General features: G+C 44.5%; 2 protein-coding genes and 1 long non-coding RNA gene across 9 annotated transcripts; 2 read left to right on the forward strand and 1 right to left on the reverse strand.

Moving 5' to 3' along the window:
• Positions 1–51805: 51805 nt before the first annotated feature.
• On the reverse strand, positions 51806–56221 carry LOC107322290 (urotensin-2 receptor). Of its 3 annotated transcripts, none has more exons than XM_015880193.2 (2): positions 55938–56221; positions 51806–53530 (listed from the first exon to the last, which is right to left on the reverse strand). In XM_015880193.2, the coding sequence occupies exon 2, from the start codon at positions 53384–53386 to the stop codon at positions 52238–52240; it is 1149 nt and encodes a 382-aa protein (XP_015735679.1). In that variant the 5' UTR covers positions 53387–53530; positions 55938–56221; the 3' UTR covers positions 51806–52237. The 3 variants fall into 3 exon arrangements, with proteins under 3 accessions (XP_015735679.1, XP_015735678.1, XP_015735677.1); XM_015880192.2 differs by having other exon boundaries at positions 55825–56195; XM_015880191.2 differs by having other exon boundaries at positions 55820–56195.
• A 13028-nt stretch (positions 56222–69249) lies between these two features.
• Positions 69250–101740, forward strand: CD7 (CD7 molecule). 5 transcript variants are annotated; one of them, XM_032448296.1, is made up of 12 exons: positions 85677–86053; positions 88768–88901; positions 89709–90008; positions 90137–90289; positions 90951–91085; positions 91380–91412; positions 91907–92026; positions 92291–94912; positions 96254–96601; positions 97403–97747; positions 99025–99134; positions 99926–101740. In XM_032448296.1, exons 8-12 carry the CDS (start codon positions 94840–94842, stop codon positions 100034–100036), a joined length of 987 nt encoding a protein of 328 aa, XP_032304187.1. In that variant the 5' UTR covers positions 85677–86053; positions 88768–88901; positions 89709–90008; positions 90137–90289; positions 90951–91085; positions 91380–91412; positions 91907–92026; positions 92291–94839; the 3' UTR covers positions 100037–101740. The 5 variants fall into 5 exon arrangements, with proteins under 5 accessions (XP_015735558.1, XP_032304186.1, XP_032304187.1 ...); XM_015880072.2 differs by lacking the exon at positions 85677–86053 and adding an exon at positions 69250–69388 and having other exon boundaries at positions 91907–94912; XM_032448295.1 differs by having other exon boundaries at positions 85676–86053; positions 88724–88901; positions 91907–94912.
• An 879-nt stretch (positions 101741–102619) lies between these two features.
• Positions 102620–114567, forward strand: LOC107321968. Its single transcript, XR_001558736.2, has 2 exons — positions 102620–102845; positions 113811–114567. It is a non-coding gene; the product is annotated as an uncharacterized LOC107321968 (long non-coding RNA).
• Positions 114568–121896: the final 7329 nt, after the last annotated feature.

The following is a 121896-nucleotide window of genomic DNA, read 5'->3' on the forward strand; positions in this document are numbered from 1 at the left end:
TAGGAAGAAAATCAACTGAGAGAGGAAAAGCAAACAAGGATTTCTTGTAGTTCATTGCCTTATTGGCTTTGTGTTGACAAATATTTTTATTTCCTTTATTCTTCTAAGGGCTGAAATCTGGCTTTAATGAAGCTGTGGGTAGTGTGCTTTGTTAAATCAGGCTGAAGCTGGTGTTCCCAAAAGGAGCATCTAATCCATTAAGCCATCAGCTAAACACTTCACTTTAGTTTTCTGACCTCCTCCTTGGCTCTGTCAGGTGTTTTTGTTTGTTCTCCTGTCAAGTTAGGTCTTTTGGTCTCTTTTCCCTTTGTTTTCTGAATCTCATCTAATTTGTTTTTGCACTTTTTTCCCCCCTCCTCTTCAAACATGACTTTAATCTGCAGGCCCTGGAGAGAACAAAGAAATGAGAATCTGAAGTGTTGTATTGTTTGTTGCTGGGGTTGAATCACCTGCTAATTAAAGAGCAGTGTCAGTGTGTGGCTGCTGAGGATTTTGTTCTTATTTTACAGCTATTTCAATGGCCAAATGACTCTTCCACTTGTATCCTGCCATGTGCAGATTTCTGCTCTGAGTCAGAGTTAGAAGACCTCTGTTGGGCAAAGTATTTCTGTAATAAGTCAGGAGGATTTAAATATGACTATATTGTGATTATTTGATTCCTTATGCCAAAGTTTAGTCCATTTCCTCTGCCTGTTTTGTGTGTTTTCTCCACTGGTGTTTTGTGTGCCATCAGAATGACTGCTCAGTGTTCCGTGATAAAGTGTGAGTGGGAGAAGTGATGGTGAAGAACTGCTCTGAGTTCAGGTGTGCGTTCAAATACATTGACCCCAGCTCCAGAGGCACAGGACTGGCCTTGTTTGAAGTGATGTCTGTTGAACAGGACCATTAAGATGCATTACTGAAAGATGTTGGTAGCAATGGATTTGCCTTGCTAAGAAATGCCCTTGCCCTGTTAAGGGGCCAGCAGCAGCCAGCTGTAACTTCTCTGAACTTTCACCAAGGAGAAAGGAAAGCAAGGAGAAAGACTGATCTGAAAAGAGAGTTCTTTAGCTTTATTAACAGGGAAACAAGGCCCATTTGGCAGCAAGGGGTTGTGAAGAGTTGAAAATGTGCTATGTATTTTTAACCTGATCGGTGTCTCCTGCAGAAGTAGGAAAGCTCTTCATGGTCAGTATTCCCTACAGGCTGAGGAGGCAGAGTGCAAATAGAAGTGTTTTTAGTGAAGAGCTATTAGGGAGAAAATGTCTGTAGCTTTGAATTTCAGGGAAGTCTATGGCAGGATCTTGTCCAAACTTTAGGTCTGTCCTTCAGGAGCCCTTGTGTTACCCAATGGGGAATGGGAGAATGTCACTGTAAGAGTCAGTTCTTCCTGCATGCCTGCTCTGAGCAGGTTTTGGGATTCTAAGGATGAGCTTTTTTCAAGGTAGTGCCTCTGTTCCTGCGTCTCTTGCAGGATCTTCCACATGTAACTGATACAGTCATTAATACACTTCATGCATTGTTTTACTTAACATAAACAATACCATTTAAATGTGTTGATCTGTTGCTCAGCCCACAAAATTCCAGAGGAAAGCATATGTATACATATGTATGTGTGGGCACACATCTATACAGTTCTGGCTGTCATGTTGCTGGAACAACCTAAATGTATAAAAGTAGCTTCAACAACTCTTACATAGAGTTACCAGCAGTGCTGTTGGTGGTAGTTTTCCAGATTGAGGGCTCCTCTGTGATTATGAATGCTTCTCTTGCACCTGCTTTCCCCTGATAAGGAATAGGAGTAATAAATTCTTCTGAAGATTGCTTTTTCCTTGGCCAGGTAGTTGTGTGGATGAAAGACTGCAGGCTCCAATCTGTAATGCCACCTGTTGGGACATTTATACTGAGTGGTGCAAGGGAAGAGGAAAAGAAAATAGAAAGGATCACATAAAAAGACAAAACAACTCGAACTTTCCACAGAAACACTCATGAATTAGAGAAATATACTCCAGAAAGAAGAATAAGCTTCAGAGCTATGTAAAACTCTTTAAGAGAGATTCCAGACTCATACGTGATTTTCCCCTTGCCAATGTGAAGGCCAGGTGATGTGTGACCATCAGTAAATGCTGCTCTGAAGTTACTTGGAAGCTGATTCTTATTTATTTATTCCTTTATTTTCTTTTGCTCTGGGGATGGTTGTGCCCACCCGTCTATGCAGCATTTTCCTTATAATTTGTGTGGTCTCTCTTCTTCTCCTTTTCTTGTTCCATGGAAATGACCAAAAAAGAAGAAAATGGTTTGTCAGTGCTGTGTGTTCTCCTACTGCAGTCCTTCCTGACATCCAACTCATGCTGAAAGCATAACAATGAGTGGAAAGTTATTGAAGAATGCAGTAGACTAATTCATCTGGCCAAACTTTAAAGGATTTTTTTACTTGGGATTAAGCTACTGCCACAGATCCATTTTCTTTGTATTTTGTCCATTTGTCAGCTTGTTTTTTATCTTTTGTCTACAATGTGCTGTTGGTGAAGGATCAGGCTTGCAAAGATGAAAAACTTTTCGTTCTTCAAGATTCAAAGTGTGAAGTGCTATGGCAAAACTCTTTGAAGTGAGTTTCTACTGAATGGAGGGACCTGTTTGGGGAGGAAGAAATAAGCCTAAGGCAGAAAAAGATACTGGCAATTGACAGCTGAGCTGATAAAAGAGCAGGTCTGCTTGTGGTATCATATCAAGCCACATCTTTGCAGAGCACAGTAGTTGTACTGCATTAAACTTTAATAAGGAAAAATGGCCTTATTAGGTGATCAAACTGTAGCGTTTAGGAGAGGCAAAAGGGTTTTTAGTCATTCAGCTGAAATATTTGCTTAAGAGGCTCTGATCTTTGACTTAGATGATGTACATCTTAATTTCCTGCTGCTGGCAAGCACTGCTGTGCTGATGCAGAATAGCAGCTACGATCCTTGATTCAAAGTGCTGCTGTCATAAGGAGGAGCAGGTGTGAAGCAAAGAGTCAGCAGCTCTGGGTAGAGTCGTTCTTTGTGGTAAGACTGAAACATGCCCTTCCCTTTCTTCTGATCCAAGCAGGGCAGTCATGGAGCAGCATCAGTAGATCTAGGCACAGGAATGTTATGAGTGGACTAATTGGGTATAAATGATTGGGTGATTTACATGTTTTGGGCCTGACTTTAATGTAGATAGAAGGCAATGGAGATTTTTAGAGGGGAAGAAAATGATCACAGAAATGATGTACTCATTTATAGCTTCCTCATTATAGCTTCTTCTGCCTCTTGTGTGTGCTGTGTACTCACGTGGCCACCAGCTCTTGAGCTCCACAGCTTGTGTGGGTCGAGGAGCTTGTCCTGCCATGCAGCTTCTCACCACTGCTTGTCAAACTGTCCTGAGGCTGACACGTAACAGCTAGACTGATTAAATCATGAGATGCAGAGAAGATCTAATTATTCATTTTCCAGCTGTTCATTTGCAGCCTTCTGTTTCTGTGCTTTATTGGTGGTTGGAAAAGGTTTTATTTTTCTTTTCCTTCTTCTTTACCCTTATTCTGGCAGTAAGCATTGACTCCTTTCAAAAACCACAATGAGAAACCGCAGCTTTTCAGCCCAGTGCAGGCATCTTTACAAATAATAAAATAAATCAGCTGGATTCAAATCCAGCTTCCTAACGAAAGGCAGCTTTGCTCAGCAATGCAAGCAGCTTTATTTTCATTGTGATAAACGAAAGTTGCTTATATTAAGCTGAAGTTTTGCTGTCCAGCCCTGAGCAAAAATTATTGGATGTGATGAAAGTTTTGACTAAATAAAGGCAGCAACATTTGGACTGTGTAAGGCCTCTTGTTCTGAATCCAAGCTTTCAGCACGTAACTCAGTCATTGGCTGGCAATTGCCACTTTTTTTTTCAGATACAGAATTCCTCCCCCTCACATGAAATTATGACAAGACAAATGCCTCTTCCCAGCACTAACTTGGTTGTGTTCAGTACGTAGCCATGCTTAGACAGCACAAGAGTTTGTCTTGTTTTGCTGCTAATCACCTTGGCTCCAGTGTCCAACTTGGAATTTTTTTCCTTGTCCTAGTGGCCAATGTGTGTGTCCCTTAACAGAAGGTGGTATTGCTCTCTAGTCTAAAGTCCATGTAACTATCTTGTGTGAGACCGTTTTGTTTTCTTGATATGTTGTAGAGCTTGGGGAAAACACGGATTCAGTTGAGTTTGCAAAACCTCCTGTATGGTTCTTGTCTGATTACTAATTAGTTCTGATGGAGGGGCAGAATCTTCCTTGAGGCTAGTTGTTTCGGTGGGAAGGGAAGCAATACGCACAATTAATGACTGATATCTGAGAACTAGGGCTTGATTTCTGTCTTTGCACTATGAAAAATAATGAGGAATATCTTTGAATGCAAGTTGTCTAGGGCATGGAAGGCTTTGTTCCTGGGTGGGCAATGGGAGCATTTGCTTATGTGCAATTGCTGCTGGAAAATCCACAGGACAAATGCAATAATTTCACACATAATTTCCCAATTTTTATGCTTTTCTCATTTTTTTCTGACTGATTAAAATTTTCTACTGAATGTGAAAATTGCAGTTGATTTTTATTCCAATTGCAGCTGGTAAATCATGTGTTTGAAGCTGGAGTGTACTCAGGAAGCATTTGCTTATTGTTTAATGAGTTGCTGTGATCCTTATGCATCATTCATTATGATTCAGAGCCTTGTCCACTTTGTTGGAGCATTCTAGACCTTCCCTGCTCATTTCTGTTACAGTTTTTCAGGATTGATCCTGAAAGTAGTTGTGCAAGAGATCAGTCCTGAAGTCTTGAGGGATTTGGTCTCTTTTTGCTTTATGGCAACAGCTCTTACAGGCCTTGTATCAAGGAACTTGGAACAGAAACGAAGGAAAAAGAGTTAAACAATGCCTACGTATCAGCTCAATATGTAGACAGGTTCTTTAGGTATCTGAAATCTCATTCTGAAGTTTTAGGGGAATTAAGACTGTATTGGAGCAGGCAGGGTGAAAGTATAGTAGTTTGGATAGCTGTACTTCTTCATTTAGACGTGATTTTATCCTAGGATCCTTGTCATCAGGAACATGGGCTATTGCAGTCTTCGCCCTTCATCCTGTTGTAAAACTCCAAGAACTGCTTCATCCTCAGAATTAGTACTGTTAGGGAAGAGGCATGTCTTGCTTTGTGCACTGGGAGGTTGCGCACCTCTATTTTTATGTCAGTTTTCCAACTACTGCAGGGCTCTATCAAAGACAGATGTGGGACCTCCCAAGAGCATCCTTGCTTATGGTAATTGCTAATTGGTTAGGAGTGACTGTTCTTCACATCCTGCAATCTAGAAAGGGCTCATTAGAAACATCTCCTCCTTGGTGGGACTTTCAATGTCCTGAACACTTTGGAGGGCCACAACAGTGCAGTTGCTTCCTGGAGTTTTCCTCAGATGATCTGAAATCTGGAAATGATGTGACTGCTGCCATGGTGTCAGTTGACCTCAGCTGGTCCATCTTAGATATCTATTTTATCATAGCTCATAGCAAAGCACTTGTTTCACAGCCTCTTTTGGACAGCACTGATTTCAGATGAATGTATTTCAGGTCATGTCTCCATTTCTATGCGATAAGGAGACCTGTTTTGTTTTTCCTTTTGATTTATGAGATTATGTAGTCTGTGTTCGTTGGAGGCTAATTTCACTAATTCTCATTGGGTGCCCTGACAGCACAGTTATCATCTCACTTGACAGCTGCTGAGTTTTAAACATTCAAAACACATCCAAGTGCACTTGAGAAATGTGGTGTTATTACAGACTGTTGTGAAGAAGTAGTTAGAGATTTTTGGAGAGGAGAAAATGTATTTCTGCAGTCCTAGAGAAGGCATAACAAGAAACATAGATATTGGCTGACTGATGAGAAGGGAGCTGGGAAATATCAGACTTAAGAACTAAAACCCAACTAGAAAATACTGAGAATTGTCAAACAGGTATGAAAGATGTTGGTCGTATATGGCAAATTGCATTGGTTTTGGTGGTTGCTTTCTCTTTTGTTTATTGTTCTTTGTTTTTCTCACTGTGGGCCAGGATGCTCATAGGATGCTTCACCAGTTCTTTGGGGTAGGAAAGCTTGGGACCTCTTCTTCACTGCTTAAAGCATTCCCCAGTCTATAGTGAACCAAAGGGTCTTTTTATGGTGACTGTAGAGTTTTCTGTTACCAACAAATGGTAAGCTGAGAATGAACTTTAATGAGATAATTTCATTTAGAAGAATGCTGGGATTTGCCTGCTCTGTAAGCTGAGGAAGTTAGAATCCAGTTGCCTTGGAGACGATGCAGCTATTATCCAGCAGGGGAAGTGAAGGGGCCATAGAGGATTTGTGCGAAAAGCACCCTTGAGTTTGTTCTGCACCTTTCAGGAAGTTCACCTGGCTTCTGCTATAATTGTGTTCTAGGAACAAAGCATGGTTCTGTGCCGTTACTGCGTCAGAAATGGTGATATTTCTGGATATAAATGGATTTATTGACATAAATAGATATATCTATATATTTTCTGTTTATATTTAACTAGAAGCTGATGACAGAAGGCTGGTTTTGTGGTACTTCCTTTGTAGAAGGAATGATCTAAGATGTAGAAACACTAACTTTTTAATGGCACTTGTTATGAACTGGTGCTTAGGAAAGAATTTGCCTTGATTCAGAGCATCGATGCTTAAAACCATGCAGTGACCCAGAGCAGGCTGGGTGGCATCCTGCTGTCTTTTCCTGAAGGTGTTCAGCAGCTGCAGCAATTAACATTTGTGTAGTGAAAATCCTGGTTATCCTCAGCATCCCCAATGAAGGGGATTTTCACGCTATTGCGAACGTTACCTTTCTATGTGTTCTGTTGAGTGCTTCTGCAGAAAGCACTGCCACGCAGCTTAATTGTTCGAGGACTTAACAAGATTAATTCACGTGAGCTTTCTAAACTGGTATTCACCAAATCCAGTGACTGTTTCTCCTCATTACCTACAATTAATGTAATTTGTTCCTCACCTCTCTAGCCAAGGAATGAGCCTGTGTCCTGATCAGCTTGACTGTCAGTTGTGTACTGGATTTCCCCCTCCTCCTGTTTGGGTCAATCATTTTCCTTCTTGGATTTAATGACATCACTTTTGCTTTTGAACCTTTACCATATCTTCCCATTGCGCTTCCCAGCACATCTGCAGGGTTTTCCCAGGTCTCCTCTGGTGGATGTTTTTGTCCTCATCTCTTTGTCCTGTTTTGTATCTGCTTCATCTTCCTTCCAGCAGCATCTGTCACTCCCTGTAAGTGTGGTGCTGCCTCCACAGTTTGAGATAGGAATAGTTCACTAATGAGTGCACGCTGATATCTTTCTCTTTAGAAGATGACCTTTTTAGCAATATAAATTGTGGTGATTGTTCAGGCCTGTTTATCTTTGTACATGTTGTATTTACTGTGCTTCCAGTCTGTGCAGTCAGCAGGATGTGGAAAGGATTCTTGGTCTCCTTCACTCAGTGATTAGTGTTTGTACAGCGCTTTGGAAGCTTATAATGCTATAAGAGGGATAAATAGTATTGTTAACCGCAACATGCTCTGCTGTACAGAATGGAGCCTCTGAGTGTTGTGGTGATAATCCCAGATCACCTCTTTTCCCAGTGCTGTTGGCTGTATGATGTGCCTCTAGCTTATCCTCCTCCCACCTCTCAGAGCACTTTCAAACAGCTTTTCTTCCTCCTCTGACTGAAGGCACATGGGAGAGAAGATTTCTCTTAACACAGAATTCAGCCCTCAGGTTTCAGTGACAGTGTCCAGATGTGGTGGTCACTGGGGCTTAGTGCAATTATTGAATTTGAAGTTCCTAGAGAAGCTTGCCTGCTTGGGATTGTCTGGACTGATTTGGTCAGACCCTTCTGGCCAGGGTGCTTTATGTTTTGGCCTCCTATTCTTGTCCCAGCAAAGCTCTTCTGATGCCTTCTCATGCCTCAGCCCCAAGTCCCAGAGCTCCAGCAATGAGGGCAGCTTTCTGCCAAGCATCTTGACCTTCCTTTCTACTGGCTTCTTTTAAGAACAGCTTTTAACAGTTCCACACATGCTTTGGGGATCTAATTTTGTGGGCTGTTTGTCACAGAAACCTTCAGGATGAGGCAAGAGGTTATTTTAAGCACAAGCCAAGACCCTTGTTTGGCGCTGCTCTTAATCTCATTGAGAGGTGATGAAGCTATCTCTACTGCACTCTCCACCAAAATTGGTTTAGAACTGCTTTTGAAATGACAGGTTTGGGTAACAGTGGGGAGGTTGTTACCTACCAGGAATTCTACTTCAAGACTGAGCAATGTGCACTGCAGTGTGTATTTTCCATGTGCACTCATATGCCTGAACTGTGAGGCTGTTACAGCAGGGTGTGCAGAGGAGATGAGTTCTGATGGAGGCAGGGATCGTGCACGTGTGCTAAATGACTGTTCTCTTTTGGCAGGACCACTTCTAGTGCAAAAATAGATACATGCTCAGTAGCATGTTGGCATTGTAAATCTTCAAAGATTGTGCTTTAAAACATAGTAAAGCCATTGGCTTTGCTCACTGTCAGCTGACTGACCTTGGACATTTTTGCAGGACCAGCTCAGGTTTCCAGTGCTTGTAGCAGAATTTGACATACCGGTAATCTTTGTGCTACTTTATTAGGAGATGAGAAAGATATCAGTATATCTTTTGGAAAGGAAGGTCCAAAGCTAATAAAGTAGGTAGTGTGGCATTCTTGTGGAGCTTCTAAGGATGCATTGAAGGGTTAATTCAGAGGCAGATACATTTCTGAAGAGTTGCTGAAGGAAAGATTTCTTGCTGAGCTTTTAAACGTTTTCTCTGGGGATAATGACAGGAAAGGAGGTAAAGATAGAAAACAGTGAACTGAGACTGAAGCCCCAGAGAAAATGAATGTGAAGTGCTATCAAGTGATGCTTTGGAAATTGTTCCTCCCACCTCACCGTGTGTGACTAGAGCAGGCTCAGAAGTTGAGTCAACACTTGAAAGTGTTCTTTAGTTTTGCAGGCTCTTAAAAATGATAGCTGGGCCAATTAAACTGTGGCAGTGTCTTTATGAGATTGACATCAACGGATGGGAGGACCAAGGCAGTGCAGTGACCAGATTCAACACAAAGCAGAAATGAAATGACTGCTGTGTCTCCTCCAAAGTGGGTCATCCTGTGAACCAAAAAAGCAATTTTCATAGAGCAGGGTCCTCAGTCCATACCCTGATAAGCTGAAGGGAGGTGAGAAGTCTGATTTATTTTAATTATTATTATTCTTTTTTGGAGTGTATCAGAAACAATTGCCATCAGTTAAGGGGTGAAGATTATGGGTGTCTGCTTCTAGGAAAATCTCACATATCTAAATATCCATGATAAATATATCACTTTGATGTGGAGCACTGACAGTTTAGAAAACTTCTGCTTGGTTACAGAATAAGAAGGGGGGGAAAAAGGGCTGGTACCACAACTAAGAGCATCTACCAGCAAGGAAGGCGCAGTAGAGCTGTGCTGTGTGTGTTTATCTGCCTTCTTGCAGCTTTGTAGTTCTTGAGGTGGGTTAATGGTATTGTGCAAGTGAAATCCTCAATGCTGCTCTTTCCTCCTGTTCTGAGGTACTGGGGTGGGATCCAGTATCTCCTATGAGCAGTATGAAATGCAGAGAGGTTTTTCTCCTCTACAAATACAAGAGACTTTTGGCATGTTGTCCCCATTTTGGCCTTATTTTCTAAGAATTTCCAAATACTGGTGTAGCAAAGGGCACAGAAATGTGTAATTAACTTAGTGGAGTGTAGTGAAAAATAGAATTGGGATTTCTGAGGAAGCATGTTGTCTATATTTAGAAATGTGATAACCAAAAATCAAACTATCAAACCCTTAGCAATAAAAAATCAACAACGTTAAGCTGAGGCTTCTCCTTCAATTACCTGCAGCGTGTTCAAAGCCTTGAGTGTAAACAGCAATTCAAAGCTGCCTACTGCATAGAAGCCTTAATTAACTCTAATGATAATTGCGGAGCATGCGTTACCATTTTGGGCAACAATTACACAGCTTATGTGGGAAATGTTGTGTGGGTGGAAAGCAGTGGTGGGGAAAAAACAGGGACCTGAATATTTTTTCTCATTATTAACTCTTAACACTTCTTAGATAGAGGAATACAGTTTCAGTAAAGAACTGAGGAGAGCCCAACCCTACCCACGTGTGTTATTCCAGCCATGATCTTACAAACCATATCAGATGGGTAAAGTTTCTTCAAGAGTTTTAAAGCAGTAATAGTGAAATTATTATGCTTTGGTCTAAACTGTTATGTAGGATAGCTATATTAATTGTGTGTAGGCCCTGAGCTGTGGTTTACTGCTTGAATAGTCTGAAAAAGAAATGGGGAAGATAATCTTTCAAGAATGCGTTAGAGGCTCCATATTCTGTTTGTTAGAACAATTTCCTTCACTGTGTAGTGATTTAATACAGCTTTACGTATTGATGCTCATCAGCTCTGGTTTTAGGTGAGATAAGCTTGATGCAAGCTGAGGAGAGGATTACTTGTGTAATCCATACTTCTCTTATTGGTTTAGACTTATCCTCTTGATTCTAGGTCTCTTGCAGAGGTGGTTTTGGTTCAGTGGGCAGTACCCACCACTTGCTCTGATATCCTTTTAGGATTTCCCAGTGGGCCATTGCTAATAATTTTGATGTGAGATAGAGGATACTCTGAACCAATTGCTATGCTACTGTGGTGTTAGCAGTGTTTGATGTTCTGAGTTCAAAAGGAGATAAGGTTCCTTTTGGACATAGATTATGTTTGCTAGGTGTCATTGCAAGTATATTTCTTGGTGACTACTTCATGCAGAGACTCCCTGGAGCATCTGAGCTGATAAAAGGTCATTGAGTTCTGTTTTGCGTCCACTCTAATCATGCACTGATTCTTCAGTAAAAAGCATGGAACTGATTCTGAAATCATTATACTACTATACACTCAATGACAGCGTGTGTTTGCTTCTGGCCATTGCTGGCTTGAGGCAGGGAGGGCATCAACAACAGCAAGACATTTCAAGATGTTCTTTGTATTTACTCAACTATGAATTCTCCATCAGTCTCTGTTTTTGTTGAGTTTTGGTCACAGCTCTTGGTGCTCAGTGTGACATAGAACATCTAGTCACGATGAAGGTAAACCAGCTTTTAAGTTCTGCTAGTAAGGCTGATAGAGAACAAAGTTTTAAATAGTGTGCTTTAAAGTAACACAGCAATATGAGCATTTCCCAGGGTTGTAATACATGTGGGAACTCTGTAGTTATTCCTAACTGCTGTATGGTAATCTTGACTATACCACTGCTGTGCTATGGCTATTTTATTTCTCATTGGCTCTGCTAGGAAAAGACCAGTAATCAAAGCTTTAGCACTTCAGCAACCTTGCCTCTCTGGTCTCAAACACTGGGTTTTCTTCTTCTTTCCTTCTTTATCTCCTGGGCTTTATTTTTAAGACTTTTGCAATGAAATAATTCAGACTCCAGTAACAGTGTGAAGCTCATAAGTCTCCATGCAATGGCTTGTCCAGGAAAAATCCCAGCCCATGTTCTCCATTGATTTTTAGGGGTAAAACGTGTGTGCTACAGTGCTTTTGCAGTACGAAGACACAGAATCATGACTGATTGAGGGGGGGTAGTCTTACCTATATCAGTGAAGCTATTCCAATAAATGATTTGTCATGCTAAACCTGGGAAATGATGCATCTGAAATGATATTCTGGATCATGTTGCAGTGGGAAGAATATGACATCTTGGGGTTTTGCATAGGAAAACAAAGGACCTATGTTTTTCCTGGCTTGCAGGGTTGAGGAAATGATGTTAAGAAAGAATGTGTCAAAACATTGTTTTATGTTTAGCAGCAAATCAGATATAATGAAACTCTCGTGTTTCTGGTCTTAAAGCGGCTGGCCCTTCTGCTTTTCTATGCAATAATTTCACTATCTGTATTGTTCATCAGAATGCTGTTTCATAACACAGTATGTACAGAGAATGCAGCTTCCATTGGAACTGCTGTAGGTGCTACTTTATCTGTTCAGCATTTTCATCTGCTTTTGCAAACAAATAGATTCTGTGCTGATTGCTATTAAGACTGTGTAACCCCAGGGCAGCACAGGATGGTATTTGGTCCTGTGTTGGCTGCTGGTGTTGTGAACAGCTCTAAGGTGACTCTCAGCTCCTGGTAGTCTGTCTTCAGGTACATATTAGCACTGCTCTTGCCTGGTCCTAGCACAAGGCTGAACTCCATGGCATTTGGAAACCCCACTTAACATTGAAGGAAGCTGTGATCTAGTAGGGAATTGAGCCCATTTCTCTAACTATTCAGATCTGTAAGTGTTCAATAACATTTTCTTCTAATAGATCTAATTGGTTTTGTCCTCAATTGTTGTTTTAAAACTTCCCATGCTCTCACTCTGCTCCCTGAAGGGGTTTCCACTGACAGCTGTGGTTCTGTTCTGAAGGTTGATTTAGGCAGGATGAAGGTTTCATATCCTGTTGCTCAGCATTTTTTATCCATGCAGTAATTCCTGTTTGAGTTTGAGATCCTGCCTTGCAGACTGTGACATGGCATGTTTGGTTTGCCTCTTTGCCCTCATACTAAGAATTCTGGATGGATGGCAGCATAACAGAAGCCTGGAGGAGGATCCTCTGTTTGTCGTGGAAAAATATATAAATTGTGAAAGAAAGGAAAGATAATAGACTGGGTGGGAGTTGATCTGAGCGTGTTATTGGTAGCTGTTGATGGGTGCTGAGGAGGATGTTGTCAGATCTCTACATAAACTCATATGCTAGACTGCCATGATATAACATGTTCTGTCAGTTCTTGTGCTGATCATGACGTACAGGGACAGCATGAGCTAGGGAATGCTCCGCTACTTTAGATAATTTTATTAAGGTATGTGGAAAGAGGAAAGTAAAGTCTGCAGGGAGCAGTGCAAATGCTGGAATATGGGCTGTTCTGCATTTACTAAACTGTCCTTGTTGACAGCTCTGCTGTATGGCATTTCCCAGCCTGTCCTTGCTCACAGGTCTTTGAGGATGTTAAATTGATTCTTCTATAAGAATTTAGCAACCAGCTTAACCGAAGCTGTAATATTACTCAGACTGGCTGTTGCCTGAGCTTGTCTAAAGTGCTGTTTATGGTGCACGATGGATTTCGAAGTTATTGACTGCATTCACAATTACTGCCTTCTGAGAAGTCTCGCATCACTGCTCTGCAAGGAGGTTGTGTGATGCTAACTGCTCTGACTCAAGGGCAAAGCAAACTTTAATTTATAAATCCATAATTGTATCGTAGCTAGAGTGTTTATTGGCTTCTCACAGGCAATTGTTCTGCTGGAAACTCCTCTGATCAGAAATAAAATCGTTCATAAGATTTAGTAGCACCCAATTGTAAAGAAAATGGAAGAAAGGCTCTGCAGATATAGGTAAGAGGAATAAGTAAACTCTAAAAGCACTAACCTATTGGCTCAATACCCTGTAACAGTAGTAACAGATGCAGCTATGGGATCCACAAACAAAGTCAGATCTGCACCTGGAAATGGGGAAGAACATTGTCTTTGGCACTTGGAAGGAGAAGGCAGAAGATTCCTGGCTCTGTTGTGATTGAGAGCCATCCCCATCTGGAGAACATAACAGTGGATGTACTGGGTACACAAAGTTTATCCTTTTTTGCTAGTTCTCAGAGTAATGCAGTGTATAGAGAGCTCAATAACTTAACGAGCGTATGGCAGCAAATCAGAAGCCTACATTACCAATGCAAAGAGTTGCAGTCACTCATTGCTGCCACTGACCTCCAGCAGAGATCTCTGGAATTTTAAATAGCATGTAATTGAGCTACTTGGAGTGAGCTGCCATAGAAATACCAGGAATACAGGGCTTCTGGTTCAGAGGGGGATCTACGGAATTTTTCTTTTTTTTTTTTTTAATGACCTCAGCTGCCCTAATTTGTGAGAATTGAGCAATACTTAAGCACTTGTTCTACAGCTGTGCACAGCTCTGCAGCTCCTTGACAGCTGCCTCGAGAAACCAGAAGGATGCCCTTCCCTGTTTAGTGCTGTCTGATGTAACTTCTGAAAGATTCCCCCCTTCCTGATGGAAAGCACTTTCATTATATTTTGACTAGTGTTAATTTTATGGTTACGTATGCGAAAGCCACATCCACAGTCCCCAATTAGGGTTTAGATTTCCATTAGTCAAGCTGATGATGGTGAGACAATGGAATGGAAGTATTTCTTATCAAATAGCCCATTTTTTGTTTTCCCAGTGGACAATGAGCGCTAATGAACAAATTCTCCCCAGGCCTCATTTGAGTGAGAAAACCATGGGTGTTATTTGCCCATTTCTTAATGCAGGCAAGAGAGCCTGCATTAGTTGTCCATAATGTACAACATCTGAAAACTCTGCTGTGGAAAAGCTTTGTATGAAAATCTTCACCATTAGGAGGAAAAGTAAGTGGGAAGCCCATCATGGATAACAGCTTGTGTTGTGGAGATGGCCTTGCTGGAGAGGGGCTTTTGGACAAGGTGTTATGGGAGCTGTGGTGGGAGGAAGGTGAAATGTTGAGCTGCAGATTTGAGGCTGCTGGGTGAGAGGAGGAGAGCATGGGCCAGGACATTTCCTTCTGTCAAGTGTAATGTGCAGGATGCAATTAGCAGTGAGCTCAGTGAGTGCCAGATGAGGGTGGCTCTGGGTGAGGGCTACAGATACGCTGCCAGTTCTTGTCTTCATTATTCTCCCAGGAAGGAGGGAGAGCTGAGCCTGTGCTATGATGTTCACACTGACCGTGCCTCTTCCTGGCTGAGTGATTTAATTTTTCCCTATTGTTGTGAATAGTCTTAAGCAATCCAATGCAGGGGGGGAGGAGGAGGGCTAATTTTCCCAGGGAGCAGCTGTTGCCCTTTCTGCCAAACATCTATTGTGGTGCCTTCACAAACTGCTGCATCTTCTCCCAGCCACCAAATATGAACTGGTATCTAAGCACTGCTATATTGCAGCTGGGGGGATGGAGGGGGAACACGAGCAGCAGCCCTTGAAAGATGGGGAAGCAGGTTGATGCTGCCCTGGGAGATGAGACAAACAGGCTACATGGAAAGTGCTAGAGAGCAAAGGATGAGAAATTGGGCATGTTTTGACCGAGGAATAAGGAACTGTATAGACATTCATAAAAAGCAGCAATTTTAGCAAAAGGGCACAATTGCCCCAAGGGTCTGGGGGAGGCACAGGCTCTGCTGTGGATCAAATATAATCTCCCTTGATAATTCATATCTACAATTAGATTGAGTGCATTTTCGCCAGAAAACTAGCAAACTGTTTAGTTAATGCAAGCTTCCTTTAGTAGTGGGGGTAATGTGCTGTAGGGTCTATGGCCCCTTTTGATCCAGAGTTAGGACCAGCCTGAATCATGTCTCATGCCTTTCTTGCTCTGAACCATGCAGATCAGCCCTCTCTCCCTTAAACTAAACTTTTACTCTGCTCTACAACAACTACATTTGTTATCTGGAGGAGTGCTGGCAATTCCTAATTTATTTTTTCCACAGCCATTAATAAATCAGCCTTTCCAAGCAAACAGAGGCAAATTTCTTTCTTAATTGTATCCCCAGAGGGTAAGCATGGGACCTGCATGTAAATGGTTCTTGCTCAGATTACTCAGTTATAAGAGTTATATTTTTCTTCCTATTGCACAGTTCAGCAGCACTAATACTTCATCTGCTTCCCGAAATCTGCTGTTGAGTCTCTGTGTGAAATTACCAGCCAAGCACAGGGTGCTCTGAGCAAATAGCATAGTTAAAAGCACTCAGCAAGCATCTGAATAGAGCTTATTCTTGTGCCCTAGTTGCCTGAGGATCCTAGCTATAAAAAGTCTTGCTGCCAGCTTTCACTGTGGTAAAAGACATATCTTCTCCCCATAAGGATACTGGCCCATGTTCAGCTTTGTTCAGGCTCTGTCTCATTCTCCTTGTAGCTGTCCCTGCAGGTGTAAGGCAGGACAAAACCAGTGGGAACTTTGGGCATCCCTTGTAACAGAAATCAGCCCTGGCTCGTGGGTCAGTTTGTAAAGGTTGTGAGGAGTGCCCTATGCAGTGACTTGAGTTGTTTTTTATGTGGCTTTGGGATGTGAGAAGTTTCCTCCTGTCTGCCCATTGCTTGGGTGGCCCTTGTGAGAGGTCCAGGTGTGATGCTGGCCTTTCTCTGCCTGCATCTTCTCACCCAGGAGCAGAGAAAGGATTGCAGAGAGAGTCTCTGTGCTGATATCTGGATTGTGTTGTCAAGATCTGAGGAAAATCACCAAGAAACCACAGAATCTATAGTTGTGGCTTTGGATATAATTACAAAGTATGCAAACCTAAAGACGGTTATATTCAGCACTGTTTCTGTTTACTCTTGAGATCAATAGATTATGAAGATTGGTGACATGAAGGGAGGAATATGCTGGTTTAAATCTTTGTGTTTTTATACGTAACTCCTAGTTTATGCCATAGTTTTCTACCCCTTTGCTGAATGTGACTTTCAAAATGGAGATTTTCAGGTGATTTATGATCTTTTGAAAAGGGAAACACTGAGTCAGACTTCATGAGCAGACTAGAGTTTCTTCTTTCTGAGAATAATGATGTATTGGAGGCAGTGTTACGTGGAGAATAGCAATGAAGAGCATGTGCTACCAGCCAGCTCAAGCCCATTGTTTAAGCCTGAACACCTGTCCGTGCTCACTCAAGTGAGCCATGAAGGTCTTCCTGCGATCAGCTTTGGGTTGTTGGGCGTTCACTGTCACCACCTGATGTGAAAGCTTGTGCACTTGCTGCTCTAAACTCAGATCTGAGAACTAAAAAGAAATGTGTGTTTCTTGATGTCTTTTAAAACCTCAGTACTCCTGGGTGGATCCCATCCAACCTCTGTAGAGTTGAGATAGTCCAGTTGGAGTAGCAGGTCACTGCTTTCTTCTGAATTATGGGGCCTTTATTCTGCTCCCCATTCCTGCCTTCCAGCTCAGGGACCTGACTACCCTTAGGATAACTGTTCTATTAAAGACAGAAGAAAAGAAGACGTGGTGTATCTCAGGCTTTTTCTCTCCTTTGGTGGTAATGTTCCTTGTCACATACCGTAATGGATGGAAATTCTCTTTGGTCCTTTTATTGTTAATGTATTGTTAAAAACACTTATCTATCTTTTACAATGGTGACTAGATATACTCTAACTGGGCTTTTGCCTTTCTAATTTTCTCTCTTCATGTTTTAGTGACATCATCACACTCTTCTATAGTTACCTGCCTCTTCTTCCAAAAGTAGCAAGGTAGATTTGCATGGAAAAGCTGAATACTCAAACGTGATCATTTACAAACGTTTCAGTCCATTGGATCCTGGGCACTGGCCCCTCCTTATAGGAGCATGTAATTTCTTCAGTTGTTTGTCAGAAATAGTAAATTTCACAGCTTTCATTTATGTGTTTAATGAGGTACGATTTTTTTACTAATAGGTGCTAGCAGGCTCTTGATTGCACAAATTAAGATCTTTAAGGTCTAATATATATAACTGCCAAATCATTTGGCTCTTGACAGTGATGGAGCAGGAGTAAAAACACAGTGTGCCATCTCAGTATCGAAACGTTCCTCCAGAGAGAGAGTAGTGGTGCAGGGAGCAAATCTCAACTGTGCTCTCACTTGTGCTCTAGAAGGTATCGGTCAATAAGATGAACAGGGTATATGAGGTTTTTTCTTTTTCTTGAGTCCCTCTTAATCATTTACTAAAAATAATTGGGAATTGCTGTGGCCTTTTAGGCTATATAGAAATAACATTATGCTTCAGACAGCTTCCCACATTTCTGCTTTCTGAGTGGGATTAGGTCTAGTTTTAAACAAACAATACAGTCATAGCACCTGAGAGATGAAGGCTGTTCACACACTACTCAGGAAGCAAGGTGAGCTGTAAGACTTCAAAATGCTGGAGGTTATGCAGGTAGGAAAAGTATGTGATTAGTGTTAAACTATGACACACTCAACTACTTTAAGCTGCCCCAAGATGTGCGCAGAAGAAGGAAATACATGCTGCAGATGGGAATATAAAGTTGTCCCTAGAAAAGGGGTAAAACAGAATCTCTTCATTTAGAAAGGACCTTCATGATCACCAAGTCCAGCCACTAACCTAATCCATCATTGTAACACATCCCTCTGTGTCACATCCGTGTGTCTCTTAAATGCCTCCAGGAATGGAGATTCCACCACTTCCTTGAGCAGCTGTGATGTCTCTCCCTGTGATGAATTTCTTCTTTATGTTCCATCCAAGCCTCCTCTGGTGCTACATCAGACTGCTGAGATATAGTAAAGAGTTTGATCTGCTGCTAATACCTGGTGAATTTCTTGCATGTATCATACTGTGATGATTGGTGTATTAGACTGAGACAAGTGTGCATAGGAAGGTAATCTAATGCTGAGACTGTTATTTCTTTTTTCTTTATAAAGGAAGAGATGCTGGGCTGTATGTAAGCTATGATAATGATGGCTTGTTAGCCAAGCATGGTGTGTCACCATAGTTTTGTGCCCTTCCTACCCAGACCTCAGAAAGCTATTTTGTCTCATAATGGCTGTGGCTGAGCTGCAGTGGTTTGTTTCCTTCTTAAGTCATTTACTGTGTCCATCCATCAAACTTACTAAAGCAGAATTAAAGAATGGTGTTAGTAAGCCATTTAAATCAAAGAAGTCAGTAAGTGCATTAATGAGCCCATCCTAATCGTTGCTTTTATAATGCAGACAAAAATACTGTTTAATATTAATCAAAGAGGAAAGAAATTGAAGGCCAGATGTCAACATTTTTGACTTCTCAAATAAGAAATCCTCTTATAAAGCCCACGTCAACTCCAGAGCCTGTGAGCCTGCGGGGAGGGTTTGGGAGGATATGTTTTGTTGTAGGGTTGCAACTTGTGAAGGGACTTGCCTTGATAGAGAAAAGCCTGGGATGCATTTGCAGATAAGAAAGAAAATCCATTGAATGCCTTGTTGCTTTTGTTTTCATGGGGAAGCTTTCTGCTCACAGAGAAAGTCCTCTGGGTTTGAAGGAATGAATTGTTCCAACTCCATTTTAAGAAACCTGAGACTAGAAACACATTTGACAGCGCTGCTGACAGCACTTATGTGTTGTTGATGTGTTGAGTCTGATGTAGGAAGCAACAATTGAGCTACAGGACTTTCTCTTGTGTGGAAAAACTGCAGTTAGTTCTCAGTGATGCTGGTAGAAGTTTGTTCCTCACAGAAGGAATGGTCAGTTAGGAATGGACTCAGATAACTGGGAAAGGAGGCAGCTCTAGGTGATGCTAGAAGAATTATCCCTTTGTGGGCAGAAATTTTGACTATCTTAAAGTGGCTGGAATACAAAATCTATTTTCAGGCTATCTTCCTAAGTTATGAGTTACCGCTGAGTTTGGGCACTGTATCCTCAGCTATTCAAATAAGTGCTGCTGTTCGAGTTTGGGATACCAAAAATGCATTAGCTACAGGAGGGAGGCAGGATTATTGCAGCTCATTGGAACTTAAGAATTTGCTGGCAACTGCTGTAGGAAACCTGAGCTTGCCAGGTACGTGCTGTAACCCTGTATAATAGCTGGTGATCTCAGTGCTTTTGATAACCTGCCTATTCTTCTTGCCTCCTTGTACCCCTCCTGGGAGTTGAGATAATGTGGATGACACTGGGAGGAGGAAGTCCTGCAGCAATCCAGTATGTCTAGGATGTACCAATACAAATTGAAGCATATGAAATCTTGCATTTGGACTTATTTTTTGTGGACTAATTAGTGTTCATTTATGTTAACAAAATGCAAATCTCCCTCTCTTGATACCTACCTTTAGCTTTCTGTTGTTCAAACTGTTCTCACTTGTCGACCCTTCTTTGCATGTGTAGCAATTTAGTGCATCTGTGTCAGGATGTATAGCAGCATTTCATTTGGTGTGATGCTGAGACTATGTAACTGGGAAAAATCACATGATAAAGGAGATAAGACTTGAGCAGAAAGCCAGTTTTGCTGGAAATCTGCCTGCAAGAAGAGTTTATTGTGATGCTTACAGCCTGTAGTGCCCAGTGATGTTATAAATGTCAACTGTTCTCCGTAGATTTCTTTGAGAGAAGTTTAGGCAAAACAGCTCATAGCAGCAGCATGAGAGCTGCAGGTTTCCCTGGATGGATAGTGTAGGCAGATCCAGCCTTCTGCACAGCCTTCTATAGGTTATAGCTATGAACTAATGTCAACAGAATTGAGGGAACAAAGGGAGCTTGTTTCTGATTTTCGGACTGGGTCTATTTCCAGGAAAGACCTCTGATGGCAGACGTTTCATCTGAAAGCTTGAGGTTGCTGGTATGTGACAGGTTTGAAACTTCTGCCCTTTAACTCAGTTTTATCTCCAGTCTCTGCTGTGCAGTCATGCTAGGTCACAACTATTTACATGAAAATTCAGTAAACTATTCTAAGCTGAACTGGCATCGTGTTCCACATGCATAGAGTTGGTCCAGTGTGGCCAGACCAACATTGTATTTAGTTTATAGTTGTGCCCAAAGAACAGTGCCGCACACTGCAGCGGGATGTGATGCTTTGAGTCCTGCTTTCAGCCCCTTCTCAAACATCACTAGGCAGGGTGGCATTTCTAAGCTTCTGTTTCTGCAGTCTTTGCCTGTTATCAGCTCATCCGCCTGTCCCCAGTTTTCTTCTTATCCTTTGCAATTTTTTTTCTTTCTTTCTTTTTGCTAATTTGCTTGGCTATCTCTCAGAATATAAGAAAGATGAAGGTGACTTGGCATAATTATTCTTTGGTGTGTTAATGGGGACCTTCAAACACATACAGTGATTATAAACAGTAAGTCCAATTAGGAATGTGGATAACAATTTTGGAGAGAGATGTACTTCTCTATTTTCTGAACTGTGACCATTTTCCTCCCTTGCAGAGCTCAGAATGTTTGGCTTCTTTGTATTTATGCGTCTCCTAGGAGTGAAAAATATCCATAAATACAGGGTGATGTCCACAGAACTGTAACAAAAAGGGTGCGTTTTGACTTCTTTGCCCAATTAGCCCTGTGGATTGCAATGGGATCCTTCAGGATTATGTGGAATATATCAGCTTCTAGGGAGGTAAAATGAAGAAGGGGAAAGGAGGGGAGGGAGAGAAAGGAACAGAAATTTACAAGGCCAAAACAAGCAAGGGAATTAATATTGAAGGGCTGTGTAACAATCAGCTAATTCATCACTGCAGGAGATTGAAACTTTCTCTGAAGCCCTGAACTCAGGCAGCCATGGTCAGGTGTAGCAGATTGGGGTGAGGTGATGGAACATGCTTTGGCTGGGGGAGTGCTGGAGAAGACAGCACGTGAAGGAGATGAGGATCAGAACTGCCTTAAATGCTGATGAAATGTTAGTGTGCTTATTTAGACATTTGGATTGCAAGAATTGAGTGGTATCTGAGCTGTATAAATCTATGTAGTTTTACTGGGGAGGTCTAGAGCAAGGAGGCTGAGGAGTAATCAGGGGAAGCCACACTGCATGAAAGTGAGGGCAGAAAGCAGCTCCAGCTGCGTGCCTGTGGTAGCAAATTAGAGTGCTTTGCTTTTTCAGTCAAACTATTGTAGCATTTGATATCAAAGATCTTAATGCAGCATGCAGAGCATGGGACTTGTCAGAGCTCGAAAGTCTGTGCCTAACTGTGCTTTTCTTTAGTGTCCTCAGCCATAAAATCACCCTCACTGCTTTGTATTGCTGCCTTATACAGTGCCTGGATAACTGCAGGCAAAAAACACCAGGTAGAAATAGATTCTGAAATGCTCTCTGTACTTTATTTGCAGTGCTTATCAAGAAATGGGCTAGTAGTTATATGTTCAGATGATGCAGATCCATGGAGCCTGTTATTGATGCAATGGATGCACTGTCAGGCATAAAACATAATACAAAAAAACAAATATAAATCCATGCACCGTATGAGTTTTTAATGGAAATGAGAAGGAATGAGGAGGAATGGGAATCGCACCGGGTCATACTGCGCGTAGCAGACTGTGCTGACAGTGAGTGAGGTAAGATGGCAACTGATTTGTCTGCCCAGTATTTGTGACCAAGAAAAGCACTCTGCTCTGCATGCTGCCCATGCTGAGAACTGTGGCTCCAGTTACTTGGTTAAATGCTCTCCTGCATAGCTGGCTCGAGTCACTTGCACAGCAAGGAGCGATAAGTGCTGGGAGCTGGGATGAGTGTCTGCTCGAGGTCATGATCATAAAATTTGCTAAGCAAACTGTTAAACTTAACAGCATGTTGAAGGGGGTCCCAAGCTGAGCTTCGGGAGGTGAACCAATAGGCAGCAGGTCATTTGGAGAGGGAAAATGCCAAGCTCTTAAACAGTCTGCTAGAAATGCACTCACGGGATGAGGCTGCTTGCAAAAATAAGCCTGGGCTCCAAAGGAAATGGCTGTGTGGTGGTGCCTAGGGCAGGGCCAGACCATCCCTGCTGGGACAGGGGCTGAGGGGAGGTGCAGGCGGTGTGCTGAGGTTCTCCATGCATTTTTTTAGGGAGGAGTTTCCATGCTATTGCAAAGAATGGGCCTAATTCTGTATAGCAAAGAGCCTGCAGGTGTGGAGGAGGAGGCGGTAGTGGGCAGGCTGTGTTCTGTGATCGCTGGGGGCAGATGAACATTGTGAGGCTGTGCTGCCTCACCAGCCCCAGGGATACTCTGCGATGTGGTTTGTAAAGGTCAGAGACGTACAGAGATGAGATCTCCCCAAGGGACAGGCTCCTGCCTTGTGTGCTGAGAAGCATTAAATGGCATTGAAGCAATCTTCCTTAACAGCTGCGATGCAGAGCAGAAACAACAAAGTTAAAGCTCAGCTACAAATCAGAGCCAGACACTTGAAAAGTCACTTTAGGACAAAGGAAGAGCAAGGCAGAGAGTGGGGAGGGTGGGATGTGGGAATTCAGTAAAGGTTTCTTGTCAAGCTCTGCTCTGTGTGGGATTTTAGCATAGTTTGCTTGCTGAAACCTCACAGCTTCAGTGAAAATGAATTCCCTCTCCATCACTTCCTCCCATAATTAAGCAATTTGAAAAAATCCTCCTGAAATCCCAACCCTGTGTGTTGTACTGCACCTCTCCCCAGCCTGCAGGGCTGGTACCGTATCAGAAGGGTTTTGGAGTTGGCTGGCTTTGTTGTGAGCTGTCTCTGATTCATATTTAATCAGCTGTTGGACAGAAGGTATTGGACCTGAGCCCAAACCACTAATGCTCCATCAAAGATTACAGTTCAGAGGGCTGTGCTTAGCTAGAGCTTGGGTACAGGTGGTTATATTTTTGCCAGTCTCCAGGCTAATTAGCTTTTATTAGCTTTTCTTGGTTTCAGTGCCCAGTACCTAACTTGTTCTGCAGGAGTGCAAATATGATTTATCTTGGCTGGAGTTCTTCTCTCAGCCTGAAATATATTTGGTCAAAGCAAGTCATTCCTGTTTTCATTTTGATGTCTGTCTTTGCTGTTCTAATGCCCTGATAGACTCCCATGCTGCTGCATCCATCTTGGCCAGGAATGGCACACGTAGGCAGAAATTCCTCAGTGCAAATCCTGGCTCTGGAGATGGAGAGCATCCTACGGTGGAGGGAAGCTCTGGGTCTGCTCAGCCTCTGGGCTACCGAAAGTGTCCAGACAATTTTTATTGGGACAGTTATTAAAGTCGATGTCCCCGTAGGCTGTCTACAAGTTAATAGCCTGAAATGAATAGCTCTGGATGTGTTCTATTTTTGTATCCTTGTGTAGCATAGGGAGGGGAGGAGGCTTTTTTTTCCCCAGGGAAAACCTATTAACTAATTTCTGATGTAATTCACTTTTCAATGTGATAAATATTCTACGGGATTCACGCTGTAATCAAAGAGCTAAGAAGATCCCTGTGATCTTGTCCAGTGTTGCATTGTATCTTTGTGTCCCAGCCCCATATTGTCTGGGAACTCTCACATAAGGAGCTATTTTGAGAGAGAAACACAACAAGCTGCCAGGACTGTGCAGCTCTGTGTCCAGCTGCTGCCTTCCAACCACCAGCCCACGTCACATCATGCTTAGTTAAAGTCTAACTGGACCTTTAGTAAGCTGGTGCTGTCTGGTGTGGAGTCTGGGTTATTTCATTAGCTATGACACTGTTATTTCCCCTCTCGTCCCCTCTCTTTATCCTTTATCCTGTGTATGTTAAACAGGCAAAGTTTTTAGTGCCCCCACCCAAGTTGGTTTGATTCCTTTGATCTTGGTAATGTTGCATCAGGGCACAGAATAGCAACTGCATTCACGGTAACCAAAATAAAAATGACACAGGCTGTTAATCAGGAGAAGTCAGCTGGGGTCAGGGAAGCATTTCCAGCCACTTTGCATAAGCGAGATATGAGTTTTAAATCTTGCTGCTCAACAGGATTAAATGTGCCTGTGCCTATGGCCTTTTCTACCGCAGGAATTCTGATGTCTGTGTGAAAATGCTGAATGTTTTTCTCTTGCTGTAACTTTGTGAAGCATGGCAGCCAAAAGTCATCGTCCAGAAAGAGCTTGATTTGTTTTATTCAGGTCCCAAACATCTATGGCAGCCTGGACTTACCCACATGTAGTTTCAGACATCTGAAATGCCTGCTTCATATCTAGCTGAGGAAGGGAGGGGGAAAGAAACACTTCCTTTCTCTTCAAGGACCAACCTCCAAAAGGCAAACCAGGCAGAATGGTGTAGGGAAAGCAACACAGGTAACAGAACTTTTCGAATGTTCTTCTGGAGTCACCACAAAATATCACTGCTTTGGTCTATATGTGAAGTATAGAATATACTCAGATGTATGTGGGTTGCTTGCCCCAAACTGTCCCCTTTCACATGTGGGATTTCACATCACAAAGCCATTGGACTGGACCAGGGTAGAGGCTTTCTGAGTGTGTTTGTGTTTCTCTCCAGTGCATCACAGCTGAGCACATGTTTCTGACAAGAGCCCATTTAATCTTTCTCCCCTGGAGCCATCCACTCAGCATTTCCCTTGGCACTTAACTGATCAAGCTATATCTTGTTTGTCAGAGTCATTCCTTGTCTGTTTTCTTTAGCTCCCTTCTCTTAGCCAAGACATAAATCGGGATTTGTAGCTCATATTGTTCCTAGAGAAGCAGACTGCGAAAGTGCAGACAGAGGGTTATGACTTCCCTGAGGGAAGCAGTTGAGAGGAAGAGCTGCCCTATCAAGTGGAATAGATGCAAAGCAGTAGTCTGAAAATAATGGCTGAGTGAATTGAGCTGGAAGGAAATCATCTCTGTTGTAAGTACTGTCTTCATAGGTTAAAGGGCTTTCCTGTGTACTTTTCCCTCTGAGGTCTGACCATTCTGGTATTTGATCCACATTAGCTGTTTCATCATATGCATCAGTTTCTTTCTTTTTAGATGCTTTTCCCCTTCTCCCTTGAAGTTGTTTATGAATCTGAGCTACAAGAAGGTGATTCATAGAATCATAGAATGGTTGAAAAGAGCCTCAAGGATCATCTAGTTTCAACCCTCTGCCATGGGCATGTATTCATGCCCGTGCATGGTATTCCTCCGTGACTGACTCCGTATTGGAGCAAAGCGTCTACTCAGGCCAGATTGCTGTGACCTCAAAGATCTTAGTGCAAAGCTTGCAAAAAGCAAAAACAAGCAGCGTGGATTTCTTGCATGCCTTTTTGGGTTTGGAATATGTTTGGGGTCATTAACTAGCTCCAATTTACAAGGAGTCAATGTGGTAGCACTGATGTTTCCAGCAGCAGCAACCTGCTGTAGGGTTCTCTCTGCCTCACTTTAGCTTTATTTTTCAGACAAAGGGAGCTCTGAAGGGGAAATAAAAGAGCTAAAAACATAAAGGAGGCCATTTGTATGATTTTTAACAAACACTGAAGAAACCTTCCAGTGTACACCATAGATACTTATGGGGCTTTGTGGTTTTGTGCTGTTGGCAGCAGAGTGATCATGGTCCTGTTCATATGAAGCAAAATTTGGTAGCAACACTAGAGACTGCTCAGCATCCAGGGTTGCAGGAAACAGCCTGTGAACAACCCCTGAGCTCATGTCCCAAAGAAGCACACAGTAGACATGGGCTAAATAAATTTGTCCTGCAGCTTAACGAAAAATTCAGTGCATTTATGTGTAGATTAACTTTACCATGGATGTAAATGCATCTCCTTGATCTCCAGCTGCACTAAGTGATGTCTTGTTATTTTTATTTCACTTATATTTGAAGTATAGTCCTCCAGCAGCAAGCTGGGCTCTGCTCTGGCTGCAGGGATCATTCCATTGCTCCTCCATGAGAGATGGCAGTCTGTTACATGGACAGCTTCAAGAAGCAAAAAAAGCCCTGTAAACCCTCTCTCCTTAATGCTGGAGGTGGGAAATTGTTACGCAGCTGAGAAGTTGAAGAAGCCCTGTAAATATGCAAAAAGCAATCAATACAGATTTGTAAATATAGGTTGGCAAACTCTGTTATTGGAGGGCTGTTAATTAACTGTAGTGTTTTGGTAATTGTTAACATCATGCATTAAAGCCTTTGGTTAATCCCAGCTGTGCTTCCTCCCCGCTCTGAACAAGTAGGACTACTTCTTGCCTTGAAGTCTGATCTGGTGGCAAACAGCAGCAGCACAGAATGTAGATGGAAAACATTTTGATGTCAGGAACAGCACTTACTTGGTTCAGAGAGCTATAGGGAGAGAGCAGCTTCAGTTAACCCTTCATGCACTGCGATAAGACTGAGCACTGAACCTGGCTCTCAGCAAATGCTTACTCCCAGCTGCTTGCCTCCCCTCAATTTTGGGAGGTAAAGGCTTTACTGATACAAACAAGCCATTTCCAATCTGTGGGCTATAAATGGTCTGTGACATCTGAGTAAAGGGGATGCAAATCTGCCAGCTGCTTACAGAGCGTGGTTATCTGTGACATTCTGAGGGTAATTCTCAGGTCAAAAGCATTTAGGAAATCATTGCTCTCTCTTTACATAAGATTTTCAGTGGCATAGCTGCAACCAGCAGAATATTATGGCTGAAGCTGATACCAATCCAGAGCCCTGTATCCACTAGTTTTAATGACTTTCCTGTGTATTTGCAAGCCCACGGGTGCAATTAATTTTGCCTGAAAACTTCCTTGATGAATTATGCTTCATTGTAGTGAATCATCCATAAGGAATTAAAAGGCTGTTGATGCTCATATGTGATTTAAAGTAATTCACAAGGTAACTTCTGGTTTTTAAACTGAGGTGAGCAGCGCAGCAGCACGCAGACAAACTGGAGTCTGCACTCCTGTTGGTTGGTGCTGAGTGGCAACACAGAGCTACAGTTTGGAGTGTGACCAGTTCAAACTCTGCAGAGAAAACAGTTTTCTAGAGCAGCACTAGAAAAGAAGTCAAAAGATCCAGAGCTGGTATGAAAGACAAAACAAAAACACAAAAACTTTCTAATGGGAAAAACTTCTTATGCCTAGGGAAGAATTAAGACCTGTTTTGCCACATAGAGCGGTCACATGTCCAAGAATTGTGTGTTTTTTGGCGAATGCTCTCTGAATCTGATAATCTTGGCCATCTCTTGCTTTGAAATTCTCTGTTTTATAAGATAGCATTTATAGCATTTGCAGAATTGCTGTTGAAATCCCATTTGAAGCAAGTAACAGCCTCATCATTCCACTGCCCAGTAAAACATATCAATGAGAGGAGGAAAACAGCTGGCAGATTGAGTTGAGCTCTGCTTACAGCCAGGCTCCCAGCCCATCCTCTCTGCCTCCTAAGGAGGCTTTCAAAAAATGATGGATTTTAGCAGGAGTTGGCTGGGAACTGGGAGCACAGCCTTTGGATCTACCTAGTGCTCTATTTCTTGGTGACTTTGTCCCCAGCTGATGGGGACACCAGAGTGATGACTGTGGCTGTGCAAGCTGCAGTAAGTTGTATCTGGAGATAATGGAGCAGATCATCAGCTGAGTATGCATGTGTGCTTGGCAGCCTTGGCTGAGGAAAGCCTTCACTTTGTTCTCCACCATGGGAGTCCTTTGAGCCCAGTGCACAAGAATGAGATGCAGGAAACTGATGTGCATTTCTGAGCTGTTTGTTTTTGAGGCTCTCCTCTTCACAGCTGGGTGATATCGGCAGTGTCTGCTCTGCTGAGATCACACTCCTGTTTGCTCCTCTACTGGCTCTACAGTCCTGTAAAGAAAAGAACCTATGACTCCCTCGTTGCTTTGTGCAAGCATTGATGGTGATGGAGAACATTTTTGAGGGGGGATGTACCTCTGTAATGAGTAACATTTCTCCTCCACTCACAATAGTCTGGAACTTGGTATTAGCTAGAGAAGGGGCAATCAGTAGTGCAGCTCTCCATCTGAGCTTGTATGCCTGCTGTATCCCACTGTTCTGAATGTATCTGCTCAAACTTGGCATCAGTGGAAATCCTGACTCCATTATTTATATCTGCCTGTGGCTTTTGAGTATCTGTTTACCTCCCCATTGTGGTTGTTACTGAGGTTTAAGGACTTGGTTTGTTTAGTCACAGAGTCTACCCTTGGCTGTGGTGATGTCAAGGATTTTTCTGCAGCTTGTTAAATCTCCCATTCATATAAATGCATCCAAATGGTTTCCATAGGAACAGGGTACTCAGCTTACTCCGCACTGGGAAAAATGGATTTACATCTATGAATAAATATGATGCCCCAATACCTCAGAGAGCTTGGGCTGGGAGAGGCAAAGCCCACTGCTGGAGCAGCTTTGAACTCAGAGTTACTCCTGGGCTCTGCCCTGTGTGTCAGAGCTGTAACCTCATCCTTATGGGCTTCAGTTGCCTCAGGGATATGTCTCAAGTATTGATTGCTAGGTGTAGGACCCATGTTTTGTGGTAACTTCTGAGGGCATCGTCTTCAACCTATTAACCATTCTCATCAGACTCCAAGTCTTCTATTTTTTTTTTTCTATTTAATAAACCTTTCTTGTTTTCTCTCTCAATGCTGTTTTGCCCTGTGGCTCTCAGTCTTAGGGCCACTGCTGTGCTTGGGTCTGTGTTGGCTGACTCTGTGGTGCTCGATAGCTCCTGAGGCAAGTCCGTTGTCTAGTTCCTATTCTCTACAAGATGTATGTGGTGGGAGAGCATTCTGGCTTTACCAGTTCCAAGGAGGGCAAAACTTGGGGGTAAAAAGTAAAAATGGAACTGGCACTCCATTATTACTTGGCTTCCAAAAGAGGAGAGATGAATGTATGCAATCAACTGCTTGCAACCATTCATGAAATCTGATTTTCCAAGGGAGCTGCTCGCTTCATCAGGAGAGGCATGCAGGGGAGTGTGCTGTGCTACATTCAGGCAGCAATGGGATCCTCCAGCTGCTGCTTCCCTCTTTTGGGTGGTTCTTGAGAGGTTCTTGAGAAATTCTAGCTGTGACAGAAATGAAAAGTGATGGGACCACATCTGTTGTCTGCTGGTGCATCCAGGCTGCTGGAAGCTATTGGCTGCCTATGCTCCCTGCCTGTACTAGCCCCCACCCCTTGGTGCTTGGTGTGTTTGTCCCTGCTGCCAGCAGGTCAGGCTGGGATTGATTTACCAGAAGGAGAGAAAGGCTCCCAGAGTCAGAATGTCCCTATCCTTGACCCCATTAGAGCTGGTGTGGTGCCCACATGCCACGGATACTGAGCAAGTCTGAGGAGTGAGGATCATTTCAGGAAAATGGGGTTTTATTTTCCATCTCTTAATGCAGAAGAATTACAGTAACATGAGTCCTTCCGAGTGATAGCATAACCCTCTTATGCACTCATGGGCTAGCTACCAAGTTCCGTCTCCTGAGCTGTGCAATGGCTGGAAAATAACAGGTGAGGGCATGAATTGTTCCCTCAGCTCTGTGTCTGCATCACAGTTTTCATAGGGGTCAGCGTGGAGGTACCAACCCCACTGTGGCCATCACTGCTGGATGTGTGTGGAGCCGAGGCTCCTGGAGCATCCTGGCCATGCTGACTCACTGGTGGTGCTCAAAGCAGTTTGCCTTTAACTCATCTTTCAGATGATAGCTCAGCTGTGCTCCTTTCCATTTAGTTGTGGTTGCAGAACCACCAAGTATACTGAATGCTGAGCGCTGTTGGGATGGAGCTGCCACAGCTGCTGATGTGTGTGCACCACTGTTGTGCCATGTATTGGAACAGGTGCTTGTCACCTCGCTGTCACACAGTAGTGAACGGTTTGCTTTGGTCCAGGAGTGATGTACTGAGTATATCACTGCTTTGTTGGAACTCCAAGTCCATGTAGGTCTTCAGCACTGTATCCCCATGCCTCGATCCCAATACCTCCATGCCTTCCATGCCCCAGCAGATGATCGCTCCAATAACTGCTTTAGTTTTTCACCAGTTTTTTCACTAGTTTTCATGATTATTTTTCTTCCAATCCTTCTTTCCTCCTGGTGTTTCCTCCTGGTGCCCCTTTTCACCATATGCAGAGGTCTGGGCAGCAGCTACCTACAAGCCAGCTCCATACTGAACAAAGCCTTGTATTTGAATTATTTGCCATTGAGATATAGCAACTGAATTTATACATAATTTGTACTGTTTTCAAGATGCCTCTTTTTGACAGAGTTTGGTAAAATAGCTTCACAAATCACTACTGCTATTAACCAAAGGCTGTTTTCTTTTTGTAAAAGCATGTCTGTTTCAGGAATGGCATGCAAAAAACCTTATAATTTCTCTTGAAAAGCCATCATAAAACAGTCTGTCTCGCTCTGACATCCCGAAGACCACAGACTGCTCCACATTTGATGCATTTTGGCAACCTGACTAGTTTTGTGGCCGTTTTTTGGTGTGTTATTTAAGATACGTTTTGGCAACCTGATGAATCTGCAGCTGTTTTTGTGTGTTGCTTGAACCTTCATAAAAATGTGTGATCTATTATGAATGAGGCCCAGCGGCAGACCAATAGCACAATTTATTATCTTCTAAAACTACACAACAGCCCCCCTCTATGTGTAGGCTTATTTCACTCTCAGTATCATTAACTCTTCCATCTGATGATAGTTAAATAAAACTTTGAGAGCATCTTTTGTCTTGAATCTTGCATATTTTAGGCTCTGGATTATGGTTTAGCAGTTAAAACTGGATAACTTTAAGACCTTCAGATTTGCATTGTTAGAAGAGACAAGTTTTGAATTGTAGAACATGTTTTCAGAGCTCTCTGTAACAGAGACACATATGCTTATCAGCAGAGAACTACCTAGCTATTTTGTTGTCGTTGTTTTCTTAATTCATCTATATCAGGTAAAATGATAATCTCCTTGTCCATATGTTAGGAGGCACTAAAGATCTTGTAGTTTCAACTGAACTGCATGCTGTAGGTTGGACCAGGATGTAGGGAGTGGTGGTTTAGTTCTGATCTGACCTAATTTGCCCTGTCCTGCTGGTGAAGTGCTTTTCTGACTGTAGGAATGCTCATGTTGAGCAATACAGAGCTGCTGCTGGGATGAATAATTCATAGAGTAATCACTCATGGCAGAAACTTTCAACACTCAATCAGGTCTCTCTTTCTTTTTTTCCCCTTAATTCAGGCTATTGCTGACCTAATTTATTTAGGGGATGAATTTTGCTGATCTGGACAGACAGTGATTAATTTAATATTGGGAGCTGCCTGGAATGATGTGATGATGAAATATTAAACACTTTACCTTTTGGTGCTGCTGTATCTCGAGGCAGGGTGAATCCTGTGCTTGCTGTCTCTATCAGACCTATGGCCCCAATCACTCGTGTGGTTTCACATGTTGATTGTTGGACTGGCTCTTGGGGGTTTGGATCCCATTTCAGCTTAGGAATGATTTCTTCTCATATAGAGTGGTGATGCACTGGTACAGGCTGCCCAGGGAGCTGCTGTCCCTGGAATTGTTCAAGAAAACACATGGATGTTGTGTTAGGTGACATGATTTAGTGGATTGATGGTTGGATGAGATGATCTTGGTGGTCTTTCCAGTCTCAGTGCTTCTATGATTCACCACTGCTCTCTTGAGTGATTTTGGAAGACTTACTTCACTTTTCTGTGTGGATGCCACCATCTGCTGCACATTGCTTTGGTTGGTGGGAAATACGACAGCAAAGGATTGCTCTAAGATGGAACATGGAGAACTCTGCCACAAGGCTGTGTGCTGGGTCTGGAGATGGCTCTGATGTTGGGAGCGTAACAGGGCTCTCATCTTAAGAAATATTGATGGTGGATTTGTTATTCTTTGTATGACTTATAGGTGGTTTAAGTCTTTGAGTTTCTCTTGGCAGGCTGGAGCGTGGCAAAGCACAGCTTGTGTTCTGAGTCAGGACGGGGAGCCCTGCCCTATGGCAGCCAGAGGAACCACAGTCTGATTATTTTCTGCATTTCTTTCCTTTTTCTTTCACTATATACTATGACTAACAGCTTTAATATCAGAGTCATATTTCATTCAGCTCATAAATTGTCTCTGAATTAAAGCACCTTTAAGAGACACCAAGGAAGAAGACGTGCATCTCCAGGGGCTGCAGGACCTTTTCATGGTTCAAGCAGTCTCCTACAGCCAAGAAAGCATCAGCATGTACCAATAGTGAGGGCAGCAAGGGGTAAGCACAGCACAGCCCTGTGGCTTTCTATGGGGATTTCAGGCTTTACCCTCACTTGTGGCTGGCTGTTGGCCTGGCTCCCGCATGCAGTTTACTTTAAAAATAAACAGTTTTATTTAGAAGAAATTAAAAGAAGCAAAACTACTGGAAAAGCTTAAATTCTTACTTTGTACAAGTACAACAAGGCTGAGAGAAAATCTCATATAGCTGGTAGTGAGATGCTTGCTAAGTGTGCTGGTTTTATTTTGATCTCACATGGTAATGCTTTTACTGGCTGACTATATTGGTTTGCTCTGGAGCTTTCTCCACATGACTTTCAGCCAGTATTGATGCTGCCTCTGACCACTGCTGCTATATGCTCTTATGTTGAGCTATCTCTGAAGGTACCATCTGTTTTCCTGCCAGCTAAAAATCTCTGCCCTGGCACATCTTCTCACCTCCTGTGATGGCTCAGGACAGTGTTGGCAATGGAAATAGCTACGCAACTACACTCACCCAAAGAAAAGGGATTTGTGCATGTTCAGTAGGTTATATATTCCTTCTCGAAGCCTGCAGCATGTAGCTCAGGCTTAATTGGCAGACTGGCATTAGGTTTTTTGAGCCCCAGCAGCTGTCCTGCTGTATCTTGAGTGCTTTCCACCCACCCACTCACTGAGATGATGTTCATGAAGCTTGCACTTCCACTGTGACTCTTCAGGTGTTCCAAAGTGCAAGACAGGACTCACAAGAGAGAACATAATGATTTTGGTAAGATAAAAGCATGGAGAGAATGAAGTTTTCCACTATAAATTTGGGAATAAGCAATTACAATTAAATCAGTGCTAGGTAATTTTCCCGTTTGATTTCATTTGTCCTGCTCTGAATGCAAATCTTGCTGCCTGGTGCATTGGGCTGGATGGGGTTCTGTGTGCTGCTTGCCTTTTGAGTCATGCCTGGGAGCCCAGGCATGTTTGTATTTGGTGCAGTGACTCAGGGTGAGGAGCATGGAGTTCACCTCTCCAGTACTGTCTTTGAAATTGCTTCTTCCCTGTTCTGGCTGAGATGACTGAATGTGGATTCCTGGGCTCATGTGAGGATAACAGTCAATTCTTGCATTATACAATAGGAAAACAAACAAAAAACAAAAATGGAAAAGGTTAATTATAAATGTCTCCTGTGAAGCTTATGTAATATATTAATTACACTCTGTGGACTGCACACAAGGCACCTTTTGCTAAGTTGTAAGCATCATTAATGAGGTACTTTGTCTGAATGTGCCTGGAAGAGCAAACATGTCAGTCCTAGACACACACCTGGAGTGTGACCATCTCCCAGATCAGGCCAGAATTTGGATATAATTGAGACTGTGTCCCTCACCAAGACAAATTCTTCATCACACACTTGAGGGGTGAGTGGGTTCTGACTGTGTCGGGGAGGTGTGGTAGGGAAGACCAGCCAGAGGTGCATGGGAGGGTGGTGGGTTATCTCTCTGAGCAGCCTAGCTAGTCAGCTTTGGGCAGATGGCCAATGGAGAGCATCCGCTGGGCTGGGAAAACTGATCTGGAAAGCAGAGAAAGGAGATGGGATGGTGAAAGACAGGAACAGGATGTTCAACCCTGCTGAGCTCCAGGACAGGACTGAACTCTGACTGCTTCCTGGAAGTGCTATCACACGTGAAGTTATTTTTACAATGAGAACAGTGTATAAAGAGTCACAGGATATTATGTCACCTTGGCTGAATCAGTTGCGTTCTAATGATAGCAGTCATTGCACTCCTCCTAAAATCACCACCACTATAGAGGAATTCCTTACCCCAGGCTAACCTTAGCAGACCTTTACTTGCAAGAGCAAGTGGAAAGAAAAAGATAAGTGGAGGTGAAGCATCTTGTCTTGCTGCGGTATCTACTGTACCCTTATTGAGTTACCCAGCCCCAAGAGGCTGTGATGATGGATAGCTGTCCTGGCAGGACTCCTTGTGCTAAATAGCAATACATGGCATAGGGGCAGGGGGAACAGCGAGTTGGTGTGAGAACTTTCTGAGCCACCTGCTTGCCTGTAAGGTGAGTTTGTTGGGAGTCCTTCTCTGGATAAACTTCAGATCTAATGGGCGAGAGAATTTGACTCATGCTGCCTCTTGTCCTCGTGTCAGAGGAGGATGGAGTCAAGTATATGATTCCTTGTGTTTTCATTTAAAGCGGTATTGGTTATTCCATTGAGCTAACATCCCACACTGATGCACTTCTGCACTTGTGTATTTGGGTCACGTTGTGGTACTCATTCAAAACTATCTCTGTCAGGCTGACAAAACCTAGCAGAAACCATATGGCTGCTTAGCTGGCAATGCAAAATGCCACAGAGCTCAGTTTTTATGGCCTGTAGTTTTATGACCTGTTCTGTTATGTTTTAATGCTCCTTGCTACTCAGTGCTGCAACTTAGCTGGAGGTTGTACAAGTACACCCCACACCATAAGGATTTAACGTTGCTGTGCTTATAGAAAAATGGGCTGGCTTCATGCTGGGGAGGGATGGAGAATGTGCTCAACCACGTGTTCTGTTAGTAAAGAGGTTTGGGGACAGGTTCAGAGCTGCAGCCAGTCTGACTATCTCTCTTTTGTTGTGGAAGTGGAGAGATTTGGCTCTTCACAGGATCTCAGGCCTGTCCACAGCTCATTACATGATTTAAATTCTCATGCAAATGTAATGGGGCAGGTTATGGAGCTGGTTTCAGTACTCTGGGCTTTGTTTCAACTTGGATCAGTAGAGGTTAATTCTAGCAGCATCCTGGGAGTGGCAGCTGATGTCTTTTGGGGTGACCATAGACCAGACTGCAGAGTCTAAATGAGGGTCCCTGTATGTGATAGGTAGCTCTAGTAGATGTGTCTTAATTTGCTGGAGGATGCTCACCAAGTTAGTGGCATCCTTCATCAACAAACTGGCTACCAATTGTATCTGGCATGATTGCTTATAATTTTATTTAACGTTTTCAAGCTTTAAGCACCAGAACCTTGTGAATTGAATGATCTCCTGTGTGATTTGTCCTAGAAATTTCATCAGTTCTTCTGTTCCATCCTATCTTTGTTATAGATCCGTACGTACATCAGTGCAATCATTTATATAGCAGGGATGAAACTGCTATTGTGGTTTCTTCAAAAAGCTGTGAGCAGTATCCTGTGATCTTCTGGTCAGACACAAACTCTCTAGTTGAAATCCATGTTTAGTTGTATCATTCAAGTCCTTTTTAGCGAGTCACAAACTCCAGCTCAGATGGTGGTAATTATTATCTGATATATACCCTGAGTAGAACATAATTATACTTGTCACTAAGTGGCACTGCGTAAATTACTCTTTAATTGCTATGCATCAAAGCAGCAGCTACCCAGTCCTTTTTTTTTGCTAGGACAGAATTCCAGTACCAGCTTCATCACACTGATGTCTGCCATCACCCAATCTCTCATTTGTTCCCTTTGGTGCATAAGGTGTCATTCTCTGGGAAGAAACCTTTTTATAACATATTTGGTATTTTTCCTGTAAAGCTCTGTGTTGGCCTTTAATATGTTGGTAGAAAGGTGAATGTTAAAAACGTAGGGAGTGATGTAGATGATATGGCATTCAAGGACTGCTGTCAAGGTAATTACTGCATGGCATCAGCGGCCAAAACCTCTTTTCTGGTGGGTGTGCTCATAGAAGAGGGACCGTTAGCAGGGCTGAGGAACACAGCCGTTTAGTTGGGCTGTGCTATTTGGCCTTAGAATGTAATAGATAACTGCATTTGAATTCAGTGAAGTGATGCATTTTAGCTGCCTTAACCCTAGATGAGTTCATGGTGGCAGGGTGGGGGGAAGGAATGCTATCTCTAGGAGTCTTTGTGCCTGTCTGCAAAGCTCTTTATCTTCTGTTGGCAGCATCTGGAGGCCAGGCCTTGGACCAGGCTGCTTCATCTGGCTGTGCTCCCATACACTGGCCCAGTCTGGGGCAGATTGACCTGCATCTTAGTCATTCCTTAGGGCAAGCTTGTGGTCCACACTGCCTTTCTTCAGTGGCTCAGTGTGTTTCCCACCGCAAATCATCCCATCTGCTTTCCACCTCAGTGATGATGGATTGAGAAATGAGCTCAAGAGGCTCTGCTCTATGGTACTGGGTTGAAATCCAGCTGTGAAGTGGGAATTTGATGGGAGTGTATGTTACAGCAGAACTGCAGGAGGACTCATCCTGCCTGGTCCGAGAAGACCCCTGTCCATCTTGTAGCACAGAGTGCCTGGTCCTGCTTGGTTCTGTGCATGGCTGCTGGAATGAGCTGCTTCCTTTATTTGTGCTTCTCCCCCTTTCTGTTGCTGACACCAGATACCCTTTGGCAAACGGACTGTAAGGAAAAGCCAGGGCAAGCAGCCAGCCTGCCCTGTTCTACATTCCAGGGCTGTAATTTCTAAAGCAGTTTATGCCATCAAGTGTGGACAAATTGTTCAGAATAACAGAAGGAACATTTCCAGTTAGAGAAACCATACCAGTGTGCTGATGTGAAGCCTTTCCATGCTCCTTCCTGCAGTCAGAGAAAAGCTTCCCATCCAGAGAAGGTGATGCTGCCTTGGAAGGTTGTGTGCATTATATTTAAATTGTTCTTAATACCATGTGTGCAATCTTAGAGGCTTGAAAAGTATTAATGTGTGTGTACATATATAAAAATGTACACATGTACATATGCATGCAAGTATATATGTGTATACATATGTATCTCTTAAAGAAAGATGACACTTTCTAACAGGGTATATCAGGAGTTAGAGCTAAAAATCACGCTCCATCTGACACTTAGGAGAAAACTTTGGGAGCAAGTGGCACAATATTTTGTGATAGCCCGGATAGAATGAGAGATCTGGTTTTAAAAGTCCTTCATTTGCACCTCTATGGATTCATTCTTCCTGCCTTGTGTGTGTGCTCAGTAACATAGACTGACTTTGGCATCTGTTCTTCATATATTTGACTGCAATCTCAGTAGGGATGCTGACTGTATGATAAACGTAACCTTATGCAATGCTGGGGGTATTCATGGCCATGCCTAGGACTCTTGCCATGTACAGCTGTAGACATTTATTCCAGACACCCTACTCCTAAATGAGACCTCAACACACTGCATTTAATACATTCAAGCCATGAAAATCATAATTGTGCAGTGTTAATAAGAAGCCTTGGCAAACCTGTTTCCTGCTATAATGAGGTTCATGGTTGTGGGTTGCCAGCTTCATGCTTTTCCTACATCCTGGGGTGGTTGGCTGTGGGGAGGCTCTTGCTGCAGTGTCCATCTCCATCAAGAGCCTGGCTGCTTTATTCTCACCCATCCAAACACTGATTTCCTAATTAACCTCATGGTTGTGATCATCTAGTCTTCATCCAAGGGAGACATCATGTTTTTCTTCCCTCAAATCCTCTCCACTGTGAGATCCCAGAGGGCTGCGAACATCCTGGCACTGTTAGAGTCACTCATGTCTATAATTACATTAAGCAGTTTTCTCAAGTGCCCCTTGAGAAGTTCCTTGCTGCCACCCATGAGCTCCCCAAACCCACAGCCTTTCACAGACTGCCATGTTTCTCCTTCTCACTGCTCCCAAGGACTTACTAACAAGTCAATGCTTAGAAGCACAGTGTTTTGTAGCCTACAGCTGGCAGAGCCCATTCGTGAACTGTGCTGGAATTTGGCTGCCTGCTTGCGTGACTTTGATTTTCTGCGAGGTAAATTTTGTTTTCCCAAAAAGAATTCTGATGTTTCCCTTCCGTGCAGGCTTTCTAAATTAGACACAGATACAAGGAGTGTAATTACTGTGTGATGTCTGCCACTGAGGCTTTTTTTTTTTTGGTAAACATTTGCCATATTAAATGTTGTGTTGGCTTGTGCTGGTTTTTGTGATCCTCTTTGTGGTCGAATACCCGAATACTTGAGCTAATGCATTTGCTGGCAGGAATGCCTTGGGGAAGAGCTGAAGTGAGAGATCACTTGCAGGAAGGAAATGTGTCAATATATGTGTGAAGATTTTCATGAGAAATCAAGGACTGAAGTGTGCTTTTTCCAATCTGGGACCAATAGTGCTGCCATCTGATGCTGGTGTCCTGTCCAGAGTGAAAATAATCAAGTTATATACTGAACCTTCACCATAAAGGGGCTCTTTAGGTGAGGTGTGCTTGAGGAAGTCACAGAATTGCAGAGGTTGGAAGGGACCCCAAGAGATCAAGTCCAACCCTGTGGCTGAGACAAGCTCCCTACAATAGGTTGCACAGGTTACCTATTGTAAATAGGTAATACCTACTTGAAATGAACCCACTGGGGGGAATTGTCTTTGCCTCACTGTAATGTGGCTACAGCTGCTTTTCCATTGCTGATGGTAGCTGTGTTACGGCACTTTGGTTCCCATATTCTGTATGCAAAAAAAGAGCTATGTCCCAGGATGGGGAATTGGGTTCAGGATCCAATTAATAGCATCACAATGGATGCTCTCCCAGTCTGACTTATAGTAAATGAGAGCTGTAGCCATTGCATGAATTCTTTGAGCCTGTCCCTCCTGATGTGCCATTAATACATCAGTTGCCTAGAGCATGAAAGTGACTGCTGTCTCCATGGTGGTGGCACAGTGAACTGTTCTGTGTCTGTCCTTTTCTCTTCCCCATACTCATTAATGAAGGGGCAAGAAGTGTTATGGGTGGAGCAAGTGCATTATGCCCATAGTTTAATGAGTTTGTTGGCTTTTGTTTCGTAGTGCAGAGGAGCTGATTTAGAAAAGATCATGAGTGGGAACGTGTGGCTGGTGGCTGTAATGCTTTTGCATGGGAGATTCCATCTCTTTCTTCTTCCAGGGGGAGTTAGTCCTGCAGCTGGTCAGCTAAGTATGCAGCAGGGAACACAGACAATTTCTCTTTACCTTTTGATGATCTCTAAATCTACTCATTTCTTTGCAACCGCCTAATCTGCTCCAAGTGGGAGTAGCTAAAGAAAAACTGTTCTTTACTAAGTACTTGATAAAGGAATATAGTTGCCTCTGGATGGATGGTAAATTGGCCTGTGTATGTCTGCTACCTGTATTCAAAAGTGACGTGAGGTGCTTATGATATCAGAAGCACAGGCTCAGCTGTGTTTCACTGAAGCATCTTTCTTCCACTTATCGGACACTTCAGGCTGTATCTGTTGTCGTCTCAGCTCTTCCCTTATCTGCAGTCGTTAATGTTACACCCTGTTTGCTTTTTAAGACCATTATGTACACAGAGCAAAGCAAAGAGGGAATTATTTTAGGATGACGGATGTCTGGGTTTGGCTGGGGTGGATATGGAATCTGGGTCCTTGTCATCCTGCCAAAGGTTTCTGCAGGATACCCTCATTCATGGTTTTTGTCTCAGCCACAGGCTCTTCCTCAGTTCCCCTTCAGATCACAATGGCAGTGATTTCCCTGTTCCCAACCCGTAGCACCAGACCAGGAGATGAGTGGTATTAGTGGGAAGCCTGACAGGAGCAGTGTACCTGCAGAACTGCCGTGCCAGCTCACATGCAGCGTGAATGCTGCATACAGAGCCCTCTGTTCTGCTCCTATGGGTTTAATTTGCTACATTATCATAACGATGGGGATACTGAGTTGAGGAGGTTTAGAATGAGATCTGCTTCTCTCCCTAAACTTATTTAAAGCATCTGTACTGCCTAGACGCTTGCATTTAATCTGGGGGACTTCTGTTGTAGCTCTGGGACTTTCAGGCTGCAGCAGACAGTCCCCTGTGGCTTTCATTTGCTCCTGTGACAATTTTCATTACTTTCCCATACTGTTCCCCATCGTTGCAATGCAGCTGAGCAGTGCTGGGCTCTGGAGGAGCTCCTATCCATCCCTTTGATGGGTGGGCAGAAGCAATGGGAGGAAGTGGCTTTCTCCATCCTGGAGGCAGAAGGTTCCTTTCTGAACTTGAACGATCAGCTTCAAAGCTATTTCTGTGGTTTAAAATTCATGACAGGTTGTGCTCTTCTTTTGCAAACACAGAGGTGCTGGATTTCTCAGTCATACACCAAAGTAGCCTGGCCAGCATTGTTTTACTTTTTTTTTTTTCCTGTTCTAAAGTTTGATTTTACTTTTGAAGAAATATAAAATGACAACATGTATTATGCACTATATATATATAACAGTAGCAGAGAGCAGTGAGGGTGTGGACAGACATCTCAGACCACCAGAAGATGAAAGGAAGCAACTGGGAGCTCATCTGAACTGCTCCTGCTTTGTCTCTCTATCAGATTCTCTTCTGACCATTTGCCAGGAGTCACCTGGGATGGGATTCAAATGCTCCCCCTGGCTTCAAGATGGGCTTAGAACCAAACCAGGAAGCTGGAGAGCCTTGATCTCTACAAGCAGACTGTCCGCTCTGACTTCCAGTTTGACACTTATTAGAGGGCTTCCTATGCAGAAAAAAAAGAATGGCTCAATATCAAGCCACGTTATGGAACTGATTTAAAGAAAAAATTATCTTAGCATTTGGAAAGAAAGGATTTTTGAATGTGAAGTCTGCCAGGCAAATAATTAGCAGTGATTAGCAGTAAATGATTTGATTCTCTCTCACTACTGGGTGATGCGGAAGCAGGATGTGATTCAGATGCCTGCTGTCAACTCTCACCTGCAGAGAATAACATGGATGGCAGACCAGGACAGCAGTGGAATGATAGAATCAGCAGGGCTCTTGCTGGTCACACAGGATGCTTTCTTCCAATATCATCAGCCTCATTCACAGTTCCACCTGATTCTGTGAAAGCTCATGTGTTCCCCTGGAGGTGATGGAGCTCGTTAACATAGCTCTGATGCTGGAGGAAGGCTATGCAGCATGTGGTCCTGCTGCCATCAGAAGAGGGGTTCCTGGTGACTCCTGTCACTGGGGTGAGGGCTGGGAAATGGCATTGTGGAGGTGGGGGAGCAGGGCGTAGTCAGGTCTTGATTGTCCACAAGGAGCCTTGCTCTGGGCCTGCAACGTGTCTCTGCAGGGAGACAAGAGGGTCTCACTTCGTGCTATCCCCTGGAGTCCTGCCCCTCAATTCAGGTCACCTCACATGGACTGGGATTTTCAGTCTTGTGAGCAATCAATAAGGAACACCTTTAAATCTCTGTAATGTGGGTGGACTCTGAAGTTTAGGATGCTCAAGTCCACCCCTCTCCTTGAGGAGAAGGGACACACAGAGATGCAAAGCACAGAGTTTGTTCTCCTTGGGCACGTAGAGATCAGAATTCCTGAGTGTGCATTGTGCCTGAGTGCTTTGGATGGCTGCTGCTTCTGGATGTAAATGATCCCAAGCCACTAAATTCTTTTAAATCTCTCTACAGTATGACCTCAGTGCTGGCACTAAGATGTCTGTGTTTTGTTTCTCCCACCACTGTCTGCTTTTGTACTCTGCTTTTTGCAGCACAGAAGCCACTGCTATCGCTGTTGATCGGATTAAAAGAAAATGCAGTCCCACTGGAGACTTATGGTCATTCAGGGGAAAACTAAATAGAAAAAAAGAGAGAACAAAAACCTGGAATAAATTTGGGATGAGAACACAGGACCAAGAGCTCTCTGCAGAGTGGGTGCTGTTTGGGTTTCTCCCACCCTAGTGATGCCCCAGCCCTCTCCTTGTGCTTTGTATGGGTATTGTTCCTTGCCCAGTCTCAGGTGGGAAGAAGCCTGAGGTGCTGAGTTCATAAGGAGGAAAAGAGTCCATTACGGTGAAACTTTGATCTACCAAACTCTTCTGAAAAGGCCCGTGGTAAATGCCAAGGTAACATTTCCATAAAACTTGACATTCCAGGATGACTCCTATTTAAAAAGTAAGTGATGATGATACTTCATTCCTCCAGGGAAGGATTCAGATTCCATTACTGCCTGATTGATATCATCTTCCTTTCTGCACATCTGCCTACTTAATCTGTCCTCGTTGTAGTAGCACCAGAAGCCAAAGCATTTCTGTCTCTAGAAGCCAAGCCTTGCAATGGTCATTTGTTCCTCCTCAGGCTTCAGGAGGAGCAGGACCTGGATGCTTTCCTCATCCCACAGCCCCGTCCCTGCTGGCAGCAACAACTTCACCTCCTGTACCTCTAAGATGGCCTTTAATGGCATCTTATGCCATTAAATATGATGATTTGATGGGAAGAGTGAGGCACCAGGAATTAGGGAAACAACTGAATGTGTGTGAGGCTGCAAAGCCAGCAGCACTTGGAGAATGCATTGAGCATTTCTGCTTGAACTCCAGCCCTGGGGAGCAGGAGGATGAGAGGAGCTGGGTGTATAATTGGACAGACAGCTTTCCTTGTTTTCAGAGTGCTTGGAGGGGAAATGAGAATCTTCATAGAAATGCATGCTATGAAATAAAGCACATGTGGCTGTACTCCCATGCAAGCAGAGCAGGCACCCCATCAGTCCTGCCAGCTGGTAATGTGCCATTACCTGAGGAGCTTCAGATACAACATCGTTATCTAATAATTAATTTACAAGTGCTTATTTTAACTCCTTCCCACCCATGTACACCTGCTGTTTCTCTGCAACAGCTTCTTTAATTTCTAATGTAGTGAATGCTATGGGGATGTCACAGAAATACTAGTAGTCAAGGGAGGAAATAAAGGACCTGCTCCCTCTCCATGCTGTCTCCTGCTTTCCCTGTCTCACTCTTTGCATAGGTGGGCAGTATTCGTTCTGCAGGAATGAGCAGGGCTCTGGTAGATATACCTGTGTGCTGCGGAACAAAGGCAAGGAGTGGAGGCAATGGGAAGGCTCAATCCTACAGGGGCTGATCAAAAGCCTATTGAGATCAGTGGGATGCTTGGCACCATCTGCGGTGGCCTTTAAATTGGTCCCATATTTATCATACTTCAAATAACAGTGATTTACTGTAGTTTCTGGTGTATTGAGCTACGGAGCTATATCAAGCTCTTCTATTGTGGCTGGGTACAATTTCCTGTAGGATAACCACATACCGTACAGTCCAGATTATACTGATTTTCTGTTGCTGTCAGGTACTTACTAATAGTATTCAGGCTCTGCTAGTTACAGAGGATGCATGCTGTTCTTGCTAGATTGGACTTCAGAACAAGCCAAGTTTTTTGTGTTATCTCCGAACTTAGGAATCAAATGGAAGGATCTGGCATTCTGCTGATTACACTGTGCCAGCTTTCTCCTTCACCTCTAACTCCTGCAGAAGGGCAAGTCCATCCCAGCATGGAGAACAGACAAGCAGTGCACCTATAGCATGTGCTGTAGGAAGGTTGGGTTAGGGCCTCACCCTTGTGTTAATGGACCAAACTTCTGGGCTGTGTTGGATCTGGGCAGTGTTCACGTCTGTTTTGCAATTGTTCCTGCAATGATAGGTATAATAAAGGACTTGTAAATGGTGCTTTCTTCACCCTTTAACATGCAGGTCCTTGCCTTGGTTCTCTGCTTGCTCTGTGCAATGTATTAAGCTGGGTTTGCCAGTTATAATGGCATGTTGATTATATTGCTTCTGTTGAGGTTGTTTATTACTGTAACTGATGCAGAAATCATGGAAATTCACTGTAGTTCAGTGTAGCTTTCTGTGACAGGAATGGTGAGGGACAAATTGTTCCTTCCTATGGGGGTTTAGGTGCTGTTGCTTCAAAGCTCATTTATTCCCCTGGCTTTGCTGAGCTGGTTTGGCACCTTGCAGCAGGAGATGCTTTAAGGCAGCAGGGGTGATGCTAAGCAGCTGTGATACAGATCTCTGTAGCTGCGAAAGTCTTAAAAAATTCCTTGGATGAAGAGCTCCTGGTTGTCTCTCTGTGACCCCTTACCCAAAGCCTGCACTTGCTTTTGCCAGGATGGAAAGATGACTCTGTTATCTTTGCTGCTGATCCACAAGGAATGTTAACAAAGCTGCCTGGGGTGGACTGGAAGGAATCTTGTCCTTTACTTATTCTCCTGACCATATGCACGCTCTGAACTCCACACGCCACCTCTGTCATGCACAGAAGGATGATGCAGTAGCTCTCCCAAATGCTTTCACACTTATACAGCCACGTGCATGCACTCTCTGACATGCACCCCCTGTCCTACATGGTTATTCTGCTGCATGTAGACAGTTTTCAGTTCCCCCATCTGTAGGCAGTGTGAGCCCCTTCCACCCTTTGCCATGTGGCCCCCAGGGGAGCTACACATTCATAAAGACACCCAAAAATAAACAAATGGAGACAGAGATACTCCACAAGAGTGCTGACTCGGGTGATGCCAGAACAGTTTTGTTCTGCATTCTGTGCCAAACCTTGGCCTAAAGAAATATCTGCCATTTAGTTTAGCTTGGGTGTATTTTTCTTTCATTAAAAAAGCACCCTTATAAACATCCCTTCAGCCCTGGGGAGATGTCCAAGGATAACTCGGTGTTGTCCTGCCTCTATGCTGAGCACTGCTCACATTTCAGCTTGGCTCCCAGGCGAAGGTTTCTCCTTAAGCTCACCCCTTCCTGCAGTGAGGAAATGCTGAATCTCTCTGTGCCGCAGCTGCTTTGCACTGTGTCAAGCTTTGGCAGATCTCTCAGGTCTCCCTACTTGGACCCCAGTGTCAGTTATCCTCTCTCCCAACCGGTCTGGCAGATCCTCTCTCTTCTTAGCTCAGAAAGAAAGAAGGCATAGAATGGTGTGTTAGTTTATGCTAAAGAGAAGGTCCAAAGAGTGTACTGTAAACTGTGCTGTTGTTTCTTCTGTTAGCCTCAAGAGACTTCTGTAAGGAAAGCAAACATTATGGTCCTCGTTCAAAGTCCAGACCTGAGATGGGAGCTCGCTTATCTGCAGGACAGGCAGAGGGACACCCCAGCACTGTTAGAGCTGAGTAGTTTGAGATGCATTCCCTTCTGGAGGAGTTTGCTAAACCCGAGGAGAGAGATTCACAGCCATTTTCCATTCCTGTCTGGCAAACTCTGCAATCCAAAGCTAAAAAAGCCTTTCACTCCAAGCTCACCTTCTCACCCCATTGCCTCAGTAGCACAGGGAGGTTTGCCGTGGTCTGATGTTTCCAGGCTATAAAGTTTGCTGAACCATGGCATGTCTGGATCCTTGCAGGCTTGTACGGAGAAACTCTACATAAGGCAGTCTCTCATCATTTCAAAGCTAACGTTCAGATGTATGTAGCTTGTAGGCTTGAACTGGCTATGGGCATTAGAGCCGTGCTGGGTAGTGCTGCAGCTGCTTCATGCTCCTGAAGCTGAGAGTTCAACTTGTGTCTCTGAAGAGAAACAACTACATTTAGCTAACACTTGGGTCATCTGGCATCAGCCTGCTTTCCTTAGCTGAGATATACAGTGATAGCTAATCCAGTTGGGCAAGGTTTTTACTTGGCACTGATGGATTTGCCTGACCAGCCTGAGAAGCTCTGAATATCCCAATGCAGCACTTCCACCACATCAGCAGATTTTTCAGGGACATTTGTTATTTCTACAGCAGGGCAGAAAGGAAGCCTTATTATTGATTGGAAAATAAAGGACACGTAGTACAGTGACCTCAGAGGCATCTGTATGATGCCATCTCTGGGAAGATCTCTGCTGCCACAGGGCCATCTCCTGCCACTTTCTTGCTCAGGAGCAAGATGCTGTGTGCTGCCTCCATGAGAACATCTGACCCCACAATACCAGCTCTGTGCATGATTAAAGCCCTGTAGCTACAGCCTCTGTGTAGTAAGCACTTTTGTTCTTAACATTAGCAGCAGAAATCTATTACTGGTATCACAGCTGCTTTTGAAGTCATTGGTCATCTTTGTGACTTCACTTTGCTGAGCATCTACATGTGCTTTGTAAGTGGTACACAGTGCCCTGGGGACTTTTCACCTTTAAATACATAAGACAGAGGAAGGTTGAGGGGAAGGAAGGGCAGCTCAGAGATAAGAGCCTTAAACATAGAAATACAGAACAACCAGTCTGGTTTTACATGAAAATTTGTTGTTGGAGCCAGCTCAGCAGAGATGTATTGAAGTTCAGCCAGGTGTCTTTAGTAAATCCCTATTGCTCCCTTCTGTTCTGTTGAATTTCTTGCTGTGGGGAAGGTAGAGGAACCACCTCCTGCCTCTAGGAATGATACTTTGCTGTTCAGCTGTAGAAGTACAGGCTGAATGTTTCCTTTTCAACACCAAGGCTTGAAGGAGCTTTTCTCCCCAGGAAAAATGTCTAAGGCAGGTATCTCTGCATCTCAGAACATCCAAGGTAATCCTCAAGCGTTCCAAACCCATGCATCAAGGCCTAGGGATTTCTCTTTTCAGATATGGATTGTGATGGTCTTGTGTTCCAGCTAGCATAGGAGAAAGGAAACTTTTAGGTCTGTGGTTGTTGAGCACATCATACATTTGTTAGATCTTAGCTTTGCCTTGCATGGCAGCTACATGGATAGGATGGGGCTATGGAGACCTTAGCAAACCTCCTTGGGTGAGGGTAACCAGAAACAGCAACAGCACTGGGGTCAGCACGAACACTGTCCAAATTCCTGTGGCTGGTCTTGCAGTGTAGTGCCTTCATGCCTCTTGTTTTCTCTTAGAGGTTGTTTAACTTCTAACTCCATCCACTGATGGCATAAATGGAAGCTCCTGCCTTGCTATGGTGCAGAAGTGTGGCAGTATTAGGGGTTTTTTGTTGCAGGCTGGCACAAAGACAGCTCTTTTTTGGACGTATGTTTCAAAGGAAGGGAGAATTTTTAGACAGCAGACAGTGATTCAAGTCTTAGCTTCTTATAAAGATGTTTTCTTCTTTAATTAGCTGAACTAAATTGTAATCAGCCTGCCAACTAGCACTGATTAATGAGGGATTGCTAAATGGGAAACTGCTTTTTACTATTTCTGGTCCATCAAAAATAAAAAGCTGGGGACACAGTGATGTCTCAGCAAAGCCAGATGGCCAAAGCTGATGGACTGAAAACCAGCCATGGAGAAGGCTGGGACAGCACAGGAGGTTCAGCACAGGCTGCTGAGAGGAGGAAAAGTACTATTTTCAGGTGCTGCAAGGACAAAGAATGCTTTGGAAATTCCATCTCATGGTGTATTTTGCATTGTCTGTAACGTGAACCCCTGGAGAGCTTCTCCCCAGTGGGTGGCTGGGGCAGCTCCTTGTCCCTGCCCTGGTTGTCCTCAGTGCTGAATGTCTCCATCTTTCCTTCTGGAAACAGAATCCAAGTTTTCCCCCAAAAAATATCACACAGTACCACTCACACAATGACTCACTGACTCAAATCAGTATTTTGGATGCAGCAGTTCTGTTTGTGGTGTAATGCTCGCAGTTAATGAATTAATGGTGTTATACTCTCTTTCGAGCAATAAACCATAAACTAAACAAGTAATCAAGAGGAGGTTGGCTGCGTGTGTTTCCCTTAGCATTTCAAATAAATGCAAACACGGGAAAAGCTGGAGCCACGCTGCTGCCCACGTGTGCTCAGATTTGTGCAGTGGAGTCAATAATTGAAAGCAATCAACATTCCTTGACCTTGGGGTGGGAGGGGGTTGTTGGTTTGGTTCCCAAAGCATGTAGGTGCCTGCTACCACTCTGCTGTAAGGTGATAGCAGGCTGGGAGGAAGTGTTGATCTGCATGAAGGTAGGAAGGCCCTTCAGAGGGGTCTGGATGGTTTGGATAGTTGGGCTGAGGCCAGCGGTGTGAGCATCAACAAGACCAAGTATTGGGTTCTGCACTTTGGTCACAACAACTCCATGCATCGCTACAGGCTTGGGGCAGAGTGGCTGGAAAGCTGCATGGAGGAAGAGGATCTGGGGGTGTTGGTTGATGCTCATACATGAGCCAGCAGTGTGCCCAGGTAGCCAAGAAGGCCAATGGCATCCTACTTGTATTAGTAATAGTGCAGCCAGCAGAGCAGGAGGTGATTGTCCCTCTGGTGAGGCTGCACCTTCACACTGTGTTCAGCTTTGGGCAGCTGCTTTCACTGATTTTTGTATATATTTGCTGTTACAGCATTATTTTGTCACCTTTCCAGACAGCTTTAAGCTAGTTACGGCAGCTACTTGTCACGTAATTAAATCTAATGACAGTTAAAATGCCGAATGCTGGAGTGTTTTGCTCCTTGAAACCAAATTTATGATATTTGTCCTTTCTCTTGTGGCAAGAGCTTGAGTTCTGCTGGCAGACAGATGGCTTTCCAGATGATAAACATTTGGAAGACTGGATTTAGCAGTGAGCCTTCAGCTTGTGTATAAATCTCTCTGACTTCTTTGACTGCTGGACTCCCTGATCTCAAATGGTGGTTATGGTGATAGGGTATTTATTCCTGGGGATGTCGAATAAAGCCAAGCTGAGCTTAATCTTAATATGGTTATTGTACATACTGCATTGAGCCAACGGCTGCATCTCAGGGGCAAAGATGTGTGGGGAAGCTGGCTGGTGGGTCTCACCCACTGGGTGATGTGCTGCCCTGCAGCATTTTGGGTTCCTTGAAGTACAGACTGCAGCAAATGAAGCGGTGCTGGTGACACTGTGACATACTGATGCTCTGCATTAACATGAGATGTAATAAATGGAGGGAAATGTTTTAAGAAAGAAGTGGTCAGGCTGGGCTGAACCGTTTTTGTTCTTGGCATATTTAAGCACAGCTGGTGTGTTTGCTTCTTGCTTTGCTACTGAGCATATAACTGCTGCCTGTGCCAGCTCCATCATCTCTTTTCTGAGCAATAAAAGTTTGCAAAGGGTCTATAAATGGGCATGAAAATATCACTTTCCTTGTGAGTTTCTTTGTTAATATCAGCAATGGATTCATCTGCTGTTTCCCATCCGTGCAACCATATCTGATCTTTTTCTGCACCATTTGACTCTCAGTTTTCCTGCACTGGGAAGCCTGGAATCAGCAACAAATCTGTTTTTGCTTTGCCTCACCTTTCAGATCCTGCTTTCAGATATACATCTCTATTATTGCAGAGTAATTTGTCGTCTGCCGTTGTGCTCTCACCTCAATTATTTTCATTCCACCACGTTTTTAATATGCTGAAATCAGTACTGTTGAGTGCAAATTAGGAGTACTGGGATGCAAGCAGTGTTTGGATGGATGGATGAGTGACACTGGGCATGGCTGCCCATGGGGTTTGTGTAAGAATACAGTGGTTTGGGTAAAACAAAGAGGAGGTGTTTCAGAATTAAATGTAAGCAAACAGGGGAGTAAAAACCTCAACCTGAAGTGAGAAATTGTGCTGCTTTGCCTCCTAAAGGCTGAAAGGAGACAATTCAGTACATACACGTCATCCCTTTCTGGCGAAGGCAGTGCCCAGCTGAGAGCTGCTCCAGGCCCAGCTGCAGCTTCTGCCTGTTTCAGCCACCAGAGTGGGTACCAGCCTTTCACAGCACTGCAGGCACTGCCCGATGGATGTGCTGCTGTGATCTGCTCACTGCTGCATTTTCCTGCAGTCTCAAGGTCGGTTCTAAATGCACCCTAGTTTAAAACAGTAGAAAAAGAGTATTTTGACTTTTGGTGGCTGCAGTTCAGCCTGTGACATCCAGCCCAGGGCATGGAGTAGTGCTGCTGGGGTTGGAGGTGGGAGACATCGGGATGTCAGGTTCCACTCGGTGAAGAAGCAGCAGAGAGCTGATGGTGCAGGTGTATGGGGTCAGCAGGATACGTGTGCACATACATCATTTCAAATTGCTATGATTAGCTTTTATAAAGATGAGGTGAAGATTAGTTCTTGGTGCTGCGATTTGTAATAGTCTTCTGCAAGGAGAAATAATTATTTTATGGCTGTCATTAACCAAGCAGTTTATCTGCCTCTTGGAGGGGGAAATCCCTCCTTTGGTCTTCAAGTACTGCATGTTTTCAACCTCTTATACTTATTTCATTTGGTTTTAGGGACAGGACTAACGTTTGGTGTCTGGGTGTTGCTGGTGCATCACATTAGCAGGGGATGTGGAACCTGCTTGTAAATGTCAGAGCATTGCCTTTACCTGCAAACTTGGAATGCTGTTCCTTATTGTTGCCTGTACTGAGTGGTAATGGATGTGTTTGAAGGAGGGACAGAATAAAATGAAGAGAACAGCCCGGGGTGGAAATGGAAAGGCTTGAATGAAACATCTTTCAAAGGGGAGTCAGCGCCACCTGCAATCATTCCCTGACTTGTGGGTGTCTTCCTTTCTCTTGCCTTTATGGTGCTGGTTTGTCAAGTCAGCCTCAGCTGAGGGCACAGCTCAGGCCTTGAATGAGTGCTGGGGATGGGTGTCCTGGGATGAGGCTGAGTCCTAGGGAACAGGAGGACCTCCAATGGGGCTCTGCTCCTGCTGCTTTTAGGGTGCTGGCTGAGATATGGAGTAACTGCAGACCTGTGGCAAATGTTTCCTATGGGATGCTTTGGTTGTGGTGGGCTTGGAGTAGTCAATCAGAGCGGTCCTGCTGGGGGCACGGGGCTGATTAACTCTGGGGACAGATCTGCTCCTGCAGCTTTTGGTAACTCCTCTGCATCACCACCATGGGTGTGTAAAGCTAAAGAGTTGAGATCTGCAAAATATCCTCCATTTCTCACTCTTTGATTTTAGTAAAGATGCACTCTGCTTTCTAGGACTCAACTCATGGGGGCTTTCCTTAAACTTAAGTTAAAGACTAAATTCAGTTCCTGTATAAGCAAAAGCAATTTGTTGCACGCTGGACGATGGCACTGCAGTTCTGAATTTGCTCCTGAGCATTAATCTGCATCTAATCCCACAGTTTGGTTATACTTGTGGGTTGCATTGTTTTGTCCTTGCTAATGAGGTAATGGCTTATGTAGGAGAGCAGTGCTGTGTGGGTGCTGGCAGCAACCCAGGGAGAGGTGCCCTTAGACTCACTGGAGAAGCACCAAACATCATAGAGGGAATATTTATACTAATGATGTTTTGTCACCACTGAAAGCTAAAGGGTTCTTGGTGCAGGCAGGGCTGCATTCACATCTTGTAGCAGTAAATCAAAACCATCTCCTGTGAACGAAGCAAGTGATCTTGGCAATAGGGAACTTGCACTTTTATAATCGAGGTTATGAGAGACTTCTGCTACCACAGCACTGCCCACTGCAGCTCACAGCCCAAATCAGCATTGCAGTTTGTTAGTGGGTGCCCTGAAAAGAACAAAAGCAGTGGCTCCTGATCCTTGGAGAAGGGAAGGCAGGAGATAGACTGGGAAAGGAAGAGTTTGTCTGGGGCAGATGATGCTCTTCCCATGGGTGCTTATGTTTGGCAGAATAAACATGAATGTGACCAAAACCAGGACAAACAGCCCTGGAAATTCCTCATCCAAACTGTCCAATTCCACCCCAATTCAAACTGGATTGCATGTCACAAGTGTCAGCTGCTTTGTCTTTATTTCATCGTTTGCAGCTCTCATACAAGTACCAGTGTAGCATCACTGCTTTAAAAAGAACAAACTACAGCCATTCATGAGATAATGTAACTCTAAACTCTGTGAGACAGCTGATACTATTAAAAAAACTTGGCCTTATAGCAGCTTTTCATTAATGATGGCTACTTGAGGAGACACACGCTATAAAATATAAAGATGAAAAGCGAAAGACCATTTAGAGATGTTCAGCTGAATGTTGCTAGCATCAAATCAGCAGCACTGGAGAAAATGAAAACAGAATATGGCACAGCCTCTGGACTAAATGTGTGCACATTATGGAGCTGCTGAGGCCTTAGCCTTTACAACGTACACTTTAAATCAAAGGAACATTGAAGTCAATATCGATTGTTCGTGGAGATGCTTTTTTACCTTCAGGCACTGCTGTTTCCCAAAGGAGCATGAGCAAGAACGTACGTCTCTGTGCAGTGCTGACTGCTTGTGGACATGGATCTCCCTGAAATCCTCTGAAATCGATTCCTCCTTTGGAAATACCCACTGCTGCTGCTGAGGGTCCGCTGCCTGTTCTTCAGGTACTCTCGGTAGTTTTTGGTGAGCAGGGTGTAGAGGAAAGGGTTGATACAGCTATTACTGTAGGTCAGGCAGGTTGTCAGATAATTAATGTTCTTCATCACCTTGGGGGATAATGTGAAGGATTCATAATACTGGAAGAGGAGCTGCCATATCCAGAAAGGTAAGAAGCAAGCCCAGAACACCAGCACTATCGTGAAGATCAAATAGAGCACCTTTTGATTTGGCAGCCGCTTGGTCTGCTTGAAGGATGCTGTTTGTGACACCCAGTAAATCTTTGCTAATCGGATGTAGAGGTAGCCAATGATCACCCCTGGGCCCACGATGCTGGTACCAAAAAGGATGGTGAGATAGACTTTGTAGGACAGCTTGCTCCAGGTGGGCAGGCAGATGCTTTTGTTGTCCCTTTGTACCAGCTGGATCATGATGAGCATTGGGAGAGTGAGCAGCAGTGACACCAGCCAGATGACAACAGCAATGGCCTTTCGGTAGCTCTTGGACCTCTTCACCGTGTCCAGGGGCTTCAGCACAGCAAAGTAGCGTTCCGTGCTCATGACTGTGAGGGTGAAGATGCTGGCGTGCATAGTGAGGAAGTCCAGGCTGAACAGGATGCGACAGCCAATGTCCCCAAAGTACCATTTCTGGATGAAGTAAGTCCCAACGATGAAAGGGATGGTGAGAAGGTAGAGCAGGTCTGCCAGAGCGAGGTTAATGATGTAAATGTACATGGAAGCAGATGACCTCAAGTAATGGCACATCACCAGCAAGGTGTAGACATTGCCTGTCACACCAATCACACACATTAGGGACAAGATTGTCCCAATGGTGCAGATGGCAATCATGTCCTCCATGGAGCCAGCAGCTGGCGAACCATCCCCAGTGGCATTGGTGGAGACATTGGGTCTGATTCGGAATAGGCTGCTCTCATTAGTGTCCGTCAGCATGTAGGGAGTTGCAGAGAAATAGCTCTCCAGCTCGTCAGTCAGGGACATCCTCCTGGTCTTGTGATTCCTGAGGGTCTGTTCATGCCACGGGTTTTTTAGTAGCCCTTCTTTCTGCCTTGGGAAATGTGACTGCAGGGAGACGGTGAACTGTTTCTTGGCAGGGTCTCATGCAAGGAAGGTCTGCATTCTCCACTAGAAGAAAGACATCAGAAATCAGCATATTAGAAATCTGCCAGAGCAGCATAGGCTATCATTCAGAAGTTACCAGTTCCCAAACCTTTACTGTCTGCATGTACCAAAAGCTTTCTGCACTGAGGCCACTCCTGCAAGGCTCATGCCATTATTACAGGAACACAGCTTTGAGGAATAGCATTTCATAGCGTGCGTGGAAAGGAGGCAAAAGAGATAGCGTGGACCTTTGGAACCATTTGTTGCAATCCTTAAAGTTAGTTTGGGGCTGGGGAAGAAACCATCTGTGCATTCATAGTGGCAGCTTAAAGGCTCATCAACACATTTGCTGATAAACTCTTTGCTAAGCTCTGAGCATGAAGGACTCTAAGTCCCAAAAAAGGGGAGGCAAACTTTGTATTTACCATTTGCAGCCCTACTGTTGTCTATTTCATATAATGAGCTCAAAGTCTAGTATTTCTGCAGTACTTTCACAGAACAGCTTTTCTTGAATGAGGAGCTTCTGCTCTGTTGTGACCTGCTGTTTCAAATTGTCAAGTGATGGAGAAGAAAGGCATTTTCTATCTGCAGTGCAAGTTGTAGGTTGCACTGTGAGTTTTATATGTGTGTAAGTACAGTTCTTTTCACATGCTAAGTGTGAGACCACAGATGTCTGCGTGCCCATGCACAGAGCCCTATTTCAGACAGTCCTGTCTGTGGATGGGCCTAAACAGCCCCATATAGAGGCTGCTTCAGGAAGGCAGACACCCTTTGCATGTGGCAGCATTTGGTTAGTTTAAGCCCAGCACTGTTTAAATTATGACTGCTTTGAGTTTGTATCAGCTCTGGGTGTAGGCAAAGGGAGATCAAAGCTGCTTGAAAAAGGCACCAGAAGTACCTGAAATGGCAGGATTTTAAGGCATATGAGAAATCTGCAGCGACCTGAAGATCACTGCCCATAGAAATATCTGTGCTATGTATTTTACACAGCTCAGATTGTCTCTTTGTTTGGAAATAGCTGCAAGAGGAGCTGCTGGACTGCCTCATCCTTGCAGGGCTCTGCAGGCAAAGCCATTCCTCTGCCTGTTCCCTGAGGCAGGCTGGGGTTGTTTTATCAGGGGAATTTGCAAACTTCTGCAGCTTTTCCATGTGAGTTTTTTCCCTTTGCTTCTACACCCACTCCAGCTCCTTTGCTCTTCATCCTGCTTGCTCATTAGCAGCAGGCCCTCCTCCAGCTGCCCATGTCACACAGACTCCCCCACCAGCGACCACTGAAACAGTTGAGGATGGGCAGTGTTCATCCTCTTCGTGACTTGTATGATTTTCTCCTCATCCCATTACTAGGCAGTGGGTACTGTGGAGATGTCATGCAATAAGTCTACAGAAAAGAGGACAGTCCAGCACACAGAGATTTCTTCTTGCTTAGCAGTTGGGATAGGGGTGCAAAAGAGGGACAGTGACAGTACAGAGAGCCTATCTCCTGCCCACATCTCTTGGGTACAGATATCCACTGGGGAGAGATGAAGCATGGTCACGCAGTTCTCAGTTCTCCTTTGGGAAGCTGCTTCTCTGAGATGGTCTCTGTCAGTTTCACCAGCATCCCATCCTTCTGAGACCCAGCAAACCCCAATCCTTCACACTGCTGTGCTGTGCCATTCCCTCTTGCTTGGCTTCAGGTGTGTGCAGCCAGCCTGTCCATGCGCCAGCTGCCCCTCATTGTCTGCTTCATCAGCACTCAGACACAAGCTGTGCTGGCAGCAAAAGGAGACACAGATGCTCAGGAGCTCTGCCACACAGTCACCAGCATGCTTGGTTGGAAGTGAAAGGCTCTGAATGGGATGATGAACCCAGCACCAGTCACACGCAGCTCTTGGATGCAGTTGGATTCATTTTAGCTTGTTTCCAGGTGCAAATTTCCATGACCTAAGTGCCGGACTCTTGCAGCTTCTTTACTTTGTGCTTTCTGGGCATTTTGTAGCAGGTTTGTGATTGTCTGCGTCGGTCCCTGATGAGAGAGCTCCTGCACCGTGCCCGCTCGCTCTGCTCATCCTCCGAGCCTGCATTTTGCTTCATTCATAAAATCACTACAGCACTAATTCAGTTCAAAAGCTCCAGCTGGCTGCAAGCAAAGCCCACAGCTAGGCAAACCCTCACTCCTACAGGAGGGAAATTAAGCAAACTGGGGAAACCTTGCAGTGCTTTAAGGTCACTGTCATTGCTGCACTCGTACGTGCATGCATACACTCATACACTCACACACATGCAGACACACACAATAAAGAGCTTGTTATTCCAAGCAGCCATTCAAAGCACCTTACGGTCAAAGCAATTTTCTCAGCCATTCCTGCATTTTCTTCTATGTTATCAGCACACAGAGGCACCACGCACGTTCCAGTAGCTGAAGAGATAAAGGAATTCCTCCTGCTCAAACCTTGCTTTTAAATCCAGCGGATGAAATTTCCTACAAGAAACAAAACAAAAATGTGTCTAATAGCCTTAAAGCTGAAACTTAAAAAGAACATTAAACAAAAGAAAACCGAAACAAGGAGAGAGAGAATCCTTCTTCACAGGAAGACAGCAACAGATCCCCGTGCTCTGTCGCATCTGGAAAGGCAGTAGCAGGAAGGGAGCGTGCTGCCTCGCCAAGTATGTTTGAAATCTGTGCGCTCTTAATACTCTCATTCTCCTCCCTTCACTCACGCCTGCTATTTCTGTTACTCGGTGACGTTAGGCATAGCGTGGCTTTGACTGCAGCCAGCAAAGAGCCTTTTTAAAGCAGCAGCATTTAGATAAGATGGGGCTTGCTGAGTTTGCTTTCCCCCCACCTGGGGGGTACGAGCTGTCCGTGCTGTTTGTTACAGGGCTGGGGACACAAAGAGCTGTTCTGCTCTTCCTCTTGTTGTACAGAAGGATGCTGGCATCTAACCCTGCCTGAGCAAAGCTGCTGTGCCTCTACAGAGCAGCTGGGCTGGGGTGGGTTAAATTCCTGCAAGAGGGTCGGCTGCCCACAGAAACAGCCGAGCTCCTCTGATCTCCTCCAGAGATCAATTCCAAAACGAAGCCAAAGTTTACTTGGGTTGGATGGCATATTCACAAATGAATTCGTGCGGTGATACCATGCACGACAGCATCTGAGACATGTCAGGCTGGCAATAACAAAATGCTGTCCAGGTGGTTTAAGGCTCCTTGCCTTTCTCCATCGGTTCTCGAGGAAGGTAAAGACTGAGCAAGATTCACCAAGCACCTCAAAAGCTGCAGTGTGAGGAAGGGGCTGGAGTTGTGGAATGCTGACCCTAAGCTGGGGATTATTTTGCTAACAGCTGAATATCGGGTTGGTTTACTGAATGCCACAGGTTTGCTCTTCCTTCTGGTTCCCTGACTTAGCCCCATGGGCTGCAGGAAGCTGCTTTCTGTATGGGACATGAGGAGCTGCCACCTCTCCCAGGGTGGTTGCTGCTGGATGTGGCTGTGGGACCTGCCCACTGCACACACTGTGCATTAGAAACTGAGAGCCATTTCCTCCTCTGACTCCCTCTCTGGGTACCTGCATGCCTTTGTCCTCAACCTTTTACACTTTGTCATCTGAGCCCTTTTGGAGCATCTCATGTCCACGGTCTTGGCTTCTTGTAGCGTGAACGTGATTCAGGAGAGTGCCCAGGTGACAGTGGTGGCATCTGGGAAGGGTGCTGAGCCTCTCTGAAATCCAGGCCTTTACATGTAGTGAGGACTTGGGTTCTGTGCAAAGCCTTGTGGGGAGACTTGTGTTTGCGGTGAAGATAGATTTCACATTAGAGACTCTTACAAGGGCTGTCTGAGCCCTAAATCCTCCCCCCAAACAGCCCAACATAAGGGATTTTTGCTCTGAAGGTTTGCTCTAACTTTGTACTTTGTGGCTCTCTCCTGGAAAATCTTTGGAAAGGTGTAAAAATCCTGAGGCACTCCTCTGCCATCAGCGTGCCTGCTGGGTGATTATTGACCTAATCCAGACAGAAGAGAGGGGAATGGAATGGAGAAAGCTTCTGACCAACCCATCTCTTTGCTGGGTCTGTTGTTCCCAACCTGGTAGTTCTTCTTGGTCTTCAGTAAAACATCACAGTGCTGTACTGGTTTATCAGAAACATCAGTGCCCCCGGGGCTGCCATTAGAGCAACCAGATCTCCCCAGCACTGGAAAGCATCCGTGTGCTGTTGGAGTCATCAGAGGAGGTGCCTGGAGAGCAGTTTGAGGGCGATGTGCTGGTGTCAGGTTCACAGCCCTGGCTCAGAGGGCTGTTTGTGATCAGTTTTGTTTCTCCTCTTCCCCTTCTTTTCCTCATCTGTAAAACAGAGATTGTTGTGCCCTCTTGTCTTCCGGTGCAATGAGTTTCAAGGTTTTTCACATTTGTCAGATGCTTTTAGAGCTATAGGCAGGAGTCCCAGACAGTGGGATTGGTAACACAGCAAGAAACTGCACAGTTAATATCCGAAAGAGGTAGCAGCCCTCTAAGATACAGACCAGGTCTGTTTAACCATTCAGACAGCATCTGCTGCCACAGGGCTCAAGTTCTGCACAGGGCCTTCCAAAGTGACTGCAGTGGTGGTAGTCATTATCATTCTAACAATAACAAGGTAAAAATGATCCATTCTCCTCTTCAACATAAATGTTTGGCAGTGATGTCTGAGTTTGACTGTTTGGCTACTGATTCAAACCTCACCTAACTGGACTTGCATCTCTTGTAATCACAGAATCATGGGATGGTTGGAGTTGGAAGGGACCCCTAAAGGCCATCTGGTCCCACCCCCTGCACTGATCAGGGGCACCCACAGCTCCATCAGTGCTCACAGCCCATCCCCTGACCTTGGCTGTCTGCAGGGATGGGGAACTACCACCTCTCTGGGCAATCTGTGCCGCTGCCTCACCACCCGTGGTGTAAAAAATATCTTCCTTATATTCAGTCTTAATCCCTCTCTTTTAACTTTTAAACCATCTCCCCTTGTCCCGTCACAACAGACCTTGCTAAAGAGTCTATCCCTTTCTTTCTTATAGCCCCTTCCTGTTGCATTTAAATCCCTCTGCTCCCACTCTTACAGGCTGGGATGCATGTAAATGTGATGTTCACATTCCCAGCTGAGCCCTGACTGCTTTTCTCATCCTTCCTGTCTGTGCCCACTACTGAAAGGAGCCACCCAAAATTAGCCAATGTATTTGAGTTCTTTCAGTGTCTCATTTGAGACTTCACTGAATTTTTTGGCATTTTGGTTGTCTTCCTGCTTTTATTTGGTTTCTTTTTGTTGGTTTCTTTTTCAACATGAAGCTTCTGTTGTCCTTTCAGAGTCTGTATTGCTTTGCTTTTCACAGCTCTGCATGAAAGTGAGACTCCAGGGGCTGCAATCACTGATTTGTTTGCACTCATCCAGGACCCCTTACACAGACACCGGGTTTAAAGCTGCATTGCTCATTCACCTCTCTCTGAGCTCCCACCAGCCTTGTGTTACTGGGGTCTCTTTAAGATCTCACAGATCACCTATGTTCTCACACAGCAGTTGTAGCTTTAGGCCTGAAGCTTGCCATGGAGTGCTGCCCTCTGCCCATAGGGGAGCATGGTGGGGTACGTCAGGCTGCAGTGCTCCCCAGAACAACATGGCCATGGGCTGCTCCCCATAGCGTGGGTTTTCCCTCAAGCCTCAGGTCCCTGTGTTTGAGGAAGCTGTGTGTGATGGGGACTTGATAATGTCTGAGCATAAAACCATCTGCCAGTGGTGGGGCACAAGAGTGATGTGGTGGTTTGCATGTAAAGCTTGTCCTATTTGGTGGTGTATGGCACAGCTGCCCAGGGAGGTGATGGAGTCACCATGGAGGTGTTCAAGAAAAGGGTGGATGCTGCATTAAGTAACATGGCTTAGTGCTATGGTGGTGATGGGTTGATGGCTAGACTTGATCTTTTTGGTTTTTCCAACCTTACTGATTCAGTGATTCATACGTCTGATATAACTGTTTGTGATAATAGTACCAAAAGTTCTCGTTATAAATGGAAATGAGAACCCATTTGCAATATGCTTAACCTTGCCAAGTCTACTTTGCCAAGTCTGTTTGCCTTTCAGTGTGTCTACAAGCGCAGCCCACACGGACATACCAAGCCTAAGCACTGTCATTTTCACCAGTTCCAGCACTGCCTCGCTGGGGCGCTGCTTTCTGGCATCTCCCCCTGACTTATTGCAGCTACACACACATTGTAACTCACTTGTTGACCACCTTTTGTATTTTTCCAATCTCTTTGGTCTTCTGCTGCTGTTAGAAACTCTCTCATAACCACTTTTGTTCTGGACCTGAGATTTGTGAAGACAAAGTACCCAGGACACGCGGAGCACAGAGATAAGGTTGCGTGCATTTTATACTGGTAGAGGAAATTGTGATCAGTGGTGAGTGGTGTTTTTTTCTATCTCACATCAGTAATTAATACAGCCACTTGTGGATTCATCTCAGCCAAGCGTGTCCCTAGCCAGACGCTGCTGTCTGCGGTGGGAGGGATGGATCCTGCTGTGACAGCCCATGCGAGGTTGTAGGGCTGGTCTCAGCCTCAGTCACTTTTTGGAGAGGTTTTAGCAGCACTGAAGCTGTTTCGGCAGGGTTACAGCGATTTTGGCAGTGCTTGTTGCTGGCTGCCACTTCTGCAAAGGAGCTGGTAGCTTTTCTGACAGCCTTTTGCACTACGCAGTGTGGCTGGTGTGTCATTTGCTTGGCTGTCTCATTAAACTTTTAAATCAGAGCTGCAGAGGGGGTGGGTGCTTGGGGCAGGCAGGCGTGGGGGGGAGCACGGAGGCTCAGGGAGAATATCTGCAGCACAGAGTGGGGTCTGGGCTCCTTACAGCTCACATCTCCCTCTGCACCAATTATAATCTGATCATCTTTGTAACAGCATTGTGGGAGTCACTGAGGTAGGAGAACACGGAATCTTTATTCTCTTTATTTGAATGCACTCGAGATTAGGAAACAACTGCAATAGAATTCTGGAAATCCTCAAAAGAATCACCAGAAAAACCCTGACAAGGTCAGCCATGCTCAGAGAAAGCCCTTCTGTGGACCACAACCCAATTGTATGTTAAAGACAAAAGCTTCTTCACACTGTTCACCACCACTTCTATCTTTCCAGCCCCTCCCAGTCCCAGCCTGTATGGCCATGCTGTCAGCAGCGCTGCTTTGTGGGTTGGCTCTGCATCCTCAGGTGTCCTTTTCCTTCCTCCACCACCCTGCTCCATCCTGGGTGCTGGTCTGCATTTCTCAGCCCCTCTCCTCATAGGGGAGAACTGCAAAGGATTTGGGGAGACTTTTCCGAGAACAGAAAGCATTTGTGTCACCGTTACAGTGAGACAGTCCTGTACTGTGGGCCCTGGTGTGTCACTGAGATAGGGTTTGTGTGATACCAGCACTGACCAGAGCTGAAGTGGAGTTCTGCAGGGGGAATTCTGCCTGGTTGCAGCCTCAGCAATGCCTTTCTGCCCCACTGCATCCATTGGTGCTGCATAACTCTCACCTCAGCTCACCTCCACGTGCTGACAGCATCCTTCCTGAATGGCCTCACTGCTGCGCTTATCTCTCCTGATTTCCCAATGTGGGCTGAGCCCAGCTGCACCATATCACGGGAAATCTTAGGACAGCAGCAGCAAAAAAAAGTCATTGCGAAGCTGCCACTGCCAAACTGCTGCATAAAGTGCCCTGGTGGCTTCAGAACATTTTAATTGTCCTTTTGCAGCACATTTGGAGGCACTGTGAAATCTTTATTGTTCGAGACCTTGTGTTCCCTTATGGGCAGGAGAACCGCCCCCAGAGTGTGCTGCTGCCGCTGGGGGCTTTGCATGGCTGGAGAGGGCTTTGTTCTCAGGTTTGGGCTGTGATATCAGAACCACAGCTGCTCTGTGGCTGAGTCCAAGGGAGAAGCATCCCTTGCACATCCCTTGTTTTTCAGAGTGTAAATGCCAGGGTATGCAAACGGCAGCATAGGAAAAGAAGTATTCAAACAAAACCACTCCGTGCTCATAGGAGGCTGAAATGCCCTTCTGCACCTGCAGAGCCAGAGCATATTGCCTCGCTGCTCCCATCAGGGTGATGTGGGATGTGATTTCTGGCTGTGTGATGGAGCTCTCATAGCCGAGGGCGGCTGTTACAGCTGCACCTGCACTGTCTCCTGTGCTGCCCTCAGATTTTGGGTCTTGCCTCACACTATTAAGTTGGATTTGATGATCCTTATAGGTCCCTTCCAACTCAAGATGTTCTACGATAATGGATTAGTGCTTTCCCAGCCCAACTCCTGACACACCATAATTTCTCATTAGCCTACAGTCCAGCTCCTCCCAGGTTGCCAGCACTGTTCTCATGACCTATTTAGAATACAGTTGTTCTTTGAGTCGGGAATCAAGATGAGCTCATGGGGCTGGGGCCGGCAGGATGCTTTTAGCCGGTTTCTGCTTTGCGTGTCATCTGTGTCCCACACAAATGAGACATATTGTGTACCTGCTGCACAGGATGATGAAGTCTGAATGGTTTTCAGCTAGTTTTACCAGCCTGCCTTAGTGGCGTGTGATTTGGTGCAATAAGCATTGCACAGTGTTTAGCAGGAAGGCTTTTGGTGACTTGTGTTGGGACACTGCCCAGGTGTCAGTGCAGAAATAGGTGCTGCTGAACATCTGGCTGTGCCTCCTTGCAGCAGATCAGGAGCCTCACACACCTCAGTTATGCCCAGCAATCAGTGGGATCTGGCAGTGCACTGCCTGAATAGAAAGGGGGACCTCTGCCTTTGCTACCCGTGCCAGATGGCAGCTCACTTTCAAACTCGTTTGTGTCATGTTTGCTGGCCCTTCTCATGAGCTGCTCCTTGCAGCTGGCTCAGCCATGCCTGAGGCACACAGTGCAGGGACTCGCTTGACTGCTTTAATTGTCTCAAATTAATTACATCGCTGTGAATTATGTAAGAGTGACATTTTTAGGGAACTGAAGGCCCTGTCTTGATGATAAGGAGAAACTGATGCTCTTTGCATCTCAACCAAGCAATTCAGGCTCTCCGTGGCTGGCTTTGGTTTCTCATTTTAGGACCTTGCTTCTCCATCACTGTGCCCAATTCTCAGTTCTAAACAAGAGATGCCATGCTGGTGTAGGGCATTTGAGTTCAAACCCCCTCTACCATGCATATCTGATTTACTTATGGTGTCTAAAATAAGTCTTCTCAGAGACCCTATATCACAGTGCAGCAGTACCTCCTGCTCCTGTGCATTCTTCCATCCTGATCTGATGGGTTGGATGGCATTTTACTGACTCTGTGAGACATTCACTGCCAAGCAATGGATGCCCAAGCACTGAAATGCTTTGTTAACTTTAAGATAATTGTTTCCTCTGTTACACATCACAGTCAATGCTGGAGCTCTTTCATCCTCTGGTTTCTTTGTTGCTTCTTAGTGAATACAGTTTGGAATCTGGTATCTTCGGAATAGGCTCAGACTGGAAGAGAGGACATAGTTGGGTGTATTTATTCTCCTTCATTGGTTGCATCACCTTTAACTCACAGAAAGAAACCTGTGTTTTAAGCAGGAGGACGTGCAATGCACTGCGCTGATTTAGGAACACTCCATTTGGGAAATATGGAAATGCCACAGCTGAGCTGCTGACCTCAGGTCCATTTTGGAAGGGGAAGGGAGCTGTTAAGCACAGCAGGATGCTCTTTGACTCCTGTGGCTGTTCCTAGAAAACCCCTGCAGATATCACGGGGAGTTGAAAGGAAAGGAACAGTGGGCAGGAAAAACAATTAAAGCCATTTTTGCCCTTACAGATAATACTCTTTCCTGCTAGGATGGGTTGTGCCCAGAGCTACCGCTGCTGCCAGCTGCTGCCTGTTCAACAGCCCTTTGCAGTCTGTGGTCATGAATCTCGTTCATCTGATTGTTTCTGCTTTTACATATCCATCTCAGAAGCATTTTTGGAGGGTTTTTTGCATATGTGGGCCTGGAAAACAACTCCTTACCAGGGCTGTCCGTGCAAATTGGTGGTGATTAAGCTCAGTGAGTGGCCAATGCCCATCAGCTGTGATGAAAGGCAGCTCAGTATATTTCCTTCATCTGCAGTTAGGGGTTGAACCATGAAGAAGTGGCTTTGAGGTTAGGTGAGCAATTTCAGGCTTGGGGCTGGCTGTGGGAAGCTGCTGAAGGAGAAGCAGGAAGAGTGAGAGGTAAGAGGAGTTGCAGGAGCGTGCTGAAGCTGTAAGTTCTGTTATTGCAGAAAAGAGGTTTTGCTGCATGTTGTGTTTGTGCCCAGTGGTGGCTGGGCAGGGGGTGGTAGAAACCACAAGGAACACTGATAGTATATAGAAACTGGGGCTGGTTCTTGAACTCTCTGCAAGGTTCAGGCTGTGAGGTTGTCTTCTGTTTCCTCCCAGTATTCTGCTATCCAGTTTTGCATAGAGGATGATTTTTTTCTCGCTCTTGTTCCTACCAGTCCCAGGTGACTCCATTATGGTGCATATGGTCTGTACGGTGCTAAAGCACTGCAGCTTTCTTTCCCCCCTTTTGAATCATCCTTTTGCCTTGCATATTTTACTTTGTTTACTTTGATGAATTTTAGTGGTGTTTCTTCCTTCTCTTCTTCCTGGAGTAAGATGGAGCTGACCCTCCCTCCCAGCATGATGGGACTGGAGCAGGAGATGTGCACATACTGATGGCTCTCTCCTGCAAGAACATCCTATGAGAACAGCTTTGCTGAGACTAACAGAATGAGTAAACTTGTGGAAACCCTGCTGCTGGAGCGAGTCCTGAGTGCAGTGCTGGCTGCTCCCCAGAGCTGTAATTCTTAAGTGAACAACACTGAGGTTTTCCATCTAGGGGAACTTCCAAGGTTTCAGACTTGTTGGGAGGGGGGAGGGAAATAAGAAGGGGTGCTCTGCTGCCCTGAGCTGTCTCGAAGCTGGTGGCACATCCTCTAAAAATATCCCAGCTCTTGTGGGTCAGCAGCCCCTGACACAACTTCTTGTCTTGCTTTGTACAACCCTTGCATTGCACCAGACATCTTCATCTCTCTGTCACTGCTCCATTCCTCTGTTGGCAGCTGCAGTGGGGGAGCTGGTGGCTTGTAGGAGAGCATAGTAAAAGGTGAGGGTGCAAAGGAGCAGTGAGGTTGCAGGGTATCCCCCCACAGGAGGGGAATACTGAGAAAAAAGCAGCTTCTGGGAGCAGTTCCCTGGGGTGAGATGCTGTTGAATTGGAAGCTGGCTGAAGCAGGGTGATCATTTCTCAGAACACTGCTGCTATGGGCAGGCTGTTCACAGGGAAAAAATAGCCGAGCTGGGCAATGTGATACTTTGGCAACAACAGCTCGTGTGTTGTAGGCTCAGAGGCAGCCAGCCCCTCTGACCTGTGGTTTGGTCTTGCTTTGTTCTGATGCTTGCTCTCATCATTGTGAGCTCCCAGCCATGGGGAGCATAACCTGCCCCAGTTCCCCTGCAGCTGTGCAGGGATTGAGCTGTGACTGCATCTCCCATAATCATCCTGTGTTACTCAGGTTCAAGAGTGCAGGTCTCAGCTGTGTGCACATGGAGTAACAGCTCTGCTAATTACTGGTGGGCATGAATTAACGTTCAGCCCATGAGCAGGACAAGTTGGCACTCAGCTGTCAGCATGTGGTGCAAATTCTCTTCTGTTCCTCATGCAGCAGCTCACGGATAGTGAGCCAAAGCTGCCAGCCCTTACCAGTGGGGTGGATGGATGCTTTTCTTTTTAAATTACTGCATAGCAACCCACCACCATCAGATGACTGATGTTACTTCCTTATCTGAAGTCCTTCCTGCAGTTACACCTCAGTCCCTGAAGCAGAGCAGTCCCCCCACATCTCTTGCTCCTCTCCTTGCCTTGCTCTCTCCAACATATGACATGAAGATGATGACTGTCCTGCTTGCTCCATGCTTTCCAACTCTGAGGCTCTCAGCACTCCCACCAAGTGAATCACTGACTCATGCACCTCCTCTGAAATCTCAACCTCCTCCAAAGCTCCTTTAATAAAACAGATGGGAGACGTCAGAGCAAAGGCTTTTCCTCTTGAAAAATGAGGTTCCACTGATATTTTCTGTAGTAAACATGTCTTGACACAAGGAATTCTTTAAAGCTTCTTCTCCGATTGCTTCATTGCTTTTGTCAGGGCTCCATCCAGCTGCTTCTCCACTTGGAAGCATGGACGAGCCCGTGATCTAGCAAGTTTTTGGCCAGCTCCTATAGGGAAAGTGTCCTGGCACCGTCCCTGTTGTGGGAAACATGGTGGGGTTATAAAAGCCTGTGCCCTGTTGCCTCCTACCAGCAGAGGAAGAAGGAATAAAATGGGATTAAGAGTAATTTCCTCTGTATTTCCAGTCAGCTTTGGTGCCATCTGTTGGGATTTAAGTTTATGGTTCTTATGGGGATGAAAGAGGAAGGCAGATCCTGCCTTGATTTTTATGTTGCCCTATTCTGGGCTTCTCATGCCGTGGGGCTGGCTGGGTGCAGTGAGGCTGTTTGGGCTCCCTGCTTTTTGGTTCCACAGCTCGTTGGGGTGCAATAAATGGGTGGGGAGCACTTCCCTGCTCTCACAGGCAGCCAGGGTCGGCTTGATGTGAGCTGGATGTGATCTGAGGGGCTGCAAACTTCCCAGCTCTGCAGGCAGCTGCTGGGCTGTGGTGCTTCAATGCTTTTTCCCAGTGCAGATAAGTTCTTCCTCTGAAGAACCAAGTGTCTGCAGAGGATGGCAGCTCTGTGGGCACAGTGTGGTGTCACCTCCATCCATATCACACTGTGCATTGCTCTCCATCCCAAGGGAGCCATTTGGCAGCACCTGGACCTGGGGTTCTCACTGCAAAGGGAAACTGCCACTGGGATGGGAGTGACTGCAGTCACCCTCTGACCTATAAAGCACAGAGCTTGGAAAGCTCTCCTGTCTGGAGCTTGTCTCTGGCTCTGTGGATCTTGGCGTGTCCTACTGAGTAATTCCCTGCCTTGTCTAGGAAACCTTAATCCAGCAGCACGGAGGAGTTCAATAGAGGCGGAGTAACTTTCTATTTTAGTTTATTATTTATTTATTTTGTAAGGCTTTTCTATGCTCAGTGCCTGCTTGGGCGGCTCTGATTTTCTCTTTGCTTGCAGTACAGACCTGCATCTCAGTTCCTCCATCAGCTACGTTTATTGCAGGATGAGAGGCAGCAGCTGCATGACATCCCTCAGCTTTCAGGGAGCTGCACATTGTCTCTCACCTGCCTTGCTGCGAGTTCCTACCCTCCTCATGCCCTGGCTGAGGAGTAGAGCAATGTGATGGAGCTGCTGCTTGCTGGTGTGTGTTGCATGAATTAACGCTGCTCCTTGAGCACCATCCAAGGGCTGGATGGAGAATGTAGCTGCCCTTTTAGGCTGCCTTGGACAGTGCACCCTCATGGTCTGTTTTCTGATAGTGGTGGGTTAAGGCAATTTTTGCTCAATGGACTGTGGGTCAGGCATAGGGCAGAAGGCTGATGAGGATGGTGTCCATCATCACCTGCCCATTGCCACTGGTGGATGTGTATGGGACAGAGCTTTCCAGAACAGCTGTAGGAAACTTCAGAGCAAGCAAAAAAATGAGAGAGAAACTTCTCAGCAAAAGTAAAGCTTTTTGGGGGTGTTTAACCAAATGCCTGTATGTCTGCCTGCAGTTTGCACATCACTTGTTCTTGTCCTGCTTGTGTCTCCTTGTGCTTAATCCATTTGTGCTCTGCTAATTTTCTGAGTGGAACTGTAAAAATAACTAAAGCCTCATTACTTTTTCCTGCAGTTATTAAGCATGATCTTGGGATTTTTACTTCAAAGAGGAGAAAACCCTGCTAGAAGCTCCATGAGCGTCTTTTGCTCTGTGAATGCCCTTGGGAGCTTGCGTTATGCACCAAGGCTTTGTCACTGTGACTTACAAGGCAATGTAAGAATGAATTTGGTCTCTTGGATTTTGGGATGTTTACTTATTTATGTTTTAATTTTTGTAATGCTGCTCCATCATCTCAGATGAAAGCCATCTCCAGTCAACTGTTCCCACATCCTCTGTCCCCACATTGCTCTGTCTCTGGTGCTTTCACTTGCATGGATGGTCTCTAGGACAGCTGCCTTGTCTCACAGCTCTGTTGGAGCAATCACAACAAAACTGAGTGGGAGCTATGAACTGCAAGATCCGAAGTAAAGCAGTGACCTTCTCAACAAGAGGAAATCTGATCCACTCAGACAACAACCGTGGAGGTTTCCACTTTCCCAAGAAGGATCAGGGCTGGTTGCTGATTCCTCCTCCTTCCTGGAGCAAGTTATGTTGACTGGGGCAAAGAAAGAGCCTTTTGGATATCTAAGCTATCTTCCCCCAGCTAAGGATCCCTCCAGCAACACTGCTCCTCCAAGAGGAGCCCTGGGGAAGGAGGAGCAAACCCTTATGTCCCCTCTGCAGCTGTCCCAGAGATGTAAGGACAAGATATTTCAGGTGAAGGCTGTAGCAAGCAGAGGGATGTTCTGACAGAGTCACTTTTGGCCATGCTCCTTGTGGAGGAGTTTCTAGATGAGTGCATTTCCTGCTGCTGTTGCTTTGATGATGAAATGATCTGTGGAGACAGCCATTGCATCGCTACTTAGTCAGCATCCAACTAAGTCATGGCACTGGCATTCGAATGAGATAGCACGTAAGCAGGAGCACCAGTCACCCAAAGGTACTGCTGTCACCCAAATAGTACTGCTGTAAAAGTAAGTGCTTGTGCTAGTAGGATGATATAAGCATCACAAAACGGTGACTAAAGGCCTCTGTAAGGCTTTGGGATTTTTAGCTGTTTTAGTTGCTGTGTTGGTTAAGGATCATGATGGTTGTAGGAACAAGTGAAATTTATTAATGTGATATTAAATGTGCTCTTCTTGGCTAGGAAAGATAAAGATATTTATATTCAATATACATCAAATGCTATCACTGAAATGCTTCTTCATCAATACAGCCACTTCTTGGTGTTGTGTTGAGGGACATGGTCTAGTGAGAACTGTTGGTGATAGGTGGATGGTTGGACTGGATGATCTTGCAGGTCTTTTCCAACCTCAGTGATTCCTTTAAAGCCTCAGCCTTGGTCCAGAGGAGCCCCTTAGAAATTCTCCTGCCCAAAACTGCTGCCTATCCCAAACCAGACAGATGGGCAGAGCAGTTGTCACCCACAGTCACCTTTTTAGCTGCTGTGATTTTGATTTGTGCAGCTCTGGGCAGGCTGTCACCTTCACTCATGTCTTTCATGACATTTATGTCCCTGCTGGGCTTCTGCTGGAATTGCCAGTTGCTTTGAGCCTGTTTACAGCCATGAAAGTTTTCAGGGCTGGTTTGGGCTTGGTCATGTTGTGTGCAGGGACCTGGCTGAAGGAAGGAGGTGCTCTGTGGATGGATCAGATAGGGGAAACCTGATGGAATAAGGCTTTCCCCTGCGATTTGGGCACAGCTAAGCTGCAACCAGCCCTCAGATGGGAGCAGGATCTGGGAAATGAGTGCTGCTATTCTACCCACATCTACTGTTGTCATGGCTGTTTGTTTGTTTTTTTGCTTGCAAAGGACCAAAGCAATGATTTTATTTTGGAAGTGATTCAATAAAGGCTAGTTTTAAAAATCTCTTATCGAGGTAGCAATTATCTCATTTCTTGCAGAAGATGAATGTTTATGAAGTTGCAAGGCAGTGATTTGGATCTCTTGTGACTTCCGTGCTGATTTGTGTTTTTTTCCCCTCGTGTTTCAGCTCAATACAGTAATGCTGCATGACGGAACTGCACGCACACGGGCCTCCCCTGTGTCTCAGCGTGGTGTGGGGCTAATGCTGCATTTCCTATCCGTGTCTCTTCCAGAACTGCCAGATGTGATCCCTGCTCACGGCGTCAGGTTTGGTTGGTTTTTCTCATTTTATTTCTCTTTATTTTTTATTTGTGACATTGGGAGCAGGCAGTAGTTGGATGTCTGGTTTTTGAGGGGGTGTGGGGTGCAGCTTTTGTTGCTTCCAGAGCAAGGAAACGAAGGCTGCTACTTCTGCTTGGCAGTGGGAGGAGGGATGGTGACGCAAATGATGCATATACTGAATGGAGCCATTGTGCTGAAGGACATACAAAAGGAAAATACGGAAAAATATAATGAAATTTCTAAATCAAATAGAACATAACCACATAGATGGTTTCCAGGCTGATTTCTCCTGGCTTCCTCTGCCTGTGTGACCCTGCCTACCTTTCTGTACTGTTTGCAGAACAGGATGCATTCCCATGTTGCTTTTCCCCTTCTCTTGTGGAGGAATTGGGGCTGTACTGGGGGCTGAGGGATGGGCTGGGGTCAGCTTTCCCCTTTTTCTGCTCCAGGCACTGAGGTCAGTGTGCTGTGAGCTTCTGTTATCAGTAGCTCTGGGTCCTGGTGAGCAGCGTTGGTCTCTGCTGATGTGTGTTGGCAGGTCCCTCCTTGTAGCACCCATCTTGGTATAGAACAGCATCTTCATTCACTGCCACTCATGTGCAGGACCTCTCCTGTAGCCATGAAGGCTGCTCTTCAGTCAGCTTGCCAGGAATTTGTTTGGACTTTGAGGTCCTGCAGTTGAGATTGGGCTGCATGGATCTCCCCATTCCTTTGTGGTTCTGAGCAGTCACGGCTCATGCTCCTGCACAGGGCCTGTGGTGTGCTATGGGGCTCTTCCCGTAACACTCCTTCATCTGCACATGCTGCTCAGAAGGCATTTGTGGTGGCTGCCCTTGTGAGTTTAGAAGGCAAAATGAGTCTGTTAAAATGCAGCGTCCTGGGAGCTGAGTTTCTTCTGGCACTCTGAACAGAGGCAGTGTTGTTGAGGGCTTCCCTGCCTGTAGCAGGACCCCCTTCCTGCCCTGTGCCCACCCACACTTTGGTGCTGTTCAGAGATGCTGCATTGCTGTGTCCTGATGAATGAGCAGCGTAAGAGAAGAGAGATGGAGTTGGAGTTACTCCTGAAATTGGAAGCACAAGTCAATTCTGCAGTGAGCTTGGTGAAGTTACAGAGCTCTCTTGTCAGCCCCATTAAAAGAAACAAGGTTTTGTATGGAAAGTTAATCGCGTTCTCTGAAATAGGCAGGTTTGGGAGCACACAAAGCCTTCCTAAGGCATGAAAATTGCCCTGCTCCTGTTGTTTCAAAGCCCTTGTCTGAGAAGATGTGTAATTTCAGGAAGCACAGAGCTAATTACTTTCATTCACATTACTGTAATGTTTTCAGGAACAAAAATTTAAACTGGTTTTCAAGATCAATGTTATTACTCTAAAAAAAGGCATGAAGTTAGAAAAGTTTTCAACCCCAGACTGGCCTCAGGCTGGCTTTCACTAAGTACCCTGCCTGGTGGTCTTCCCCTAGAGCCCAGCACCAGGAGTCCTCTCATAATAGGATGCAGATACATTTTGGCTGCCCCATGGGGAGGGCTGGAACAGGAGGGGATGAAGGCTCCATGTGGCAAACCATAGAGATATCTGTGCTGCTTCTCCAGATGCTGGGTTGTGAACTGCTGTCCTGAGTGCAGTCTGCGGGGCCATCATTTAACAACCTGAGCGCACAGCAGAGGTCAGGAATAACTGCAGTCAATGAGCACATTCTTCAGGATAGTGCTGGAGAGGGAGTGCAGAGGTTGCATTAAATGCTGAGGGGGGCTGCCAAGGTCAGGAACGCTGCCTGAAGGCCCAGTCCTGGCCAGCAGATCTGACTCTGGGTGAGCTGAATCTGCTCCCCATGTGTGCTGGGATGGGTCTCTGCCAGCACAGAGCCCATGAACATTGTTCCTGAGGCAGCCCTGCTGGTTGGTTTGATGTTACATCCCTGCTCTCAGGCTGTGGGTTTAGCACAGTGTGGGTCTACCAGTGACTGCCAAAAGTTCAGTTTTCTGCAGGGAGTGGGGTTAGCGAGAAGAAAGCCTCAAGTTTTAGACCAAACCAGCAAGTACAGAATCTCATTCAACCTATCTCAGGAGATCTTTATGTATTGAAGCCACTGGGAAGACCTTTAGAAAGCATGCAAGGCAACAAAGCAAACATGGAAATAATAGCTCTTTCTCCCCAGTGTATCTACCACTCAAAAGGGATGCTCTGGTTCAGAGCATGGCCCCTCCGACTGGGGAGGTGCAGAGCAAATCCAAACTGCTTGCAGCAGAGCTGCTCATGTTTCCACTGAGGGCTGACTTTGATTTCAGCTCCTGTTTTCCCTGGAAAGCAAACAGTCTTGTTTCTCTTGGATATAATAGGTTTAAGGAATGCCAGAAGGTTTCTCATTTCACGGTTGTCTGGCTTCTAGGCGTGTGAGCAGCAGTGCTGCTCAGAGGCTGTTCTGCTGCAGCTGAGGACTGGAGCCCATCACGCTGGCTGAGCTCTGGAAGCATTTCTGGCTCTGCTATGGGGCAGCAGAGCCTGTGACCCTCATCCCCTCTTCATGTTGGTCACCACAGTCCTGCTTGTTATATTCAGGAGGTGATGCTTAGCACCTGTCTGTTGCCAAAGCAGCACAGTCTGAGGGGAGACTGCAGCGTGTTGCTTTCACAGGAATTTTGTACACCTTGTTCTGTCTGAAATGGATGCAGTCTGAGCATTCAGCACCTATTGGCTTTTGAATTAAAGGGTGATTTTTGTCTAACTTGGATGTAACTTGTATAGGCATGTAAGACTTGTGGTTCGTAGCGTTTTTTGTATTGCAGTATCACATCAGGTCCCTGGAGCAAATGTCAACCTGACAAACATCAGGTCGAGAAGCAACCATTGCTTCTAACACAAGCTCTCAAAGTTCAGCGTCCCCAATGTGATGCAACCTTCTGCGCAGGCTTTTAGTTACCGTGTAATGATCAGCCCAGAAGATTCCATCAGACCAATTAAAAACATGCTTTCCACTGACGGACCCTTCAGTGCAAAGCCCTTTTGGCCCCACAGGCTGAGAATGTGCCCCAATAAGGTGGGAAGAAGCATCCAGCTTTTTCGCCCACGCTCCTCTCCCATTTCAGGACCATCCATAAAATAACTGCTAAGCGATAGGAAATCACCTGCAATGAAAGAACAGTTACAGATAACAATTCTTTATTGACATTACCTCATTATTTTGAAGATGTTTTGTTAATGATTTTATGCACTTAATTATTTTTTAACTCCAACAGTCGGTAATTGTGTTTAGTCAAGCTGCACTTATCTTTATTACTGACAACACTGTCTTCCCTTCCCTGGGCTGAGGCCCTAAGCTGTATGGGCTGTGGCTTTTCTGTCTCCAGCGTTGCTCCTGTAGTAATATTTGTTTCAGAAACCAGCCTGACAGTGGGGATTTGATGCCCCTTTTCTGTGCAGGTACCTCAATGATGTTGTGATCAGCTGCTTTTAGCTTGGCATTTCTAAGAATCATTGACTTCAGCAGATGAGCTCCTTCCTGAGGCACCTTGTATTTTAGGGAACCAAGTATTGCTTATGAAGGCACAGCACAAACTGTGCCCAGCAACACATGTACACTACCACACTGCCCACCAGCATGTTATAGAATCATAGAATGGTTTGGGTTGGAAGGGACCTCAAGGATCACAAAGCTTCAAACTCTCTGCCAAAGGCAGGGCCACCAACCTCCATATCTAATACTAGACCAAGCTGCCCAGGGCCCCATCCAACCTGGCCTTGAACACCTCCAGGGATGGGGCATCCACGACCTCTCTGGACCTAACTCTAGTCTTATTTGCTGTTACATTTCTACTCTTCTGCTGTAGAAGTGCTGGGGAAACAATGGAGCTTTGGGCTGCAATGGGCCACCAAAATTGGTTTGTTGTTGCAGGAATTGGTTGGGCTCCTCTCTCTGAATGTAACAGAGGCTTCTGTTAGGCGCCTGTTGGTGGCCACCTGATTGCATGGCAGGCTGTGGCAGTGGTTGACTGCAATGTGCTCCATGTCTGGAGTCATAAAATTCAACCACAGATCTGTCTCTTTATTTTGAGTGCTCCCAAGAAATGCATCATTTGCAGCTTTCAGCCTCTGAGCACTGTAAGAAGGAAGGGAAGTGAGGAAAGAGTGTCCTTGCAGAGTATAGTTTCCTTTATGGCTGATACAGGAAGTCTGAAAGTTATTTATTTTCTGTTTGTTCATTTTCCTTCCAAAAGGAATGTCTAATTCAGTTTATTTCCTGAAGACTGTAGGGCACCTGGGAAGCTCATCCTATTTGGGATCATGAAGATGGAATCAGCTGCACACAGTAAATACTGCTTGTTTCCTTCCCCCTAGGCTTCTAAGAATCATTTTTGAGCTCTTGGTTCCTGCTGTCACTCTGCTCTCCTGCCAGAAATTAGCTTTTGGAGCAATCTTGACCGAGGAGACCTTAAGTTTTGATCCTCTCTGTAAATGAAAGCAAAACATATCAGAAGGATGGGGCATTACTCTTCCTTTTTGGTTTTTGTGCTTTTTTATTTTTTCCTTTGCTTTATTCTGTTGTTTTTCTGTTCTTTGATTTTGTTTTGTAAACCAGGAAATTTAGATAAAATTGCACTTAAATATGGCTGGTCTCATCCACATGCCTTGCTATGAGTGTTCTATCCTACCTGCCTAATAGGAGCCAAGATCGGCACCTTAACACTAATTCATAGGATCATTTGAGTTGGAAGGATCTCTTTAAGGGCTGTCAGGTGCCAGCCCTGCATTGAGCAGGGACACCCACAGCTCCATCAGTGCTCACAGCCCATCCCCTGACCTTGGCTGTCTGCAGGGATGGGGCACCATCCTCCTAATTATAGGCAACCTGTGCCGCTGCCTCAGTGCCTGTGGTGTGAAACCTTCTTCCTTATACCCAGCCTATCTCCCCTCTGCATCTACCTGCAGTCAGGGATTACCTGTAGGTTTGGTGTTCCCAGAACTGTTGTGCTTTCCCAGAAAGTGCTGGCAGACTAACACCAAGGAACTGGTGTAACTGGTGTCAGTGGGAAGCTGTGCGCAAGCAGTGACATGGATGTTGTGTAGGACATGGCATGGCATGCCCTGAGCTGCTGACATTGCCACATCTAACAAGCCCCAGGGAAGGAGAATTTGAGATTAGGTAAATTAGAATTTGACTGGAATCTGTGCTCTGGAGATGTGCCCTGGCTGTTGGGTTTTCTTGGCACAGACGAAGAGCACTGTGGGCTCCTTTGTACAGGAGACCAAACTGATCCAAATCAGAGCATCAGAGGCCAAGCGGTGTTTAGTGCTCGTGTTCTAAGTGTCCTCGTGTTGCAGTGGGTGTATTCACTCATTCAGATCCCCAGGAACGGAGCCACAGTGAAACACTGCTGGGTGAAATGGGAAACATCAGATTTCATTACTAATATAAGGAGTGCCTGTTCTCCCCAGGCCTCCTGGCCGTGCCCCCACCTGCTCCAAGGCGGCTGTTACCTCGGGCGGTTCTGGGGTCCCCTCGGTCTCCCCATGCTGGCACAGTCCCGGCAGGTCCCCAGCCCTGGGGGGATCACGCTGTCCGCGCTGCTGCTCCTGTGCAAAGCAGGATGGCCATCCAGTGGCTGATGCTGGGACTGCCCAGGAGCTTCTTAACCCCGACCTGCTCCAGAAGGCGTGAGATGCTCAGTCTTACCTGCGGTCAGCAGCGCGCTCAATGGAAATGTGGCACAGCACCCGCGTTGCAAAATTGCAGTGAGAAAGCTTTGTTGGATCGTGCATGCTTTGGGACAGAATAAGCCTTGATGGACTATTTTTCTACTGTATTTTTTTTAACGTTGAAAATATATTGTCTGAATAGTTGGCCTTCCTATCTGGAAATGGGTGGGTGCCACATGGACTGCTGCTTCTGCTTGGGTTAGGGCTGGTTCCTCATTCAGCAGTAAGAGGATATTGCTCTTTCCTGATGCTTTTGTTTTCCTACAAACAAGTTGTAGGGACTCCTGAATGCCAAGGAAATGACTTTTGTTTAAGCTTTTGTTGGTGTGTTTTCTTAGTGATGAGCACAACTTGGTTATGTGCCAGGCTTTTACATTGTCTTAACAATGGTACATAGGGAAGGCTGTAAACTTAGAGGGGAAATTTGGGTTAGATCTTGGAAGCAAGTTGCTTATTCAGAGAATGGTGAAGTTCTGGCAGTGCTGCCCAGAGAAGTGAGGATGCCCCATCCTTGGACATGCCCAAGGCCATGAATGGGCTCTGGGCAGCTGGATTTTATGACCCTTTTTAGAAGAGGGAAAGAGATTAGTGCCTTGCAAGCATATTTCTACAAGTATGTAGGAGTGAGCTTTTGGGTAGCTGCTTTTGAGATGGCATGTTAATGTTCCAACATTCAAAATTCCCCCAGAACTAAGAAGGAAAGTGAAAATCTGAGGCTGAGTGCCTTCAATTTATTGCCCTTCATACACTATGGTCAGAGAACCTCCGATAGCAAAGTCTTTCTGCACTTGGAAAGAAACTGGGTGAAGTTGGGCAGAGAGGCTCTCCCAGCAGTACCCAACCCCTGGGATCTCAGCACCATCACCCCAGGGTGTGTGATGGTTCCCCATCTGTATCCTGGTGTTTCTGTCCATACCTTCCCTGGCTTCTTCCCCAGCTCCGGGCACTCTCAACTCAAGTGCTACATGGCTTTTGCTAGTTCCCTCTGTGCTGTAAGAGATGACAGCACAGTGAGGTCCCAGGGCAGCACAGGTTTGGTTACTGGGGTACAGCTTGGGTAGGGAATGCAGCTGTGTGCTGGTGCTGCCTATTGTGTCTTGTGGTCTGGCTGTGTAAACACTGCAGACAGCCACACATCTGATGGAGCCCCATGGAAGGAGTGGCGTCTTCTTCACATTCATTACACCTTTAGATTCTGTCTGGCTCTCAGGGTGATGAACACTGAGACAGAGGCCTCAGTGCTTGGGCTGGAGGTGCTTCCAATTGAGAAAGTCTTTGGAACATCGCAGTCTGTTTTCTCGCTAACCTCATGTGCTGCAGATTTCTTCACGCTCTGCAAAAGGGTGTGCAGTGGGTATGGAGATGGCTGTGAGACAGCAGAGTACCCAGGTGTGGGGCTGCAGGGGAAGCACGTATCCTTCTGGGTGATGAAGCTGAAGGTGATTAGGGCTCTGGAGGCCCTGGCTCTATTCCTGATGGACTCTTTTAGTTGTCAGTGTTTTGCTATCATTTTGTGATATGAATTTCAATAATTTCTGGGTTTGAACCAACTACACGTTGCATTAAATGAACGCTGTATTATAGCTTGGATGTTTCTAATTATTCTCATGTACTGAGGTACTGAGTAGCATAGTTATTTGTGTGTGATTTTGTGTGGAAAATCCAAATACGGTGCCTTTTGGCTAACCTTGTTCCTTCTCATTTCTCAAAAGCTTTGGGCTGTTTGGATTCATTCCTGCTGATTCCATCTTTCTGTCCAGTTTTTTTTTGGTGCTTGTTTCCCCAGTGCGCTCCTCCAATCAATGAAAGGAAATGAGATTCAAACCATAACTCTGGTTAAAAAGTAATTAGGTTTTTGTTGGAGATAAAGAACATTTGTCTTGGTGCCTGCTCTACTGACTTGGGCTGAATCCCAACATCTAGTTTATATTATATGTGACTATCAGCCTTGTGAGTAAGTGTATCATTGTATATCAGTAAGTGCTTATCAGGTGGCAGTCTGAAGACTTCCTGGGCTGGAGGGTGCATTGGAGCCATAGTGTTTGAGCTCCCATTGGCCTTCTTCTCCATAAATAAGATGTGTACACACTGAATTTTAGTTGGTTCTCTACATCCATCCTCATACTTTCTGATGTTCTGTTCCACTTTGTTCTACCTGCAGTTATATTTTTGGCATACATGTCATAATCTCAACGTCTATCTTGAATGGCTAATAGTGAATTGAGAGCTGACAGCTGTGCCAAGGGATGGTCGGATACTGCGTCAATAGCCCGTGCTGCTACCCTTCTGTTCCCTTTTAGCAGAACTCTTCTGATCATGGCTTCACACAAGTGCATTTGGATAACAGATCTCTTTCATTATAATAAACGAAAAGCTGGAGGCAGTAGCGGCTGCTTGAGATCTGTTCCTGTTCCTAAAGTAGGAAGGAAAAATGAAAGTCTACATTTTTGTTTCATCCCTTCTTGGAAGCGATCTTGGAGAATGCTGAGGAGTTCCCCCTGAAGTTGCTCATTTGCAATAGTTTTCTCTGAAACTCCAGTCTTTTCCATGTAGAGCGATTGGCAAGACTGACTAAAAATAGTACCAAGAATGATAGTAACAAGTAAAACACAGGATGAGTGAGCATCCTGAGAGATCTGACCCATAGATTGCCAGCATTTAGCTGTGCTTTGTGGGAGAGAAACATAGATGGGAACAGATGGAAAGGCTTCAGAAAGTGAGTCGGTAGCAGATGAAGTGCGAGTCTTCAGAGGGCTGCAGTTATGTTGAATGGAGGCAGGGAAAAAAAAATCAGTTCCCTTAGCAAGAGATTTTGATATGAAAAGGTCAACTGAGAACAACAGAAATCCATTTGGATAAGTGGATCAAAACCATCTCCTTCTTGACAAGGAAGGGAAGCTGTGCACAAATGAGGAAGCCCAAAGGACGTTTACAGGTTCAGGGCAAAGGGGTCCTGCAGAAGCTCCCCTGCTCAACAACAGCTCCTAACTGCATCCACCTCTTCATCTATTTGGATACCAGGAAGGCATCCATCAGAAGGGGGACTTGGTGTCCCTCACTGGGAGAATGGCAGCAGTAGGATGGGTGCTTGGAGGTGCTTCAGCTGTGAGGTTTTGCCTGGAGGGAGTCCTTGAGAGAAGTATGGTGTGATTCACCTGATGTTTACTGTGAGGTGGGATGAAGCTCGTCTTGCTGTGAGAACTGTCGGGTGCAGGTTTTACATTTCTGCTCAGCCTGAAGTAGTTTGTGCTCTCAGGTTCTCATGCTCTGATGGATCATATCAATAAAAATTCTGTTTAAGTAGTTCCTCTGCTTAAAAAACCTTGACGCTCCATTTGTCTAAATATGACCAGCTCTCCATACAAAACATCTGTAATGCATCTTCTGCAATCCTTCAGCCTGATTTAATTAGCTGCAATCCAATAACAAAGAATGAAAGTCCCCTTTAATGAGTAAAACACATTCCTTTTTAACTGCAGAGAATAGTTTCATCTATGTCAGACATCAAATTAAACTCTTCCAATGTTTAGATATTTCCTTTCATAGTGGGAAAGCTGAACTTGGAGGTGGTTGCCCTTTGTGGTGGGTATGTTGTCATTGGCTCCTTTGTGCACTGACACTCAGGTGCCTCATCAAATAATAGTAAGGATAATGCATAATAAGAATAATAATAAGGTTTCAGGATATCTTTCCCTAATTAACCAGGGGAAGTTCTCTGGGGAAATGATCTTTAGGGATTTTTCTCTGCCTCTGAGTATAGTACCCTCTTGATAGCAGCTAGCTTACACAATCTGTCAGCTAGCAAAAGTGCTTCATTCACTGCTTCCTTCCTTAGAAACAATTTCCTCAGCTTCTTGGCAGTGAGAAATAGAAAGCAGAGTAGCTTCCCTACCATCTGTGCAAGAATCTTGTATGTTGATGTAAAGATTAACCTCCCTTGGAACTAAATATCACTTCCGATGTTCTCCAATTAGTCTTGTCTCAGAGGCACAGGTGGCCGTGCAGTTACCTCATCACCTGCCTTGCGTTTGTGTTTATATTCTCATGTCTCCCAGCATTGTTTGAATAAACAACCGTGGTAATTCAGACTGGGAAGCGATTTGCTGATTGCCACGGAATTGGAGTTGGAAGGGATTACTCCTGTGTGACCTCAGATCAAAACGTCCTTTGTTTAAGAAAAATCTCCATACTCCCATCTTTTCAAGCCATGATCTTGCTTGAGATGTAGTTGTTAGAGCAGATCACCTGGAGCGTGTGGTCATGCAGCTTGTATGGCACTTGTATCAGCAATAGCCCAGCACCTCAAGTGTTGTGCTCAATGTTGGGCCCCTCACTACAGGAAAGACACTGAGGTTGTGGAGTGTGTGCAGAGAAGGGCCATAGATCTGTGCATGGTCTGGAGCACAAGTATTATGGGCAATGGCTGAGGGGATGGTATGGCTCAGTCTGAAGAGGAGGCTCAGGGGAGACCTTATTGCTCTCTACAGCTCCATAAATGGAGGCTGTGGGGAGGTGGGGGGGGGGAGTTGACCACTGCTCCCAGGTGACAGTGATAGGATGAGGGGTGATGGATGAGGGCTGATGGCAGTTGACAGAGGAGATTGAGGTCGGGTATTAAGAAAAAAATTATTCTCCTGAAGTGTGATCAGGCACTGACACAGGCTGCCCAGTGAGGTGGTCAATTTGGTGATCTTAGAGGTCTGTTCTCATCTTTATGATTTTATTTTAGGTGCTGCTACCGGCAAAGCTGCCTCAGTGTTTTGTTTTGGTTTTTTGGTGTTTTTTTTTTACTACAAGGGCAATCTTCTCATTTTGTAGCCTGATGGTATGGAAATCTGCTCTGATGTTTTGGAAACAGCACTGACAGCTACATAGCTATAACAAGGTCCTTTTGCACTGTAAGCTCAACTGAATCTAAAGCTGGAAGGGAGAACCCAGTAACCAGTTTGGTCTCGGTGGGAGGGAAGGGGGCGAGTGGGGCACAGAGCACAGCATGGAGAGAAACCTGGGGAAAAGAGAATTTCTTCTTTGATTTTTCTGCCTGACCTAGAATGATGAATCCGAGCTTCAATGAGCCTTCTTGCTAGGTGACTGTTGGAGAGAATGTGATGCTTGGGCAGTGTGGAGTGGATGGCTCCTATCTCCTCAGGGTTCTTAGTACCTTGAATGAAGTGGTGGCAGTGTCTTAGAGAAGCATGGGGACTTTTTATGTCACTGGGCTGTGGTGCAACACAGGAGATCAGAGAAGTAATAATATTTCTGTCTTTTGTTCCAGGGCTGTAGTAACTTTCTCTGATAATTACATCCTTATCACACAAATGCTTTTCTTATAAATGGCCAGATTAGTGGCAATGGTTAGATATGGTATAACTTTTGTAACTCTTGCTACGACCGTTGTATGACTCATATTTCACAGTTCCAGATGGTTTATGTTGGCAACGATTGGGAGGAAATGCTGAACCCAGGGACATCTGGGGAGATTTCTCAGGGCAAGTAAGATACTGGGAAGCAACAGCCCTCCTAAATCTCCACTAATTCCCCCCAAAGTGGCCATACTGCTACTAGCGAGCCTTCATTGCTGGCCAGAGTTGGTGAAGCATGTAAAGAAAGATTCAGAAGTTGATCCGTTGAGCTTCTGGCCTGCCTGAGGTGATGGCTTTGGCTTGTGAGCTGTTGTCCAGGCGGCTCCAAGAAGAGGTCTGTAGTGCTGGGGTTGGGGCAGAATTACAGAGACAAGAGGCAGAAATCTGTGTGTGGTTTTGGGGTTGTTTCCTTGGTTTTGCTCCCTGAGAATCACTCCCTGCAATCTGTCTCCATCTCTGCGAGAACAAAAACCAAGACCAGGCTGCTCACATACCTGGGTTCTCCCATGCAAAGCAGCACATTGTGTCCAGCAGTAGAGAAGTTGTAGAGCAGGTAGAGCAACGTGTGCACCTAAGCCTCACCTAGAAAGTTTTCAAGGTGATAATAAGTGAAGGAGGGTGGGCCCTGTTGCACACATTCCTCAGTGGTAATTATTTTAAGTTAATTTTAGTAAAAATTGGCCTGTGCAAGCAGACAGGACTGTCGCTTTTGGATGCTTGTGTATGAGTCCTAGCACGCTTGGTGTGAAAACAGATATTCCACCCAGTGTTATTGCTGCAGTCCTGACATGTGACTGTAAGAGTAAACTACATTGCTCACACATGCTCCTCTAAACAGCAGCAGTTGTTTTACAGTCTGCAAAACAAGCTGAAGGCTGATCATTTATGAGTGATCCCTGCTAAAAAATACCGAAAGCAGCCTTCCAGAAAGAGTGCCCTTTTCCTAGAATACAGATGACAATTAGCCTTTTATGTGCCTTTCCAATTGTGAACCAGGTAATAGAAGCGGGGACAAAGTGCAAGCTCTGGCTTGAGCTAAGGAAATGACTTACTCTTGCCATAAGATACAGCCAAGTTGAGAGCAATGCCTTATGGCTCTGTGGAGCTACGTGGGCAGAAAAGGGAAAGAAATGAGGTCAGTTCTTCCTCAGTCGTCTTGCTGTTGTGGCCTTGTAGTGCACAGGTCAGGAATTAAAATGGATACTAACAGTTTGTTTTGCTTAGTTTCCTTCCTCCTCACCCAATGCCTGAAAAAGCAAGCTCTAAGATAAAGAAAGAGACATTATGGCATAACAGTCAATGGACAAGGGAAGAGCCACTAATGTCATCTGTCTGGAACTCGATAAAGCTTTTGCTATGGTCTCCCATAAAACCTTCTCTAAATTAGAAATATCTGGATTTGATGGGTGAGCCATTTGATGGTTGGGAAACTGGTTGCGAAATCATTGCCAGAGAGCAGAGGTCTCAGTGTCTGCATGGAGACCAGTGACAAATGCTGTCCCTCTGGTGTCCATACTGGGACTGGTTCTCTTTGACACAACTGATGATGATATCAGATGTGGGATCTGGTGCCCCCAGTTCAACAAAGCCAAGCACAAGGTTTGACACCTGGGTCATAGCAACCCCCACTATCAAAGCTGGAGGATGAAAAAGGTTGTGCCCAAAAAGCCAACCATGTGGTTGCTCCAAAAGCAACATGGCCAGCAGGTCAGGTCCTGCCCCTCTGCTCTGCACTGAGACATCACCTGGAGCACTGCTGCTTGTTGGCAATGGGGGAAGTCTTGTCACTCATCCAACAGGTTGGTTGTCTGCAAGTTGCATGGGCTTGGAGGACAAAACCACATAAGGAACTTAAAAACTGTGCCTTAAATTGAAATTGTTGCATATGCTAGACTGATGGCGGTACGGATGTTATATGTACATGAGGTTTTGCAAGTGGTGTAGCAAACACACAGCACATTGTGACTGTCTTTTCAAAAGATCTCGAGCCAATAATATCAGATGAGGTTTGGCAACCCACAAGCAGACATTAAATTCTAAAGTATACTTCTTGTTAAGTAAAAGGAAGTGAATTTCCTCAATAAGGACAGACGTAAGTGCACTTTTTCTGTTTTTCAGGTACTGAAGTTGTGATGAAAGGATGCAATGAAAGCTCCGTCTGTAGGGGAGCTGAGTGTCAGGAAGGGCATTATGAGAATAAACTTCTCAGAATAGTTCTGGGATACTGAAGTTCTTTGTCTGTTCCTGAAATGATAGTCTAGGAAGCATATATTTCCCCCACATTTCTGTTCCACGCTTGAATTAGGTAATACAAGGGTTTTGTACTTCCTTTCTGTAAAAAAATGAATTGAGGCAAAAGAGACATAAATTTATGAGTCAAGTTCTCAGAACGTTGCTATCTTTTACAGTGGCACTTGAACAGCTGCTGTGTCGAACTTAACTTTGGGTGAAGAGTTTGCTCCTACCACAACCTCCCCACTCTGTTCTCTTCTGCTGAGGTACAGAAAATCCCAGCAGGAGGGTTTGCTGCTCTGTTCCTTGGCTGTTGTTTGCTCCCTTGTGTTATCTGCTTTTGTTCTGTGCTTGTTCACCTGTGACCAGAATCAGTAGGTGACATATCAGAGAAAGGGTCAGAGGTGGAATTCTGGAGTCCAAAAGGGCACTTCTCCCAGTGGAGGTGCCATGTACTGCACTGTGTGAGGCTGGGGCCATGGTGGCAATGGCAGCAGCTTGGACTCACCCCAACTCTGAGTCAGGTGAGGGTTGCCCTGAAACTTGTTTTTGTTTCAAAGTTCACCTGGCTCAGGACTCAGTTTTCCAATGAACTGATTGAGTTGATAGCAGTTCTGCTAGGTCTGCTTTTCTTCCACAAAGGTAAATTATGTCTCAATAAGGCCCAGGTTGTCTCAGGTGCAAAGTGTGATGGGTTGGCTTGGAGCTAAGCAGCTCCAACCTGCCAACAGCAGCCCATGAGTGTTAGAAACACTTCATTGGAGATCTGAGGGAGCTCTGCCCATCCCTCATGTGTGCACACCCAGGCTCACCTCAAGTATCTGTGCACGGTTCTGGAGCATCTCTGCTATGGCTGTGCTCAGACCAGGGACTGGGCAGAGGAGGTGTGCAGCCCTGTGCCAAAGGGGCAAGGAGTGCCTTGTGTCGTCTGTCTGTCTGTCCTGGCAGCTGTAGGAGCATTAGGACATGGAGCACTTTCTATGAAATGTCTGTGACAGAAAGCACTTCTAAGAAAGTGAGAAATAAGAGACATGACAGTTCTCTTGTGTATTCTGAAATTGGGAAGGGCAGAGAAGTCACGATTTGTTTGTTCATTGTGAAAATAAACATAGAAACACAATCCAAACCATTTCCTCTTGTTGTTCAATCCATTCATGGGGGTGTCTGGGCAAAGGCGCAAGAGGGACTGACTCTTCATGCAGCTGCCTGCTCCAGTCTCAAGCCTTTGGGATCAGATCTTTCACTGTAGGATGCAGATTTGGCTGTCTCCTGGTTGTCCCTTGGCTTGGAGGTGGGGCCACACAGTTTTGAGGCCCTGAGAGAGGTTGTTTACCCTTCAGTATTGTTTAGTTAGTTCATCTCAGCCATCTACACTGACACAGCTGTGTGTTTGGCTCTCAGTTCTTCACTCGGCTCTATGGGTTCTCCTTCTGTGCTGTCCATTCTGCCCTTTTTCCTTGGTGTTACATTGAGCTGACTTTTGCTGGGTTCTTGAGGCAAAATTTGATTTGCCAGAGCTAAGATCCCAGCTTCCAGGATAAATCATGTGCCAGCAGGTGGATATCTTGTGTGTGTGCTCATCAGCACTGGCGCATAAACCTGGCTGCTAGGCAAGAAAGACTGAACACGTGGAACCATTGGGTACAACTGGTGTTATGTGTTTTTCTTTGAGAAAAGTGTTAGTAGGAAGAGAATGGAGAGTCTTAGCCTGGAGAAAATGAAATAAGAAATAAAGTGATGCAGGGCTTGGACTCAATCCTTATGGGTCTCTTTGAACCCAGGCTATCCTGTGACTGATGCCTGGGAGCAGTTCCATGCTCGCTCATTATCACTTGCTTACAGGGTGATGCTTCCTTTTTTTCATTGCTGAAGATGACAAAAGCTGCAAGTGAAGGAAAGTCTGTTGTTTTTATCTTCCAGCAGACTATGAACTCGTAAGAGTAGGAAATGACTATTTGATCAAAGACAGTGGTTTTTCTGGGTAGATAGTAATTCCTCACATGATTTCTCTGGTCACTACAAGTCCCCGTGTGCTGCCTGGAAAATCAATCAGATTTGTTCATACTGCTGTTTTTCTGGCTTCCTTTCATTCGCTGTATGTTTGAACAGGAAGGTGCCGGTGCAAAGAGGTGCATTAGCTCAGCGCAACCAGAAGAACTAATGCTGTCGTTCTGATTTGCTTGTCTCATTTCTAACTTGTAAAGTGCTATTTTGTTGATTTATTCTTTAAATGTATAGAAATCTGTTGGTTTACATCTAGTTCTCAAAATTTCAGTGTTACTATAGAGAAAACTGCTTCTTTTGTCTTTACTGGGATGATGTGATTTAAAGGTGGTGTATAGACACCCATCCAGCACAAATATATCATGATCTTCCTACTTTTGTTCCTTAAAAAAAGCCTTTTTTCTTATATCCCATGCAAATCTGCCCTCTTATAGTTTGAAACCACTTCCCCTTGTCCTATCACACAGACCCTGCTAAAGAGTCTGTCCCTCTCCCTTGAGATATGGAAAGGCTGCAAAATGGAGGATATTGTCATATTTCTGCTTATTCCTTGTTGGAAGCACTGCTGGGGCAGAGGCACTGTGGACCCAGTGTCATTCCACCTTTCCAGTACACAGCAGGTTGATTCACTGGACTTACTCAAAAGTAAGTGTTTTTCGTGTCAGAACTAAAGAGGCTTTGTGGAAACACAGTGCAGTCTGTGCAGACAGAAGATGGGACATTGGGTAGAGACTTACATCTGTCATGACAAATCAAATAAAGTGGTTCAGATGAAAGGAAGTCTGGAACAATCTGGGTAAGATAATTATCCTGATATTTAAGAGCAGGTCATGCGCTGCCAAGAGCAATGAGCCTTGTTTTACCTGAGTTGCAATGAGTCTGGGAGTTAGGGAGGTCTCTGATGGACAGAGGGCTGTGCAGACTCACTTCCCTCCCTCTGCTCCCAGCAGTGCGGCTGCAGTATTGGGCAGTGTGACAGCCAAGAGCCTTTCAGCCCTGACCCTGTCAAGGATGCACTGCTCTGTGCACTGAGCCAGCCTCAGGGCCAGACTTGTGCAGGGGTCACACCTTGCAGGCAGATTTTTGGCAGCGATGTGCCCCGCTGCAGGGATTTTCCTGTGCTTTCTATCTCATGAACATGCCCAGCTGGCATCACTCCCAGGCACTGTGTCCCACTTCCTTCAAGACCGAAAGCGAAATTGAGTTGCTTTTAAAAGCAGGGAAAGCCAGCAGCATGCCTCTGTCTGTCCGTATTGATTGGTGTCTTCCACAGGGCTCTGGATGTGGAACTGCATGTCCTGAGCACACAGACACTGCTCAGGCTCATAAGGGCTTCCTGGGACTCACACATCCTTCAAGGTACTTACGCGGTGCTTTTCTGTAAGGTCCTGCCCTACAGCTGCTCTTTTTCCTTACAAACTGTTGGTTTTCTTTTCTTAAGGAGGCATTATGGAACAGGCACTAAAAGCATCTGTGGGGGGGGGGGAGCAATAGATGTGGTTTGTGTGTTCGATGTGCATGATTCAGTGCATGCAGCTTCAGTGACAGCACTGTTCCTATCACTGCAAAAACAAAACAGCTTCATGAATTAATGCAAATCTGTGTGAGTGACTGCAGGAGTTACAGAATAAATCTACCGCAGTATTTCCGTCTTCTGAGGACTCCACGTAGTTTTCCCACATGCAGATAACTGCTATTTCTTGTCCTCAGTACTTCTTAGTAATTTGTGGTTTTTTTTTCCTAATACCTCTTTTCCAAAATCACCATCCTGTTGTCTGTATGGATGAAAGCCATTTGATGGGTGGGCTCTGCAATTTGCACCTTTGCAACTCACCCTCTTTTCAGCGAGAAGCAGCCATGCATGCTGCTGCCTCTGCACCCCGAAAGGGACCTATGGGGATCCTGGTGGCTTTGGCTACTAAACAAACAGAGAACCAAAACAGAAAGCATCAGGCAGTAAAGATATTGTGTTTTAAGTTACAGAAATGAAAGCAAGGAAAGACTCATTCTGCCCACCCCAATGTGCCTCAAGCAGTAGAAATTCTCAGTTGTGTTTCCTAGTGGTTAATTACGAATGAGTTTTATAAAAGGGATTCTGTAGGAATATCCCCATTGCTTGCTGGAGCTCAGCAGGACAGATTGAGCATGTAGACTGGCAATGGCTGTTTTGCCTCCTCCTCTGATTTTCACTTGTTTTCAGTGTATTGCAAAGTTTTGTTGAGTGACATTCAGAAGGTCAACCAGTGAAGCTGGTACTTCAATACTGGTACTGAAGCTGGTACTGCAATACTGCAGTTCTTTCACATAAAGTTCACTCCTCTTCCAGGAAAGAGCTTCAAGTTGAAAGAAAAAGTATACAGCATCTTGGGAAGTCCTGTTTCTGCTGTAGTTTCTTTGCTTCTTTCACCTCTATTGTTTTCTGCAGACTGTTGGAAACTTAAATCCTCTCCCATGGGACAGCAGGAGAGCACTAAAGTTCTTTCTGTAACTTACAGTAACACATAAATCTTTTCTGTATTGCATTACATCACCAGAACAGTTGGACCTGGCTGCGTGACTATATACTGAAGGTTCATTGAGCCATAAAACCTTGATCTGTGTGTCCATGTGAGAGAGTGAGGAGGGGCAAGGACACAGTGTTTATTGCTGGAGGAGAGTGTGATGATGTGCTGTGTTCAGATGGAGGGGAGCAGCCCTGCTGTATGGAGAACACCCATAGCATTGTAAACATTGTATTCCAGTATCTCTTTCTGAAACAAAGCCAGAATGCCCCGTTAGGGCTCTACTCACAGCTGATATTCAGCTCTTGAGGCTAAAACTGGTACTGTTGAGCTGATCTGCATTTAGAGTTTGGCATTGCTTTGCTACAGCTCTGCAGCCAACTTCAGCAGTTCTGAAACTGAGAATTTGTGCTGTCTTGAAAACGAAGGCGAGCAGGGAAAAAACAAGTGATGAAAAATGTTTTCTGTTCCAAACAAATGTTTAATTTTAGATTTGAGCTTTTTATTGCTGACGGAAGTTTAAAATTGATAGCAGGAAGCGGCCAAGAGAACCACAGACTCAGAGAGCTGCCAAAAGGGATACCAGGGGGAGGAGGCAGGGAGAGCTCTGTGTTTGAGAAACAAAGAAAGGAGGAGGAGAAGGAAGGAGTCGTGCTGAAGGAAAGAGAACAGGAGATGTGCTGCGAGCAGCGCAGGAGGAAAGGAGGAAGTTGGAGGCTACAATCTTTGCGGATGGTGCATGCATGGATCAGTGCTGCAATGCAAGGAGGAATTGGTCCCTTGTGTTGTACTGAGTGGGACTGTGTGGTCAGGTGGGGCTGTGATGTCTGCTGGCAGCTGCAGGGGCTGAGATGTCTCCTGCCCCATCTGCTCCTGGGGTCAGAGTGGCACTCTGCAGCTCTCACCCAGTTGCAGGGTGAGGGAGATGAGCAGTTATTAATTCCTCCTAATAAACTAATGCATAATTTGGAAGTTCACCCATGGCAGTTCCCAGTTGGTGACCTACTAAGAAAATTATCTTGAATGAGATAAATGAAAGCATTTAATTAAATGCTCTGAAGGTCAGAACGGTCAATGCTTGCCACTGCCCCACCAGTGAGAAAACCAAGGTGAGTTCTCCAGGGGAATTACTTCTTTCTCCTTTGGAAAGTGAAAGTTGTGTTTTGTCTAAATCCACTTTCAGTGTCATTGGAATGACCCAGGATGCTTTTCCCACTCTTTATTAAGAAATACTACAGGTTTTATTTGCTTGAATTTTAATTTGGAGAACCTGATGGGAAATGTCCAATTTAGAAATAAAAGCGATGTAACAGGGCAGGAGGGTTGGGAGGGATTTATCCTCTTCTGCAATTGGACTCGGTGGCTTCTGCTGCTGCAGGGATCCAGGGGTGGAAAGGAGCATCAGCTCAGTGTTCCTTGCAGGGTGCAGTAACAGCTGAGCAGCACGAGCGTTCCTCTGCCTGAACTCCAGCTTTCTCAGCATGAAGCTCCCCAGCCCTTGTTCTGGAGGTTGTTTTCTTTTTGATAGGGAAAGATAAGAGATGTAACAGCTGCTATTTGATGTCCACACAGAGAGATAACCTGGGACTGGGTCGGGTGACCCTGCTGTGATCACGGAGGACCACCAGCACCCAGCAGCTCGATGGGCTCTGCCTGTATCCCATGGCTGTGCCTCCTGCTGCTGGCCCTGCCCACCCCGCATGCAGGTGAGTCTCTTTGTTGGGCTCGTTGCCCTTCACTGTGCTGTAGTAGCTAGTAGTAATAAACATGCAAACTGCTGTTAGAAAGCTCAGTTATGTCCAGCTGAAACCATGGAACAACTAAGGTAAGTAATGAAGAATTGGGAGGTGGTTCACTGTTGTAATTGTTTCACTTGGTAAGAATGACTCTTTGAATCCATCTGAAGTCCGATGAGATCAGTCCTTTCTTAAAGGACTGGCTCTTTACTGAGAGAGCCTGAAAGAGTCAAACTCCTCTGCCAGCTCTCAGTGCCCAGCACACTCCAGCACTTGCTGTGCTGCTTGTCTGTGGAAGTGCTGCCTATGGGAACGCCAAACTGAATCTGTGGCCCTGAGTGTGGGGCACCACATCCAGATGGAGTCTGCCAGCTCAGCTGTCAACATAGTCTTGGGACAATGATATCTGCTGGAGACATGTAGATACCTGGCCACGGGTTTGTGGAAGCAAAGAAAACAAGGGGTGAATCATCTGAGCCTGTCTGAGCAGAAGACCTCATAGCTCAAAGAGAGAGATGTCTCTCAACTCATTTCCCAGGCAAACAGCTTCCTAGTTCAAGCCCTGATGGCAGCAGGAGGGGGTAGTATCCTATTTCTACTCCAAAAGTTATTTGGGGGAATGGATCCAGTGCCTAATTAAAATTACTCATTTGCAGACAGTGTGTTCTAATCCACAAGTGGGTTTGTCCACCAGAACTCAGCTCCCATTCTCTAACACTAAGAGTCTGGGAGGAAACTGGTAGGAATTGTTTCTTTTTTCTTTGCTTTCTCCTGTAGGTGCTGCTGTGCCCAAAGCTAACCATGCTGAGGGGGCAGGTGGCTCTGCTGACGCAACCAATGTGACAGTCTACTACTGTAAAGAGTGTGGGAGAGAAAAATGCCCGCCATCCAATTACTCAGACTTCAAAATAATTGGCAAAACAGAAAATGAGATATTTTCAAATGAAATAATTCAGCTGGTGATCAACAAAGCACACATTACTATGTGTTTTCATCTGTATCATGATGGAGCTTATGCCATTTTCTGGGAGAAGGATGGGGGATTAGGAGAACCGTGTAGCATCCTGAAGTTTGGAGGTAAACTCAGCTGCAAGTCTTTGTGGTGCACCAAGAATCCCTGGTTTTGGCTTATAAACCTTGCTTAAAGATCTTAGAAATGATCCATATTTATAATTAACAATTTTACCTTTTGGCTTCCCTTGAAGATAGGGGACGCAGCATTACAGAGGAGGGGAAAATCTGCTGCGAAACACAGACAGATCATGCAAACCCTCAGGATGACCTGAAGTGCTACATTGGAGCAACAGATAAGAAAAATGCAAACCCAACTGATGACATCATTGCTTATGGAGATCTAGGTCAGTCTTTCTATCATGTTTGTCTGCCTTACGTTTTGAGACAGTTTCTTTCAGAAAGCTTGCTGTGGCCGGTATTGAAATAGCTGTTCCAGGCATGTATATGCTTAAGTTCATATCTACTGAGGTCTTTGGAATCCTGATCAAACTTCATGTTCTTAGTGGCCTTTGAACTCATCACTGACGTAGCTGAACATCTTGTCCTTATCAAATCCCTCTATCTGAAACACACACTATCCAGAACCATGCTGCTTCGAAAAATGTTTTTCTAGCATTTGCTTTCTACATCTGTTTATTAGCAAAACAGCAACTACCCAAACAAGTAAAACTGGCTAACAGTAAAATCACTGGGTGACTTCACAAAGCTATTCCTCAAGTTTTCAGGATATGAGCTCTGGTACCTATTGTGCTCGGTTATTTTGTATGATAGACATATCTGTCCTGGTGGGAAGTCAAGAGTTCGTTCTGAATGCTGATAGTCATTCTTTTGTTACAACTATCTCTGTTAAGGTATCCAGAGCCATGGGCTATTTGTTCTCTCCTTCATCAGTCCCGTTTTCCATACCAGCCCTTGTGGGCTGCATTACAGGAGCACTAGCCCCAGCTTATGAAGCAGTCTTCTATCCTGGCACACTTGTTGGATTAATTTTATTCTGCTCTGCAGGCGATCACCAGTATTCAGTTGGTGAAAACAACCAAACTGGCCTCACTGCCATATTCCTGATACTCGGGGTTTGTGCAGGAGGAGCAATACTGCTGTCCATATATTGTTACAAGAGGAGGCCCTGGAGGCATCAAGGTATGGTCTGACAAAAGATCATGTTCCTGTGGGTAACAGGCCTTCTCAGCCAGCCCTGGGAGTGGAGAAGGAAGCATAGAGAAGGAAGCATACAGGGTTTTATTTCTGGACCTCGTTTTCAAAATAATTGTTTATGAAGTTGCCAAATGATGTTCATCGTGAAGGGGATGCTTGGCCAGCCAGTGGCATGAAAATAGGTAGTAAAGGGGGAAAAACAACTGCAGGACTGTTAGTTTTAATTCTTCTAAGTACATCTTTGCTAATGCTGGGTTTTAATTACTGCTGTTTTCCTAGGACCTACCGCAGTGTTCGTGACAATTCCTCCAGGTAAGCAGTGGCTTTTTTTACTTTAATAACTGTTGAGATCCCATTGCTGCAATGGGAGGAGGGTGCTCAGTGAAGGATGAGGTGTGTTCACTAGGACCACATTCAGTGAATGCCTGTTTTCTCACTGCATCAAAGCAGTGTCAGTAGATTTTAATCCCATAGCTCTGACCCTATGCCCTGATGTGACTCTGCAGTGGTATTAAAACTTATGTGTTGATCATTTGCACAGTTCTACACAGACGTATTTACCCTGGACCTACCTTGGCTCCAGTGTTTACAGGAGCCTATGTACTGCCAGAAGCTGACACGGCTCCTTTCAGTTATTCAGCTGCCCCATCCTACTTTAGAACCAAATGCTCCTGTTGGCTTTGCCATGCTAGTTCACTGTTCCTTTCCAGAGTCTAAGAATTGAATTTCAAATCTAATTTGTTTAAGGTTAACTTGGTTAGGAGGTATTTATAGCCTAAGCATTGTATCTTGTGCTCCCTTTCTAGTGAATGGGGAGACACAGCTGTCTTGAAGGCCATTTGTCTTTCCTGTGAAGGCGCCTGTTTCTCTCTGGTGACTACAAGGGAAGCCAGTGATAACAAGCTGAGACTAATGAGTATCTGCAGGTAGATAAAACACAAGTTGATCTGGGAAAAAAATTTATGTACACAAGTGCTAGCAAAACTCAGTAGGATAGTGCAATGGTAGTGTCGCTGTAGTTATGATTAAGACATGGAGATAATCATACTGCTGGGCTATGCAAAAGATATACATCTAGTGGCTCTCTTGAGGTTCTGCCCTCTGGTGTTATAATTCGCTTGTAATTCTCACTGAAATCAACCTATGCCTTTGGCCTCATAGATATTTTTCCTTCAATTCTCACCTGCTAGATTAATCAAACAAGTTTGTGAAAGTAAAAACCTCATAGTTATTTGAAACACCATCTACAAAAGAGAAAATGCCAGCCGCGTGCCCCTCAGCAATGAAGCACAGCCACCAACTGAAGAAACACTTTTAGACAACGTTCACAAATGTGCCTTCACTGCTCCCAGACATTTCTTGAGGACTGAGATTGCCCAACATGTTCAGCTCCAGGCTTCTACCAGCAATGCCTGAAGGTTCTTGGAGCTCCTGTCCTCCCCTGGTGCTTGGCTGAGGGCCACCATCATCACAAGGATGAGCAGCTGGCTCAGCAGCGCAGGCTTAGACCAGCTGACTCCTCTCAATGGATGATCTGACAGATTCAACCTCGCAAACCAAAGTCCTTTAGAGAACTGCATCTGTGCTCAGGAGAAGTGTGTGTTGAACCCCTGCAACAAAGGTTCTCTATATGTTTTCCGTGTCATAATGCAATGACATGGTTGTGGTTCATCATCCTTTAGCTCCCAATTAGTCTCTGTGCTTGTGTCGGAAGGCATTTAGTGAGGTGACTGATTTGTTTTGGGAGAGGGGCCTGATCTTCAAAGCAGACGTCTGAAACCGAAATTGAAAAGTTAATCATGAAGGACAACAAGAGATATGTTAAACATTAACTTCAGAAGTACAGATAAGTGTCTGCCCTTCTACTTCACCCTTGTTAGAGGCAAGACACAACCCCAGCCTTAGCAGTGGGGGATTTATGCTCCCTCTGACCTAAAGTAATCGTAACTCAGCTCTCTAATATGGTCTTATAATGCATACATACAACTTTGTGTTCTTACGTGTGGTGTTCAAATTCATGGTTAATATTGTGCGGGGTTTTTTTTGGAGGTTCTCTTTTCTTTGTATACCATCAGGTTCTGAGTTCTTTGGGAAAGGGACAACAAGATATTTGAGCACTTACATTGTATAAACGTGAGGGTTTCAGATAATAATGAGCAGATTTCATTCCTAATCTTTAACACCAGTTGGAGCCAGAGAGCTGGTTAAGTTTTTAGAACCGAGGTTACCAGGATGATTCTGCCCAGTGACGGCTGTTGAGCTGTCAATCACAGGATGCAGTCATAAGCTGGTCTTCGTGGCTCACCCAGACACCCTCCTTTCCATTTCTTCTGCCTTTCTGCTGACTATTATGCAGCTGTGATATTGAGAGGTGTCACTACCAGCTGTTCTGCTTTGTGGCTCCTGGGCTCTGTTTTCCTGGTAACACTAATGTATTGGGGGGAAAATTACTTTAATGCTCATTGCTCTAATTCTCTTTTTATGCTCTTTGCTTGGAGCAGATGATTTATGCTGCTTTATGAGAGGTTTTACAAGTAAATATGTATGTGCAAATACACAGTTCTTAAATAAAGATTGATTGAAAGCACCGGGCAGTATGACTCAGTAAATGGCATAATTTTACAGCTGTAATTTTGTTTGCATGAGTTTTATGTTGTTATACTCCTAAAATTGTTAAGGTTGGGGAAGACCTCTAGATCATCAAGTCCAACCATTCACCTGCCACCAATATTGCCAACTAAACCGTGTCCCTCAGTGCCACATCTCCATGGCTCTTTAGCACCTCCAGGCACAGTGACTCCACCTCCTCACTGGACAGCCTGTGCCAATGCCTGACCACACTTCTAGGGAAGAAGCTTGCTGAACCTCCTGTGGTTAAATACTCATGACAGCACAGTATCAGCTTAAAAGCTGGCTATGCGCTGGTTGTTGATCATGCTGTCTTTTGGCTTGTTCATCTCTTTGCGTTCCCACATAAATTTGGGTTTCTTCATGATAATTGATGAAAATTTCTCAGCTTTTGAGCATTCAAGAATTCTTTGGGAACACATTTGTTCCCTGTCCATTCACAGAGACAACTGTGATGCAAGAAGAGCTGTTCCTCATTATCAGGAGGAGAGCAAGATCAAGCTGTGTCTGAGATGTCCTTTTGCTGATGGTTAGAGGCTACAGAATGTCGTTCAGTGGGAAGCCAGATCCACATGAAAAGGACATGGCATAGAAGTGTAGAATACCCTCAGATGGTAGAGGCTCACAAGGATCATCAAGTGCAACCCTGGCTACCATCCAAAATTTAAACCCTGTGTCTGAGAGTGATGTCCCAATGCACTTTAGTCATGCTGAGGCTGTGGGAGCATTGATTTTCTGTATCCACTGTGCTGAGTGCCCAAGCTTCCAGCAGGGTGACCACATGTGATAACATCCTGACGTGGCAGGGTGAGGAGCAGCTCTGAGCCCACCTTTCCTCAGCTGACTGCACTGAGATGTGGCTGCTTCTATTCACAGGTTAGGGGTTGTTCATTTGTAAGAAGCTGTGGGCGTTGTATGTGTGAAGTCAAAGCTTCAGTTTATGAATCTTTCCCCACTCTATTTATGTTACTTGGGGGAGGGTGCTACTTTCATTTAGTAAACAGCTGGTGTAGCTGGAAAATAACAGGCCAAGCTGTGGCACTCAGTGCTTTGGGTCTTTAACTCATCAGTTGAGTTAAATTGGGAAGATCAGCTAAAAAGACCTTTGAAGATGCAGTGGATGTCCCCACTCCCATTGGTGTATCTCTTACTTCTGCTTCTCCCATTCTTCCCTGGCCAACATGGTAGGTACAGCATAGCTGCTCTTATATTTTGCAAGACTCAGTATTTTCTTCTCCTTTCTTCCTTTCTTTCATCCTTCCCTTCTTTCCTTCTTTTCCTCCTTCCTTCTCTCCTTCTCTTATTGGTTTACCCTCTGGATAATTCACCATTAGCAGGTGGAACTTGGAAAAAACGTTCAATTTCTGCAAATATAGTTTAATTCTTGAACTTTTTTTTTTTTCTTTTTTTAACTCTGATATTTTAGAGACAATGTTTGACTGGCTGTGGCTGCTTGCCATTGACTACTGGGGTTATTATATCATGTAAATGGGATTCAGCTTAGAAGTGCTGATTTTAGGCTGATGGAGATGAGTTCCTGAGCTTTCTCTCCCAGGTTGTTAAATCAGAACACTCTGCACTTCTCTTGCCTTCTCAATTGCCCAGTTTCTCTTCTACTTCGAAAAGTAATTGCCGGTGACTCATGGATTGCTTTAATTCTCTAAACGTAGGATGCAGAATGTTCTCTCTGGGCAGATTGGATTAACTTAGTGTATCTAAATTCTGATGATGTTGTCTATCTGTGTTTGACTTCTGTGATTGTTCCCTCATTAAAGTGAGTTGTTTAAAGTATGTAGGGTACCTTAATCATCTTATAAACACTGAACAGTCATCTCTTTCTATACTGTTTTCTCTATTTCATCTTTCTTTTCTTGTTTGGAATGTGGTTTCCTTTACATGTTTGCCATTCGATCTCTATTCCTCACAGTTCAGTCTGTAAGAACTTCTTGTACAGTTTCTTGTTATTTTCAGGTCATTGGAGAACACAGATGGTATTTTTACATGTTTTTATACCTTTGTTTCTTAATATAGGCTGTAGCACTGTACCTTCTGCTGCTTTCTTCCTGAGAGGCTGCATTATTGAGTTTCCTGATTTCCTACTAAAGCTTATTTTTTCTTTGAAATATAAGATTTTCTTCTATTCTCTGCCATTTTGTCATCCCTTTGAACTCCAGATTTAGATCCTCAGCCAGCTCCGATTATTGAGATCAGTTCCATGAGCTTTGCATTTTAAGATCTAATAGTGGGAACCTTTAGGTCAGACTATATTTTTTTGCATGAGTGACAGAAGCCACTTTTGGGGGGTCAAAGTCTTTTAAGCTTTGGGAAGATATTGAGTCATGCAGGTCAATAAGAGCAAAAGGCACTGTAGGGTTTGGGACAGGAAAATGACCATATATATGGAATATAAAGAATAAGGTTCAGGCTCACAGCTGTTCCGCTGACAACGTAGTTACGTTTGCAAATTAATATATATACATAAAGAAATCTGATGTTATAATTTCCATTGCATTTCTTATCTGTAGGTGAAGAAAATAAATTTACTGAATGGTCAACAGACATTATCAGTGTTTGGGAAGGAGACTCCATTAATGTAACTTGTTCGAAGAACAGTTCAGAAAATGAAGTGGGGACATACTTGAGGACTAGAACGACGCGAACCAATATTGTATACGTTTCCGCCAAGAATACTTCAAATATACATCCGAATTTTGCTAATCGCACCAAGTATTCAAAGGAAGGAAGAAATCTCATAATCACTGTGCACAACATACAGAAATCTGATTCAAATATCTACTACTGCAGCAGCTACACTAAAAAGAATGGCCGTCACTTTAGGCGAGATGGGAAGTCAGTCACTGTGGTTGTGAGAGGTATAGTGGTTCCCTTCTGTGTATTATGAATTAATAAATACAGCGGTTTATTTTAAATAATGGATTGGGAAAAAAGCATAGAGTCTAACAGAGTGTCATGCAAAGAGGAAGCTGGTGCTAAGTGCTAGGCAGGGTTTGTTGAATGTCAGTGGATACAGGGATTCATGTTTTATCTCTTTTTAGAGGAAACTTCCCTGTTTATAATCATTTCTGGTTAGGAGAAGAATTCTTCTGTCTTCTTTTATTTTCTGCTCTTCTCTTTTCCTTTCTCCTCTTGTTTAATTTTTATGCTTATTAAAAGAGGGTTGAGATGTTCTTTAGAAGGTTATTCCCAGATATACTTACATTGCTGGTGAGACCATTTAACCTGATCTAGTTCATTTATTGCAGGATCAGTAATGGGCATTTAAATCTAATTATCACATTCTTCCTTAGGCTTCTCTTTTCAGACTTCTTCACTGTGTTTTCTCAAGTGAATTCCATCTTGTTGGTTCTAAACTGTTTCTTCAAATTATGTTTTAAAATTATCTTTTATATCATTTTGATGCTGAACCTCTTCCATGAAATGGTTGCAACCTTTCCAGGGTTATCTTTGCACAAAAATGATGAGTTGTCTTTATTCCCTCATAGATCAAATATCATTGTCAATGATAACATCAGAAAGTATGAAGTATACTGAAAGCATGCAGAGATTTATCCTTAAAAAATCCCATTTTATCAAAATTTCCATGCTTTGTTTTTTTCTCTATTTGTTCCATAGTGTGTTGTATGAGGCAGCCATTAATCTCTCTTTGTTTTTAGCTAAAACCAATGGGGTCATTGAACAATCACCACAGTCTGTCAGCACTCAACAAGGAGAGTCCATCAACATTACCTGTGTGTTGAAGAGCTCACACGAAGATGAAGAGATCATGTTGCTCAAGATTCACATGCAACTTGAAAATGTGTTGTGTGTTTCAAGTCAGAACACTTCGACTATTTCTCCCACTTTTGCTAATCGCTTGGAGTGTTCAAAGCAAGAGGAGAAACTGGTGATAACTCTCCACAACCTACAGGAAAGCGATACCGATATATATGTATGTGCTGCGGCGCTGAAAAATTCCTCTCTCACAGTCAGTGAAAGCGGTACCATGTTGCTGGTTAAAGGTACTGTTTGTTTAATCATAAATAACTATAGGCATGCTAGAAAACAAAAGGCAGAGTAAAAGCTTGCAGAACTTTAGTCAAACCAGGAAGAGCACTGCTCCATGGCTAGGCAAGGCTGGGGAGAGTGCTTGGACTCCTCTGCACTGTTGTATTCCAAGTCCTAAATAAGTGCTTCTACCTGCCATTGAACAACCAAAAGGGGATTTTAAAAGGGGAAACTGAATATAATCATGTATCTTAACAAAGAAAAAGGTCAAAATCAGACAATAATCTCTTCACTGTGTGAAAACTCTGTCTGTTTCAGAAAATGAATCGGTGCTTTTAGCATCAGTTCTATCACCTTAATGGGACTTAATGTCCTTTAGAAACCATTCACTATAGCAAGTCTATGCCAGGAAGTACAGAACAAGTCCTTAGATATTTACTTACAGCACCAAAGATAACAAAGATGTTCTCGTACATCCTTATTATTTACTAAGCAAAATGTAAGCATATTTTACAGAGCCAGGTTTTTGATCTTGCAGTTTTGAAGATGAAGATGAAAACAGCAGTATAACACTTGATTTTGATGTTTCTTGTGCAGTTTAAGCATTGGACTTTGATGGGATCTTTGGGCAATTAAACTAAGGTTTACACAGGTGCTATGAGTTGTGAAGGGTCTATTTGCAGCCTGCAGATAAAGACTGTGGTCTCATTCTCATCTGCTGATCACATCTGTGCAACAACTTGTTAACTTGACTTGGGGAAAATGACAGCTGCTCATCAAGGCAGTGGGGTGAAGTTATTCAGATATGGGTAAATTTAGGTTCTAGAGAACTATAACCCTTCCCACTGGCACTATTCTACACGTTGTAAATAACACAGATCACAACAGCCTCTTTTGTCTGTACTGCTTTCATCCTCCCAAACTGGCTGTTGTGTAATTCTTACCTACAGTGGTGGAGACCTCTGTACTGCTGTGACACTGCAGTAAAACATTTTCTGTTTCCATTGTGAGCGTGTGGTTCTGCTTCTGATGTGAGTTACAGAAGCCATCACCTTCGTGGAGTGCTCCTCACTTACCGCTCGCAGTCATCACTTGCCTCTGGGAGGGAATCAGAGGGAATGACAATGAGAAGAGTGACAGGGTGACAAATGTGGCTGTGTATTGTGCTGATCTTAGTTGATTTCCTGCTGACCAGGGCCACCCCTAGACATGAATAAGTTTTCTATGATAAAAGTAAAATTCTACTTCTCCTCACTTTTATGTATTACTACTAATGCAATTCCACATGCAGGTGGGAAGCAGACAGTATGCAGTACCAGTTCCTTGGCCATCTACATTCCTACCATTGTGGTAGCACTGCTGTTATCTGCACTGACATGCTACATCTTGAGCCGTATCGATGTGAGTATGCTGTTACCATGCAAAACTGAATCCAGGTTGAGTGAATAGATGTGTTTTCAATTATACTCAAATGTATTGTGTGAAACAGCAATTGAGTCAAGCAAACAGGTTGATAAACCTAAGGTTTTATATTGTCTCCTCCTTGCCCTTGTTCAGTGTCTGCTTGCTGTAAGTTTTTGGAGGTAAATACTGCCTTATGCTTCTGGAGCATTTAGTAAGTTATGAGATAGTGTTTGCTTTTCAGCAGGAAACTTGGGTAAGCTCTGTAGTCAGCAACACAGCCATGTATTTTATCTATTTCCCCAAATGGGGCAATCCTTGATTCTGTTTTGCTTCTATTAATTTGTCATCAGTCATGACAAGAAACTTCACGAGGGAGTTTTTTACACTCCATAAACATTACTCAAAATTAACAGTAGGATTCACAGGTCAGACTCTTGTGCTGTACTTGCAGCTTCAGATCAGCTGAAAATAGCATTGTATCATTGTGGGGTAGTCAAGGCTGTGGGAGCTGCTTTCTTGTGGTATTGGTAACAAGCAAAAATTTAATGATAAGCATTATTTATATTGGGACTGCAATTACATCCAAATCTTGAAGGAATATTTAGTGGGATTGCATAAGGCTGATAATGCAGAGTGAAACCATCAGGTCATAAGTTTCCACATAAAGATGTCATCATATTCCAAAAGAAATTTAGCAGTATATTTTTTCACAAGCAACCAGACAACTAGAAGGTAAGCTGGCTCCATTTCAAGCTCTCTTCTTAATGGTTTCTTGCTTTGTTTTGCAGATGAAGAATTTTTTCCAGAAAAAGAAAATAAATGTAGTGTACGAAGATATGTCCTTCAGTTCTAGAAGCAACACCTTAGTCAGAACTAACACTTACTCAAATAACAATTAAACTGCTGTGAGCTGGGACCACGCGTGGATTGACTGTTCCTTTTTAGGTGTCTGAGAGCTGCCTTAGCAACTTGATGTAGTAGCTGAACCAGAAATGCTATTACCTACCTTGTTTAGCGGAAGGAAAAATCTGCCTTGTTTCCAAAGCTGTTTTTACTTATTTTGACCGCTCGTTAAATGCCTTTTACTTTTTTATGTATAGAAAAGATGGAGACGTGTGTAACCTCCACATGTATTTGCAGCGTGGTGTGGAAAGCAGTATTTTTGGAGTGTACATTTGACTATAGGCAATATATGAGATTGTTTCTTAGACTGAACTTCCTTATAGGGAAGTTGTAATGGTTTGAGAAGTCTGGTTCTGAACTTTAGTAAATGCTCAGGAAGACCACAACAGGTTTGATGAATAATAAGCAATAGATTCACGTATGAATGGAGTACAGCTTTCTTAAATGTCGATGTGTGTCTGCTCAAGAGCTTTGGTAGCTAAAACTACTCAGAAGTTAAAGCGAATTCTGAAGATAATTCAGAAACTTGGGAACAGAATACATTAGGAGCAAAGGGCTTGATGTATGGGTTTAGCCCTTCAAAGGTCAGAATGGTCCAATAAAATTGCAGTCAAATGTAGCTATTAAATTAGTGATCTTGTTGGAGATATGGCACGGATGGAGACAGTCTTGACATTGTTGACACACGAAACTATTAGACTTAGCGCATGATGGCTTTGTAGGAAAGCAGAAATATGTGACATGGGTGTTGCCTCAAACTCAAGATGTCTTAAAAACGATACAGCAGACTGTATTTCTCCAGGCTCATTACTTTAAACAGTACAATACAGGGTTAACTAAGCTGGGAAAAAACTAAGGACTGCATGCCAGCAGTCATGGCTGAGCCTGATCCAAAACTGTTCTAAGGGAGAATTTTTGCTAAACTCTCATCAGCCATACATTTTAGTTGGTAATAGCTTAGAATCCTTAGGATGAGCACAGGTCTCCACAGCTGGAGAAAGGTAATAGTTGTCCCCAGGAGTGTTGGGTTTTGCAGAGCTGGGTCAGTAGTGGAAAGAACAGTTTCCAATTTTGCATGCCCAAAAGAATATGAAATTGCCTGATGAAGAGGCAGGATTAACAGGAATGGTTTGTGCCATCTATGGACAGGCTAGAACTAGAGTCTTTCTTTACTGATGTGTCTATTTTTTGAGGGACTAAGGTTGGTTTCACATCTATAAGTGTGCTTAGCTGGTTTTAATCCAGGCACACAAGATCTTCCATGACAACCCTGCTGCTTGGGAGAGGTCATTTCCTTTCAAACATCACTTGTGAAATACTGTGAACCAGATCCAAGGAGGAAATCTGTTCATCCAAATGTCTGGTGGGTCTGGATTTCCCTTGTAGCAGAGGAGTGTCCACATGGCTTCATGTGGATAAACTGATGCACCCAGGAGTTTTATACAGTTATTTGCTACTTTTTACATGTATTAAAGACTGTTTTATGTGTCTTGCAAATTAATGCTGGATATTTAATGGACTTTTTTTGTGTAGATTATAATTCAAAATAGAGTGATATGAAGGTTGTTTTTTTGTTTGTTTGTTTGTTGTTGTTTTTTTGTTTTTTGTTTTTTGGTTTTTTGTGTTTTTTGTTGTTTTTTTTTTTGCTAATTTCACCTGCCAGCACTTCAAATAAAGCGTGATAACCATTTTCCTCTTTATTTGCAAAGTCTTCTTTGTTTGTTTGTTTGTTTGTTTTTTCTACTACGCTGCTCATCACTGAACTAAACACAGAAGAACACTTTGAAAGTTGTGTACTCACGCAGTCCTTTTGTGACAGATAAGACAAGGTTCCCAAAAGGCCAGAAGTGCCAAATAGTGTTGGGGAGGAATTGGCACAACCCTTGGGCAGCCCCTTGTCATGGTGGCCATGGGACTTGCTAGATCTTAGAGCAGGAGATGGCACCCTGCCACTGTGGGCTCTATTTCATGCTTGTCTTGTATCTTTTCCTACCTTATTGCAGGAGCATTAAAGGAGATTTCAGAGAAAAACAGGCAAAGTTTGGGAATAAATCTGCTATTCCTGTTCCCACAGTAAGCAGCTGAGACGGGGGGCCATTTTGTGGTCCATTTCCTGAGCCAATGATGGCTGTAGATGGGGGTTGCACAGTGGCTGCCAGCACAATCTCAAGGTGGACACAGCTGTGGGGTCCTGTGGCAAGACCAGCACAGCCCTTATGGGGTCCCATGACTTCTTATAAGTTCTGGTGCCCTTCACCCCAGTGCCCAGGTCCCAGGCAACAGGCATCCCAGTGCAGAGCTGCACAGGGCCTCATGCCAGGGACTACTGGAGCCAGGATGGAAGGCCTGGACTCAGGGCTGGAGCAAAGTAAACTCTAAAGAACGAGGGTGGCCTTGCAGCCACTTCTTCAGGAACAAGAAGAGCACCTTGGCATCCTCCTCTGCACACCCCAGAGCTGCATGAAGAGAACTGCCATAGCTGTCAGTCAGAAAGGAATGGGCTCCTCTACTTTTGCCTCTGTTTCTGACAAGCTCAGCTCACACATGAGAGTAGATGTTCTACAAATTAGGTACTTTATTCAGATTGCTAAGTCAAGGCCTGAACTAATGATTGAGCACCTGGTAAAGGGGCACAGCCAGCCCTGGGAGCACAGGTGAAAGCAATTCGTCTGCAGGACTGGAAGGAGTGGAATCAGGTTCCAGTCCTCCCTAACATCATTTAAGAGCTGGTTGCCACGAGGGAAGGGTTTCTACCTGGAGGTTCCTTCTTCTGGAGTGCTTGTTGAGTCCTGACCCCTGGGATGGGTAAGTAGGTTTTTCTTTCTTTATCTAGATTGTGATTGTCATCCTTTTTTGGATAATTTAGGGCATTTTCTACAGGTACTAATCTAGGAACTAAAGTGCCCTATGGTCTGTCATGTGTTGTTGTAAGATCTGCTAGCTGATTTGAGTTGCTTCCTCCAGCTGAGAGTCACACCAGTGAAATGCCTAAAAATATTCAAAGGGTCTAGTCGGTGAGGCTGCCAATGTCATGTATTTGAAATAGGATCTAACAGGGCTTTGCTGGAGCCATTGTTAAGGTTATAGCAGAGGTTTTCCTCTAGAGCGTGCCTCCCTGGGAAGGATAACAGCACCTTAGTCTGTTGGGCTTTTGAACCCTTCTTTGCCTTGTGTGAATAAAAGTCTTCAGACTTCAGTGGGGGGGGGGGGGAATGTAGGGGTTTAGAAGAAAAGAGCAACATTTACAGAAAGGTGCTGTGTGGAGTTTCAAGATAAGCAAAGTGATATTTAACACTAGCTTTCAGTAGCAATGCTGCAGTGCAAACGTGACCGCAGTTGTGGGGAGGGGGGAAAAAGCTGTGAAAGGAAACATTGGAGGTGGTTTCTTCGGTTTTGTGTACATACAACTAAGCAGAGCTGACGGAAATGAGTGTGACACATAGCATGACATTTCTTTAGTTGTACCTATATGAAGATGTAGAAAAACAAAGCACTCAAAATTAACCCAAGCAGTAGTGAATGAACTACTCAAAAAGACCTGCTGGGGAAATAAGCTCAGTAGAAGAGGATGAGGTTGAGTGTTTGGCTGTTGGAGAGGGTGCTGGGGAGATGCAGCATTGACTCAGAGCTTCCCTGGAAGGCAAAAATGTTAATTTTTCATATTCAAGGTAGAAAACAATATTCTGTGGTTATCCTGTTTTCCTTACTGTTGTTCAGTGTTCTGCCTCTACACTGGAAAGGTATGTATTTATCAAGAAGAGGCAGCAAGTGTGTTGTAGAGCACTGAGACCTTCCAGTAGCTGCAAGGTTGAGAACTGTATCAGATTATTAGTGTGTTCCTCTGCCACATTTCTAGGGCTGAAGGACAGAAAATGCAACTGGAAGCAAACCAGTTCCAAGGGACAGAGCAGAGAGCTGCAGGTCTAGCTTCAGTGTTTACCAAACAGGAATGGAGAAAGCAGAGACAGCTGAGCAAGGTCAGGCAAAAATGGCAGGTGAGGTATGGGCTATTTTAGAAGTGGTTCAGGGAACTACATCAGTATGGAGTTGCCTGGTTTGAGCCCTCAGGAAGTAGGGGGCCCAACAAAAATAACCTCTGGTTATTCACAACACTGGAGAGAGCAGCCAGCATGCATGTATTACCACTTCTGGAGTTCATAAGTAAGATTTAACCAAGGAAACCATTTTAACCTTTTCACTAAAGCTTCTCTGACACATACATGCTTGAAATCAGATACCAAGAAAGAGCACAAGGAGGCTGTTAAGCAGAATGAGTGATCTGTGATGGGGAAAAGAGCTGAATGTCTGTGTCATAGAATCCTGTTCCCTGCTGGGAGCTGAGGGAGCACCTGCAACTTCCAGGCAACCACAAGGAAAATTAAAGGCCAGCACTGTGCTTTATTACTACTTTCTGTTAGGAAAGAAGCAGGGTAACTTTTCAGACATACTGTTTCACTACACGTAGTATAATACAACTCTCAGACAAGCCTTGTGAGATGCCACGGAGATCAGTTTGATTGTCATGATTTGTGTCTGCATTATGTTATATATGATCAGAGATATGATTGACAGCAAGTTTGTTGGTAAATAACCCTTAAAGTGTACAGTCATTTTCTTATGTTTTTTTTTTTAATGTTTTTGTGTTTTTTTTTTTCTTTTTTAAGGCTAGATGGTGAGATCTCATGGTGTCCAAATGTCTGTGAAATAAATATATTAGTAACACCTCTATTGATATCTCTGCTACTCTAATTCATGTACAATAGTATGCTCGTAGTGCAAGCTCTTGTAGAAAGCCTCCTGGAAGTGGAAGCAGTTAGTGAACAAACTTTTAACAGCCTTTGGACTATAGCTCCTAGTATTTCCAAGGCTAAAATGAAAACCAGAGGCCTTCTTTGGAGGGCAAGCTGTATGTTTTTTCCTTGCATGAGTGGTATTGTAAATTAAAGTGTTGCATGCAGAAATAGATAGGCTTTGCAGCTTAGACTTCTTCAGAATTAGGCAAGCCTGGTGGGATCCACGCTTGAAAGCATCATTTTTTTTATTATATATGTATTTTAAATCATTGTCTCTGTTGTCCTGGCTCTTGTTTGTTGGTGAATCTTTCCGTTATGATCGTGGCAAGTTAACAAGTTGTCTTTGTTTGTGTGGCTGGAGGCAGAGATGGGTGGATCTCCCAGCACTGTTATTCAGTGCCAAGCTCTGACACTTAGACCTGAGGGCACAACTTTGGAACAAAAAGAGAGGCACAACTGGTTGTAATTAATTATATTCAATACTAACTTGTTGTATTCCGCTAGATTCTCTTAAACAACTGTAGTGCCTCAAGATAAAAGTTGTGGTCTTTGTGGTAAAAATACAGAAGTCTGTGTGCTGCAGAGATGCTTTAGGTGTTATATCTGTTGCTTATCACTGCTACTGGGTGGGCTGTCAGCAGTCTGGCTTGTAACCATCCAGACAGACTGATGATAATGTTCTAATAGGACATTGTGGTTCCTGTGTATTAGAAAGGTCTCCCATACTGCTGCTGCAGAGTGGAAAAACTGTCTCACTTCTCTGAAAAACTGTTGTCCTTACCTTCTTTGAACTGGGATTACATCAGGGCTGCTGCTGTCTACATTCTGCTCTGCGTTACAGTAACTGTGGCTGTTAGGCTTGTTGGTGGAAACAGCCCCTTGGGGGACCAAGGTGTTGCAGACCATCAATGCTCTCTACTTCAAGCCTGCAGTGACCCATGGGGTTGTTGTGATCTAAATGCAGGGTCCAGCACTTGGTCCTGTGAATCTTTGTCCTATTGGCCTCAGCTCAGCAATCAGCCTGTCCAGATCCCACTGTAGGACCTTCCCACCCTCACACAGATTGATACTTCCTCCCAGCTTGGCGTCATCTGCGAACTTACTGAGGGTACACTCAAGGGTAACCCCTGTCCAGGTTATCAATAATGATATTAAACATGGCCAGTGTGATGTGGCAATCAAATGTTTCAGCTGAAGTTGCCGTCACTTTAAGTCCTTTACATGAAAAAGTCTGGATTTCTGGGTTGTTTGTCTACCTCCTACAACGTGACTTAAGAGAGAGAACCTCCTGAACTTACACCATTCCTACTTGCCTGTGCAGTGGAGATTCTGACACGTGTCACTGGCATGTTGTGAGTGACTGAGCTCTGCTCCCTGTGGATAGTGACAGGAAAATTTCTGTAACCAAGGCATTAACACAAGGCAACCTTTTTTGGTTGATCATGAAGGATACGATCTGAGGTTTTCTCTTCTGCTGTGATTTCTGTATCACAATTAGAGCCTTTGATATTAGAGCAGGGATTTTGCATATGTTGTTTATCACTTATTACCTCTCTCTTTAGAGGCAGAGCCTTTCAGTGCACAGGCTGCAGCACTTTACGTGGGCATTTCTACACTATGTTTGTGTGTTTTTTCCTCTGCATGTTGCTGGATGGTTGTGGCAGCTTTAACTGCTTCCTGAGCTTGTGCACGCTGACCGCAGTTAGACCGCTGCTTAGCTGTCATTACGCTTAGGTCTGGCTTGTGTATTGTGGGCAAGGTATTGAAAGGTATCTCAGCACGGAGTTCATAGAAGTGCTTGAATGAGCATTGCTCAAAAACTGTTGCAACATAGTGACCTTTCACAAAGCATCTATGCATCTGCACAGATACTGAGCAAATCCACAGGCATCTGCCGTGCACTGAGCACCAGCACATCCCTGTTACACTGTTATCACTGCCTGAGGTTGCTTAAAACCAGGTATGCTAACAGCAAAGTAGATTCATCTGCATGACTAGAAAGTTCTGAGCTCCCAGTTTGACAGTGGAAAAAGTACAGAGAGGGAAACACCACAGCCTGGAGTACTGAAAATGAAGCTGCTTTAGGGACAGAAGGTGAACATGAAATTACTGTTGCCTGTTCATTTTAAGCAGAGCTATTTTAGTAATTGCAAAGTGATAGCTGGGTGGGGAAAAATCATATCTGCCTGCCTGCTGAGTTCAAGGAGGTTCAATAGTTGTATTTGCAATACATTGTTCATATGGGGAAAGGAAGGATACTTTGCAGTACTGTGTGCTTCAGGTATGAGCCTGTGACTCAGTCTGAAATGAAAAAGGTTTTCAAATGCTCAGTTTATTTCAAAGCTGTGCAATTACTTTTCAGAAGCACTCTCATACATGGTTCTGCTGTGCATTCTGCCTGCTGGTCCTGGGCTTCTCCTTATCTGAGAGCGCACCAGGTTCTCTGAGCTGTGATGTGATGGTCATGCTCTGCTGCTGCAAGGTGGCCCAGCTGCCTGAGCGTCTCAAGGATCATGCTATTATGCATTGAAACCATATGAAAGAAGTTCTTCAACCTGAATCATATGTAGGCTAATGTACAGATTACTTGTATCTGCTTGAGCAAGGTATTGCCGGCTCTGAAAAATCCACTATTGGCTGAAGTCATTTTTCAAGTTAAATTTTAAGCATGCTCAGCTATACGCCTTTAGATAAGTACTGCATTTTTCTTGGTGGTTTTAAAACTGTATAATGTAAATAATAGAACAAAACCAGAGGGCATTTATCTATAATTTTTTTCTTAGCTTTTGGGAGCCTTTCTAGCAATCACATGCTAGAAGTGGTAAAAATAGCTGCTTTACTGTCTCCTTGTGGCAGAACTTGATCAGAAATATCCATAAAGCTCTGCTGCCGTATCCCAGCAGTGGCTTGGTCTCAAGAAAGCAATTAATCTCTGAATACTAACCTGCCACATTGAGTGATATCCAGAACATGAGTTTGTGCAAGCATCTATACAGAGCTTTTTGGAGCTGAATGAATTGTGATGCATTGTCAATGCAAAGAGGCTCTGGAAAAGGAGGGGATTTTAGTAACCTTGAGATGTTTGGATGAAGCAGTAAGTGAAAGTGCTGCCATGCTCCGAGGAATGTTTTTTCATAGCTGTGATGAGTGGTAAATGGTGCTGCACTTATTTGTCTACAGCAAATTCAGCAGCCAGCTCTGCTCTGAGCTTACATCATGTGTAACCTGGAAGTGGTCTCAAACTAAACCAGCAAGAGAAGAGGGTGACATTATCATCTTGTGTAGCCCTGTTATGTTCTAGATAAAGCCTGGCACCGCTTGTCTTTTATGACAGTTGTCTTCCCCTTCCTGATGTAACACTCTTTATTTCATTTACTGTACCAGTATCTGAATTAGCTCCTGAGGTCATTTCATCCTTTTCTTTTATTCTGCAGAGCCTGGGATCAAAAAGGCAGGTAGATGCAGCGCATTATAAAGTGTTCTGTGAAGGGTATCTTAGCAGCAAGTTGATATTTGTAAGAGTCAAAAGTTGTATCCTTCTTAGTTTTTCTCTGCTCACTTTTCTGTTACCCATTTCCGTTGTGACAGAAGAGGTGACATCAAGAACCACAACAATGGTGCTTAGATTTGCTACTTGGAAATGAAGCCAGAACTGCCTTGTGTGATACCAAAAGCCCGGCCAGCCGGAGAGAAAGGGAAGGAGGGTTGTTATTGTGAGATCCCTTACAGCTGGAGGAAAAGGAAATACCAGAGGCTATTAGAAGGAAATCTGTACTTAATATTCTGTGGTCTCAAATGGTTTAACTGCTTTCACAGATAGGAAAAAAGCAAGGCAGTTTAAAAGATTTTAAATGAGGAATGCTATAGTAGCTGGCATTGCTATTTAACAGGAAAAGCCTTGTTCACTTATTGGTGTTTGATTGTGTAAGATTATACATGTTTTTATTGTATCAGTTCCCGTGTTTGCCTTGAAACACCGTTTGCTGCTCCTTAGCTTCTTAATTAATGAGGGAAGGAACCTTCTGATATGTTAAGAAAATGGATAAAGACATTGGAACATCACCAAAGGCATTTTTCAAGGATGCTAAAGCAGTAGCAATGGGCTAGGGCCAGCAAGGAAGATTGTAAAGTGGATTTTAAAATGTAGGGCTAGAAAGGAATCAGAAGTGATTGGATTAATGTGTCTGCTATGGAAAATAATTGAAGGTACCTAAATCTAGTGTTTGTCTAACCTGTTCCTTCCAACTCCAGCTGCTGGCATAATCCATACAGTCTGTTCTCGAGTTGAATTTACCTGTTATTTGTCTGACCTGACTCTGTGCTGAAAATATGATGTGGTTGGTTGTGACAGGCGGTGCAGCTATTCTGAAGTATCTGTGGTAGGGTTTGGTGGTTTGGCAGAACAGGGCACCCTGCAGGTGCTGCTGCCTGAGAAGAGACAAACTTGCAACATAACTTGTGAGGAATTGGTAGGAATGTAGGATTTTAGAGATATGGAGCTTTCATTTAACAAGACAATGTAATTCCTGAAATAATACAGTATCGAGTGTGGATAAGTGCATTGTAGGGGAGCTTGATAAGCAAACAGGGCTGGGGACAGACCCATTCAGCTATAGGGGATGTTACAGTGTGAGAGATGTGCTCCTATATGTGGACAGTGACAAACAGTGTTTAAATCTTTGGAGCTTTCCTGATGTACATACAGACGCATGTGGACATGAAGCTCTTCCCCTTCCATCCTGCACCCCTTCCTATCATCAGTGGAAGATTTTCATCTGCGTGTTTTACATCATTCAGGCTCAGATCTATTTCAGTGGCTTTCCTGATGCCTACAGGATTTAGATACCAGGGATAAAACAAAAGTTCATTTAATTTTCTACACTTAGGATTTCAGCTTCATTAAAATTCTTCAGAAGATTCGTCTTCATGATGGATCTTTAACATGGAGTCTTCCTTCAAAGAAAATAATTCCCACAGCAGGAAACAAATGAACCCACTCCAGAGAGATCTCTGCAATTCTATCCCCAGGTGAATGTACCCTCATGGGTACATAACGCAGGTAGCTGTATTTCTTTCCAACATTTGCCTTATCCTGTGGGGACTGCATTTTAACTTCACTGTGCAACGGAAGCATGCTGCTTCTGCGTGCTCCCCCAGGATCAGAATATGAGTGCTCTCCTTTGAGTAACAAACAGGATCTTGAGCCAGTTTTAAGCTGCTAGTGCTCAGCACTTGTTTCTACATGCATAACTTTGAGATACTATAGTGTCTGATAATTATTTTTCAGAGGCTGCAAAGCACCTGAGCTCTTGCTTAGAGCCCAAGGATGCTTGCCTTCCTCTGAAAGGCAGTTGTGTGTGCTCCTAGCTGCCATAGAACTTGAACTCTGATTTGGGTGAGAAAACAGATGGCCTCAAATTTTCTGAGCAACGTGATGATACTTCTACTCTTAGAATAGAACTGCTTGAGTAAGTAGGAAGGGATCTTTAAAGGTGATCAAGTCCAACTCCTGCAATGAACTGCAATGAACATCTACAGCCTTCTAGGGGGAGAAATCTGTAGCACATCATTCTCTGATAGGGAACAGATGGGTAATGAAGTTACTGTGTTTTCAAAGGTCTCTTGCTTTGAGGATTGCCCTGGGAAATGCAGGCAGGCTCACTTTGCAGACTGCTCTGAGGAGCTCTCAGGTTATTCTGTTAGCGCTTAGCAAAACTGTTCTTGCTCTGTCTGCTTCTGTTGGATTCAGCTGTGTCTGTGTCCTCCTGGTTTTGCGTTATTCTCATTTATCAAAAGTGTTAGAAAAAAACATAAACATGAGCTACTTGAGTGCTCTTAACACTCGGTAGATAATGTGGGTTGAGTTTTTTTATGTGAAGAAAGCAGAAGACTATTAGAGCAATGTTTATTTTCAAACCACAGGCAAAAGATAGTTGCTTTGTAGGCTGAACTACACAACTTGCAGACAAGAGCCGGATGCCAGAGCCTGAGTGGCTGCCGTTAAATCTCCCGTCACAATGTTCCTATTCTACCTGTGTATTTGGAAGATGGTGTCATGAATACCTGCATGTATGCAGTGAGGTTTTGTCCTCGTTCTTTCAGCCAGGCTGCTCTGGGAGTCTTCAGAAGTAGCAGGGTGCATGCTCCCCATCCCTAGGAGCTGGATTTTGCTCATGGAACAGCACAGCACCCCCTGCCTGGGCAGCAGACCGTTTCCAAAGCATTGTTGGATGAGCTGGAAGCTCCCCAGTAACACTGGCATGTGTGGAAGGAAGTGAAAACAATACAGCAGCTTCCAATGGCTTTATTCCTATTAGCTTGTTCGTGAAAGGACTTCATGCTTTCTGCTGAGATTGGATGAGACTGTTGTTAATTAAACAATTAGCTGCTTAAAATGTATTTATTAAGGCTTAACAGGCAGGCTGCAGATATGCATCAGTTACAGAGCCACAGTATCTGCAATAAATGTTTTTCACCCCATAATCAACTATGGCTTAATTAGGCAATGCTGGGATAATAAATAGAGTGGGTAAGACTTGCCTTTATAATTGAGATTTAATCAGCCAACTCTTGTATGTTCTTTGAGTAATTGATTATTCTACACATTTATCAAGGATTAAAAACGCAGTGGTAGATATGCAAATCCCCTTGCATTAAACACATCTGAAATGCTAGAATAGCATTTAATGCTTATTAGCATTCAATCTAAATGACATACACATTGGCGATCTCACTTCTGGTAGACTGTTTTATTGCTGTTTATAAATACTTCTTTTTTATCTACCCAAGCTGAACTGCTTGTGTTTGTTGCTTTGTAAGTAGTTGTAGGAGATAGGCAGGGGGTAAACCAGATAGCTCACTCATTCAACCCTGTGTACACTTGGGGGGCCTCTATCTGAGTAAGATTTCCCTTACTCAAGGCATTCCAGTAGACAGGGTTAAATAAGCATGGCATCAGAATGAGAACATGAAATTGTGGGTAGTGATGACAGCTCATTTCTGAAGTGAGAAGTATGCCAGACTAATATTCCAGTTTAAAGTGAAAGCAAAACTTAAAGCAAAAAACACACCCAAGGCTGCACCTTGATAAATATGCTTTTGCAGCTCATGCAGCTTGCACAGTGTCACAGGCAGTGCTGGAAGAGAAGTGTAGAGGTGGCACAAGCAGGAAATACACTGAGCTAATAGGTTTCTGTAAGAGTTTAGTTGTGTATAGCTGAGCATTGGGAACAACGTGTATCAGTATTTCACTTCTATGCCCTGATAAATGTCAGAAATACATGATGGAAGAAAGCAGGAGCCAAGGCTAAAGGTCTCTCAGTGCACGGCCGATATGCAAGGTTAATTTCTGTGCTATCAGATGTGTTTGTGGAATCAGTGCTGCTCAGTTTTTACAACTCACTGCAGGGCAGGTCCTCTGCATCTGCTCTCTAAGCTTCTCATCCATATCCTGAAAGCCACTTTTCCAAATTACAAGAGCAGCAAGCCAAATGGCTGCTGTGCAATTTTACAACATAGGCTGCTTGCTTGATTTCCCACTTTGTGAAGCATTCCTTGCTAATTTCAGCTTGGACACAAGAGGGTGATATTCCTTTAAGAATTTGTTTGCTGTAAGGTGCACACTGTTCTTGGTGAATGCATTTGAGAGAGAAAGCAGCCTAATTCATTTGTATTTGCAAGTGGTGGCTAGCCTTGCACTTGTTTGACATTTGTGATCTGTAGCAGAGCTGTGCTGCAGCACTGGGGGGTGCTCCAGAACTGGGTGGGCACTAGAACTTGCTGGCTGAGTGAATGTGCTTATAATGCTGCAAAAAACATTGAATTTGATTGCAGCTCTTTCCAGGATATTCCTCATGACCTTACTGAGAGTCCCTACTGAGGACTCCTTCCTTTGAGTATTTTCAGAGGTGTGGGCTGTAGTGATATATGTCTGTGGATTGTAGCCATTCTCACCTTGTCCATTGCAAATGAGATACATGCAAGACTGGGTGCTCACAGCTGACTGCTTCTTGCATTTTGAGGCAGCACAGTGCGAAATAAACTGTTTCTGCCTCAGGCAGGAATTATGGTTTCTGATTGCAAGTGGAGCAGTGTTGAGAGAAAAGTTGTCTGTAGGATGAGAGCATCCTGTTCGTGCACATCCAGTCTCACTTGCAGCCTGCTGGTTTAGGGATGTGAGTCTGGGGCTGGGGGTAGTGATGGCTCTGCTGCTCAACTCCAACCCGCTTGTAATCCTAACTTACATGCTTCCAAAGCTGAACCTAAATCCCATCTGCTGCCATGAAGCATGTAGGAAGCAAATGACAAACACTGCTGCCACCCACCCCACTCTTGCTGACCTGATCTCAAGGCTTGAAACACATCTCTGTGCTGTGTGTCACTGCAGGTGATCCCTCGAGACTGTTTTGCTTCAGTCCAGCAGGTCTACCTCTGTGCTTCTATTGGAGAGGCTGCTTGACCTAGGAGCAAAAAACATAAAAGGAACTCTGGGAGTAACTGTGATATGTTCAGTTACAGCTGGGTTCTGGTCCCTATGTATATGAACAGATGGAAGAGATGGGATTCCTCTGGTTGTGCCCTGTTGAGGGGTATAGAGAAGGACTGCCAGGAGTCACCACTGCATCCCTGTATGAACAAGGCTAATGTTAACTCTCACCCAGCTACAACAGCACAGGCAGATATAGATTTAGGATTGTCTCCTGGTTGCTCTTTGCCTCCTCCATCCCGCAGTGGTGTCTGGGACCAGCGGTGCCTCCTCTGACAACAGCATTGTGATGAGCTGAATCTCTGAAGCTACAAACTGCTGGATGCCTCTCTGGATATGTAATCCCTGCACTTGGAACCCATGTGAGCCTGTGCAAAGCAAATTACTGCAGACTAAATATATGTTCAGGATGTGTTGAAAGTTGGCAGCGTAGCTGCCTGGGGTAGCCAGGGGAGGAGGAGGGAAATGGTCAGCTTTCTCTTTCTGTTGCAGTGGATGATGCTCGGAGTCCTTTAAAAGACTTTAACATGGTTTTGGAAAGGAAGAGCTGGAGGAGATTCAGCCATAAAAAGCTGGATGGAGGCTGAAGGGTGCAACGTGCCTGGGAATTGTGAGACAGGATCAGCAGCCAGCTTTGATCAGAGAAGATGAATTTGAGAGCAGATTCTTTCATAGCAACTCAGAACAGGGATTTGGCACCTCCTGATGAATTGGGGGAGACGGACTTCTGCTATGACCCATTCCACGATCACAGTTCACTTGTGATCCTTTGTATGAGTTACGCTGTGTGTTGGCAGCAGTTCGTGTCCTTAAAAGAACACAACCAAAATAAAGATCAGTTGCCTTGCCTTTTTTTACTGTAACTAATTGCTAATGTTGTTACAGTGGAAAGAATACTTTAAAACTGAGTTGGACCTTTGTATTTGAATTGACTGACTTTTGTGTTTCACCTGGCTTGCTCAGAAATTAGAATTGACTTTGCTTGCTTTTTCTGTTCAGAATCACTTTCTGGCCATTTGCCCAGAGCAGAAGAGCCCCAGGCTCTTCAATACTGAATGCAGACTGGAAGTGGGGCCAAACTATTCTCTAAAATGTTCTGCTTTGAATAAGGAGATGGCTGTAATTGATTGAAGTTTTCTTTTACTCTTCCACAAACTGGAAAATCTAACCCAAATTCACTGGAGAATCGTGGATTTTTGTCTGTAGGCAGTTCTGTTCGTAGTGAGTCATGATTAAAAAGTTAAGAATTCTTGTTAGTATTTTGGAAACAAATGCCCATCTGATTGTTTTGGTTCTGCAGTGTTGTATATGTGCTTGCCATGTTGGTTCTCAAGGTTGAAGTGGCTTTTTCAGCTGAGCATCCTGCCCACGCACAGCGTGTTAGAATCAGAATCATTACAGTTGGGAGAGACTTCTATAGATTACCAAGTCCAACCCCACCATGCCCACTAAAATGGACTAAATAAAATAGGAGAGGAGAGGAGAGGAGAGGAGAGGAGACACATCTCCGTATTTCTCCATCACCTCCCTGGGCAGCCTGTGCCAATGCCTCAGCACTGTGTCAGAGAAGAAATTTCTCCCAGTGTTCAACCTGAAAAGCATTTCTTTGATGGATTGTGCTGTCTTTATTCTTTTAAATGAAGAGAGAATGCTTTGGCTCAGAGCTCATTCATTAAAGAAAGAAGTCTGATCATGTTTGTCCTCACCCTGTAGGTGGAGAGGATATGTCAACAGACTTTATTCAGAGGTAATGTGCAGCTTCTAGAGCGCTGCTCAGGCTACATACTATGTTCCATGTAAAGAAGATATCTTTGCTCAACTCTGAGATGCACTTTTTGTCTGTACTTGCTGGGTGTCCTGGAAAGAAGGCAGAGAGAATCACTCCCACCCACTCAAAGCCATACTGTCCATAGGTGTCGCATCTCTGCTCTTAAACCCTCTATAGACAGTAGGTAGTAAATCATGCTTTGCTGTGAGCAGTGAGAACATGGAAGTAGCTGTATGTGCTCAACAGACAAACCATGGGGATAGTCTTAAAATACATTGGGTCAGATAGTATAAATCTTGCTGTGTCACTAGAGCTGTTCAGGCTTCATCACCTGAGCCTTGAGTTCTGTGTCCACCTGCAAAGTTCCCCAAGGTAACCCTGCTCTGGCTCTACTGCCAGCTGACTGAGACATGTGTTGCAGGAGACTGTGCTGTCTCAATCTATGCATGTGTATGCTGGGTTCTGAGGGCGCTGTCACATCTGTACTACCAGCTCCTCCTCATGCCCTTGCAGAGATGCAGCCCTGGGGCACAGAGGATGCTGTGTGCTGATCCGAGGGGTGGATTTGTGCTGTATTGCAGGCACGTGGCTCAGTGTGCTGGCAGCCTGCAGTAGGTTGGGTCAAGTGTGCTGTGGGTGGTGGTAACAGCAGAGATTGCAATGCTCCTTATGTTACAGCTTTCATTAGGCTATCAGCCAATTTATCTGTAGCTGAATTTATCTGCCTGCTGGGACGTATTGAGCAACTAGTTATAAATGATAGGCTTTGCTGATGTTGGCATTTCTCGTGTTGAAATCTTATGCTAGTGCTATTTTGTTCATGTTGATGCATGTTCACGTACGTGGTTTGGTCTTCCTCATATACATGTTTAACTTCTGAGGGAGGGACACCTCCTGTGTAAATACACACTGTTTCAAATGAATGGTGTTTTTACAGGTTTATTTCCCTTTCATAAGCGAACAGGACCATGCTTGCAGCCATAAATAATTTTAGACCTTACTTTATTTGCAGTTTCACTGTGTAGGATAGAAATAGTAAGCTGGTATCATACAGCATCTCCCCAGATGGCTAAGGGAGCATCAGGAAATTTTCAAAATCTTAAAAAACAAACAATCTACCATAATGTCTTATAAGAACAGAGCAAAAAATGCTAAACAACAAGAATCTCCTTGCTCTTTGTGGTGTATTAACTTAGATGTACCTTAATGCAGTTCCAGCTTCAGCCAGTAGTTTGGAGTCTAAAACAGCTTACTAACGTTTTGATTCATCTGGTAGTGATGGATCAAATCAGGAAATATAGAGATAGGAGTAAGTACATTGAGATCCCAGACCGTGTCCCCCTAGGTTTTGTTCCTGAGGGCAAGTGGTGATGAGTGTTCTCTGTTTTGTTTCTTCGCTGATTGAACTCCAAAATCAAACCAAAGAATGCAGGAGAAAAGGGTTAAAGCAATAGGAGATGGTCTTTGAGCTGCCATGTGGCAAGGTAATAAAGTATGAATTATTAAAATGATTTCAATTATAACTGGCAGCTGCACATAGTGCTTTCTTCCTCTATTTAATAAGACAGGTTTGCAAGTGCTCGTGGCTTCTTGGAGTAGGAATACCCTTCCAGAAAAGCTGAGTGTATGTGTGGTGTAATTTGTCACAGGGCAAGCTGCTTTTGTGGTTAGATAAGTAGAAGTGTCAACGAAATGGGCATGGTTCAGCAGCAAGACGAATTTGTTGCTTGAAAACCTAAAGGAATGGATTGCTATCATGCTGCTGAAAGGCCACAGGTATTAGTAACCCCTAAATCAGCATGGTGAGGCTCTGGTCATACATTATTAATCATAAAAAAAGTTTTGGCATTAATAGAAGTATTTTCATTTTATGGTTGGGTTGTTATATTTTATATATATTTTCTGCTTGTGCATAGCTTGCTCAGCTCCGGGTGCAATGAATTCAGATTAGTAGGCAGTGATTGGGCTGATTTATGCTCAGCCCCTGTGAGGGCAGGCACCACGCTGCTGGCTGCCTTTTTCACCATGGAAGCACCTTTAGAAACGGGTGTAATAACAGCAATAGCTCCATCTGGCGATCCCTAAAAGCTTTGCACTGAAGCCTGTGTCGTAGATCAGAGTGAACAGTCTCAGGTCTGGTGCTTTGGGAAGGATCTTAGTGGCCACCACAGGTCAGGTTGCAAGGTTTGTGGCAGCTGGATGAAGAGATGATAAAACCAGAGTTTGCTGAACGTTTCAGAATGATTCATCGAACAGATCTGAAATTGTTTGGTACTCGTGGATTGCAGGTTGGGAGGCAAGGAAGAACTGAATCCATGTGGGGCTCAGTGAGTAGGTACTGAAATCCTGAAGCTGCACCTCAGTTCCTCCCACTACTTCTCTCCAGTTGCTCCGTTCTGAGAGGGGGATGCTGAAGTTTGTTGCCACATGAATGCCTCTCTTGTTATCTTGTTTCTTTCTATACTCCATCTTAATGGAGAAAGAAAAGTGAAAGCAAGAAAGTAACATATCTAAGTTTGACTTTGATAAGTGAGGATCAGGGAGCTGAACCCAGTTAGAATCGCAGGATGATTTGAGTTGGAAGAGACTCTTAAAAGCCATTTGACCCAGTTCCCTGCAGTGAACACATACAGCTTAATCAGGTGCTCAGAGCCCTGGCCAGCCTGACCTTGTGTGTCTCCAGGGACAGGGCATTATTAGCTCATTACAGAGACCCCAAGAGTCCAGTAGTGGCTGTGTTAGTGCATTTCCCTCTGGGGGACCTTCTGATCTGTAGAACTGCCTAGAGAGGGCAAGATTATAATGAAAACCTGAGTGAAACTGAATCCTTTGGGCAGGAAAATGATAGTAAGAGTTCTGTGCCCACTGCCAAGGCTGGGAGCAGTGTGGGGCTGCAGCCAGGCTGAGCTGGCTGGGCACACCATGAATGAGAGCCCTCTGTGGGTCTGGCTGGTACCATTGTTCACAGTCACAGCAGGCAACCTCCAGCCTGCTCCGCTCGGAAGTATGAGTTATTAAAATGTAACAACAGCAGGAAGGCTTTTGCACTAGCACTTATACAGTATTCCTTTTATAGTTCCTGCTCTTTCCTTCTCCTTGGAGCAGAGCTGTTTTCCTTAGCCCCTGGGTGAGATGTGGGTTTGCTGGTGCCACGACCCTGCTGGCAGGTGACCATTTATTTCTGCTGCCTGGATGGAAATGGAGGCTCAGAGCCCCATGGGGTTCCTGGATGACAACTGACTTTTTCCAACCCGATTCAGCACAGCCTTGCTCAGAGCTGATGGAGGCGCAGGGGGAGAGGAGAGGAGGGAGCAGCATTCCTTGCTGCTACATTCACGTAGTTCCTGGCAGCAGCCAGCTCCGAGCTCCTCCTGAAACTGCTCCAGACTCTGAAATCATCTCTATTAGGAAACCATTCATGCTGTAGCTGGATGGAGCCCTAGGTGACTCTTTAAAGCCCCAAACCCACTGAAATGCTAGCGGTGTTCAGGAGTCTCTGCTGCTGCCTGGCTGCAGGGTCGGGATTTGGGGTCAGGGCTGCAGTGAGAGCAGAGCCCTCTGTTGAGAACAGGTAGTGGTTTCCCTGCACTTCTTACTGGTTAGTACAGAACTGGAAGCAAACTTCAGCTCTGTTTTCTTTGTTACCTTTAATGTTGTGCATATTCTCTTTGTCACTAATGTTTCCATACAGCTTTGAAAGATAGGAATTACCTGCAAATTATAAGCTTCAATGCTACAATAATGGAAATAAAATAAAAAGCTGGTTTGTAAAGGATTGGATATTTTCCAAAAATGTAGAAGATGAAAATAGATACTTAGGCTCCAAGGGGATCTCCTGCACCAGGGCTGGGACTGCCAGTTGTGGGGCTTGGAGGACCTGGTGCATGATGAGCCTCCTGTACCCATAGCCCCAGCATGTGCTCTCTCCTTCTCAAATCTGTTTCTGTGTCCCATTGAGGAGGATACTTTATCCCAGTCATGCTGTTACCTGCTGAGCAGCAGCAGTCTTGTTGCAGTGCTAAATTACTTCTCAGCTTGTCTCTCACAGTGATGATTCACTTTGATTGATCAGCGCAGAGCCAGGCATGCAGGCAGCCCTGGCTGCTCCAGCACAGGCACCACTGTGCTTTGGGTGAAGCTGATTTTCACCCTTAAAGACACTGAACATGTCTTTTTATAGCTCCTCTGCCTGTTAGATTTGTTCCTGCCACTGTGAATGGGGAAAATCCCTTAGGCCCTTCTGGAGCTTTCCGTGGGTTGTTGTACCCTACTAGTTTAGAAATCTTGGACTGAGCATGAGCTTAAGGCTTGTTCATGTATGACTGGAAATGAGCAAACTGGTTTTGAGAGGTTGGTCTGTCCACTGCCTGAAGTCTTGTGTGGGTATTTGAGTCACTGATTGCAAAACCAAAGTTGTCCTTTGGAGTACTGAACTGAAAGACATAGATGGAAGATAAAGAGCAATGGGAAAGAAAGCAATGTTAATGTAAGGACAGAAAGCAACAGGGAAATAGTCCTTAGCAAACATGGAAGAGAAAAGATGTAAGTGATAGATAATGCTGTGTGACTGTATCACAGATAATCCTGCACTGGTTTCCAGGAATATTGGGAGTAATATGTGACGTAGTAGTCCAGGACTATAATCATAGGTCTGAGCTAAGCAAACTACCTTCTGTAGCTCTTTTCTGCCTCTGCTTTCCCACCTGTGAAGTTGGATAACAGTAATTTCCTCCCAGAAGAGCCGCAAACGCCAGCTAGGAGTTGCAGCCTGTTATGGCATCAAGGAAACGGTGGCTATTATTAATCACTCTTTATATTTTTTCAACATTCTGCATAAATAATATTTGTTTGTTTTGGTTTTTAAAACTTGGAATCGATGCCTGGAGCAAATTAGAGTTGGAAGCTGAGAGGTACGAGGAAAGACATCCAAAATGCTCAGCTTGCTCCGTATGGGACAGAACTGCTGAGGCTGCATCACTTGCAGCTCTTGAGCTCGGTGCCAGCATACAGAATTCCCTCCTTACAGCTTTTCCATGTCGTTTGCCAAGTATCCCGCTCTTCAGTCTGTTATAAATCTTCCCTAATTCTGTAATTGCTTTGGTAGCGATTATAGGCAGGCTCTTGTTGATCCTTCTGTGGTTTTCCTTTATCCACATTTTCTGTGGGCTTTTTGTTTTTGTCGATTCTCTTTTCCAGTTCCTTTTCTCCCCTTTTCCAGTTCTAGCAGGCCCCATGGCTCTGGTTAAGTGCTTCCCTCCAAGTGACAGGCAGGGACCATCTGCTTCCCCAGAGCAGGGGAAGGGACACCTTTGCAAACATGGAAAACAAATGTGTAAGTTCATGTGCTGAAGAACATGTTGTGAATCATCTGGGGGCTGCATTTGGGGATGGATTTATAAATGATGGCAAGCAGACAATTAAGCGCAGCTTTAAGCATGATTGTACTGCTCTCTAAATACCTGTGGGTGTCTCTAAGCAAAAGCAGTTATGATAACAGCAAAATGATTGTGCCTGTTTGCTTAGCACATGCTCAGGTTGTTTGCTGCTTGGAGGACAGGTTGCAGTAGGTGCTGTGTGGTCCGCCTCCCCTGCAGCAGATTGGCTCCATGCTTTGTGCCTCCTTGCAGCACAGCAGGAACAGGCAGCCCAACTGTTCAGAGCTCAGCGCTGCCTCCACTCCACTTCTTCTCCCTCCCCAAGGACATAGGCTCATTTTGTGAAGTGCACTTGTGCAAACAGAGCTGATAACTCAGCCTGACCCAATGCAGGCACTGGGCTGAGCCCCTGCCTTTGTGCAGAGCCCATGCTTTGGCAAAAACCAGTGGTGTTCTCACTCGGTGACAAGTGAGATCCAGATCTCCTGTGGGCACAGCTGATACAAAGCTTAGTGCCTGCTTCATTCCTATAGTTTCACTAGAACACAGACCATAAAAGCCACAGAACTGGGTTGTACATTTGTGACAAATAGATTAAGCTTTGAGGGGTTTGAAAGTTTGACTTTGACCTGTTTTTGTTTTTCAGACTTCCAGCTTGTTCCAGAAGTGCTAAGCTGGCATTTCTGAAAGCAGCAGAGGGATTGCAAAGATTCTTAGGGGGGATATTCCTGTAGGTCAGCTTGCGGAGTGCTTTTAGGAGCTTTATTTTCAGAGGTGGCTGCTGTTCAGAATGCAAAACTCTTATGACCTCTCACTCAGGCCACAAGAAGCTTTTCTTCTACCGTATGGGCTTTGACTTCTGCCCCTTTTTGTCTGTTAATGGGCCCTTCAGCTTTAATGTGAGCTTGGAGTGTTCCCTTCCCTACCCATGGGAGGGGCTGTTCTATGAAATAACCATCTGATGTACCTTGCGGTTGAGCAGATGTTATCTTAGTCAAGGCAGAATTTCATTACTAAGTAATTGGATGTTCTTCCTGGTTCCTCATAATTAAGGCAGGAGAAAAGAACAAAAACCTGCTGATTTGATATGAGTAATTGCATCATTAAGTTATTTGCTTCCTCACCATAACCATCAGCCCAAAGAAGAGAGCAGCGTGCCCACCAGACCATATGTGACTGTACTGTGACACTGGGGCTTTGTGCTGTGTTGTCAGATGGAGTCACAGGCAGAGGAGTTGGGAAACACCTTGCTAAGTTATTTACCTCTCAGCCCTGTGTATTTAAGACTGCAGGGAGAGTCTGGCTGTATCCTAATGGAGTGAATCAGTCCCTAGGAACAGCAGAGAGCTAATGTGAGAGGCTTTAGATAGCACACTTGCCTCGCTTCCTGTGTCTGAGCGCTGTGAATTGATGTTTAGGAGCTGAGCATCTGTGT

This window comes from Coturnix japonica, chromosome 18, assembly GCF_001577835.2.
Source record: "Coturnix japonica isolate 7356 chromosome 18, Coturnix japonica 2.1, whole genome shotgun sequence".
Lineage (NCBI taxonomy): Eukaryota > Metazoa > Chordata > Aves > Galliformes > Phasianidae > Coturnix > Coturnix japonica.

Bases quoted from the DNA above. Each gene is read 5' to 3' on its own strand.
- LOC107322290 (XM_015880193.2), bottom strand. From the start codon at position 53,386: ATGTCCCTGACTGACGAGCTGGAGAGCTATTTCTCTGCAACTCCCTAC.
- CD7 (XM_015880072.2), top strand. From the start codon at position 94,840: ATGCAGTGGATGTCCCCACTCCCATTGGTGTATCTCTTACTTCTGCTT. The intron at 94,913-96,253 runs GTAGGTACAGCA...TCTTATCTGTAG, and splicing joins ATTCTTCCCTGGCCAACATG to GTGAAGAAAATAAATTTACT. The intron at 96,602-97,402 runs GTATAGTGGTTC...CTTTGTTTTTAG, and splicing joins AGTCACTGTGGTTGTGAGAG to CTAAAACCAATGGGGTCATT.